At 38.0% G+C, this 121,896-nt stretch overlaps 2 protein-coding genes across 26 annotated transcripts; one reads left to right on the top strand and one right to left on the bottom strand.

The window, feature by feature from the left end:
- Positions 1 to 41,378: 41,378 nt before the first annotated feature.
- On the top strand, positions 41,379 to 112,742 carry KIF2A (kinesin family member 2A). 23 transcript variants are annotated; one of them, XM_086361872.1, is made up of 22 exons: positions 41,379 to 41,452; positions 64,924 to 65,114; positions 79,525 to 79,619; positions 80,011 to 80,130; positions 81,882 to 81,936; positions 83,097 to 83,219; positions 83,763 to 83,881; positions 85,724 to 85,819; positions 87,603 to 87,657; positions 88,045 to 88,207; positions 90,109 to 90,199; positions 90,297 to 90,360; positions 91,211 to 91,302; positions 91,664 to 91,806; positions 92,115 to 92,319; positions 93,602 to 93,712; positions 94,770 to 94,837; positions 97,754 to 97,867; positions 99,034 to 99,184; positions 102,356 to 102,457; positions 105,232 to 105,367; positions 107,473 to 112,742. In XM_086361872.1, the coding sequence occupies exons 3-22, from the start codon at positions 79,542 to 79,544 to the stop codon at positions 107,556 to 107,558; spliced, it is 2,172 nt and encodes a 723-aa protein (XP_086217998.1). In that variant the 5' UTR covers positions 41,379 to 41,452; positions 64,924 to 65,114; positions 79,525 to 79,541; the 3' UTR covers positions 107,559 to 112,742. The 23 variants fall into 23 exon arrangements, 20 of the variants coding, with proteins under 20 accessions (XP_086217998.1, XP_086218000.1, XP_086218006.1 ...); XM_086361874.1 differs by having other exon boundaries at positions 83,781 to 83,881; XM_086361880.1 differs by having other exon boundaries at positions 83,097 to 83,162; positions 83,781 to 83,881.
- On the bottom strand, positions 110,582 to 121,076 carry DIMT1 (DIM1 rRNA methyltransferase and ribosome maturation factor). Of its 3 annotated transcripts, XM_086361890.1 has the most exons (12): positions 120,880 to 121,076; positions 120,458 to 120,531; positions 119,121 to 119,207; positions 117,376 to 117,437; positions 117,199 to 117,292; positions 117,061 to 117,110; positions 116,177 to 116,300; positions 115,649 to 115,741; positions 114,499 to 114,563; positions 113,831 to 113,894; positions 112,589 to 112,695; positions 110,582 to 111,117 (listed from the first exon to the last, which is right to left on the bottom strand). In XM_086361890.1, exons 1-12 carry the CDS (start codon positions 120,956 to 120,958, stop codon positions 111,075 to 111,077), a joined length of 942 nt encoding a protein of 313 aa, XP_086218016.1. In that variant the 5' UTR covers positions 120,959 to 121,076; the 3' UTR covers positions 110,582 to 111,074. The 3 variants fall into 3 exon arrangements, with proteins under 3 accessions (XP_086218016.1, XP_086218017.1, XP_086218018.1); XM_086361891.1 differs by lacking the exon at positions 120,458 to 120,531; XM_086361892.1 differs by lacking the exons at positions 120,458 to 120,531; positions 120,880 to 121,076 and having other exon boundaries at positions 117,376 to 117,439; positions 119,122 to 119,172.
- Between the last annotated feature and the right edge of the window lie 820 nt (positions 121,077 to 121,896).

The following is a 121,896-nucleotide window of genomic DNA, read 5'->3' on the forward strand; positions in this document are numbered from 1 at the left end:
AGGCCCCTTTGTCCTCTGGCTTCCAACTGAGAGGGGCCAGTGGGGAGCCTTGGCAGGAAGTGGAAGGAAGGGAGGAGAGTGAGGTCAAGTTCTTTTCCCCCTGGGGTCCCTCCCTGCTGAGTTGTCAGCTTGGGTTCCAGCAGCAGCAGCAGCAGCCCCTACTTCTTGCTGCAGGAGGCTGGAGGAGGTACCAGCTCACGGGTGTTATTAGCCCTGGGGTACTTCCGCACCTCTGGGTAGCTCCTTTAAACCCTGCCCACTCCTCTGTAAACAATCCTTCAATTAAGCTTTTTTCAATGCCCCAGCCGGAGTGTGCCATCTGTTTCCCACCAGGATTCTAACTGATACAATCATATCAGGCTTTTTCCAGTTCTGTTTCTTTTAGCTCATTTTCTTCACCTCCACAACCAAAAACCTGAGTTCCAAGTAGGCAAAACTTTTCTCTTCATGATGAGAGGAGTGGAAAATTCATAGAGAAACTTGATGAATGAGGGCTAAGTCATTTCAGTCGTGTCCAACTCTGTGCGACCCTATGGACTGCAGCCTGCCAGGCTTCTCTGTCCGTGGGAATTCTGCCGGCAAGAATACTGGAGTGGGTTGCCATGTCTTCCTCCAACTTTGTGAATACTGTTTCACAACTTTTTAAATCCCATATGAGACATTAACACAGATAACATGAATACATTTCTATATGCACAAACAAAATCTATAAGGAGTGGCTAGTCCTAGGGAGTTGGGAGTGGGGTAGAAAGGGGAAGAAAGAAGGTAGGCTTTCGGTTTTGTCTTCATGCATACTTTTTATTTCATTTTGACTTCAATAGGCAGGTACTCCTTTTGCACAAAAAAATACACTTTATATATATATATACACACATACATAATATATATGTATATATTTATATACAGATTTATATATAATTATATACATAATTTTTATATATATACACACATATATAAAACTTTTTTACTTTAAGGAATAAAATACAGGTTCCAGGACCCCGCCCCAGAAACTCTGAATCAGTGAGCATGCAGTAGGGGCCCAGAATGAAAACCAGTGATGCAGGGGTACACTGATGTGACTGCTTTCAGAGAGCCACTGTGCACATTTGTGTAGCAGATCCCACATGAGGGCCCTGGTTGTTGGGAGCTGACATCAGCCTACAATTCACTCCCACCAGCCCTTGAGACTTGACATTGAGCAACATCTCCTGGGAGAAGGAGTGACTTTCACTAATTTACACCAAAGCACCTTAAGACCAGAGGAGCCTGGAGGCCCGAAGTCCATAGGGTTCCAAAGAGTTGGACACAGCTGAAGCGACTTGGCACTCATGCACTGAGGTGGCTCTCTCCTGCTTGTCTGATTCTCTGCCACTTAGAACTTTGGGCTGTTGTCCTCACTGCCTTTACTGAGACTGAAACCTGAATCTGGGGGTTGAATTGGAGCTATGCTTTTTATATGACAAGCTTGCGGTGCTCAGTCATGTCCAACTCTTTGCAACCACATGAAGTGTAGGCCTCCAGACTTCTCTGTCCATGGAATTTTCTAGGCAAGAATACTGGAGTGGGTTGCCATTTCCTACTCCAGGGAATCTTCCCGACATAGGGATCGAACACACGTCTCTTGCATCTCCTGCATTGGCAAGCAGATTCTTTACCACTGTGCCACCTAGGAATATATATATAAACTACCATGTGTAAAACAGCTAGCGGGAACCTGCTGTATAACCGAGGGAGCTCAGCCCAGTGTTCTGTGATGATCTAGAGGGACAGGTCACCCTGCTTATTTAACTTATATACACAGTACATCATGTGAAATGCCGGGCTGGATGAAGCACAAGCTGGAATCAAGATTGCTGGGAGAAATATCAATAAATTTAGATACGCAGATGACACCACCCCTATGGCAGAAAGCGAAGAAGAACTAAGAGCCTCTTGATGAAAGTGAAAGAGGAGAGTGGAAAAGTTGGCTTAAAACTCAACATTCAGAAAACTAAGATCATGGCATCCAGTCCCATTACTTCATGGCAAATGGATGGGGAAACAATGGAAACAGTGACAGATTTTATTTTCTTGGGCTCCAAAATCACTGCAGATGGTGACTACAGCCATGAAATTAAGAGATGCTTGCTCCTTGGAAGAAAAGTTATGACCAACATAGACTGCATATTAAAAAGTAGAGACATTTCTTTGCCAACAATGGTCCATCTAGTCAAAGCTATGGTTTTTCCAGTAGTCATGTATGGATGTGAGAGTTGGACTATAAAGAAAGCTGAGCACCAAAGAATTGATGCTTTTGAACGGTGGGGATGGAGAAGACTCTTGAGAGTCCTTTGGACTGCAAGGAGATCCAGCCAGTCAATCCTAAAGGATATCAGTCCTGAATATTCACTGGGAGGACTGTTGCTGAAGCTGAAACTTGCAATACTTTGACCACCTGATTCGAAGTACTGACTCGTTGGAAAAGACCCTGATGCCGCAAGATTGAAGGCAGGAGGATACAGGGACGACAGAGGATGAGATGGTTGGATGGCATCACCAACTTGATAGACTTGAGTTTGAGCAAGCTCTATGAGTTGGTGATGGACAGGGAATCTTGGCATGCTGCAGTCCATGGGGTCACAAAGAATCGGACACAACTGAGCAACTGAACTGAACTGAGAGGGATGGAATGGGGAAGTAGAAGGGAGACTCAAGAGAGTAGGATGTATGTATACTTACAGCTGATTTATGATGTACTGCAGAAACTAACACAACATTGTAAAACAATTATAGTCCAATTAAAAAAATAATTTAAAAAAAGAATTAGTTGTCTTTTTTTTTTTTTTGGCTGAATCAGGTCTTAGTTGCAGCACGCGGGATCCAGTTTCCTTACCAGGGATCAAACCTGGGCCCCTAGCTGCTGCTCCTGGGAACATGGAGTCTTAACCACTAGACCACCAGGGACGTCCCTGGAGCTAAGCTCTTGACACTTAGATCTTGCCTGTCTTTTTTTCTCACTCCACCCGAAACCCTGCTTGGATTAAGGCTGCTTAAATCCCCTGTCCCTTGGCCTTATTCTAGAGTTCTTTACTAGACTAAACTTCTGCCTTCTAATTTTTCTGGCCTAGCCCAATCTATTATTCTTTGAGTACCAGGTTAGAAACTGCAATAATTCTCTTGGAAATTTTCTCGAGTGTTTAAATAGCTGTTTAACACTTCTCTACCACTAACCAAGTTACCGAGAGTTACATAATCTGAATTTGTGCTCAGTCACTCAGTCGTGTCTGACTCTTTGCGGCCCCATGGACTGCAGCCTGCCAGGCTCCTCTGCCCATGGAATTTTTCAGGCAAGAAAATTGGAGTGATTTAGCTTGATTTTCAATCTCTATTCATATCTGATCTTTTTCTCCCCCATGAGTAGCTTCCATTTGAAGAGACTTATTTTCCTTACCTTAATGGCCATGACTTACAATGTCACCACTGCGGCCATTTCTAAAACAGTCCCATCTGCCCCAACCCTGACTCAACAACCTGACTTTTTAATAAGCCATTCTATTCTGAACTGCTGCTGTTAAGTCGCTTCAGTCGTGTCCGACTCTGTGCGACCCCATAGACGGCAGCCCACCAGGCTCCACCGTCCCTGGGATTCTCCAGGCAAGAACACTGGACTGGGTTGCCATTGCCTTCTCTGATTCTGAACTATATGTTATAATTTCAAAGTAGTCATTAAAATATACATTTAAAAATGAGAGAGTATTCCTTAAGATCTCTCTACAATGACATTTTTTAATGATGAATACAATATCCATGGCTGTCTCCAATTTTCTAGAGGGTTCCCGAGTGAGCTGAGGTTCTGTTTACATTAATATTCCCTGGCACAGTTCCCTTTGACTCTCCCTGAGACAAAGAGGGTGGTTCAGGCCCAACCACATCTCCTCCTAGTCTTTGATTCACCTACAGAAGTTGCTTCACTACTTCTGGAAGCTCGGACATCAAATAACAAACTGAGGCTCCATTCACTTTTGGTTCAGCAGACTCGTATTCCATTGTCTTTCCCTCCCACTCAGGAGCAAGATTTAGTTACTCATTAATTTTCAGGGGATTTCCTAAGAGACACCAGGAAAGATTTACTGGTGATGTGGGCTGACAGCTATGAAAGCACTAACAAGGGAAGTCATAAAATCTCTTCCCTGGGAGTCTTATGAAAAGCAAAATCAAATTAGTCTTGTTGAGAAGCTGTATTAGAAGGATGTGGGTAACTTGAAACAGGTGAAATGTCAGCTGATTCTATGATTTGGTAGTAACAAATGGACTGCTAATTCAAAATAAGCAACCATCAAGTGACAGAGTTCATGATTCCCATATTCCATGAGTCTTTTAACCACAGATTTATGCTCTAACTACATTCTCTACCTTCTTCAGACTTAAAAAAATGTCTACCTGAGTTACAGTGCAGTATTAACCATTACACAAATAGCAAGTTTAATTTGCTCTTTGATATCTGATAGCAACCTATCTCCCTCCTCCCACGTCATTCCAATTTCTAGTAGAACAAAGATTTTCTGATGTGAGTAGAATGTAGGATATGGCTATTTATTATTCAAGTTCCCTGTTAACTCCCTCTACCCTTCTTGTATAGGAAAGGATGAACCAAGAACACAGCTTGTCTGTTGTTGTTTAGTTGCTAAGTCGTGTCTGACTCCTTGTGGCCCCATGAACTAGAGCCCACCAGGCTCCTCTGTCCATGAAATTATCCAAGCAAAAATACTGGGGTGCGTAGCCATTCCCTTCTCCAGGGATCTTGCCTATCCAGGGACTGAACCCATGTGTCCTCCATTGCAGACTTCCCTAGTGGTTCAGACAGTAAAGAATCTGCCTCCAATGCAGGAGACCCAGGTTCAATCGCTGGGTCAGGAAGATTCCCTGGAGAAGGGAATTCTTGCCTGGAGAATTCCATGGACAGAGGAGCCTGGTGGGCTCCAGGTCCAAAGGATAGCAAAGAGTCTGACATGACTGAGTGACTAGCTCTTTCACCCCTCCACTGCAGGCAGATTCTTTACCACTGAGCCACCAGGGAAGCCCTTACAGTAGCTTTAATCATTATCAAAACTGGAAGCAACCAAGATTTCCTTCAGTTCAGTTCAGTCGCTCAGTCGTGTCCGACTCTTTGCGACCCCAGGCCTCCCTGTCCATCACCAACTCCCGGAGTTCACTCAGACTCACGTCCATCGAGTCAGTGATGCCATCCAGCCATCTCATCCTCTGTCATCCCCTTCTCCTCCTGCCCTCAATCCCTCCTAGCATCAGGGTCTTTTCCAATGAGTCAACTCTTCGCATGAGGTGGCCAAAGTATTAGAGTTTCAGCCTCAGCATCAGTCCTTCCAATGAACACCCAGGACTGGTCTCCTTTAGGATGGACTGGTTGGATCTCCTTGCAGTCCAAGTGACTCTCAAGAATCTTCTCCAGCACCACAGTTCAAAAGCATCAATTCTTCAGCGCTCAGCTTTCTTCACAGTCCAACTCTCACATCCATACATGACCACTGGAAAAATCATAGCCTTGACTAGATGGACCTTTGTTGGCAAAGTAATATCTCTGCTTTTTAATATGCTATCTAGGTTGGTCTAGATAGCATAATACTCCTTCCAAGAGGTAAGCATCTTTTAATTTCATAGCTGCAATCACCAACTGCAGTGATTTTGGAGCCCAAGAAAAGAAAGTCTGACACTGTTTCCACTGTTTACCCATCTAATTCCCATGAAGTGATGGGACCAGATGCCATGATCTTAGTTTTCTGAATGTTGAGCCTTGGGTGAATTAATAAACTGCAGTACATCCACAAGAAAAAAATAATTACTCAGCAATGAAAAGAAATGAGCTGTCACTCTATGAAAAGACATGGATGAATCTTAAAAGCTTACTGATAAACCAAGGAAGCCAGTCTGGAGAAAAGGCTACACACTACATGATTCTAAATATACGATATTCAGGAAAAGCAAAACTATAGGGATGGTGTGATTTCCTCTTGCTAAATCAAAATGGAATTCAGCTTTGACATAAGTTCTCACACCTGATTTCTCCATACAATTTACAATAGTAATCACATGCTTTAACCAAATTGTTGGCATCCAGTGAACATAGCAGCAATCCTTAACTTTATCTGTGAAATCAAATATTTATATCATTTGTACAGGAGAGGTCTCCAACTCCTGTTAGGAACTGGACTGCACAGCAGGAGATGAGCCCTGGGTGCTTGAGCTAAGCTCCATCTGCCACTCCCCATTGCTTGCGTTACTGCCTGAACAACTACCACCATCCGTGGAGAAGTGTCTTCCACTAAACTGGTCCCTGATGCCAAAATGTTAGGGACTGCTGTTTTACAAGTTTGCTGTGGTGACCCTATCAACATCGTGTACAAATGCCCCTACAGAGACATGTATCTGTGTTTTTCTTTTAAGGACTTTGTTACTACAATACAAATGATTTTAAACTATTCAAGTGAAAAAATGTTATAATTGTTGAGTCTCAAAAGCCAAGCACCTGAGAAGAAGAATCAGAGCAGAGATGTGGAGCTATATTTATCTATTGTACACTGAGTTTTTTTTAATTCTAACATTCACAGTAATAGAATAATATTCAATTATTGAGCACCTAGTATATGCCAAACGTCGTTCTAAGGGCTTTCTTATATACCTTATTTGAGTCTCTTAACAACCCTGCGAAATATTCCTGTTATTACCTCCGTATTAAAGACAGGAAAAAGAAACAATGAGGTTGAGCAACTTGCTCAAAGTCACAAACAAGGGAGTAGTAGAGCCATGATGAGCCACTTGAGGTTCAAGTAAGCTTTTATTATTCAAAAGGGCTTTTGCATCCAGAAAAGCATGTTTGTAATTGCTTATATTTTGATTAATATTCAGTTTAATAAAATATACCTTTTAAAATCCATTTTTGTTATGAATTTTTATACCAAAATAAGAACAATCATTTATACTTCTTCGATTGATGCTCATTTATTGTTATATTTGACAACCCTTATAAATATTCAGTAATTTACACATTTAATTAATCAGATTCTCTCAAACATTCTAAATTAGAATGACAAAAAACTCATCTGACACGTCAGTATCAAAAACTAGAAAAATTTTTCTCATAAGCAATTTTATGTACCTAATAAACACAGATCTTTACATTTAGGAGCTCAAATCCTCTTAAGCCTAAGACACAAACAGAATATACAAAAGTGGCTTGATTACAAACCTAGCTATTAAATATGTTCTTAGATTTAATATAAAAATATTAAACTATAAGCTTCTGATTTAGCAGTTCATTATTTCTTCCTGAAGTTACAAATTTATTTACCCAAACAAAGAGAACTGTTACCCCTCCAAAACTAGTTGTTTTAGGGGCACCAAGTATGAACACCTCTTCCAAGACTAAGCCAGTAAAGATTGGGGAGTGCCTCAGTTTGTGGTCGGATTTTATCTCCATATCTTCTGGGATTCCTAAACCTGTCCTTCCAGCTTGAATAGCTATATTTACAATCCCTCATCCCTTAAAATACTGGGGGCTTTCCAGGCTCTCGATTTTTAATTTCCTCTTGATTAACTACAGACTGTTTCAAGGCCTGGTTAATAATGAATATTTGAACCTGCTACTAGACTTCAATTTCCCCCCTCTCACTTTCATCTTTCTTATCAACCACTATTTTATGGCAATATTTCCCCTGTTCTAAATACCCTAAAGAACCTTCCTGTGCTTTCTGTAGCATCTCTACCTCTGGGAATGAGTTTCTAACCATTACTATCTTCAATAGCAAAGCAAAGTTGGAACACTTCTTTTTCACTGTGGAAGTCTTCAGGCTGTGCCTCCAGGAGGTACAGAACTGAATTGTCCTGTTCAGAGTTCCACGTGAAACCAGCAGAAAGGATTTTTCCCACCAGAGTCAGAACATAAGAATACCAAGAAACATTCAAGTGAGTGAAAGTTGCTCAGTCATGTCCATTTTTTTGACCATGCCACATGGCATGTGGGATTTTAGTGTCCCAACCAGGGATCAAACCCACAGCCCCCATACTGGAAGCATGGAGTCTTAACCAGTGGACCACCAGGGAACTCCCCACAGTGCTCCTTTAAGCTCTGTCCATATACTCTCAGGCCTAAAAGCCTTCTCAAGAAGTCATACTCAGTAAAGAGGCCCAGGAAACAGGGTCAGGCATGTCTGAGTAGGAAATTAAGGGGTTCCTTGATACCCAGAATGTGGTCAAAACGTGGGAGAACAGCTTCCAAGCGGGCGTGTCCCACTGGCCCTGTGGACTCCTCACCCTATGCAGAGTGATAGGCCCAAAGGAGGTTAGAATGGAGGCCTACAGCCCATTCCTAGGGAAAATATCAGTGGTAGAGACACGAGTTTCCTGAAAAGTATACCCAGTTTATTTTACCAAACAAAGCTGCTCTGTTGGATGCTTCTGCTCCTGAATAACTCCTTTGCATTACATTTTTTCCCCAAGAACAATGGGAAAGAACTTAATTTACTTTTCAATGTAGCTTTTCCCAAAATAAAGAAAATGTCTGTTCCACAGGTAAGTTTAAGTCTCAAGCTTAGAAAATAAAAAATTCTTACAACTATGAAATGGCAAGTTTTAAAAAATGCTGCCACACCCATGAAGTTTTTCCCCAGAATTAATGTTTTGAGTACCCCAGCACACCACAGCACCCTATTACCTGAACTTCAAACTTTCTGGAGTCAATCTACATTTAAGAAGGGACAATGTAGAATGGATATTATTTTATCTTTGATGATATACAGAGCTGATACATTTGATACCCAGGAACAGATATTGGGCTCTGTACCAAATGATGTCTCTAAGACAGAAAGTCTTAAAACATAAAGCTATTTCCAGCTAACCATTAATGCAAACGTTTCACCATCCTTAAGATAAACGTTCCTGGAATGAAGACACAGCGCACTGCCTCCTTGATATCACCACTGCCTAGGACCCTGGACATTCCTCTTCATGAATGCCACGGTGGTGGCCACACGTGAAGTTGTCACCTAGACCTCTTCTCTGGGGACTGCTCCTAGCCCTGGCTTGTTTCCCAGAGGTCAAGCCTGTGTTATATAACTCTGCAGCCCTGGCAACAGTTTCTTGGTCTGGGGGCACCTGACTCCAACTGGGTCAGCTTGATTCCCTTTGAATTAGGAGAGAAAAAGAGAATGTTTCTCTATGTAGCTGAACCTGAAGTAGGCCAATTTGGGAGCTGAGGACCAGTGATGAATTGTCCCACACAGGTTGGGCACCAAGGAAGCCTATCTGCATAGACTTAAGTGAACCAGATGTTCAGAGAAGAGAAAGGAATACTCCCTGTGTTCCTACAGCAGCTGCATTCCTGGCTTTGTGTCCTGTGGGTCATCACTGGAACCTGACAGTAAATTCTTTGGAGGAGCTTAAGTGAACTCATAAGGGTTTTTGTTACTTGCCACTGTTCTGCCCAGAAAGGCACCATGAGTGATGTACTAATTGGATTCCACTCTCCCCTTTAGGCCACCATGCAAACACTCAGGAATTCCAATTCTTTTCAGCTCTTAATACTCTGTTCACTGCCATACCTTCATTTAGATACACAACTTGAAGTCACAGAGATCTAAATTCAAGTCCCAGTCTTGCCACTTACTAATTGTGTGACCTTGAGCAAGTTACTGAACCATCCCAAAATAGGGATAGTAGTAGTATTTGCCTCATGAGGTTGTTATAAAAATTGAACAATACTTCATGTAGCAAAACACATGACCCGTAATGCCCAATAAATATCTATTATCATGGCTATACCTCTACTAGTTTTACTTATGTTATACTATTATTAGGGCTTCGCTGGTGGCTCAGGCTGTAAAGAATCTGCCTGCAATGCAGGAGACCAGGGTTCGATCCCTGGGTCAGGAAGATCCCCTGGAAGAGGAAATGGCAAACCACTCCAGTATTCTTACCTGGAGAATCCTTTGGACAGAGGAGCCTGGCAGGCTATGGTCCATAGGGTCACATAGGGTCAGTCACGACTTAGTGACTGAACACACGTACTATTATTAAAGGAGAAAGTTTAAGTGACTTAGAGTTCCCAACTCAATTGCTAATAGACTCAATCATAATTTTTTTAGGAATCTATTTTAATGATTGTAATAATGTATATAAAAGACTTTGCTTTATTACAACATACTAAACTTATTTTAATTTAATTCAGGTTTCTAAAAGGTAGAAAATATTAATATTTATAGCAGATTTGATCTACCAGATACTCTAATAAGCATTTTATATACATTTTCTAATTTAATTTATAAAGATGATACTACTGCTGCTGCTAAGTCGCTTCAGTCGTGTCCGACTCTGTGCAACCCCATAGACGGAAGCTCACCAGGCTCCCCCTTCCCTGGGATTGTCCAGGCAAGAACACTGGAGCGGGTTGCCATTTCCTTCTCCAATGCATGAAAGAGAAAAGTGAAAGTGAAGTTGCTCAGTCGTGTCCGACTCTGAGCGACCCCATAGACTGCAGCCTACCAGGCTCCTCTGCCCATGGGATTTTCCAGGCAAGAGTATTGGAGTGGGGTGCCATCACCTTCTTTGAAAGATGATATTATCTTTATTTTAAAGATGGCAGAACCGAGGCTTACAAACATTAATTTACCAAGGGACAGATCTGGGGTCCAAATCCATGTCTGTCTGACTGCGAAGTACATACTCTCTGCACAGTACTTATTATTTAATCTCCTGATTCCTGGGTATATTTTTTAATATTCCTTTCACTGTGTCAAGTCTTAATTGAGGCGCGTGGGGTCTTTCTTGTGTCACACTGGGATCTTTCCATTGCAGTACATGACCTCTAGTTGTGGTCTGCGGGCTCGGTAGTCGTGGTGCACGGGCTCGGTAGTCGCGGTGCGCGGGCTCGGTAGTCGCGGTGCGCGGGCTCGGTAGTCGTGGTGCGCGGGCTCGGTAGTCGCGGTGCACTGGCTCGGTAGTCGCGGTGCGCGGGCTCGGTAGTCGCGGTGCGCGGGCTCGGTAGTCGCGGTGCGCGGGCTCGGTAGTCGTGGTGCGCGGGCTCGGTAGTCGTTGCACGCAGGCTTGGTAGTCGTTGCACGCAGGCTTCAGTAGTTGTGGCACCTGGGCTTAGTTGCTTCGCAGCATCTGGGATCTTAGTTCCCTGACCAGGGATCGAACCCAAGTCCCCTGCGTTGCAAGGTGGATTCTTAAACACTGGACCATCCTGGATATATTTTTATACCGGACAGATTTAGGAAGAATTCATGACAACAATTTTGGTATATGCTTTTGTAAACATATCATTTCAACCTCGTGTGATAGCTACCAAGAACCTATTTTTAAGGAAATAATCATCTGAGCATGTTGAGTACCCTGAAACTCTGCTATCCCTAAGTCGAACCCCTTCACTCAACCTTGCACAGTAAACTGAAATGACAGTAGAAGCCATTTAGATGGCGCTCTGGGCAGCTTTAAAATAAGCAAAAAGTTGAATTGCTGATGTAATAGATATAAAGAGTCTGTCAATATACCAGATGTTATAGAGGCATAGATATAGGTATAGATGGAAATACATACTGAATTCACAAGATATTTGGCATCTAAGGCTTTAATAATAGGTAATTAACATGAATTTGGAATACATACAATTTTTCTTCTTGGTAAGAAAATTTAGAATACTGCAACTTTTCCAGAACTTTCTCTTTTTTGATGGGAACCATTAATGCAGACATGTTTATAACTCTTCCTGTCTGAGGGTACATATTACTTTCAGATAAATTTAAGAAAAAGGAAACAAATTCAAAGGACTTTTGATGCATCAAAAATTAAAAATAAAAACTAAAAAAGGCGGATTCATTTTGATATTTGGCAAAACTAATACAATTATGTAAAGTTAAAAAAAAACTAAAAAAGGTATTTGCTTTTATCATTTCAAAGACTTCTGATGTTCTGAAGGTTATAAAAACAAGTTACACTCTAAGAAAATATTCTTTCCTTAAATACAAATTCAGATGAAATAAAAAGAAAATATTTTTAAAATGTGTGCTCTATGTTTAAAAAATCACTGTCCTCTTTAAGAACAAAGTTTAATTTGCTTCAATACAAAAAGCAAAACATATAGTTCATCTCATTCTTTAAAAATCTGACTGGTAGGTAAGTCATTTGGCCTAATGTGAACAGAATATAATTTCTCCTACGCAGAGTTTTATGTTGAGTCCTGAGAATGTGAGAATGCCTTGCAACACAGACTACTGTTTATATCTTCCCGAAACCAAAATATGTTTGAGAGCGCACTTTTATTGTGGTGTTAAAAAAAAAAAAACAGCACTCAGGGATATTTTAAAATAGGAAAATATCCTTAGTTGAGAATGTTGATTGTATTGCTACTACTACTATGGTATTTCCTAATCCTATTTTCCCCTCCATAAGCTTCTTCAGTGTGCATTCTCTGCTAAAATTGAGGGTCAGAAGCGAATCACATTTCTGGTTCCTGCTGATAGTGTGAACCCAAAATAGCAGCCAATGAAAGCAATCATCTGTCAAAGCTTAGTTAGAGCAGTTACTCACTAGTAACATCTCTTGAAGTGCCCCTGCTTTTACTCTCAGAATAAAAGTCTGATGTCCTTGTTCAGTGTTTAGACCAGCACCCTCTAATCACCAAAGTTATCGTCTAGGGAAAGGATGTGTACAGAAAAATAGCCTTCCCACCAAAATTGAAGTGGGAGATAATGCACACCACCAAAAGTATTGAGAACTCAGTAGTACTGGCATCAATCAACACAAATGGGATACAGACATCAGATTTTCCAAATTCAAAATATTTTATGGCAAAGCCATACCCTTCATTAAATAAAATCATACATATTGATACAATTGGTGCTTTTCACTAAGTAAATATCACTGGTTAAGAGTGACACGTTAGTATTCAAATTCATCAACAATACACTGAACAAAAAATTTATTTCTCAGTTTTAAGGATACCGATGGAAGGATTGGATGCAAAAGGAATGACACTGATTCTCCCTTGTAGATGAGCTATCCAGGGAAAAATACCTCAGAAAACCAAAACTATCTACACATGGGGTATATATTTATAAATCTATGTAGATTTCCTAACAGATTCCTAGAGGTATGGCAAAATTCCTTCTTAAAACACTTTTGCTAACCATCCTTAACAGCAAGGAAAAGCACAGAATACCCCACCACAGACTCTAGCAATATCACAATGCCCATGAAATCCATTCATTCATCCAGCAATTCTTTATTGAATGAATTATTGGGACTTCCCTGATGGTCCCATGGTTAAGACTCCAAGCTATCATCGCAAGGGACACAGATTTGATCTCTGGTTGGGGAACAGACCCTGCATGCCATATGGTGTGACCAAAAAAAGTATTTTAAAAAAATAATAATCACTGATTATTAAGATATGATTAAGAAAAAATGTTATAGAAAGTCTCTTTACAAGTTATTCATACATCACAACTGGATCTGACTGATTTCTTGCACTTCTAGTCAATGTATTAGTAGTGTTGAAGTGAAGTGAAAGTCGCTCAGTTGTGTCCAACTCTTTGCGACACTATGGACTATACAGTGCATGGAATTCTCCAGGCCAGAAAACTGGAGTGGGTAGCCTTTCTCTTCTGGGATCTTCCCAACCCAGGGATCAAACCCAGATCTCCCGCATTGCAGGTGGATTCTTTACCAGCTGAGCCACAAACATCTATTTTACTAGATCAACTATCTTATCCTGAATCTGAAATTATACATTTGGGTTTCATTATTTTATGAGTAATTAGGGTCACCAGAAGTCAAACGATGGACACTCTTTGCTCCTGGCCTTGTTTTGATGCATTTTGCATGGCCAGCCCTATCAGGGTCAATTTCTTAGACTGCCTCACATCATTGACTCTACAAAGAAATTTGCTAAAAATGTGGATATGACATTCTTGAAATGACCTCTCCCATCCTCATTCTGTAGACTGTAATTTGCACATTGCTGCTGCTGCTGCTGCTAAGTTGCTTCAGTCGTGTCTGACTCTGTGCAACCCCAGAGATGGCAGCCCACCAGGCTGCCCCATCCCTGGGATTCTCCAGGCAAGAACACTGGAGTGGGTTGCCATTTCCTTCTCCAATGCATGAAAGTGAAAAGTGAAAGTGAAGTCGTTTAGTCGTGTCCAACTCTTAGCAATCCCATGGACTGCAGCCTTCCAGGCTCCTCTGTCCATGGGATTTTCCAGGCAAGAGTACTGGAGTGGGGTGCCGTTGCCTTCTCCGAATTTGCACGTTATGTTGACCCTTTTTAAAGTGGCCCTAGTGGTAAAGAACCTGCCTGCCCATGCAGGAGACAAAAGAGACTTGGGTTTGATCCCTGGGTCAGGAAGATCCCCTGGAGGAGGACACGGAAACCCACTCTAGTATTCATGCCTAGAGAATCCCATGAACAGAGGAGTCTGGTGGGCTATGATCCATAGGGTCACAAAGAGTCAGACACGACAGAGTAACTACCACTTTCACATGCATGCTTGAAATTAAGAGAAGTCAAAGAGGGATCTGGCTGTTGCACAAGGACACTGTGGTGGGTTTAAAAAAATGGCTCCCTGAAGATCTGCCCATATCCTAATCTCCAGAACCTATGAATGTCATCTTTAGGTGAGATTGCCCTGGATTCTCTGGGTGGCCTTAATGCCAACATAAGTGTCTTTATAAGAAAAAAACAGAGGGAAGTTTAACACAGATACATAGAGGAGAAGATGATATGAAGATGGAGGCAAAGACTGGAGTGATGGGACCACAGGCCAAGGAAACTGAGGAATGCTGACAGCCACAAGAACCTGGAAGAAGCAAAGAAGAAATTGTCCTTAAAGCCTCTGGAGAGAAGTCCTTGATTTTTGAGCTTCTGGCCTCTAGAACTGGAGGAGAATACATTTCTTTTGTTTTAAGCCACAAAATCTGAGGCAATTTGTTACAGAAAACCTAGGAAACTAACACAAGTACCTTTACTCAATTCATCAACTTGACTTTGCTGGTCCTGAAAATACAGTTTCATTAGTCCAATCATACATGCACTGATTCTAGATGACTACATCCCACTAATCAAATTCACAAGAAATGAAATAAAAACCAGATTATTAATCTATTCATTTACCAAGGAAAACATCCATGCTTTAATAACTGGAGCTAATGATATACTTAGAACATGTTCTATGTTTAGAAAGAACAAGATTCCTTAGACTTGGGTATTAGATTTCTCGGACGTCATTAGCTTAGTCTGGGGAGAAGACAGACAAGACCTAGGGACAATGGGAGAGGTTAGGAGAAAACTGATCCTTCTGTAGAACCGGTGCTGGCAAAAGTGAAAGTATTAGTTGCTCAGTCATGTCTGACTCTTGGCAACCCCATGGACTGTAGCCTGCCAGGCTCCTCTATCCATGGAATTCTCCAGGCAAGAATACTGGAGTGGGTAGCCATTCCCTTCTCCAGGGGATCTTCCCAACCCAGGGATCAAACCTGGTTCTCCCACATTGCAGGCAGACACTTTACTGTCTGAGCCAGCAGGGAAGCCTGCTAAAGGCCACTGGAAAATAAAATGTCCAGTATTCTAAGAAATGGAAACAATCATATTTGGGACAGGAAGGTAATAGCATTGGTGAGAACAGATACAAACAACATGACAATGGGAGAAGAACCAACAAAGAACAAATCTCAAAGTCAAGGGGTAAAGTCATCAAGGTTCAGAACAATGAATCATTATTATTAGTAGGCTCTCCAGAGAAATAGAACCATTAGGATGGAAAAAGAGTGAGGTTTTAAGGAAGATGCTCACTTACCTGTGGAGGCTGGCAAGTATGGAATGGGCAGAGGGGCCAGCAGCCTAGAGACCCAAAGGCAGACTAGAGCCACAGCTCCTTCTTCCTCAGTCTTTTCTCTTAAGGACTTCAATCAGTTGGATGAGGCCCACCCACACATAATTTAAGGTAATCTACTCAAAGTATGTAGACATTACTTTGCCAACAAAGGTCCGTCTAGTCAAGGCTATGGTTTTTCCAGTGGTCATGTATGGATGTGAGAGTTGGACTGTGAAGAAAGCTTAGCACCAAAGAATTAATGCTTCTGAACTGTGGTGTTGGAGAAGACTCTTGAGAGTCCCTTGGACTGCAAGGAGATCAAACTAGTCAATCCTAAAGGAGATCAGTCCTGGGTGTTCTTTGGAAGGACTGATGCTAAAACTGAAACTCCAATACTTTGGCCACCTCATGTGAAGAGTTGACTCATTGGAAAAGACCCTGATGCTGGGAGGGATTGGGGCAGGAAGAGAAGGGGATGACAGAGGATGAGATGGTTGGATGGCATCACTGACTCGATGGACATGAGTCTGGGTGAACTCTGGGAGTTGGTGATGGACAGGGGGGCCCGGTGTGCTGCAATTCATGGAGTCGCTAAGAGTTGGACATGACTGAGCGACTGAACTGAACTGAACTGAACTCAAAGTGTGCTGATGTAAATGTTAATCACACCTTAAAAATACCTTCACGACAACACCCGGACTGATATTTGACCAAACAACTGGGTGACATACCCTAGCCAGGTTAATACATAAAGCTAACCATCACTCTGCCTGTTCATGGCAGGACTCCAACCAAGAGACAGAGAGCACAAAATGCAGGCGCTAGCTCTCCAGAGATGGTCAGGGAGTGGAGTAAAGGGCCCAGAGAAGCCAAGCCTGGGAATTATTGAAGATTATGAAGAGGAGTAAAGAGTGCTAAGGACTGAATCCTTATCTATGGCAACCTTAGTACAAGGCACTGTCACCAATAGAAAGAGAATATCTATCATATTTAAAGTGGGGTCAGGTCTTAGATAAAAGAGTTTGCTTCGAGTTTTACCTTAAAATATAGTTGCAATCCACTGACCTCTCTACATTTCGCATTAAGATGTAGGTGGCTGCCCAGTAAGTCTAGAGGCAACTGGAATCATCATTCCAGCCAGCTGGGTGACGACACAACTTCTGGGCTATGATGTCAGTAGGCACAGGGAGACACAATTAATATCAATTCCAAAATTCTGCAACCAGAATGACTGGAAACAAATCCAAAATTTAAAAGGTGATGCTGCCATCCAAAGAATTAAAGCCACACAGGGTGAAAAACAAAATCAGAAGTATGTCTTTAAGATTTTGTTGATTGGAGGGCAGGGAGGGCGTCGTAAATAAATGTTCCTTCACCTGTCTGAAATATCATTTATTCCTCTGGAGAGAGTGGCAATAGGGGAACTTCTGAGGGTTGCCTGCAGGGGATGAAAGGCAAAGAGCAGAAGTCTGAAGGGTCAACTTCCATGAGAGACTTTCAGAAACTCTGGGCACAAGTAAGGTTACTTTGGATCCCGAGATGGAAAGAACTCCATGACCCAGAGTCATGGAGCAGATGCCAACAACATCAGGAGACGGCAGCCTTAGTACAAGACACTGTCACCAACAGACATTTCAGATATTTTTATACCTCATTACAGTTGTTGCAGATATCTCAAAAAATCATTATAATCAGGACTGTAGCCCGTTAGGCTCCTCTGTCTATGGAATTCTCCAGGCAAGAAAACTGGAGCTGGTAGCCATTCCCTTCTCCAAGAGATCTTCCCAACCCAGGGCTCAGACCCAAGTCTCCTGCATTGCTGGCAGATTCTTTACCATTTGAGCCACCAGAGAAGCCCGTATTCATCACTATGTACTTCAAAATTATGGTAGTTATTGGACACAATCACTTGATTTAATGGATTGATTAAGAAATCCATGTATTATTTTATCTCAATTTTCAGAAATACTTTATTTCTTCAATATATTTGATTTCTTTTGTAATCTTGCATGTTTTATGTATTAAAGCATTATTCTGAAATGGGTCCATAGGCTTCATTAGACAGCCAAAGAAATTCAGACACAGTAAGTTAAGAAGCCAGACTAAAATAATCTATTATTCTGTCCCTATTTATATTTATTCATTTAACAAATATTTATTGGAACTTACTTTGTTTCATGCATGAATTCCTAAGTCAAAAGTGTTTGGGAGGAATTTGGGAGAAGGAGTTTAAAAAGAAAACATAGAAGATAGTACAGTATTAATTTAAACCACAACATAAATGCTACAAAAATAATGACACAATGAAAACCATGAATTTAGAGACAAATCCGTTTGAAGGATTTCTTAGCACTGTGTAATTTGTTACTGCTAAGCTTCTGATTACTATATAATCAGGCTGACAGATGACTAATACTGGGCAGGTCCAAACAAGTGAATTCTAGCTTTGTTTGGGACTCTGTCTCCTCATCTCTGTGCAGAGTCTTACAGAATGTAATGGCCCTACCCCACTTTGAGTTGTCTGTCTCTGTAGGACTGATAAAAGTTTTATAACTTTTCTTATCTAGACCACAGACACAGGATGGATTAATTACCCAGAAGCTTAGAACACATTTACTTTATTATTCATTTTTAAAAATTATATTCAGAAGTGGAGAGAATATACAGATTTTCCAAAATGTGAAACATTTTGATAATAAAATACTTGAAAATAAATAGAAGACAGAAAAAAGTGTAAATCTGCCAAAATTCATACAATTCACTTTTAGGAGTTGACCATTGATTATTTAAAGGAAACAGAATTATAATAATAATGAGCAGTAGATGTTGGCCTTGATGAGTCTGAGAAGAACATTACATCAAAATTTGAACCTCAAAGTAGATTTAAAAAATCAATGAATGAGAAGACTCTAGATGAAGGCTGGATCTTAATGGAAAAGCTAGTGGCATTAAACATAGTCCCAGAAATGTGAAAAAGCCTAAAGTCAGGAAACATGGAAGGCCAGCAGAAAATGAGCATGATAACGTAACAGGCAGCGGAGGTGGCTGGTATATGCTTCCTCCTCTTTCAGCCCTCACAAAGGCGGAAATGAGCAGAGAACACTGGTGTTGTGGCAAGCATTTTCCCTGGTTCTAATGTTGACTTCAGTGATACTACTAAAAGCATGGTGAGTATTGTCTATGATAAACAATAAAATGGATAGTTTTGACTGGGGGGCATTGAAGAAAGGATCTAATAGACTTCATTCTTCCTAGTTCCTCCCCTCAAAACACACACACACACACACACACACACACACACTATCTTATCCTTGCTGATTTGAAGCCATTTACTTGATAGTAAACTATTGGGGCTTAAATGCTTTTGATCCCCCAAAATTCATATGTTGAAATCTCAACCTCCAAGGTATTCGGAGGTAGAGTCTTCCGGAAGTAATTATGTCATGAAAACAAAGCCCATGGAATCCACCCACGGAATTAATGCCTTTTTAAAGGAGACCCTGGGACTTGCCTGATGCTTTAGTGGTAAAGAATCTCCTGCCAATGCAGGGGACAAGATTCGATACTTGATCCTGGAAGATTCCACATGCCGCAGAGCAATTAAGCCTTTGTGTCCCAACTATTGAGCTGTGCTCAAGAGCGCGGGAACCACAGCTACTAAGCCAATGAGCCACAGCCACTGAAGCCTGTGCGCCCTAGAGCCTGCGCTCTGCAAGAAGAGAAGCCGCTGCAATGCCTGTGCACCGCAACTAGAGAAGAGCCCCTACTCACCTCAACTAGAGAAAAACCAGTGAAGCAACAGAGATCCAGCACAGATAAAATAAATCAATTAATACAATTATTTTAAAAGAGACCCTGAAAGTTTCCTTGCCTGTTCTGCCATGTGAAGTTATGACAAAAAGAGAGCCCTCAAAGACGCCAGCTCTCACCAGATACTGAATCTGCTAGTGCCTTGATCTTGGCCTTCCCAGCCTTCAGAACTGTGAGAAATAAATATTTGTTGTTTATAAGCTACCAGTATTTTGTTATAGCAGTCCAAAACAGACCAAGAAAGGAATGTTGTAAAGAAGTAACTTTAACGTGATCATAATTTCTATTCCTTTAAAAACTAGATCAAGAACATATTCTTCTATACTTTCACGTTCAATAATCTTACATTTTCTATTTTTACTGTAATAACATTTGTAATGGAAGTCTTAAGGCCTTTTAGAGACACTTTCTTTTTTGCCAAAGTACATGAAACAAAAAAGAGGAGGTAGCATCAAAAAACATTTGTGTTTAAACATAGGCATTAAACTCCCAGATGCTGAAGTCAGTTACTAGCAAATCTACCACTGTTGTCACCAAAATTTTAGAAGGAGGTAGGTGTTATAAAAGTCATCTGGATCCTCCTTTACAGCTAAAGAATGTAGTTAATGCTGTAATCTATAGTTAATCTCTTCTGACACCTTCCTCAACACATCAGCAAAGGAAATTAAAATCTTAAATAAACCCTTTTCATTACATGGAGCAATACAGACAGTGCTTTCACTCCAGCCAGGATGATGTTGTAATTATGACAAGAACATGAGAAATGTTACCCTGCCTCAGACCAAGATTCCAACCAATCATTTCTTACAGTGACATAGAGACTATCTTGGGACTTCACAGCAAGCTCCAGAGACTGTGTTGGACCTTGAGCAAACCTCGTGTTTTATAGTGAATATGTCATCCTTTAACTTATCTAAATCTTCATGGAAGAGAAGCCTATTATTTTGTCTACCCAGCAGCTATTTTCCAGGAGTTGCCTCCACCCAATGGTCCAATCTCTAGGGTTGCAGCAGCTTTTGCAATATTTTTACAATGTGACACTGCCCCCCAAGCATGCTCAGTTTGTTTTGGGAAGGGAGACTTGACCTTAAAGGAGTCTATCGGTCATTTCCCACGAATTTTACAACTGGAACTGAGAGGAACAGATCATCTCTCTCTAATCTACTCTACTATAAATACTAACTTGAGACCCGTTCCTACTGACATGTGGTTTGAAAACAAGAAAGCTGGTCAACACTGAGAAAGTGAAGCAGATGTAGGAAGAGAGCAGAGATAAGGGTCATGAGGAGAAGAATTTCTGGGTTTCCTTTTGTGCTACAGTTAGTGGTTCTAGTCTTGAGGACCTGGAGCCTCTTGGATTCCATTAATTACTCCAGTGTACCCTCTTTTTTATTGTTAAGCTAGTTTGAGCTGGGCTTCTGTTCCTGGCACCAACAAATAAAAGTCTTATCAAATTTTCATTTATTCAATAAATGTTATTTATTTAATGTTGAATGTAAATTATTCATACTCTAGCCTATTCTAACTTTTGAAGATACAAATTTCATAAACTTCTAACTCATTTCATCCAAAGAGCATGTCTTTCAAGTGTCAAGAAATGACTTCTAATCTGAGATTTGATAACCATACCTTGAATTATTTAAGAACTCTGCTCATGTCCTATTGGAGAAGGAAATGGCAACCCATTCCAGTGTTCTTGCCTGGAGGATCCCAGAGATGGCGGAGCCTGGTGGGCTGCCGTCTACGGGGTTGCACAGAGTCAGACAGGATTGAAGCGACTCAGCATAGCATAGCTCGTGTCCTCGTCTGCTTAGTTCCATTCAGTTCATGTATATTTGGTCATCTACTTTGTGCCAGATAACGTACTTGGTGATGTAGATTCAAGATGAAAAAAGGGATCTCATAATCTAGTAGAAGAGAGATATTTGTAAATTGATGATTGGGATATAGAATGCCAAGAGGTACCACAGAGATTCATTCAAAGCATGAATAAGAGTGTTTTTAACACTGTGACTAGTAATCAACATTTATCTTTTCCCCAGCATTTTTCCCCAATTTTTCCAGATATTTCTTCTTCATCTACTCTGTCCATGTAGTGTCTCTTCTCTTCCCTTAAGGGACTTGAATGTTCTCCTGTGATATCATATTTTATCCTCACTCTGCCCACATAGCCTAAGAACCTAATGCAAGCTGCGCAAATTACAAACACCTTGGGATCCATCCCCTCAAATTACCCCCAGTGAATCTCACCTCCTGGCATTCACACACGCAAATAGTCTCCTCCCACACTGAATGAGGCTGACCCATATAACTATTAGGATATTAAGGAAAAACAGAGTATGACTTCTATGTTTGCTGCTGCTACTGCTGCTGCTAAGTTGCTTCAGTCGTGCCCAACTCTGTGCGACCCCATAGACGGCAGTCCACCAGGCTCCCCCGTCCCTGGGATTCTCCAGGCAAGAACACTGGAGTGGGTTGCCATTTCCTTCTCCAATGCATGAAAGTGAAAAGTGAAAGTGAAGTCGCTCAGTCGTGTCTGACTCTTAGCGACCCCATGGACTGCAGCCCACCAGGCTTCTCCGTCCATGGGATTTTCCAGGCAAAAGTACTGGAGTGGGGTGCCATTGGTAGGTCACAGAAAATATTATAGCTTCATAATATATGATTATATGTGTTATACCTCAATAAAAAATAAAAGTAAATTTTAATAAAAAATAAATTAAAAAAGAAAATATTACAGCATCTTTCTTGCTCCTTTAGATCACTTACTCTGTGGGGGAGCCAGATGTCATGTCATGAGAACATTCAAGCCATTCAAGCAGCTATGAAGATTTCCACATGGCATGGAACTGAGGCCTCCAGCATTAACTTAGCAGGTGTGTAAATGAGTCCCATTGGAAGTGAATCCTTCAGCCTAGTCAAGCCTTCAGATCATTGCAGCTCCAACTGACATCTTGACTGCAATTTCATCAGAGATGCCTTCTACTTCTGCCCAAGACAGAAACCTAATGAAGCTGCTCCTAAATTCCTGTTGAACAGAAACTGTGAGATAGTTAGCCAAAACAGATAGCCTTTGCTTTCTAAAGCTTCTAAATTTTGAAGTAGTTTATTATACAAGAACAGATAATTAATATCATACTCCATCCTTTGATACTACATAATTTATCCAAGGATGGACAACTAACCCAAGTAAAACCTATGAGTAATTTCCCCCAGATTTTTTTTGATGGACTATCACAGAAAGTACAAAGACAATTTAATGATTTAAGTGACCACGTTTCTACCAAGTGAAGGAAAGCAGTTTTAAGTGAAAAAGGATGAAGTTGACACAGATAAACAGAATAGCAGGAAGAAAGTCATGGTGGTTTAAGATGTTAGTTCCAACTATTCCTGACACTCAGCTGAAACTTGCCTTTCCTTTGGCTTAGGTATTTGCTATTATTGCTTTAAGACCTTGGTATATCTTGGTCATTTTATTCTGTGGGTCCAATCTCCCACTTTAGTAGCTGTGAAAATGTCATCTCACCAATGAGACCACCCTGCCCAAACTAGATTATCCAATGTGTGCTGTGTTTCTTAATTTATCAACTTGGCTGAGTGGAACATTTCCTAGAATTCACTTTCTTTTATGTGTCCAGTTACAGTGGACCACGAGGAAGATTCTTGAAAGATTTAGAGGATGTTAGGGAAACAGCAACTGCTCTATCTTCCCCTGGATCATCCTTTAGCGCCTCCAACTCCTGGTCCAAGTGTGTATTTTTTGTCTCCGTGCTGAAGAGCTCTAGCTCCCACAATATACACTTATCATCATCAGAGGCAACAAGAATAAACATACAGGTTACTGTTTGTCCTTGTGGGATTGCACCTCAGGCTTATTGGATTCCTGCCTGCCCTTAGTCATCTTTCCCACTTCACATCTTTCTTCCCTCCCAGTATTAGCAGAGATAGAGACAGTAAGTCCTACATGGAGAGTGCTCAACTAGCTCCAACAGTTGCATAAGGCCAAATATAGATGATAGATAGGATTTGTGTGTGTGTGTGTATGTGTGTGTGTATCTACATTAAAGAGAGAGAGTGAAAGTAATAAGATTTTAAAGACTAAAATGGTTTTCATGAGCTTAAAGAGAGTTGAGGGAGAAAAATGCTCCAAACCAAGAAACAAGCATATTCAAAGACAAAGAAATATGAGACGGCTTATTAGGAAACATGTTTCCCAAAACAAAGATGGCAGTTATAGTGATAGCACAAAAAAATTAAAAAGCTGATAGAAGTCAAATGCTAAAGAGCCTTATATACTCTGAAAAGAAGTTTAGATTTATCTTACAGATTAGCATTCACACCAAAATTTGGGTATAAAAACCACTTTCTAAATATACAAGTCAAAAATGCAAACTTCGGGATTATGTCCCCAGAGATTCTAAGTCTTCCATCTGGCCTAGGAATTTGTATTCGTAATATGCCGTCCAAGTGATTCTAACCAAAGGTGTTCTAAGGACCACACTTTGATAAACAACACAGTACAGGCTTCCCTGTGGCTCAGACTGTAAAGCATCTGCCTGCAACGCAGGAGACCTGGGTTTGATCCTTGGATTGGGAAGATGCGCTGAAGAAGGAAATGGCTAGCCACTCCAGTATTCTTGCCTGAGAAATCACATGGACGGAGGAGTGTGGCAGGCTACAGTCCACGGGGTTGCACAGAGTCGGACACAACTGAGCGACTAACAAACAAACACAGCACAGTCGTGACCTGCGGGAGGGTTTTAGACAGGAGCATCACCTCGTGAGACCTGAATCTTAGAAAGACGGCACTAGGTGCAGTATGGGAAAATTTGGAGGTAAATCTGGATGTAGAGAAATTGATTTGAAGGTTGTTGCAATAATTCAAATGGGAAGTAGTCATAGCCTCAACTAAAGCAAGAGAAAGACTGACGAGATTCTAGAGAGATGTAAAATATAAAATGTTGATTGACTGGGATGATAGGGAAGCTAAGGAGAATCCAAGATGATTTTTCTAGATTTTTTTCCATGAATAAGTATGTGGGCAATTAGATAAAAATACAGTTGAAAATACACGATTACAAGATTGGAATGTATTTGAAAATAATGAGTTCAGTATGATGGACTTTAAGTTCAATATGCCTATGTGACATATCTTAGTGTAGCTGTATACTAGATAGTTACATGTAAACTATTAATCAGGAACATTTCTCCCCCCACCTGATGTTACCATGTCATGGTACTTCCGTTAGAGTAACACTTCAGTCCTCCTTTTTCCTCATCACTCACTGACCTCCACAGAGCAGAGAGGCATCTGATTGATGAATTTGGAGGAAGAAAGTAAGGCATGTTCAATTCAAACCATTCTTTCCTCTTCCTCTGAGATTTGCCCACCTGTAGAATGCAAATATTGTATGTATGTGCCATTACATATAAAAAATGTATTAACGGAGGGGACTTGAGGACAGACGTTGTAAGGTTGTCCAGGCAACCACCAGCTGAAAGAGTTGATGTTCTTTTAGAGAAGGTCTTTGGAGTTGTCCTAGTCTACTCAGAGTGCTGCAACAGAATACTATGGACTGGGTGGCTTATTTGTTAAACTTTATTTCCCACAGTTCTGGAGGCTGGGAGATCTTAGGAAGTCCAAGATCAAGGCACTGGCAGATTCATTGTCTGGTGAAGACTTGCTTCCTGGTCCATAGCTGGCCACCTTCACATTACATCCTCACATGGTGGAAGGGGTGAGGGAGCTCTCTGGATTGTCCTTTATAAGGGCTCAATTCCACTCATGAAGGCCCTTTCAAGAGCTAATCACTTTTCAAAACCCCAAGCTCCTAAAGCCATCATGCTGGAGGTTAGGATTTCAACATATAAATTGGGGGGGGGGAGGGGTACATAAACTTATTAACCCATAATGGGAGTAAAGGATGAAAGAGATCCTTAGCATCAGAGACAGCCAAGATGACTCTGAGAAGTACCCAGAGAAAGTCTCACTCACCATCTACAAGGTAGAAGCAGAGTCCAGCTGCTGAGTCCAGCTACTGAGCAGACACCTGGCAGAGTCCAGCTACTGAGAACAGGTCTGGACAGAGTCAGAGGAAGATCAGTTATACAAGGCAATCCCACCTCTCCTCCTAGAGAATTCTTACCCAGTGAATGAGAAGAGTTGGGTAGGGGAAAGAGCCAAAGAGCTGACTTTGAAGTTCCTTAGGCCACCGATCAAGTCTCAGTTGGTGGAAAAGTAGATATGTGGTTAGAGTTTAAAGTGGAGTCCACCACTGTTTTTAGTCTAGTAAGCTGTGGGCTGTTCCCGACACATCATGAAGAACCTATTTTAAGGAAGAGTTGATATAACATTGTTAAAGACAGAGATGGGAGAAAAGTAAAATCTTTAATGTTGGTATTCTATTAAGTTATTATACTCAATAAATTGGTGATGTTTATATGGACAGTTTTCTGGGGTTGAAGGTCATCATATTCTCAAAGAGTTATATGAACCAATAAAGGAAAGGAATGCACAATGATTCATTGTGAGAAGAGAAGAGGACTAAGGGCAGAACCTAGGAAGTATCTCAACTTTAAAGAGTCAAGGATGGGAAGAAGAGCCAGTAAAGAAGACTGGAAAGTCAGAAGAAGCAAGCCAAGTGTGGGGGTCAGGAAGGAAGTTGTTCTGTAGTCATTTATGTTGCATTAATGCCAACTGACTGGCCCCAAGTCCCACCAGTCTACGGATATAAATCTCCTTGCATTCATTCCCAGACTTCACAGGCCTGACCGCTTATCTGTATAAGTGGTAACAGCCTTCCCCCATAAAGTCTTCTCTTCTGTGAGCTCTTCAAGGTAATATTGCCTCTTTGCTGCCTGTCAATTCTGCAATATCCAAAATCATGAAATCCTGAATAAGCTAAAAGGACTGCACTTCGTTTATTCTTCTGTGCAGTGAAACCACATTCTCTTCCCTACAAAAATGGGAAGCATGATAGAAACAGAGATAGCTGACTGTATTTGATGTCCTTTCTGTCTGTCTGCTGTTCTAGGCCACCACAAATAAAGGCTACATAATCCAGATTTCCTTGAAGCTAGGTATGGCAATGTGATTAGATTCTAGTAATGATTGAGCAGAAGTAGCATATGCAACTTCTGGGATATTTCCCTTTCATTCTCTCCGTTCTTCTAGCTGGTTGAATACTGGAGTTACAGCAGCCATCATGAACCACAGGTGACTTTGGGAATGAAGAGGCCACAGGAACTGATACTGAGATGTACCTCCCAGCATTTCTTCAATGAATGCTGCTAGGAGTGATGGCAGTAGATAGCCTAGAGCTCTTAGTCCCCTCAGCTGCAGAGAGCCACCTTGCTCAAGGTCACAGCCATTCCACGGTGGCCCACATCCAATGACAGGTCACTGTGAGAGTATAAAGGCCTGACCATTTGGACCTAACTCAAGACAACTCTGAGGGATTGGCCATGGCTGCATCACAGCTTGCGTCATCACCTCTGTTCACTCCTGCTCTTTCTCAAACCAACCAGACAGGACTTTGTGTGACTGCTTCCTCAGGCTGTGGTGCTCTTCGCCCATGTAGTCATGTAGTCACAGAGTTAAATTCCTTCAGATCCCTCTGGTCTGTGTTCACAACCCACTATTTCAATGAGTCTTGCCCAGATTCTCCTCCTTAATCCTGCAGATTATCTGCCCCACCAACACTTCTCATCCTTTTTATCCTGCTCTACTTTTTTTTCCCGTATACCTACCACCCTCTAATATACTATACCACTTAGTCACTTATTTATTACTTACTTTCTTTATAATAGGATGTCAGGTTCCAATAACTTGCGGACAAGGATCTTGGTTTTGTACACTGATGTGTCCCGTGCACCTATAATAATGCCTGGCACATAGCAGGTATTCAGTAGATATTTGTTGAATGAGTGAACAAGTGAATAATTTTTAAGGAAAATTTGGCAAAATTCACTTTTCAAGATCCCCATCTCAGAAACAGTTTAGGAAGGATTCCTTGGCAGCAGATTCACAAATATAATATATTCTACACTATCTAATAAGACAAAATTGGTCATGTATTTTTATGGAGTACCCTAAATCATTCCTTTTATAGTTTACATTTATCAGCATTTCATACACTGACTCACACATACACGTAAGTATTATGAAGCTTTATTTCATAGGTAAGGCCTATGACTTCTGTTCCAATGAGATAACCATCAAAAAGATTGATTGTCCCTAGAATAGGAAACTTAGAAAAAACAAACCTGAATTTCTCAAGTGTGGTAATCCAGGACAGTTTGCTGGGCTACATGATAGGGTACAGTTACTTCTAACAGGAACTATCTGTTCCCAAGTACAATTCAATGCAACTGAGTTTGGAAACTTTGTTTTGCTTCATATTACCAGCTTCTGAAAGAGGTCAGTATTTGTGAGGTTTCAGGAAGTTTCCTTTGAAGTCAGCACTCCAGTAGAAACATGAACTAGATCAACTGTGCACCCTTGGAGTCGGCCTGAGGATTTATTTCTGTAGCTGTGAACTCTTAGGGGGATTTCCTCTCCTGGGCAAGTTCCCACTTTTTCCATTTGTCTTAAGAGTTAGTAAAGGTTATCTAAATGTCATTGTGTGAATTAGAAAGTCATGGGGTTATGAATGAATATAACTCAAACCAGTCATTTTTATAAAAAATAAAGAATATAACTTTAAAATATTTACAAGTATAAAAGATCTCTAACTATGAATAAAATAATTATTATTTAGTAACAAATTATTAGCTATTAAAAGTACTGGTGCCAAGATATGGAATCAATCCAAGAGTCCATCAAAAGATTAATGTATTAAAAAATGTTGCATACATATATGCAAATTTATACAAGTAATGGAAATAGTACTCAGTCACAAAAAAGATGAACCTTGCCATTCACAACAACATGAATGAACCTAGAGGGTATTACACTAAGTGAAATATCATAGGAAGACAAATACTATATAATTTCACTTATTTGTGAAATCTAGAAAAAAACAAATATAAACATAAGAAAACAGAAATAGACTCATAAGTACAGAGAACAAGTTGGCGGTTGCCAGAGGGGGATGAACGCAATAGATGAGAGAGATTAAAAAATATAAACTTCCAGTTAAGTCATGATACGTAATGTACAGCATAAGAATGTAGGCATTAACATTGTAATAATTTTGTATGGTGACAGTTGATAACTAGATTTATAGTGTGGTGATCATTTTGCAATATATAAACATATCAAATTCTTATGTTGTATGTTTGAAATTAACATAGTTTTGTAAATCAATTATACTTCAATAAAAAAGAAAGATTATATAACAATAAAAAAGTACTAGTGAGTATACCAGAGAAGGCAATGGCACCCCACTCCAGTACTCTTGCCTGGAAAATCCATGGACAGAGGAGCCTGGTAGGCTGCAGTCCATGGGGTCGATAAGAGTCGGACACGACTGAGCGACTTCCCTTTCACTTTTCACTTTCATGCATTGGAGAAGGAAATGGCAACCCACTCCAGTATTCTTGCCTGGAGAATCCCAGGGATGGCAGAGCCTGGTGGGCTGCCGTCTATGGGGTCGCACAGAGTTGGACACGACTGAAGCGACTTAGCAGTGAGTATACAAATGTTAATTATATTCTTTTTTTGGGGGGAGGGTAATTTGAGGAAAATTACCTTTGAGGAAAAAAGGTAGATATTCCATCACTGCAGTTCTTTTGTTACCCCTGGAATATTATTGCCCTCAATCTACAACCTCAGTCGTTCAGACTCTATGAGGCAATCAGAGTTTGGGATGTAATTTTAAAACATCAGACTATGCTCCAAATGTAGTTTATCTTTGGGCAAATTTTCTACCCTCTCAAGACATTGTTCTGCAGCAAATACTAAAGATTCTTAAAGAGAAAGATTGCCTTCTTTAAAAATGTATTAAGAATCAAGTTTTAAAGACCTCACTGAACCTTTGTTTTGATCATTTTAATAGTCTCCAACTGGTTTTCAACGAAATATTATCATTAAATGGGTAATCAGAAAGTCAGTGGAGGGTAACATTTAGAAGCTGTGCTTGTATTTCAAGCTGTTGCTGCTGCTGCTAAGTCGCTTCAGTCGTGTCCGACTCCGAACGACCCCATAGACAGCAGCCCACCAGGCTCCCCCGTCCCTGGGATTCTCAAGGCAAGAACAATGGAGTGGGTTTATTTCAAGCAGTTATCTTTAACCAGGTCTTTTGGTTTTAACCAAAAGGAAGATTCCCCGACTTCCCCTATCTACCCATCTTCTGCTGTCTTAATATTATTTTCTCAAACTCCTTGGCATTCAATACAGACTTTACTAATCCCTTGGCCTTAGTAGGCAGTCTCCTTAGTAAACAATAAATAGCTCCTTGGCTTATTTATTAAAAGCATATTGTCACTCACAACCCAGCTTCTGGAATATTTCTGAAGTGGATATGTATTGCACTGCCCAGACCCATCTTTAAGGCATTAATATCCTGTTACAGGAATGTTGGCTACTGAGGACTCCCAGACGAATTCCTCTTCAGGCGCTGCCCACTGCCAAAGGAAGCTGCCTCAACCAACATCATCTCCCCTCCCCTAGGAAAACTCACATGCAAAACCTGGCCCACATACAGGGGTACAACTGCTCCCTCATTTCAACTCGAGAATCTTTGAAAGAATATCCTAGCTCTAAAGCTCTCCATGCAATTGGAGCAGCCTTTGTTGCCACTGCATCGAAATACAACTTCTCCTTCTGCCCAGTCCCACTTCTTATGCCCTCCAGAAGGTGTTGATCCTTAAGCCACTTTCTAGTAAATTTCCTGCTGCTGCTGCTAAGACACTTCCATCATGTCCGACTCTGTGTGACCCCATAGACAGCAGTCCATGAGGCTTCCCCGTCTCTGGGATTCTCCAGGCAAGAACACTGGAGTGGGTTGCCATTTCCTTCTCCAATGTATTCAAGTGAAAAGTGAAAGTGAAGAGTAATCTCTATTTCAGAGTCGGTTTCCTAGGAAACCTGTGCCCTATGAGAATTCTCTGGTCATAATCAAACCACCACTTTTAGTTATCATTTAATAATCTAAAATGTTGATGGTGACTTGTGTATTAATCATAACAGACTAACTTCTGTAATAAACAATACCAAACTGTTAGTGATGTAATCCAGTAAAAATCTGCTTGTTATCCAACACTGTATAGTGCACTGTAGTTCCGAGGGGAGAGGGACAGTCATTCAGGATCCAGGCTCCTTCCGGTTTTGGGCTTCACTCATTTCTAGGAGTTCTGTCCTTCAACTGAAAGGTGAGGGAAAAAATGAGAACAATGCAGGAAGGTTTGATGGCTTGAAAGAGTGCACATCAATTGTACTAACCTTCCGTTGGCCAGAACTCTATCATATGGCTGCGCTAAGACAGGGAGGCTGAGGATCAGCAGTTTCTGCTATTCATTTATAGAATTCTTGTGATTTTCATATCTTCTGTTTTCCATGACATGTGACATTCTTGTATCAATCTTCAACTTGTAAGGACCGAAAATTTCATCTTTATTAAAGAGTTTAAAAGATTCACGGTGTCTCCCCTTTGATAAAAGTCTCTGTATGGTGTGAGTGTGCATGTGTGCAGATGCATGTGTGTGTGTGTGTGTGTGTATCTTTAACAAATAAGGGATATTTTTAAATAGCAATATTTAAAAAAAACAGAACAGTGATATATATCACTTTCACACTCAATAAAATTAAAGATGATTCTTTAACATATACAATATTCAGTACGTGTACACATTCTGACTGTTCCTCAAAAGTCTCTTTCTGAAGTTCTGTTAATTCCTGGACAGGTACTGATGGTTGTGTCAAAGTTCAGCAAAGTCTTCCCAAAACTTCTGCAGGATCCACTTATTCCTTCTCTTTGAACTGCTCTGAAGGCCTTTGTCACAATCAAAGCCATGCCTATTTAAAAACCATAAACTAAACGTGCCTGGATTCTCTAACATCAACTGATACTTTACTTATATTTTCTTTTCCTTCTTCAGATAGTTTTCATCCACTTTCTTAGTTATCACTCTTTCAAACATGGCTCTGGCCAGCCCTTCAACAGCAACTCTTACAAATGCAAGTCTTGGGGCCACTCCTGCTACAGTCCTTCCAGGTCTAACATGATTTATAGGAAACTGCTTCTACAGTTCGAGAAAAACCACTTTTTAAAAAAGGATTAAATCTTTAAGTTCAATAATAAGGGTATATGTTTCCTCAATGACTTGTTTCAAATAGCACCTTATATCTTCAGATTGTATTTGGGATCTTATGTAAAACCAAGTGAATTGATTTCAAAATGAAATCTTAAATTTCTATTTTTTTTTTACAGCTTCTAATGTAGTACAAATACTTCTCATCAAGAGGTTAGAAAATAAACTAAAATGACTGACCCAAACTACTTTACATCTTTAGCCCCATTTCTTCCAGTACTCAGTTAAAGGTAAAACGAAGCTTGATAGGAGATTGCTAAAAATAATTTCTAGAAGCCAACTGATAATAAATCTACTAGTGAGACTATTTTAAATTCTATACCCCTGTGGGAATTTGAACCTTAGGGACTTCAACTTCTGCTATAAACTCTGTCAAAGCACAAATTCAAACCCTAATGTTTGATCCATTTTCTGCACATGACAACCTCTTACAGAGTTCAGGACAGTACTAACATCCACAAGGGCTATGTCACTTGCATTTATTGGGATTTTTGGCTGCAGAAAGGAGAAAATTCAACTAGCTGAAACATTGAAGTGAATTTATGGATTATGTTGCAGGAAAACTCAGAGATAGATATGACTTCAGGTAAGCTTTCACTCAGCCCAGCAGGTCAAGAATCAGGGCAAGCACCCAGTTTCTCTCCCTCAAAATTTTGGCTCTGCTTTGTCGATGTTGAGTCCATTTTTTTCACCAGGCCCTCACTTTGTGGTCACAAAGATAGTTGCTAACAACTCTGGAGCTACCGTCTTCAGGTTCATTTTCTACCAGAAAAGTGGGAGTTTGTTTCCCTAATTACTCAAACCAGTTTTGAGAACGGAGACTCTTTGCACCTTACTGGAGTATTTTCATCTATGAAACAATCATTGGGTCAGGGGGATGAAATCTACTGACTGGCTTATACTAATCAGGGCCTACCCTTGGAGCTGTTGGAGGAGGGGTCAGTCCCATTCAAACTGTATAATTGAGAAATTCAAGGTATTACTAGGAAGAAAGAAGAGATTATTGAGAAGGAAGCAACACATGTTCACTACAATACCAAATCTAAATTGACTGACTTGGGCATTCTATCAAAATAAAATACAAAGTAAATTATAGCTTTAAATAAATTGGGTTTTTGCTTTGTCATACCTGTCCTCAAAGGAATTCCCCACTGATGTCCCTACCAAGGGTGAACATCTCTGCACAATGTTCAAAGCCCATCACAATAATATCCACCTTCAAGGTGTACGTCTCTTATCAGCTATGTCTCTTCAATCTCCCTCCTGCAAACACTGGTGATTCTATACTTTTGTGAAAAAAAAAATCTGATTATAAAAAAAATACATGCTAACTTAAAGGTCAAGCAATACCGAAGTGACCAAAGTAGAACACAGAAGTCCACCATATTTAGAGTGAGTATTAGAGACAGAATACAGATGTCTGGTTGTACACATCCACATTGGTTTAAGGCAGAAATCATGACTTTTACATTTTAACTGGGCTGTCCTACCTCTTGTCAAAATGGCTTCATCAAGTGGTTGTATCAAAAATATCCTACTTCTGTTTGTGGTTGGTTTTTTTTTTGTTGTTTTTGCCTTGTTTCCTTTCTTCTCTGCTATTTAGATCTCTGTCTATATGGATCCCAGTCATCTTTCAGGGCCTAGCTTGATCCCTACTCCCTTTTTAAAACTGAACTTCTTCAATGGTCATAAACAAAATATAAAAACATAAAGGGTATTTTAAAAATTCTTTCCTGACTTCGCTAGTTCAAATGGACTTTCTTCTCTACTTAGAGCCTACACTACACAATCAGCATGTAACTACAAATTATTTATATAGTTTGTTATTGTTCCATATGTGTAGGAGTAGGTGAGAAGGATGTGGGTGGAACTGTTTTATGGAGTCCTGGGGTGGGGTGTGGACTTACAGAATCATGACATAGCAATGAGTACAAGGGAGGTGTGGAAACAGCTAGCCCTGGGAAATTACAGAAAACTGGGCCATAAATTTAAAGCAGGGGTCGGAATCAACTCCTAAAGCAGGCTTTGTACACAAGCTAGAAGTCAGAACAAGGCAGTATGTCAAGGCCAAGAATTTGGTTAGATATCTGGAAATCTACAGGAATGGGAGAGGGTATATCAGGGCATAGATTAACAATGAAAATGATGATATATTATGCTTAATTAAAATAATATGTGAAACATAATTGATGTATAACATCAAAAATATCAAAACAACACAAAAATTGCTCAATTTTACCCTGAATTGAAAATGTGATTATCTTTTGGCTCAGCAATTCTACTTCTAGGATGTTATCCTATAGAACAATTCACACAACAGGACAAAATGAATGTATTCAACACTGTTGATAAGAGCAAGAGATAAAATGGAAACAAATAATTATCTACATGCTTATCTGCCTATACTCTACTATTCAAACATACAGTGGAATAATAACCAGCTATTAAAACAGAGGTAGATCTGTGAACATTGTCATGGAAAGGGGTCCAAAATATATTTTAAAAGAAACTTTCAGAACAATATATAAAGCATGACTTCTTTAAAATATAAATTATAGGCATTACTCATATGTTAAATGAGTTTTTAAAAAGTTTTTGAAAGCATCATCATCTATTTGTATGAAAATCACCTAAAGTACCTAGAGTACATGTTAAAAATACATATTCTTGGACTTCATGTAAGATCTCCTGATCTATTAGACCATATAAGATCTTCTACTGAACTACATACTAGACCTGCTGAATCATAGTCTCTGGTGACTGAACCCTAGACTCTGCATAACAATCAACCCACATGAATCTTGTGCCCAATACAGTTTGAGGATTACTGGATTGATATAGTATTAACAGGGGTTCCACCCAAGCCAAGGAACTTGGAGGGCAAGCAAGGGTGAGGGAGTATGTGAGAGGTTGAGGGGGGTGGGGTGGAGGGCTGAGAGTTTTCCCTTTCATTTTACTTTATACTCTTTTGCATTTAAAAATTCTTTATAAGAATTCATTACTTAGTAATTATCTATCTACTAGAGATTTTTGAGGTTTAGAAGACAAAAACATTAAATATGGATTTTCTAGGTCTTGTAAATAAGAAAATACATTACCAGTTCAGCTCATTCGAGAAAAGACTATCACATCAGCAAGTATAAATTTGGGTATTTTTTTTACTCATATCTGAAAGATAACAGAAACAAGTTGACAAGTTGAGCAAGAGTCACTATCTTGATCTGGGGAAGAGCTTGAAATATTTAAGGGAAAGTAAATAACTCAGTGAGGCTAGAGAAGAATGAGCAGGAGTGTGTGGTACCAGACTCGGGTGGAGAGATCACCAAAGCTAGATCATGTGTTGTTTTGTAAAGAATTTAGAGTTTATTCTAGGATGCTGGTGATTGGTTTTAAGAAGAAAGTGATGTTATCTCCTTTGCAATTTAAGTGATAACTTTCATATCTTTTGATGTGATATTTTCAGTTAGAGGAATTTTCCCACAAAAAAAGTTTTTCAAAGATGTTCCTAATTAGAATTTTACATTGACGATAACCCAACAATACAGTGAATGTATAAGCAAAAAATGACTTAGAGATACATGGAATAGCAAGGGAATTCCCTGGCAGGAATTAGGACTCTGTGGTTAGGACTCTGCTTTTTTGCAGTAGCAGTCATGGGTCGGATCCCTGATTGAGAACTAAGATCTCATACGCCCCAGGGTGTGGCCTCCCCCAAAAAAGAAGAAGAAATATATGGAATAGATATGGCTATTAAAAATTATAAATATATGGGACTTCCCTGATGGCACAGTAGATAAGAATCCACCTGCCAATGCAGAGGACAGGAGTTCAATCCCTAGTCCAGAAGATTCCACACGCCACAGAGCAAGTAAGCCCATGCACAACTACTGAGACCTCGCTTAAAGCCTGCATGCCTCAACAAGATAAGTCTCCACAATAAGTCCATGCAACTAGCCCCACTCTCCGCAACTAGAGAAAGCCTGTGCGTAGCAGCGAAGACCCAGCGCAGTAAAACAAAAACCAAAATTATAAATATAGGGACTATAAAAACACACTGAAATAGTCATAAGAAGTGAAGTCAAGCAAAACAAATATTTTAAGAGATTAAATCTACAATGAAAAAATGTCTTTGTTTCCACTGTTATGTGTTTTCTTTGTCCTAGCTAGGTTCCAATCATGGTACAGAACATGTATGTTTCATTTAAAGGAATTCAAACAGCCATAAGAGTAAGTATGTATATTAACAAAGATTAGGGACATAAGGGATGTTTGGGGTCTTAATATTTACTGGAAACTTGGCTTTCTGTAAAGTTTTTTATTATTACATCATAACAGCAACCAAAAAAATCAGATGCTATCCTTTAATGACAAGAAATATTTCAGGGAACCTTATTCTCTCTAGTTAAACTTGACTTAGACTGAATATATTGAACAAACTAACACTGGTCATAGTTTTATAAAATAATGAGTATGTGTAGCACAACATCAATCATTCCATTTTACTTCATTGATGCTCCACAGCAACTCTATAAAAGAGTTTACTAAGCTCTTGAATTAATAACTGTTGTCAGTTCAGTTCAGTTGCTCAGTTGTGTCCGACTCTTTGTGACCCCATGGACTGCAGCACACCAGGCTTCCCTGTCCATCACCAACTCCCGGAGTTCACTCAAACTCATGTCCATTGAGTCAGTGATGCCATCCAACCATCTCATCCTCTGTCATCCGCTTCTCCTCCTGCCCTCAATCTTTCCCAGCATCAGGGTCTTTTCCAATGAGTCAGCTCTTCGCATCAGGTGGCCAAAGTATTGGAATTTCAGCTTCAATAACTATTGTAATACTATATAAAATAACTATTGTAAGGATATAGAAATGATTTTCACTTTGGATATATTACTCCAAATGGTGAAAAGACCATTTCTTGTTATTTATGAGTTATATTCATCAAATTACTGAAAATCTGATTTAAGGGAAAACCTCTATACTTCCTATTTTTGAGAGGAATCAGTCATGTAAATTAAAAGGCAAACACTTCATGAACAAGTATAAGGATTAGGAATACATCAAAGCAGACAATAATTGAATATGATACCACATTATTGATATTCCTATACAGATCTAAGTCCCATATGGACCTTAAAAGGCCTTAAAATTAGCTCTCTACCAAAAGTTTACTGTTAATATAATCCAAGACACTATCAAAAGGTATAGATGAAAGTATACTATCAATATAAGTTTGATAAGTAGACAATTGAAAAGTATACATGAAAGAATTTTAACCAAGAAGATGGACTAGATAAATAACCAATCAATGTCTATTCAGTACCTAGTCCCTAAGTGGCCAGTGTTTAGAAAATACCAAATTATGGAAATTCAGGCATAATCAATAGTTCTCAACCAGTTATACATGTATTTCAGAATCTTCCTGATAAGTTTTTTAAAAACAGACCACATTAAGCTCCCCACCCCTAGAAATTTTAAACTGTTAGGCCTGAAGTAGAATTTGTGTTTATGCATTTTTATTAAAATATTTCTTAAATGTGTCTGATGATCCTGGCTGGGGGAGAATCACTCAGACAGAGCAGTCATTATAGATTGGATTGAGCGGACAAAATACCATAAAGAAAGCCTGCATACCTACAGCTGTGCTTTGCCACATGGAAAAGTTTTAGACAGAGAATAATATGGGACTTCCCTGGCGGTCCAGTGGTTAGGACTCTGTGCTTCCACTGAGGGGGTCATATGTTCAATCGTGGTCGGGGAAATAAGATCCCACAAGCCATGCAGCACAGACTAAAAAAGAGGAGAGTAAATTATTTACTCTTTGAGCATAAACTGAGGTGGGAATGGGCAAGGTATTGTTTGGGAGAGAGCAGGTTGGCCATTCTCCAGTGAATTCAAGGTAAATAAAGATGGTAGTGTATACTGAATGAGGTAATTACAAGGTAATTGTTGACGTTAAAAAATATAATACAGTAGAGGACTGAATCCAGGTCTAGGGGTTAGGAAATGAGTGATGTGGAATCAAGGTAGTGAGCATTTAAAGCAGTCATTTGAGAATTTTGCAGGGGAGGGAAAGAAAAAAATAGAATGGAATTTGAATAGGAAGAGAAGAATCAAGAAAATTTTTTTCCAAGACAAAGGAGTCTGAAAATGTTTGCAGGCAGGAAGAGAAATCCAATAGAGAAGAAAAAAGCAGATATTATAGAGTGGGTACAATTGGGATTCATATCTCCCAAGTGTTTTTAATGTATTTGTTTAAGGACTAAAATATATTACAGTAAATTAGATATATATATATAAAATATATATACAGTAAATTATATATATATACTAATATATAAATATATTAGTAAATTAGTATATTACCAGTTTAATTAGAATTAAAATTTGAGTAAATTTAATGGCAATGGGAATCACTGACAACCAGAGTCTCCCAAACAGCCTAGGACAGAAAGTAGACAATAAAGTCAAAGAAAGTTTCTATCAACTCTATTATCCTTCCGTTCGATCCTAAATTCACAAACTTTGTGAAAGTAACTTAGATGCAAACATTGAATGGAAATTTTCAAATAAGAAGATGTAGACAAGTACATATAATTTGAGCTAGAACTGAAGCCAGGTCCTTCCTCTGCTTTTTGCCAGAGGAGCAGGTAACTGGTTCCGGTAAGTGCTGCCCTCTGCTTCAAATCTTGCTCACTGACTTAACAGCCTCTTTCTTGGAATAATCTCTTAACGTTTATGTACTAATGACTCCAAAGCAGACCAAAAAAAAAATTTAATCTAGACTTTATAAGGAGATTGGCTTGGCTTTATTACAGAAACTATGATTTTTTTGAAATGGTTTATCAATTCAGGATAGGGTAGGACAACAGCAGCCACTATTAAAAGGATATGACTTGATGGAAATTATCCTTGAGCAAATTATTCTGTAAATTAAGGTAGGAAGGACTTAAGTGGGTAAAAGAATACAGACGGGTCTGTTAAGCTCTTGCTATCCTCTCAGATATGAGTTGTTGAGGGGCAGAGCCAAATTGCAAAGTGTGTTTAATTTTATATCACTGGATATAAAATTTCAACTAATGATTTGAAGATTACAGTAAAGCATTAGGCTATGTTTTATAGGGTTGTTTACTCTCTTTTTTTAACTTGATTGTACGTATAAAATATTGTCACATTTTATTATTTCATTTGATCCTCATGAAAATTTTCTGCAATTGAGAGAATAGAAGTTATTTTTCCAGGCTGTTTAAGAAAGTAACCGAGATTTGGAGCAGTTTAACAAGTTAATTCATTGAACAAATGTCTGAGTGCCTACTATATGCCAGTCACTGTTCTAGTCAAGGTTATATAGTTTGCTAACGCTGGAGCCAGAGTCAGAATTCTTGATCTAGGATGTCGATGGAAACGTAGCTGCACTGCATTTATTTACCCGTGCTCTTCAGAAGGCCACTGGCGCAAGGCCCAAGATGCAAGTCTTGGGAAATACAGATGCTGGGTGGGGCATACAGAAAAACATACGCCTTTTGGGTATGACCTATAAAGGAAAGGTTTTTATGTTTGACAAGTAGCACATCTCATACATTTTTTATAGAGCAGATTAATGTATATATTTTTAAAATACCTTTGACTATGGATTAAAGGTTTAGGCTTCTTAATTATATAGCCCACGGAGGGCAAGGTATGTGTCAGCAACCATGATAAAACACATTTATGAAGCAATTTTAAATTTAATAGATGTATAGCTTGATTTATTTGTATTCTTTAAAGAATTTGCAAGCAAATACATAGATACTTTATACCTCAGTCATAGAGACATCAGAGGTGCTCTACTAGACAGAAGCTCAAAGAGTTCAGATAAAACGCTCAAGATAATTAAAAAAAACCAAAACAAATCCTGATTTGGTCAAATCTTATTTTGAAACAGAGGTCCTAAATTGAGATTTACAGTAATGTCATTTCTGATATGTAAAAGCTGGTTTTCAAAGTTGTCTGCCTAGTGTTTTTCTCACAGACATTATTTTTACTTTGGACTGGATCTAAGAAACTTTGTTCTTTGACAAGTATGCCTTCAATACATTTAAGTTACAGACTCCAAATCTTTCTCAACAAATTTTTTAGGGTCTACTTGACTTGATTATATTAGGATTAAAAACTCTAGCTATTTGCATATACTCCTACACACACTTAACACACATATATCCAGTTTCCAATTTTTTAATTTTAAAACTGTATGTTTTATATTATCATTACAGGGAGATTAACAATGACTAGAGAAAGCAGGGCACGATAAATGTGTTTCCTCCATATCAAGTCCTAAAACTAGAAGCAAATGTCACACGTTTGGAGGTTTGTACAGAATGCTGTAAACATAGTTTCCACGGTCCCTGTCCACAAGGCCTTCCTGTTCTGCCAGGATGAAGAATCCTGCTCTCCACACGCTGGTGTGGTCAAACTATCAACTGACTACCGAAAAGGCACATTTCTTCGTCAACTTTATTTGGCCCTCTGTCCTTGAATCATAGTTACTGGTTTTATGGTCCAGGGCAAATAGTCTTGAACTCTACAGCAGAGCCAAGACATCTGCATCCGATGCATCATAAATCCAGCAGTCAAATCCCCCACTCCCCGCCCACGCCGAGTTTCTTTTTGAATGGCGATGAGCCGTAAGCCGAGGCCATAAAAAGCGGATCTTCATTCCGACTAAGTGTGGGTGACAACTCAAAGGTGTTTCTTCTACCACTGGATGGGAAATCTTGGGACATCTGGCACAGGCCACCTCTAAGAAGCAATGGAGGTGACACTGTCAGATGAGACACTGAACCCATGCTGTCAATGGCCGACCCCTAAATGCACATCCCCCAGCCTCGCGCTCCAGCTGGAAAGCCCAGAAACCGCAGGGAGCTTAATCCATTCCAGCAACAATGCAAATTCTTGGAAGCGCAGATTCCCGCCTCTTCCAGGCCGCGCGCCGAAATCAAACTAGACGCAGGCTCCCTGGGGGCCTTGCCGCGCGCGCTCCGCTCCCTCCGCCGGCCTAGCCTCGGCCGCCGCCCGCCCAGCCGCGGAGCTGGGCGGGGCCGCCTCCAGGCAGCGGGGCAAGGCGGGCCGACCAGGAAAAGACGCGGGAGGCACGCTCTGCGCAGGCGCGCGGCGCCCCGCCTCCCCAGCGTCGGCTCTTGGGCGGGCGGCGCGGGCCCTCCCACTCTCCCCCGCGCCGCCGCACCGCCCCGGCCCTCGCTTCACCCCGACGCCCCGGCGTGCGCGTCCTCCCGCCGGCCTGCAGGCCCGGGGCCTCTGCCTGCTAGCCCGCCGCTGCTCCTCGCGGCCCCGGCTCGCGTTCACGCTGTCGCCCGGGCCGGCGCGGCCGCGGGCAACCGCTCCCCCTCCCACACCTACCCCGCCCCCTCCCCGCCTTTTCCGCCCTCCGGTCCCCCTCCCTCGGCCCGCCGCCGCTGCTCCAGATGAGGTGATGGCAACGGCCAACTTCGGCAAGATCCAGATCGGGATTTACGTGGAGATCAAGCGGAGCGATGGTGAGCCTCGCCGCCGCCCCTGCCGTCCGGCCCGGCTGTCGGCTGTGCGCGGCGGAGACGCGGGCGCCGGCCGCCTCATTGATTGCTCCGCCGGGCTGTGGGGGCGGGAAGGCGGCGGCCGCGGCGCTTTTGTGTGTGGCGTGTGTGCGAGTGAGGCCAGCTTGGGGTCCGCCCCGGGTGCCGCTGCAGTGCCGAACCGGGGAGGGGCCCTGCGGGGGCCTGGGCCGGGGGGAGGCCGACGGGGAAGGGTCCCGGGGTCTCCGGTTGTCTTCGGGTGGGTGCGCCGGAGGGTCCCGGGTCGGGGGGCCCCCCGCTCCTCCCCCGCGATCTCCATCCTCCCCGGGGACCCCCGCCCGGGGACGGCAGGCTCCGATAGGATTGACCCAGCCTCGCGGCTCACCCCGGCCTTTTCATTTTCCGGCCTCATCTCTGAGGGGATGGGGGGTGGGGAGAGCGTGAAGACCAGAGATTTCAGCATTTAGGGAACCGACTACTGGTCCGAGGCCAAGGTGGGAGAGAAAGGCCAACCCCATTGGTTTAAGCTGTTTGGTTGTCAGGTTTCTTCGTCTTTCATTTCTCGAGCATGCCTCTTTCTTTTTTGCCAGTCCCTTCCTTGGAAGAAGGATGGGGAGCCTGTGGTGCTCAGCCATGAATAAGGGTGGGGGAGCAAAGGGAAGAAGTATTCGATAAGCTTCTCAAAGGTGATGAGACTGAAAGGGAAGGAGCAGGATGATCCTTGTCTGTGCGAGGCACTCCTGAGAGGGTGGGGGTGGACGACCGGATGTTGATATTCTCACACCCTCCTGAGAGGTAACCGAGAGAAAAGTGTAAGACGAGGTGGAGGCACATGCCTAATTAAAATTATAAAGAGAGAAAAAGCCCTAGGCTTGTGTCTCTTTCTATAGGTTTCTCTTGGGGAAAATGTTTTACGCCCCTAGCCAGCCAGGATTGGAAGTCATTTATATTGTAAAGGAGAAAACGCATGGAGGCGGGTAAAATTATGTTTCAGTCCAAACATTGAACGAAGTAGAGGTGTGTAATACCGAGAGGCGTGCGGTGTATCTAATCCTGTGCCTTTAGGTTATGGCTTATTATCGTTTAGCCTAGTCAATGGTAACTGTCGCCGTCTCATCTACAGCCTCTACCGAGAGGCTTCTACAGGTTTGATCAAGTTATGTGAAGCTTAGATTGACTGCCTTGTTTATCTGTGATAACATATATTGGAAGACCCTGTGCAGCTAATGATTTTTTTCCCTTTCCTTATATCTGACATAATTTGTGTCAACATTATTATGCAGTATGTGAAAAGATAAATTATAACACATTGAGCTTTAGAAGTTACCCATAACACTAGCGGGGAAGAGATGTCTCTTACTTTGGTTGGGGTTTCTTCATATTTTCTCATTGCTTTCCTTAGGCTGTGCTGTTACTGTAATTTCATTTTTAGGTAAATGCAGGTTCACTGTATACTAGTAAAAGTAGGGTTTATATATATTATTTAAAATTTGGGGGAGAAGCAATAAAATGTGTGAGTTCTTTACATTCTTAGACTTTTAACTGTGATTGTAGGTTTAACTACAGAATTTATCAGAAAAAGTATCATGATACTTGAAAGGTTTGGTTAATTTTATGTTTTCTAGGCTAACATCTTTTTAAATGTGTCAGACTGCAGACAGTTTTGGTTTTTGGGGGGATTCTAGGATATTCTTTATTTAGTACTATATTTAGTACTCTTTCTGCCTTCATCTTCTGCCTATACCAGAAACCCAGACATCTAAGAGCTTTGTGTTCTTACATAAGTGCTAGTAACCTAAAATCATATTTCAAAGCAGTTTGCCCTGGAGAAATAATGGAAATCATTACAGTGTATTTCATCTTAACTTACAGTCATGTATGTATTTATGCTCCTCAGGTGCATAGTAGAGTTGAAGGTAACAGATAAGCAGAGAACTTAAGGAAATGATCATTTGCATTGGGTAGTGGTGTTTCACAGTAGAAATTGATGTCTGGGAGACTCACCGAAAGCCTTCCCTTTTTCACTTTAAAGAAGCTGTTTTGTTTCCGCCCATTTCTATGGTCTGTCTATTTGGATAAAACACTAGTGATCTTTGTAACAAATAAACTTTGTAGTTGGATGAGCACTAACGTAATGCCTGAGACAGAGGAAACCACATGAGTGAAGAGGGGTGTTCTAGACTGCTGTTCACTGGTGATTTTGATGTTTCTCTGCATGCTTGCTAAGTGGTGATCCTTGTCCTTGTTTCTGAGCATGCTTCTCCCATCCGCGATGCTCATATATAAAAAAAAAAAATTTCTAGGTAATTAATGTGGACTTGTTAGTATCTTTCAACACCCTGCTCAAAACTAATTCCCAGTATGTTTTCACTAATTACTAAAACTGGATGGCCAGTCAGTCACTGGATTCCTAAGTCATTAGGAGACTCATGAGACAGCATATTTCCTCAAGTATTAATGTTTGGGTACATTTTTCTTAATATTATGTTTTCAGACTGCACCAGAGAAGGGGTGGTATGGAGAATGCTATTGATAGATGGCAGACTGCCCACTCCCACTTCAGCCACAGCCTGGGCATTACAGGATTTTAAATTCCCAGAATTCATCTGCTCCTCGATGAGTTCGTTGCATATAGTTTTTGAGTGAATCACTCATTATTGGACTTAGTTTTCTAATGTTGTTTTGATTAATCATTACGACAAAATCTTACCTGGAAGGAAAACAGTTCCATCTATGCTTATCCTGTGCTGCTGCTGCTTTATTCTGCTCCCCACCCCCACCCTACTGCCTCATTCAGGCCTCTTAGTTCAAGATTCCCAGTGTTCATTGAAATTGAGTGATCTAGAAAAGGCTTACTGACTGTTTTGGTATTCTAAGATTAAAAGTGACAGAGGTTAGGCTTGGACTCCTAAGATTATTCCTACCCATAGGAAATAACCTGGCATGAGATTGGACTGGTTTGTGGAAATGAACACTCAATGTTTGTTTTCTTGCATGTGTCTTTCTATTATCTTTCTGATTCAGTTTCTTTTTGAATCTAATGACTCTAAAAACTGCAATCTTAACTGTTGTGTAGCTAGGTAGTCTTCATTAGGAGACCTCACACACACAAAACTGTATTGTTAAATTATTTCTTGTTTGTTCTACAGTAGCTTTGACTATCCTTTGGAGGCTGGGGGAATGATGAGAAATGTTTTGCATATTTGGAAGCTGCAGCCACGATGGAATTACTCTTCGAGGTGTCTTAGTCACGTAATTGATAAATGTGATCTGAAGAGACTCATGCACTATTTCAACCAGACAGATCCTTGGAGATAATCAAGTTCTCATTTTTTAAAGATGTGGAAATTGAGTCCCAAGTCACTGTAAGTGACTTGTCTAGATTCATACAGTGGAAGCCAAGAGCCTGGCTTAATGTAGCCTAGAAACCAAACTATCAACTGTGACAGGAAAGGAAGAATTCTCTATTCCAGTTGAGAAGTCGGAAATTGCTTCTCACTCATGGGAAAGCCATTGGAGAGCAGCGTTAGAGAGCCCAGTTGGAATGATCCGGTAAAAAGTGTTGTGGTATGTTTACTAGGTCACAAAACTCAAAAATTGTGAGAGGAAAAAATACATCTGTTTCTTAATTAAACAGTGAAAAGAGTGCTTTAATTAAGCATCTGAAATCCAGAGGAAAGATTTCAAAGGACCCATCAGGAATCTTGGAGTTTAGGGCAGGCCATCTTAGAAAAGATTTTAGTAACCTAATTCACTACCTGTTTTGCCACATTTATTCTTCTGCTCATTTACTTTTCCCTGTCATTAGACAGGCTTTTAGAGAATGGACTGTGAATTTAGTTAATAAAAATGAACCACATAGCAGTATAGTTCCTTTTGGTACAGTTATGTGATTTTGATTATGGAGTGAGTGGAATGGAGGGAATTGTGGATTCAGTTCAGGTCAATTCAGTCGCTCAGGCATGTCTGACTCTTTGCGACCCAGTGGACTCCAGTACGCCAGGCTTCCCCATCCATCACCAACTCCTGGAGCTTACTCAAACTCATGTCCATCAAGTCGGTGATGCCATCCAACCGTCTTATCCTCTGTTGTTCCCTTCTTCTGCCTTCAATCTTTCCCAGCATCAGGGTCTTTTAGTGAGTCAGTTCTTCACATCAGGTAGCCAAAGTATTGGAGTTTCAGCTTCAGCACCAGTCCTTCCAGTGAATATTCAGGACTGATATCCTTTAGGATGGACTGGTTGGATCTCCTTGCAGTCCAAGGGGCTCTCAAGAGTCTTCTCCAACACCACAGTTCAAAAGCATCAATTCTTTGGTGTTCAGCTTTCCTTATGTCCAACTCTTATATCCATACATGACTACTGAAAAAACCATAGCTTTGACTAGACAGATCTTTGTTGGCAAAGTAATGTCTCTGCTTTTTAATATGCTCTCTAGATTGATCATAGCTTTCCTTCCAAGGAGCAAGGATCTTTTAATTTCATGGCTGCAGTCACCATCTACAATGATTTTGGAGCCCCCCAAAATAAAGTCTCTCACTGTATCCATTGTTTCCCCATCTATTTGCCATGAAGTAATGGGACCAGATGCCATGATCTTGGTTTTCTGAATGTTGAGTTTTAAGCCAACTTTCTCACTCTCCTCTTCACTTTCATCAAGAGGCTCTTTAGTTCTTCGCTTTTTGTCATAAGGGTGGTGTCATCTGCATATCTGAGGTTATTGTGATTTCTCCTGGCAGTCTTGATTCCAGCTTGTGCTTCATCCAGCCTGGCATTTCACATAATGTAATAAGTTAAATAAGCAGGGTGACAATATACAGCCTTGATGTACTGCTTTCCCTGTTTGGGACCAGTCTGTTGTTCCATGTCCAGTTCTAACTGTTGCTTCTTGACCTGCATACAGATTTCTCAGGAGGCAGGTCAGGTGGTCTGGTGTTCCCATCTCTTTAAGAATTTTTCACAGTTTGTTGTGATCCACACAGTCAAAGGCGTTGGCATTGTCAATAAAGCAAAATTGTGGATTAATGATTTCTTTTTACATGGTGATCAGCGTGATGTTGGTTATATATTTTAGGTCTTCATAATTTTTCAAATAGGTTATCTACCTGGGTCCTCCTAGAAACCCTGTGAGGTAAGTAGGGTAATTGGGTGGCAGATTCATTGCTTTATAGGTGAAGAATCTGAGGTTGGAGAACTTGGCAAGATCATATGGTTAATAAAGAGGCTTGACTTGGACCAAAACCTGAGTCCTTTTGCTCCCAGCTCACTTTAGATGCTGGCAAATGTTTGCTGATGATAGTATGAAGTTAATCACTTTTTATTTTTTGAGATATAAAAGCCTCTTTAGCTTTAGATAACCTACAATTAGTAATGTTGCTTAAATTTGCCCAACTAGTGAGATCAAATTGATTTGTCATATTGTATTAACTATAAATGTTAAGATTCTTGAATCTAAGGTTTTAAAGCCCCTTTTCAATAGTCTGTCACTTGTTGCTTCCAGAACTACCACAGAAAGAAATCTATATTCTTTGCCTAGTCACTTGAATTTTGTGACAAAAATTTTCCAACTGTGGGGAAAGGCTATTTGTTGTTAATGCGTGATAATTTTTTAAAATATCTAGAGAAAATAGCAAAGAGCCAATTAAGCTCATTTCCATACTTGTAGGAAGAAGGTACAAGTATGGAAAATCCAGACCAAGATTCCCTTGAGAGATATCCAGACCCATTCTTTCTAGTCACAAATAATACTTGTCATTAATATTACACTTATCTTTTGCAAAGCTTAATTCTTAGAATTAACCACCCACTTTGCTTTTAACACCTCTGTCCTGTAACTTGAAGTAATCTTTTAAGGTGTTTGTTTTGAGGTTGTAGTTTTGAGCTTGAGAATAGATACAGTTTTTAAATCCTGGGTAAAACTAGTTTTTCACTCTTGTGGTCCAGTTGTGGAGCAAATATAGGAGGATTGCCCTTCTGTCACACACTAACTCTTGTAATTAAAATAGTACTAATATTGTTATAGTGTCTAAGTGAAAATAGATGTTAGAACCTCACCATATTAAGCATTTAAGTGCTTAATTACACATAGTGGATGCTGTGACATATACTGTGTGTATGAGAACTAAATACAAATTGCTGATCATGGGATATGTCTAGTGAAAGCTTACACAAACTGAAATGGAGTATCGTTTCATCGTTGGTTAACCTTTCATTTAACTTTTTGCTACTATCTCCCAAGGGTAAAGGCTTCCCAAGTGGCACTAGTGGTAAAGAATCCCCCTGCTAATGCAGGAGATGTAAGAGACGTGGGTTTGATCCCTGTGTTGGGAAGATCCTGTGGAGGAGAAAATGGCAACCCACTCCAGTATTGCCTAGAAAATTCCGTGGACAGAGGAGCCTGGCTGGCTACAGTCCATGGGGCACTCAGACATGACTGAGCAACTGAGCACATGCACACTCAAGATTAAAATGAGGGGAGGAGTGTCCCTTCTAAAAATTGTGCTTCTAAATCTAGTACTGGCCTTTCCCATTTGGAGTATTGCGTATTTTTCTCTGTACCTACTGCAATCAGCTTGCTGTTCAAATGGGCTTTTACTAGAGTGAGAGAGTATTTTTGTGTATAGACCTTAAGTGATTATGCCATATCACAAAATAATGTGATCTCATAATTCTTTGTTTCCTTATTACAGAGTTAATTAAATATACCTTTAAATACTTTATTTATTTATTTTTGGCTGTGCTGGGTCTTCGTTGCTGCTAGATGTGGCCAATGGGAGCGACTCTAGTGGTGATTCTCTCGTTGCGGAGCACAGGCTCTAGGGCACGCGGACTTCAGTAGTGCAGCAGGTGGGCTCAGTCGTTGGAACTCACGGGCTCTGGAGCCCAGGCTCAGTAGTTGTGGCACGCTAGCTTAGTTGTTCTGTGGCGTGTGGGAGCTTCCTGAATCAGGGAGCAAACCCGTGTTTCCTGCATTGGCAGGCAATTTCTTTACCACTGACCCATCAGGGAAGCCCGAAATATGCCTTTGTTCATAGTTGCATATAAGGCATTCTGATAGGTGTTGAAGTTCCTGCCCTCAGAAACAAGTGATTTTTACGTAGTATGATGAGTTCTGATAGAACTGTGCTATTCTGTGTGTACATCATTGCCACTTACCTTTTCCGATACAGATTCTTAGATTATACTGTCTAAGTTATGAGCCTTCTGAATGGAAAATATCTGTCATCCAGGATGCTGCCCCTTTTGCATCCTCTGCCCATTACAGTATCCATTATCTCACATGGCATGCTTCCCTGATGAACCGGTATATTCACTCTCAGAATTCTTCTTAAAATACAGCACCACCAGTCCTGGTAGCCCTTGTCAGTCAGTTGAAATTGGCATTGTTATTCTTAGCCTATTTTCTGTTCTCTAATATTCATTTGAATTTTTTTTTTTTTTTTTTTTTTAGCCGAGAGCAGGTTTCCCTCACAACCACCTCTTCCCGGGCGCCAGGCGCTGCAGCGAGCGACAAGGAACACGGACGTCTGAAATTTTTACTTTATACCTTTTAATCTTTGTTTTGATGCCTAAAGGAGTGAAGTTTATTCCATTTTAAATTTCTGGCAGACCAGTCCCTGGCAGCAGGTTCCTCTCTGGATATCCTATGTTGGGATGCTTGTAAACACAGGGACCACGGAAGCAGATAGAGCCAGCTGCCGGTTCTTCTGTGTGAGAACAGCCTCCTCACATGATGTGGCCAAGGGCCTGTAAGAATCAGCCATGTCCCAGGGCTGTGTTTTACTTACTTTCGAAGACTTTGTCTCCAGGTTTTTTTTAAATTGGTTTTTGGCATTAATTTTAACCAGATTTCACCTAAATAGGATTTTTTTAAAGGAAAGTTTGGATCAGGATGGGACATTCTTGCGGTAAAAATTTGTCCAGTGTTTATACTATGAATGACCCTTTGATTAGAGCTCTTGGCCAGGAGCTCCCTACTCAGCCTCATCCAGATAGCTATGTCTTCCATACTGCCACTTAAGTGTTGTTTCTTAAAAAGTGAATCCATGTGTTATTCTTGATATCTGAAGGGGTTTAACGTTTGTGCCTTTTATAATTCTTTTGTTTTGCTAAGTGTATAATATCCAGTATCTTATTTGACTTTTGTGACATCCCTATAATGTATACAGTATCTTCCCCATTTTACAAAAGTGAAACCCTACACTTGAGTGTATAAACTACTGTAAAGTGCTTAAGCCTCATGATGGACTATTTTAGATATTCACATTATATGCGTTGGTCAAGGCTATGTAGTAAGTGTATTTTAGGGATGTGGATATGTTTAGGGAGCATAAATGTTACGGGAGTTCTGTTTCTAGCCTGGGTAGAGTTAATGTAGTGGTTCATGGCCCTGATTGCTTATTAAAATCACATGTAGGGCTTTGGAAAAAACAACCAAATATAAACAACTCCCCACCTGTCACCACCAGTATCTGGGTACTTTGCCCAGAGATTCTGTTTTAATTGGTCTGATATGAAGCCAGGGCCTCAGTATTTAAGACAACTACACTGGTGAAACAGCTTTATGCACATTGATGATTCTAGTATACACCCAGAGTTATGATCCATTATGTTAGAAAAAGTAGCATTTTCTAACAGTGATCTGACAAGACCTCATGGCAAGTGAAGTTAAAATGATGGAAGATGACCAGTAGACTGTCTTGGGGGGAATGAGGGATTCCAGGCACATGGCACCACATGTGAGTTGGAAGTGGAGGACTGTCAGGTAAAGGGCATTTAAACCTGGCATAGCAGGGCTTCCCCGGTGGCTCAGTGGTAAAGAATCAGCCTGCCAATGCAGGAGACATGGGTTCGATCCCTGGTCCGGGAAGATCCCCTGGAGAAGGAAATGGCAGCCCACTCCAGTATACTTGCCTGGGAATCACAATGGACAGAGGAGCCTGGCAAGCTACAGTCCATGCGGGTCACAAAGAGTCGGACGTGACTTAGCAACTGAACTGCTGAACAATGAGAAGGTGATAGATGAGGAGAGGAAAAAGGAGGAGTAATCTGGGGCACCTTATTAAAGACTTGGCAACAAAGGTAAGGTAATGCATCTTGGAATTAACTGCTAGGACACTTGGAAACTACTGTAGGACTTAATCTCCTAAGAGCAGTAATAGGCAGCTAGTGATTAGTGATAGATTAGAGGGGGAGAAGTACTGAAAATGGAACTAGCAAGGCTAGGATTGCATCAGTCGAGGAGGGTAGGCAATGATTAAGAAACAGGTGAGATACAGAATACTGGAAAAAGAGTTGATGCTGTATGCATATATCACTTGTGCCGAGTAAAGGGCAGATGTGTTGAAAAGAATGGACTTAGCGTTTGAAAAGTCTGAGTGTGGGTTATAAAATCTCTTCAGTCTGTTTAATCAAGCTAATCCTATTCATGAATACAGCATAGAGAACTGTAGAGCCAGTGTACAGTGTGCTATCAGAGAGCATCCAGCTCGGGTGTTCATAGTTTTGCCACTAGTGTTTTAAAAGTGAGTGGGTCTAAGGTTTGAGTCACTTCCAGTAAATGTTTATATGGAGATCAGGAATTTACTTAAGCTATCACTGCTTTGCCTACTTAAGACTCAGTTATAGTGTATTAGCCAAGACCCTCTTAGAATTCCTAGAAGGGAATGGAAAGGAAAAACCGTACTTAAAGGATCTGGCTTTGGCTCTTTAAGGGGTGGAGTGTTTTGATTCTTAAAATGCAGCTGCTCTCCTTTACTTTTCCTTTGCTCTTATTTTTGGCCTATTTTTTTCTGCCCTGACTTTTGCCTTCCGTTTTCATCCTCAAGATTCTGAATGTCATTTCAGCATTTAGAATCTCTTAGCTACTATTTGCAGTTTAGGAGTTAAAAATCGGTTTTTCAGTAGTCGTGTATGGATGTCAAAGTTGGACCGTCAAGAAGGATGAGTGCCGAAGAATTGATGCTTTCGAATTGTGATGCTGGAGAAGACTCTTGAGAGTCCCTTGGACAGCAAAATCAAACCAGTCAATCCTAAAGGAAATCAACCCTGAATATTCATTGGAAGGACTGATGCTGAGGCTGAAGCTCCAATACTTTGGCCACCTCCTGCAAAGAGCTGACTCACTGGAAGAGACCCTGATGCTGGGAAAGATTGAGGGCATGAGGAGAAGGGGGCAACAGAGGATGAGATGGTTGGGTGGCATCACTGACTCAGTGGAGACAGTGATGGACAGGGAATCCCGGTGTGCTGCAGTACGTGGGGTGGCAGAGAGTTGGACACAACTCAGCAACTGAACAACAACAAAGCAAAGGATGAGTAGACAGAACCCAGTGGATTTTTGGGGCAGTAAAATTATTCCTTATGATTTTGAAATGGTGGTTACATGTTGTAAATTTGTCAAAACTCAAGATACGATACCAAAAGTGAACTCTAGTGTAAAATATGTACTTTGAATAGTAATGATGTGCCGGTGTACGTTCATTGATTGTAACAAGTGTTCGCAGTGTGGGATGTTGACATTATATAGGAGGCTATGCGTATGTGCGGGCAAAGGATATATGGAAGATTTCTGTACCTTCTGACCAGTTTCGAAAACTACTGCTCTTAAAACTGCTTTTAAAGGAGGGAGGTGGATGCAAGCTTTAGGGGTGATGAATGACAAGGGTTTATACATTTTAAGAATAAGAACCCAATAGGGTTGTTTTTGCTCTTCATTTTTTGTTATCTTTAGTCTGTTGGCCAATATGAGAGACTTGGGGTTTGCTGACAGAATTTTTAAGTGAGCTGTAGTGCAATGAGAGGATTCAGATAATGCTTACCAGCTTCAGCTCCATCTCTTTACTTTGGCCCACAGACATTTTGAGTTATAATTCAAATACTATAACAAATGTCCAAGTAGTGTACTAGAAGCTTCTTCCTTGAAATTGGCCAAGGTCTAGTTTAAATAAGAGTTTACCTGTTCTAGTTAAACTTTAGGTAATTCGTGTTCTTAAGATATACATATGAAATCTAATTATGTGTCATCCTGTGAAAGCTTCGGAGAAGGCAGTGGCACCCCACTCCAGTACACTTGCCTGGAAAATCCCATGGATGGAGGAGCCTGGTGGGCTGCAGTCCATGGGGTTGATAGGAGTCAGACGAGACTGAGCAACTTCACTTTCTCTTTTCACTTTCATGCATTGGAGAAGGAAATGGCACCCCACTCCAGTGTTCTTGCCTGGAGAATCCCAGGGACAGGGGAGCCTGGTGTGCTGCCATCTGTGGGGTCACACAGAGTCGGACACGACTGAAGTGACTTAGCATAGCATAGCATAGCATGAAAGCTTAGTTGGGAGTGTAAATAGCATTGCATTTTGGAAGGTGAGGAACATGGTATTTTTAAGCCTGAAGTTTACTATGGACAGCCTAAAGAGAAATGGATATAGTGATTTACCTAAATGGTTCTTAGGAAATTGGAACAAATTTGAAACCCTGATTAATGAAGTAAGTCTTAAAATTTAAGCACAGACAGCTCTCTAATGAAATACTGCTATCGGTCAAAACTTGCTTGTTTTTCTGTAGTGAGGAAATTGACTTGTCCAAGGTCATACATAAAGTAGCAGAAATGGCACCCCACTCCAGTACTCTTGCCTGGGAAATCCCATGGACAGAGGAGCCTGGGAGGCTACAGTCCATGGGTTGCAAAGAGTTGGACACGACTGAGCGACTTCACGTTCACTTTATGGCTTCCCAGGTGGTGCTAATATTGAGGAATCTGCCTGCCACTGCGGGAGACACAAGAGACACAGGTTTCATCCCTGGGTTGTGAAGATCCCGTGGAGCAGGGTATGATAACATACTCCAGTATTCTTGCCTGGAAAATTCCATGGGTAGAGGAGCCTGATGGGCTACAGTCCATGGGGTTGCAAAGAGTCGGACACAACTGAAGCAACGTAGCACATACTTCATTAAAAAAAAACAAACTAAAAATCTCATTCCTGTGCGTATGTCCAGAAAAGATGAAAACTAATTCAAAAAGGTAGATGCACCCCAATGTTCATAGCAGCACTGTTTATAATAGTCAAGATGTGGATAAGTGTCCATCAACAGGTGAATGGTTAAAGATGTGTGTGTGTGTGCATGCACAAAAAGAATATTACTCAGCCATAAAAAAAGAATGAAGTATTGCCACTTGCAGCAACTTGGATGAACCTAGAAACTACCATACTGGGGAATTCCTGGCGATCCAGTGGTTAGGACTTGGCATTTCCAGTACAGTGGTCCAGTTCAATCCCTGGTCAGGGAACTAAGATCACACAAGCCATGAGGTTTGGCCAAAAAGAAAGAAGGAAATTATCACACTAAGCGAAGTAAGTCAGACAGAGAAAGACATGTTATATCACTATATGTGGACTTTAAAAAATAATACAAATGAACTTATTTATAGGACAGAAACAGACTCATAGACATAGAAAAAACTTGTTACCAAAGAGGAAGTTAGGGGAGAGATAAATTAGGAGTATGGGATTAACAGATACATGCCACTATATATAAAATAGATAAACAACAAGGATTTGCTGTATAACACAGGAAACTATATTCAGTGTCTTATAATAACCTAAAAATGGAAAAGAATCTGAAAAAGAATGTGTATAACTGAATCACTTTGCTGTACACCTGAAACTAACACAGTATTGTAAATCAGCTATAGTGCAATTGAAAAATTCTTGGTGTAAAACTAAAAACCCTCCCTGCTCTTTTGGGTTTAATTTTTTTTTTTTTGTCATATTTTTTTTTTTTAATTTTATTTTATTTTTAAACTTTACAATATTGTATTAGTTTTGCCAAATATCGAAATGAATCCGCCACATGGGTTTAATTAAGAGCCATTTCTTAACTAAAGTAAAAGTAAATAAAACTTATTTTCTTCCTACCCCTCATACCTTTCCTTCTTAATTTACGAAGATGCATCTTTCACTCTCGTTTCTAACTGTTGGTGTTCTTCAGGGCTTGGTCCTAACACTGCAGTACTTGCACACTATTCTCTCTGGGTGAACTTAACGCTCCTCCTCACCTCAGACTAGCTGAAGACCTGTACTATTTGTATGTCTAATGTGTTACTGATTATTTCCACTTGGATAGCTCATAAATACCACAAATCCAGCATGTCCAAAATTGAACCTATTACCTGTTCCCCAGATCTGTTTGTTCAGTATCTCTTATCACTTTCATTCACCCTGTTGCCCCAGTCAGAAACCTAGCTATCTTTCTTGACTCCTAGTTCTCTCTTAACCTCCTGTCCTATCATCAGGTTCTCTTGATTTAACTGCTTAAGTGCTTCTTCAGTCCATACACTTTTTTCCCCAACCCTGTACTATACTTTGGTCAGGCTAGCATTATGTCTCATCTGCCACAAATTCATAACCCTAAAGTCTCTCTACCTATGGTTTGGTTACTCTTTCAGGATGACCTTTCAAACATGATCACCTACTTAAAACTTTTAAATAACTTCCTCTATCTCAATTACACTTTGGGTAAAGCCCAGGTCTGTAACATAGGTTACTGTATACGCTGAACCGTCTGCCTTCCTCTCCACTGTCATTCCTTGCCACTGACCTGAGGCACTCCAGACACACTGAACTCTTAGAATTTGTACCTAACGTATCTAACTGCTGTTGCTCCTTTTTGTCTCTGTTAAACATTTCATCCTTCTTTGATTCCTAGACTGGGATGGGTCCCCTGCTTTATGTTCTCTGAATCCACCTGTTTACTCTGTCAGAACAATCAGGACAGTCTTACGTGTTCTGTTGTCTCTGGTCATACTCCAGTTTTGTCATATCCACAGTGCCTAGCACAGGACCTCTATATACTTAATAAATGATCTATTTGCTAAATAAAGGAATAACTATCTGTGCTATTCTGTCACTATGTCTATTCAGATTTTGACATTCTGATAAGAGTCGATTTGTGTTCATCCTCCAGGTATTAAGAATATGACTTAACTCAGTACGTGTCATTGCTTTTCTTATCTATTCATTTGGCTGTGCTAGGTCTTCATTGCAGCACACAGCCTCTTTGTTGCTCGGAAGGCTTCTCTAGGTGGGGTGAGAGGGGTTCTCTAGACTCAGTACAGCGCACAGGCTTAGTTGCAATATGTAGGATCTTAGTTCCCTGAGCAGGGATCAAACCTCGGTCCCCTGCATTGGGAGTTTGGAGTCTTATCCATTGGACCGCTAGTGAAGTCCCAAATGTCATTGCTGTTTTAAAAAATTTATTTACTTAATTTTGGTTGTGCTGGGCCTTCATTGCTGCATAGGCTTTTCTCTGGTTGGGGCAAGTTGTAGTGCATAGGCTTCTCACTGCAGTGGCTTCTCTTGTAGAGCACAGGCTCTAGGGAAAGTGGGCTTCAGCAGTTGCAGCGAGTGGATTTGATAGCTGTGGCTCTCACGGGCTCCAGAGCGCTGGCTCAGTAATTACGGCACATGGGCTTAGTTGCCTCGCAGCAGGTGGGATCTTCCTGGAGCAGGGATTGGACCTTTGTCCCCTGCATTGGTGAGTGGATCCTTAACCATTGGACCACCAGGGAAGCCCTGCTTCGTGATTTTATTTTCATTTAATAATAACAATCTCTTGGAGAACCTTTGAGTATGTAAATAAAAATTATTTTTCTTTTTTTAATTTTTATTTTATATTGGAGTATAGTTGTGTTCATTACAAGTGTATTATTCTTTTTCAGATTCTTTCTCCATTTAGATTATTACAGAATATTAAGTAAGCAGAGTTCCCTGTGCTATCCAGTAGGTCCTTGTTGGTTATCTGTTTTAAATATAGTAGTGCGTACATGTCAATCCCAGACTCCCATTCTGCACTGTCCCCCCTTTCCTCCATGGTAACCATAAGTTCCTTCTCTGAGTCTGTTTCTTTTTTGTAAATAAGTTCATTTGTATCAGTTTTTTTTAGATTCCTATAAGCAATAGCATGTGATGTTTGTCTTCCTCTGACTTACCTCACTTATTCTTTTTCATAGCTGTATTTTATTAGTGATTTAATATGCCACTAAAGGTTATGCCCATTCTGTAGCTATTGTACAGCTAGTACAATAGTGAATAACCTTGAACTTACGTCATTTTTTACATGCATGATTATATCTGTAAGATAAAGTCCTAAAAGGATGGATGATCGCTGGGGCAGAAAATTGTATGTTTTAAAAGTTGACACATCTTGCCAGTTTGCTTTCATAAAGAGTATGTGAATTTACCTTCTTGTTTGCAAGCGTGCCTGTTTCCTCATACCCCTGTCCATACAGGATACAAAAATATATTTTTGAGCTTTGCTAGCTTGGATCATGGAATTCATACTGGGCCTAGAGAATGTTTTTTTCTGAAGTTAAATGGCCCATAGAAGGTGACAGGTAGTGTTTATGAGATCTGGACATATAATGAAAAACACTCAAGTTATTGTGTTGTGAAAGCCAGTATAAAAAAATAAGATTTCGTGTATTGTGTCTGATTATGAGCAGAAAGTGATTTTTTTAATTAAAAAATTTGAAAAATGGACATTATTGTTTTTAACCCAATAAACTTGAACAGCCTTACTAAAGAATTGGGATTTTTCAAACTCTGAGCACAGTAAAAGTAGATTATACTAATGAATTATTTGCCTATATTTCTATCAGTTTGTACTTGGTTAACTCACTTAAGTAAATTGTCTGATTGTTTTAGACCAGAATCAATTAACTTAATCTCTATAGAGACAAAAAGACTAGTGATTGCTTATGATTATTAGTGATTATTGGAGGAATGGGGAGGTAATAGCTAAGGATAAAAGGGTACTGTTTTGAGGATAAAAGGGTATCCTTTTGAGGTAATTAAAATGTTATAAAATTGACTATGGGAATTGTGTTTAAAGTCAAATCTTAGACCCACCAGAGATGCTTGGAGGGTGCAAACAAAGCCTTGTGCACACCAGGACCCAGGGAAAGGAGCAGTGACCTCCACAGGATACTGAACCAGACCTGCCTTTGAGTGTTTGAAGTGTCTCCTGCGGAGGCACCGGTCAGCAGTGACCTACCGCGGGGACAGGGGCTCTGGCTGCAGCAGACCTGGGTGGCATGGCCTATGGCGTGAAGTCCTCTTGGAGGAGGTCATCATTAGCTCCACTATAAAGCCGTAGAGCAGACGACCCACAAACTGGATGATAATTATACCAAAGAAGTTCTCGCATTATTGCAAAAGTTCTAGGACCCACAACAGATTTCCCAACCTGAGGATCCTACAAAGGGACTGAGAACCCCCAGGGAATTTGCCTTCGAAGGCCAGTGGGATTTGATTACAGAACTTCCATAGGACTGGGGAAATTGACTCTTAGAGGGCACAACAAAACCTTGTGTGCTTCGTGACCCAGGAGAAAGGAGCAGTGACTCCACAAGAGACTTACCAGACTTGCTGTTCCAAATCCTGAAAGATGATGCTGTTAAAGTGCTGCATTCACTATGCCAGCAAATTTGGAAAACTCAGCAGTGGCCACAGGACTGGAAAAGGTCTGTTTTCATTCCGATCCCAAAGAAGGGCAATGCCAAAGAGTGTTCAGACTATCGCACAATTGCACTCATTTTGCATGCTAGCAAAGTAAGGCTCAAAATTCTCCAAGCTAGTCTTCAACAGTATGTGAACCGAGAACTCCCAGAAGTTCAAGCTGGATTTAGAAAAGGCAGAGGAACCAGAGATCAAATTGCCAACATCTGTTGTATCATAGAAAAAGCAAGAGAATTCCAGAAAAACATCTCCTTCATTGACTACGCTACAGCCTTTAACTCTGTGGATCACAACAAACTGGAAAATTCTTAAAGAGGTGGGTATACTAGACCACTTTCCTGCCTTCTGAGAAACCTGTATGCAGGTCCAGAAGCAGCAGTTAGAATAGGACATGGAACAACGGACTGGTTCTACATTGGGAAAGGAGTACATCATAGCTGTGTGGTGTTACCCTTCTTATTTATCTTACATGCAGAGTACATCATGCAAAATGCTGAGCTGGATGAAACACCAGCCGGAATCAAGATTGCCAGGAGAAATATCAGTAACTTCAGATATGCAGATGACACTACTCTTAATGGCAGAAAGTGAAGAGGAACTAAAGAGCCTCTTAATGATGGTGAAAGAGGAGAGTGAAAAGGCTGGCTTAAAACTCAACATTCAAAAAACTTTATCATGACATCTGGTCCCATCACTTCATGGCAAATAGATGGGGAAACAATGGAAAGAGTGAGAGACATTATTTTCTTGGGCTCCAAAATCACTGCAGGTGGTGACTGCAGCCATGCAATTAGAGATGCTTGCTCCTTGGGAAAAAGCTATGACAGATCTATAGACAGCGTATTAAAAAGCAGAAACATTACTTTGCAGACAAAGGTCTGTCTAGTCAAAGCTATGGTTTTTCCAGTAGTCATGTATAGATGTGAGAGTTGAACCACAAAGAAGGTGAATGCCGAAGAATTGTTGTTTTTGATCTGTGGTGTTGGAGAAGAGAGTCCCCTGGACTGCAAGGAAAGCAAACCAATCCTACAGGAAATCAGTCCTGAATATTCAGGATGCTGAAACTGAAGCTCCAATGCTTTGGCCACCTGATGTGAAGAGCCGACTTATTGGGAAAGACCCTGATGCTGGGAAGGATTGAAGGCAGGAGGAGAAGGGGCTGACAGAGGACAAGAGGTTGGATGGCATCACTGACTTGATGGACATGAGTTTGAGCAAGCTCAGGAGATGGTAAAGGACAGGGAAATCTGACGTGCTGCAATCCATGGGATCACAAGGAGTCAGACACGACTGAGCAACTGAACAACAACAAAATTGGTGTGGCCACTATGAAAAACATTATGGAGGTCCCTCAAAAAATTAAAAATAAAACTACCATATAATGCAGCAATTCTATTTCTGGGTGTTTAGTGGAAACAAAGTTCTGTCTCGGAAAAATATCTGCCTTTTCCATGTTCATTGCAACAGTATTTATAAAAGCCAGTGCATGAATTTGACTTAAGTGTCCATCAGTGGATGGATGGATAAAGCAGATACAAGGGGCGGGGGCGGTGTGTGTGTGTCTTCATATACGCAATGGAATATTCAGCTGTAAAAAAGAAAGAAATCTTAACTTTTGCAACAGCATGGATAGTCTTTGAGGGCATTGTGTGAAGTGAAGTAAGAAAGAGAAAGACAAATACCATATAATCTCACCTATATATGAAATCGGAAAACAAAACATTTAACTCATGTGCCTGAAATAGATTGATAGTTGTTTAAAGTGGGAGGTAGAGGGGTTTGAGGGTTAGGAAAATGGGAGAAGGGTATCAAAAGGTACAAACTTCCAATTATTAAATAAGTAAATTATAGGATATAATATGCAATATGGTGACTAGTTAAAATTTTATTGTGTATTTGAAAATTGCTAAGACTATTCTCATCACCAGAAAAAAATTGTAGCTGTGTGTGGTGATGGATGTCAACTTATTGTGGTGATCATATCCCAGTAGATACAGATCATTATGTTGTACACCTGAAACTAATATAATGTTATATGTCAATTATGTCTTTGTAAATAAAAGGAAAAAAAGTAAACTTCCAGGTGAAGGGGGAAAATTTGCCATTTAAAAGTGTACAGTTCAGTGATTTTAAGTATATGCCAAAGTTGTGTGACTGTTACCACTGTCTGATTTCAGAACATTTGTATCACCCCAGAAAAGAAACCTATACCCCTTTAGTAGTCCATTAGTGGTCACTGCATTCTCCTTCACTTCAGCCCCCAACATCTATTAATCAGCTTTCTGTCTTTATGGATTTGCCTGTTCTGGACATTACATATAGGTGTGTTAGTGTTAGTCGCTTAGTCGTGTGCAATTCTTTGCAACCCCATGGACTGTATGTAGCCCACCAGTATCCTCTGTCCCTGGAATTCTCCAGGCAAGAATACTAGAGTAGGGAACCATTCTCCAGGGGATTGAACCTGGGTCTCCTGCGTTACAGGCAAATTCTTTACCATCTAAGCCACCAAGGTAGCCCCAAAAAGTAAAATTATTAGTCACATCTGTCTCTGTGACCCTATGGACTGTAGCCTGCCAGGCTCCTCTTGTTCATGGAATTCTCCAGGCAAGAATATTGGAGTGGGTAGCCATTCCTTTCTCCAGTGTATCTTCCTGACCCATTGATCGAACCTGGATTTCTGCATTGCAGGGAGATTCTTTACCATCTGAGCCACCAAGGAAGAGCCTACATATAGGTAGAATCGTTCAATATGCAACCTTTAATGTCTAACTTCTTTGACTTAGCATAATCCATGCTCAGAGTTTATCCATGTTATAGTATGTTTCGGCACTTTATTCTTATCTGTGTCTAAATAATAATTCATTTTACTTATTCAATCATCAATTGATATTTGAATTGCTTTTTTTTTTTTTTTTTTTTTTGCTATTGTGAGTAGCATTTACCTACAAGTTATTGTGTGGACATAATATTTTTAGTTTTTTGGGGTATATATATTTATACCTATGAGTGGAATTGCTGAATCATGTAAACTAATGTTTAACATTTAGAGGAACTGCCATGCTGTTTTCCATATTTTCCGTTTTACACTCTAACCAATAATAATTGAGGGTTCCAGTTTCTCCACATCTTTGCCAAAACTTGTGTATCTTCTTTGGAGAAATCTCTTCAAATCCTTTGCCCACTTAAAAAATTAGGTTATTTATCTTTTTATTGTTGAGTTGTAAAAGTTGTGTAAATATTCTAGATAGTGTTTTCTTCCCACATATGTGCTTTGCAGATACTTTGACCCATTGCATGGGTTGTCTTTTCTCTTTCTTGATTAGTATCCTTTGAAGCACAACAGTTTTGAATTTTGATGAAGTCCGGTCTGTCTGTCTTTTGTTGCTCTGCTTTTGTTATGTCTAAGAAGCCGTTGCCTAAATCAAAATGTGATCCACTTGTGTGTCCTCTTACTTCTGCAGTCCTTTTCTTGCCCTGTATCACCTGGAATATTTACGTATGTTCTGCTTTGATCCTAACACTCATTCTTGATCTTTTAACAGAGAGCAGATTAATTTAGCATTGTCAGCCAGTACACTGCAGTTTTTTTGATATGAGATGAATAAGGTTTTTTGACATATTGGAATCCTAATTGTGAAGTCAGCTGTGTTTGTTACCAGAGTTGAAAGATTGCTATAATATGTGTAGATATGCATATGTGATATAGTATGTCTAGTGTTAGTGGAACCTTAGTAAGCACAAAATCAAGCATAGAGTGGGAAGTAGACTTTAAACTTGAACTGTGGTAAAGGTGATTTATTTTGGTTTGGTTTCTCTCATGATCATATCCTTAATATTATTTTTAAACAGATCAATGGCATGTAGTTCGATTTATTTAAAACCCTTTTAGCTGTACTAAATCATCTGGGAGGAGAGAAAAAGTAAATTCATAAGAAGGAATTTCCTTTTAAAAAGAGAATGTGAAAACCCCATAAATTATATCTCCATACATACTGAAGTAAATATAGATAAATTGATATGATATCTGGGATTTGCTTCAAAATTGGTGGTGGGAGGAATGGCAATAGAATTGGCCATTTGGTAAAATTAATGGAACTGAATGAATGGTATCTGTATGTTTGTGATTTTCATAATGGCTTCCCTGGTGACTCAGTGGTAAAGAATCCACCTGCCAGTGCAGGAGAGATGGCTTCCTGATCTGCTATGATCCACTGGATAAGGAAATGGCTACCCACTCCAGTATTCTTGTCTGGAAAATTCCATGGACAGAGGAACCTGGCATGCTACGGTCCATGGGGTCTCAAAGAGTTGGACATGATTTAGCAACTGAACAATAACAAATTTTCATAATAGATTTAAATTTTTTAAATAAAAACTTTTTAAAAATGCCCCCTTAAACCTAATCTTTCTCTTTAGTTTCAGATCCAACTTCCAAATATTACCATATGGACTTCCTCTGATATTTCTAATTAAAGTGGTCAAAAATGGAATCCATTGCCTTTATCTCCAGATTTCTGTATTTTCTGTATTCCTTATATTGATTCTTTGGTGGTTCAGATGGTAAAGACTGCCTGCAATGAGGGAGACCCAGGTTCAATGCCTGGGTCAGGAAGATTCCCCTGAAGAAGGCAGTGGCTAACCCACTCCAATATTCTTGCCTGGAGAATTCCATGGACAGGAGGAGCCTGGTGGGCTACAGTCTGGGGTCACAAAGAGTTGGACATGACTGAGTGACTAATACTTCACTAAATTGGTTGATGGAAGCACCATATACCTGGTTTTCCGAGATAGAAACTTGAGACATTGCCAACTTCCCTAATTCCTTGAAGGTTTTTGCTCCTGTTACTCTCTCCTGTGCTCTTCCTATCATAGTGTTTGGTAATTGCGTCATTCATATATAGATGATCTTTCTAGTACCCTCTCCTCTTGGTTCTTTGAGCTTGTTTCCTCGTTCTCTCCCATCTCCTCGGTTCCCCTCCCTTCCTCTCCCCTTCCTTCCTTCTAGTAATCTTGCCCTTCGCCTTAGGTCATCACATTCCTGACATCTCCATAATCTCAGTTTCAAGCATCCCAGTTTTTAGTCACCTTTCTGTCTTTCCAGCATACTCCTTCTCATATCCTGACTCAACTGATCTTTTGACCCCACGGCGTTTATAATCCTACTACTTTTTTATTGTTCCTATCTTTCCCTCATGTCCTCACTTAACTTTCTTATGAACACTCCCTTATATGTCTAACTTAAACCCCCTTGTCCCCTCTTTTGATTAGCAGAACCTCAAATTATTCCCTTATATATGCTTTAAATCTCCTTCCCCTTCTAGATTGTTTGAAAATGACTGGAGGGGAAAAAATCATAATTATGCTAACTGGTCACAGTTTAAATTTATGATTACTTCCCTTTGAATAAGCAATCATATCTCTAGCCCATTCATTCTTTCCTAGCTGATTTGTCATAAAATCCTTAGTGTTTATTTACTTACCACATTCTGAGCAGATGACCTCGCTTGCCATTTCACCACTGAGAAATACAAGCAATCAGGAAAGAACTTTTACAAACCTACCATCTACCCAAGTACCAGTACCTGCACCTGTAAATCTTCCTTCCTTCTTTGCCATGGATAAGCTCTTTCCTACGCTTGTGTACTAGATCTTATCTCCATTTACTTGCCCAAAATTACTACTTCATCAGTTCTTTGTGCTGTATCATCAATGTTTTCTTTTGTACTGAGTTATTTCCATCAACATGTTGGACTGTTATTTTTCTCATCTGAAAAAATGGTAACTCTTACTCCCACTTTCACATTCAGGTGTTGCTTTTATTTTACTTGATCTGACAGCATTTGACACAGCTGACTCATTCTCTCATCCTTGAAATACCTTCTTAACTTGACTTTTAGAACTTTATTCTTTGGATTTTTCTTTTTTTTTTTTTCTGACAATTTTTTACCACTCTTATAACCTTATATCTGGTAGTACCTCATTGATTTCAAAAAACAAATGCCTGTGCTTTTTTCACTTACATCTTTCTAAAAGCTGAGCATAGTAAAGGACCTAAAAAAATCATTGGACTCAGCTCTCTGGCTAAGTTAGGAAATGTAGAGATTTTTCAGCGGCTACACTCAGAGGCAGCTTAGCTGGGTGGACAGAGCAAAGGCTTTGGAGAAAGTCTCTGGCAACTTCTTGGTCTCCTTTGCTGGTATCTCATTATGTCCTTGACTCTATGCATTGAAGATCTATAGACATCTACCTTTGTTCTTCTGGTAGTCATGTCTGCTTTCCCTGCCTTAAATACTATCTATATTAGTGTTTTTCAAATACTATCATTATTTGATAGTTTTTTCATTATTGTTCCTCTCCAAAGAGCCATTTTAGATTTTTTTCCCCACACCTAGTCATGCTTTGCCATGGTATTTTAATACTACATATACTGTGTTTATGTGTTATGTTCTTCTATGACTCTACTTTTCTTTATATACCTTTTACTCTGGCCACACCGAATTTACTATTCCACATTTTACCTTACTGGTAAAGGAGTTTAAAGGAGTGATTATCTGTGTTCTTAATCTCCATCGACCAGGCATTGAGAGTAGACATTTCCTTGGATCAGAGCCACTACCATCATAGGCTTCCATAGGTAGAGTGGAGCAGAGATTGTGATGACAGATTTCTGGAGGAAGTAGTGACATTGCAACTAGAGATTGAGATTTTGGCACAGAGCAGAGAATGGGCCTTATTTATCTTTGCATTCGTACTGCCTGATTATGTCTTTTACCATTTGAAAGAGGATATATTAGTCTGCATGGGCTGCTATAACAAAATACCATAGAGTGGGTGGCCTAAACAAGTTATTTATTTCTCACACTCCTTGAAGCTGGAAAATCCAACCAAGATTAAGGTGCTGGCCGATTGGATTCCTGGTAAGGGTCTTCTTCCTGTCTTGCAGGTGGCGGCCTTTTCACTGTGTCCTCATATGGTGGTGAGGGAACATCTCCCCTTAACCCTTTGCAAAACCACACATCCTCCTAACATCAGGACCCTGCCCTCGGACCTCATCTAACCCTCATTACCTTCCAAAGACACCATCTCCAAATACCATCTCATTGGGATTTAGAACTTCAGCGTGTGAATTTGAAGGTGGGGCATGGGGAACATAATTCAGTCCATAGCAGAGGATCTATGGGTGACATTCTGAGTCTGGACCACTGTTTAAAACCACAGCAAGACAGTGTTGCACCAAAGAACACTTTTTTGTATAGTGGTTAAGAATGTGACTGTTTTAAAATTAAACTGGTTCATTTTCAGTGATGAGTAATTTAATAAAGGCTTGGCATTTTCAATTAAGCTTTCTATTACATCTGTAGCCGTTTTTAATGTTTAAGTTAGATACCATTATTTGTCTTGGATAGGTATTTCCCACATTCTCTTCTAGTGTTGGCGTGTATTACTGTTTCTAGAGCCAGTAGCAAGTTTTCTCTTCTAAGTGTTACAAGAATCACGTAAGATTTGCCTCCTAGTGGAATATTCAGATTGTTTAGCCTCTTTTTATCCGTGAGAGGTTTGGTGGTATTTTTGTTTTGGGGTTTTTGGCAGGGTGACAGGTGTTTTTTGTGTGTGTTTTTTGCTTTTTTTAAGATTGTAAAGTTACCAGTCTGCTTGAGTCCGCTTGGTGTTCACATTATCACATCTGCAAAGCACTTACTGCACTCCATCACCTGAATTCAGGTGACTCATCACCTTAAATTCCCTAATGAAAGTTAGGAGTATAGGTGAAAAACTATAGAGATGGTCAAACATTTTATAATGTTTTCAGCAGCTGTCTTAGTTGTTTAAATCTGTTAATAAATACATGTACAAATCTCCATTGCCTGGGTTACTGCTTTTGAAAACTGTTGAAAAGCATCCAAGAATATCCCTAGCTCTTGTTAGAGTGTAGTTAAGCATGAGAGAAGATGATATGTCTATGTAGATACAAAAAGTTCACAGACTAATGCAGCTATATTGGCATGGAATTCCCTTTTGAGTAAATCGGAATGTAAGTCAGGGAGCAATTAGGTAGCATTGCTCAATATATGCAGCAGATATCTATGAAAGTAGTTCTTCATAGCTTTGGATTAGTGCTTGCTTTGGGAGCACATATCCTGAAAAATTTTGAACTATCAGCAACATGTTGTTTTAACACCGCTACTTTTAAAACTTCACAAATCTTTTATTGTTATAAACAAATGAAGAAGGATGTATTTTGGATATTGTCACCTATGCGAATGACCTTTCATTAAAATGTGTTGAGATTTATTTAGTTATTCAACATTAGTTAATATACTCCAAGCCTTTATTTAATGCAGTTTTCCAAGGTTTGTTTGTTTAAATTTTCACTAGTTCAGTTAGCATCATAATCAGGTAAATTATTGTGATTTTAGAAATTCAGTTTTTATGTTTTCTTTATTAATGGTTTTGGACACTTTTTTAACCCTCTCTTCCCCCAACCCCAAATATGCAGCATACATAATGTTAGAAAACTGCAGTGATTTAATACTATTTAATGGAGTCATGGCCCCTTTGTGACATTTTTATTATTATCCTTGTGGATAAAAATGGATGGAAATTTCCTAAAAATCTGCACGGTGGGCTCTTCTAAATGATCATTTTACCCAAATTGTTAGTGTGCAGTGTGTTTCAAGCATTTCCATAAAAACCCAACAAGATTTGAAGTTCCCTATCAGCCCAGAGAAACTGAGCAGTGTTGAATTTTCACATGCCTTCTCAAAAACAATGGACAGATGAGGTAAGAAGTGCAAATTTTGTAGTTTGTTTACAATTAAATGAGGTTTGTCCCATTTTTAAGTTGTTATTTTCTGTATGAAAATTCTTAGCTGTACCATTCCCATTTTTCAAAGCTACAGCTTTGGGTAACACAAATTTTGTTGGGTAAACACAATTTTGTGTTTAAAATTGTGTCAGAATTCCAGCTTTGTGTTTAAAGTCTAAGAAAGGAAATGCTAGAACTTTTGAATTTAGTTATAAACAGTAACATCTTAAATGTGATAAACCACAACAAAAAGGTCCCTATGTTTGGCAAAGTCACATTCCCCAGGGATTCACTGAACAGCAGCAGCTCTGTCGCAGTGTCAGCTGAGGCTTTATTTGTGCCTTTCTCTAATGGCTCCTTGTTCCCCCAAAGCTGCTGAAGAAGGTGTGATGCTTGCATAGTCCTCATTAAGGATTCTTTTCATCACTGCTTAGATTAGCTTAGGAAACCTAGATATCAGAGTTTGGGAGTTTGACTTCTACTGGATCTGCTATAATGATCCCTGAAAAATCACCAGATTTTTTTTTCTGTCCTCATTTATTGGTTGGTGGCATCTAGGAACAGATTGACATCTACTGTTGGAGAGAATATAAATAATTTATCAATAGCTTTGCAGTAGCTGGCAAGATAAAAAATAATGTATGGATATTTGCATTTAACATTTTTCTAAATAGTGCTCATAGTAACATCCTTTGTCAAATCTAGTCTTTCTATTTTAAAGCAGCACTTTGGAAATCTCAGTTTTTCCCAGTTTTCTCCCATTGAAATATCATTATGTTCCTGAAAGAGCATCTTTTTAATAAGTTGAAGAAAGGAATTGTATGTTTTAAAAGACAGCTTTAAAACAAATCTCCTTAGATAACAAAAGTTAATTAACATGACATGTTTTGCTATGATTCTACTTGGAAAGATGCACTCAGATTTGCATTCTACGCTGGCACTGGTTCTTTTAGCTGAACATACAGGTGATTTATTGTACTGGAATCAATATTTTGTACAAAATTTAGAAATAATAAGAAACCTGTTTAAGACAGATTTTAATCACATGATACGAGGCTTCGAATGTTTTGGATTTAATGTGTTATAAGAAAATTTATCAGGATTCTCTTCTGTTAGGAACTGACTTGGAAGAAAGTGCTTCTTTCAAATATTTATTTACCAACTACTTTGAATTGAGTAAGCATATGCATTTTACTCATCGTCTGGAAACAATATTATGCCCAGCACTTGTTATGAATGTGTGATTTTATGATTCAGAGCAATGTTTAATTTTTTGATTTTCCTGGTATGGATATTTATACTTTAGTCCCTGCTTGCAGAGAGTAGATAGTTTCTATTACCATTTTTTGAAAAGTCAGTGTAAAAAGAAGAGCCTTTCAAATTATGCAGTGGTGTTCTATTGAAAACTGAGGAGGTTACTAGATGTTTTACCAAGAATAGGTATACTGGAGCACTATTTATTTAAAATTATTAGCATATAAGCCAGATTTGTTTTCCTTTCATTTTCACATGAATGATCAGTGACTACTAGTTTATCCAAAATTTGTGTAAAATGTTTTTAAAATATTTTTAACTAATGATATTTATAAAGCATTGATTTTTGTCATGTTTTTAAATTTATCAAACTTTAAACAAAAATAGATATTAACTTTTAAGGGTTTGTCAGTTGCCATTGTAAACCATTACCATGCAAGTTTTATTTCTACTAATCATTTTAGTTGTGTTATTCTTTCATGTTTAGTTTTGAAATGTTTATTTGCATCTTACTACTTTAGAAATATGAAAAGAAAATTTCACATAAACAGCTCAAGATGGACTGATAAAAATGATGTTTACTTGAAAGACTTGTTGCATGTATACTCATGTAATCAAACTCTGTGATTAGGGTAATTAGAAATAGGGAAAAAAAAGCATGGAGTTTGTAATCCTAGGTATGTCAAAAACAGCTGCAACTTTTTTTTTTTAAAGCATGGGTTTGAATTGTCGCTTTTTCATAATTTTCCTTACGTTCTACCACTGTATCCTTTTAATAATATATGTATATTTGTTAGCATTTTAAATATTCATACATTTACATACTTGTAATGATATTTTATTAGTATTCTTGGATGTTTTATTTTAGCTCTTGCCTTCTGCATTTGCAACCAAATTATACTTTATATGCTAGACAAGGTTTATGCCAGCCTAATTGGTTGCTGGCATTTCTTAGCCTCACAGCTGCTGTGAATTCAGCTGTGAACTACATATAATAGGATCCTGTTTTCAACGACCAAAAGGCAATTGTCAACATGTAAAACTTGTTTTTGATAAATAAATATATGAGGTTTTATGGCAAATTAAATAATACCAATAGCAACCTTAAGTAACCATCTTAATTTTAAAGATTAGAAAATCCTGAAATGTAGAATTCATATGTTTGTTATTTTTTCATCACTGGGGCAAAGGTGGCTTGAATTCAGGTGTTTGTTCTTCTGTTCCTTTGCAGGTTTTTTCTTTTTTAAAAAATCATTTGTCTTCATATTTACTAACAGATTTTTAAAAATTGAGAGCTGAACTTTTCCCCTTTTATTTCTCCATGACAGAAAGTTGAGGCTTAAAATGATGTACAGATATTTCTTAAAATGAACTAAACATAAAACTTTGAAATAAAAATTACAAATTCAAAATTTTTCTCTATTTACATTACTTGACTTAGTAAATAATACTTTTGTAAATTATTCTGACATCTATATTTGGGGTGAAATTTACATTTCTCTTAGGTTTAACCATATGAAATTGTCAATTTTTAGGTTAAAAATAAAAATATGGACTATTTTTTCCTTCTTATAGTTATGATAGTTCTTATGTGATTTAATTATATTTAAAACTCTGTTAGTTCTCAATAGTAGAAACCAAGAAGATCTCTTTTTAAACCATGCATTCATCTCCCACTGAGGTCAGTAATCTGTTTCTAAAAGTCAGATATTTTGTGTAGAAAATGCTGTCTGGAAATCTATCTGCCTTTATTATAAATAGGAAAAAATTGCAGTGTTAATCATCAACTCAGACTAGGACTTGCTCATGGCCCAGTGGTTAAATCTCTGCACTTCCAATGCAGGGGACGCGGGTTCTATCCCTGATTGCAGAAACTAAGATTCTGTTTGCCACGTAATATCATTAAAAAAAAAAAGTAACTGACATTATAAATCCACCTGCATATAAGATACTGTTACGTTTGCTGCTGCTGCTGCTGCTCCTAAGTTGCTTCAGTCGTGTCCGACTCTGTGCCACCCCATAGACAGCAGCCCACCAGGCCTCCCCGTCCCTGGAATTCTCCAGGCAAGAACACTGGAGTGGGTTGCCATTTCCTTCTCCAATGCATGAAAGTGAAAAGTGAAAGTGAAGTCGCTCGGTTGTGTCTGAGTCTACCGACCCCATGGACTGCAGCCCACCAGGCTCCTCCGTCCGTGGGATTTTCCAGGCAAGAGTGCTGGAGTGGGGTGCCATTGCCTTCTCTGCTGTTACGATTAACAAACAATAAATAAGGGTACCAAATCCATTCTTTCAGTTCAGTTGCTCAGTCGTGTCCGACTCTTTGCGACCCAAATCCATTACATATACAGTAAAATCTTTTCTTCTATTATAATTGCTGTTTCCCTGTCCTCACTGTTTCCTTTCAACATTTTCTTAAATGTTTGGGACCTCATTCAGCACTGGGCCAAACAAGGACTGCTGCTGCTGCTAAGTCGCTTCAGTCGTGTCCGACTCTGTGCGACCCCGTAGGCAGCAGCCCACCAGGCTCCCCCGTCCCTGGGATTCTCCAGGCAAGAACACTGGAGTAAGTTGCCATTTCTTTCTTCAATGCGTGAAAGTGAAAAGTGAAAGTGAAGTCGCTCAGTCTTGTCCAACCCTCAGTGACCTCATGGACCGCAGCCTTCCAGGCTGCTCCATCCATGGGATTTTCCACGCAAGAGTACTGGAGTGGAGTAAATAAATATAAAAGGCTGTGGAAATACATTTAGGACAAGCACACCATGTCAGAAAGTAGCTGACACTGAGTATCACGCCCATGTTTTGTATCACTTTGATACTTGGTGTGCTTTTTTATTGTGATTCTGACCATCTATCAGTTATATTTGGAATGTAACTCAAGAACATTTCCTTGCACATTCTTGTTTAAAATGCAAATTAAGTTTTGGCATGTACAGATATAAACCTCCTATTTAAACACTGGCCAAAATATCTTACATTGAGAAATAATTTTTTGAAGTTTGGGTATTAAAAACCAAGAGGTGTTTTCATGGGAAAATGATTGGAAAGACATTTGCAGGATTTCCCTGTTTTTGTCAGAACTTTGCAACTATTTTTTTAACTTCTCTCTCAACAGATGACATTTTCTACACTGTAATTTATTTTTATAAGTAGGTTGAAGTAATGCTGAAAACTTTAAAATCCGTCTCTAGATTATTAAATTTTAAAAAGTAGTGTTTTGGAACTGTAAGAGTTATTGATTTACATAATAGTATTGATTTTAATATTAGTGTGAACTTAATAGCTTTCAAATCTAACTTTCATTTTCTGTGAATATGAAATATGACTTAAAGATGGATTGACACTTCTGGTCAAAATAGTAGAATAAAATTCATGTACTGGCATCCGTATACCCCAGATATGAGAAGACCTTTAAAAAGACATAGCTGAGCTCAAGAACAAGGTATCACCATGGATCAGAAATACTAAGGGATGAGTGAGGCTGAGCAGGTGGTGCTGGTGGTGGTGGCTTAGTCGCTAAGTTGTCTCCAGCTCTTGTGACCCCATGGACTATATACAGCCTGCCAGGATCCTCTGTCTGTGGGATTTCAGGCAAGGGTAGGTAGCTAAAGTTTGATTCTGAAGGATGATGGGGGACCAAAAAAAAGAATCAGAGTCAGGTTCACTGTTTGAAGACAAAGACTTATGACTCCTCTTTAAAGATGCTGATTAAAAAAAAAAAAATTCCTGGTGATTTGCTCCCCAGAGCTAGTTTTAAAGGAAATTTTCCTCCAAGGGAGGCAATCCAGTCTAATTAAGGTAGAAATACAAGGGCACTCCTCAGCCACCATGCACTGGGTAAATCAGACCGATTACTTGTGGCTTTGTCTGTTCTGATTGGTGATGGATCTCACAACAGGATTACTGAGAGTCAAAGAATCATAAAGAAAATTAGAAAAGAGTTTGAACAATAACAAAAATACTACCTATGAAAATTTTTAAGATGCTGCTAAAGCTGCCCTTGGAGAGAAATGTTTAGCTTTATTTGCTTATAAAGAAAAAAAAGATAAAGATGATTGAACTAAGCATCCACCTTAAGAATTTAAGAAAAAATACCCAAAGTAAGTTGAAAATAAGAAATAAGGACTAAAAGCAATAATTAAGTATTTAATAACATATAATAAAGGGGCTCAGCAAACAAGTGTTATTCTTGGGAAAGACAAAATTGACAAATCTCAGATGATTTATCAAGGAAAAAAGTTGAAAAAATAGGAATAAAAAGTGATTATTATTACAGATACCACAGGCATTCAACATAATTATGAACAACTGTGTGCCCCAAATGTGGAACCTTAAAAATATAATTATCAAAAACAATCATAGAAAACTACAGCAATCTTATATTAAGGAAATTGAGTCTTCTCACAAATAAAACCCTAAACCAAAGTGACTTTAACCAGTATCCACCAAACACTCAAGTTTCAAATAATTATTGTTTTATATGAAGTATTCCAGAATAAGGTTGGTATGAGAAGGAAAAACTTCTGGTCAGTATTAAGCTTGATAAATGATGTAAAAGTCTAAAACAAAATATTCAGTGCAATTCTAATCAGAATCTTAACAGGTGGTTTTTTTTTTTTTTTTTGCTAATTTTTTTTATTTTTGGAACTTGACAAGCTGATTCTAAAATGTATGCAGATCTGCAAAAGTCTTAAGAAGACCCAAAGAAACTTTAAGAATATCTGGTAAAATAAGCTCTTACTTTACCAGATAGCAAGATTCATTGCAAAGCTATAAAAGTAATAAGACAAAGTAGTTTTGATCCAGGAGTAAAGAAATAGACTTGTGTGAATGCTGGAATTTGATGGATAGTTTTGCAGATAAGTAGAAGGAAGGGCTTTTCAGGAAATAGCACTGGAGAAATTTGTTTTTCATGGGGGAAAACTGGAAATTGTGTTACCATACACAGAGATCAAAATAACAGTGGATTATAGCCTTGAATATAAAAGGCTTTGTAAAATTTCATTTTTAAAAACATTTTTATTAGAGTGTAGTTAATTTACAATGTTGCATTTGTTTCTGCTCTGTTGCAAAGTGTATCTGTTATATATATATTCTCTTTAGATTCTTTTCCCATATTGATCATTACAGAGTATTGAAAAGAATTCCATGTGAGTCCCGTAAAACATCAGAAGAAAATATAAGAAACTTTCTTAATGACCTGAGTCTCAGGAAGAATTTTTTGACATAAAAACCCATAATTGAGAAATATATATATATATATGACTACATTGAAATTAAAACTCATCTAGTTCATCAAAAGACACATTAAAAAAAAGTGAAAAGATAAGCCACAACTTTGGAGGAAGTGTTTGTTACCTATGTAACAGAAGATTATTACCAAGGAAATACATAGCGAATTTCTGTAGAGAAGTAGTTAAAAAAATTTTTTTAAAACACGTGAAAGGCCTGAATGCCCAATGAACTCAAAATAGGCATAACCTCATTAAGTTAGAGAAATTAGAACCGCAGTGTGATATATTAAATCTGACAAATATTTTAAGTATTAATTTGACTATGAAGTAATTGCTAGTGGGGTTACAAATCTTTACAGGTACAGCCACTGTAAGAAACATCATAACACTAACTGGTAAAGCTATAGATGTTTTTACTCTGTATTTCTTCTCATTGTATGTTCAGAATACTTGTATATTTGTATCAGTACACCTATGTAGGAATGCCTGCAGCACCAGTCCTAACAGTAGAACCATAAAAATAGATGTCCATCAACAGAATAAATTTTGGCATATTCATATATAGTGAAAATGAGTGGACATAAAGGGAGGCTTGGTGTGCTGCTGTTTATGGGGTCGCAAAGAGTCAGACACGACTGAGCGACTGAAGTGAACTGAAATGAGTCAACAGTGACATAAGTGAATCTTGGGGAAAAAATGTTATGCAAAAGAAAGAAGTTTTAAAAGTAGTGTCCATTTATGTACAGTTTAAAAATAGGCCAACTTTAGGTTGTTGTGGGTGTTACATTTATAAGTGAAAAAACTATAAAGAAAAGCCACAGTATAATTATCTCAGATATCAGAGTTTTGGTTACTTCAGATGGAGGGGGAAGGAAGGAGGAGTTTCACTGGGGTGGGGGGTGGAGTAGGGGGATATGAGGTTTCAAAGGTATTGATTCTTAACCTGCCTTATACACAGGTGTTTGCTCTATTATGTGTTAAAGTGTGTTAAAGTGTAGATGTGAGTGTGATAGAGCTTAAAAGTTACAAGTCGATGGGGAATCAGAGTCAAATGACAATTTGGGATAGAGTATAGGAATATTTTCAAACCAGAGAAATGGGATGGTCACATGGAGGGCCACATGGGAAGATTGTCACAGGTTCTAGAAAAGGTATTTCTCATTGCAAAATTCAGACTTAAATTGAGGAAAGTAGAGAAAACCACTAGACCATTCAGTTATTACCTAAATCAAATCCCTTACGATTATACAGTGGAAATAACAAATAGATTCAGGGATTAAATCTGATAGATAGATAGAGTGCCTGAAGAACTGTGGTTGGAGGTTCGTAACATTGTATAGGAGGCCATGATCAAAACCATCCCCCCAAAAAAGAAATGCAAAAAGGCAAAATGGTTGTCTAAGGAGGCCTTACAAATAGCTGAGAAAAGAAGAGAAGCTAAAGGCAAAGGAGAAAAGGAAAGATATACCCATCTGAATGCAGAGTTCCAAAGAATAGCAAGGAGGGATAAGAATGCCTTCCTAAGTGATCAATGCAAAGAAATAGAGGAAAACAATAGAATGGGAGAGACTAGAGATCTCTTCAAGAAAATTAGAGATACCAAGGAACATTTCATGCAGATGGGCACAATAAAGGACAGAAATGGCATGGACCTAACAGAAGTAGAAATATTAAGAAGAGGTGGCAAGATTATACAGAAGAACTATACAAAAAAATCTTCACGACCCAGATAAGCACAATGGTGTGATCACTCACCTAGAACCAGACATCCTGGAATGTGAAGTCAAGTGGGCCTTAGAAAGTATCACAACAAGCAAAGCTAGTGGAGGTGATGGAATTCCAGCTGAGCTTTTTCAAATCTTAAAAGATAATGCTGTTAAAGTACTGCACTCAGCATACCAGCAAATTTGGAAAACTCAGCAGTTGGCCACAGGACTGGAAAAGGTCTGTTTTCATTCCAATCCCAAAGAAAGGCAATGCCAAAGAATGTTCAAACTACCACCCATTTGCACTCATCTGACATGCTAGTAAAGTAATGCTCAAAATTCTCCAAGCTAGGCTTCAACAGTACAGGAACTGAGAACTTCAAGATTTTCAAGCTGGATTTAGAAAAGGCAGGGGAACCAGAGATGAAATTGCCAATATCTGTTGGATCATCGAAAAAGCAAGAGAGTTCCACAGAAACATCTGCTTTATTGACTACGTCAAAGCCTTTGACTGTGTGGATCACAACAAACTGTGGAAAATTCTTCAAGAGATGGGAATACCAGACCACCTGACCTTCCTCCTGAGAAATCTGTATGCAGGACAAGAAGCAACAGTGAGAAGTGGACAAGGAACAACAGGCTGGTTCCAAATAGGGAAAGGCGTACGTCAAGGCTGTATATTGTCACCATACTTATTTAACTTCTATGCAGAGTACATCATGTGAAATGCTGGACTGGATGAAGCACAAGCTGGAATCAAGATTGCCAGGAGAAATATCAGTAACCTCAGATATGCAGATGACACCACCCTTATGGCAGAAAGCGAAGAAGAACTAAAGAGCCTCTTGATGAAAGTGAAAAAGTTGGCTTAAAGCTCAACATTCAGAAAACTAAGATCATGGCATCTGGTCCCATCACTTCATGGCAAATAGATGGGGAAACAGTAGAAACAATGAGAGACTTTATTTTCTTGGGCTCCAAAATCACTGCAGTTGGTGACTGCAGCCATGAAATTAAAAGACGCTTGCTACTTGGAAGAAAAGTTATTAAAAAGCAGAGACATTACTTTGCTAACAAATGTCTGTCTAGTCAGAGCTATGGTTTCTCCAGTAGTCATGTATGGATGTGAGAGTTGGACTATAAAGAAGCTGAGCGCTGAAGAATTGATGCTTTTGAACTGTGGTGTTGGAGAAGACTCTTGAGAGTCCCTTGGACTGCAAGGATATCCAACCAGTCCACTCTAAAGGAAATGTCCTGAATATTCATTGGAAGGACTGATGGTGACGCTGAAACTCCAGTACTTTGGCCACCTGATGGGAAGAACTGACTCACTAGAAATGACCCTGATGCTGGGAAAAATTGAAGGCGGGAGAAGGGGATGACAGAGGATGAGATGGTTGGATGGCATCACCGACTCAATGGACATGAATGAATTTGAGTAAACTCCAGGAGTTGGTGATGGTCAGGGAAGCCTGGCATGCTGCAGTCCATTTGGTCACAAAGTATCTGACACAACTGAGCTGAGAGAAGATTCCACATGCCAAGGGGCTACTAAGCCCAGGAGCTGCAACTATGGAGCCTGCATGCCTAGAGCCCATCCTCTACAACAAGAGAAGCCACCACAACTAGAGTAGCTTCCTCACCACAGCTAGAGAAAAGCCTGTGTAGCAGCCAAGACCCACTGCCACACCCCCAAAAAAGAATGGTGATGTTGGTCTTGCCTTTTGAAGCATTCACATGCTTTTCCCTAGTCTCATTAATGTGATAATTCTGTTGGGAGTTGCATGGAGATCCCTATCTGTACTGCTCTTCAACAACCTCAAGCACAGCCTCTCCGTTTCCTGCTGGGTGCTATTCTTTATGGTAGTTCAGTGCTCAGATACATCTTCTTTGGGGTCCTTTCCTATTGAGGAAATTGTTATCAATGTGTTATGATAACCTTTATAGCAATAATCTTCTTGGCCCTACTAGTGGAATTATGGTTGGAGGCTGCTAAAGGTGATGAGTGGGGGAAGAGTGGCTGCTGGGTCTCAGGCTCCTACAGAGATGGTGATAAATTCAGAGATGATGATAAATTCGGGGCTTGATGCAAGCCTTGGTAGCTCCTCTTAGGGGAACTTCTTCCGCTTCAGGGAGAATAGTTAGCTGATAGCCTCAGCTATTAATATCTTTAAGCCTCCTTGGCTTTTGAGCTGAGGCCTTTACGTTTCCTGGGAATCCTCCAGCTAGTGACTGGGCATGGCGTGAGTACTAGAGCATTTCCATTTTGGCCCTCTGTGGGACTCCTTTAATGGTCAGTCTTTGCTCTGGAGCTCCCTGAAGGGTTGGCCAAGACTGTCAGATCTGCCTCATGATCTGAGACTTTCTTTGCTCAATCCTGCTTTATGTCCCCTTTCTTTTACAGGTTGCAGATAATGCATCACAGTCTGAAAGTTTTCCATGACCAGTCCTGTTTCCTTCTCCTTTTATCTTTTACAGTAAACCTTTTGTTCTCAAAACTATCTCAACATCTGCTTCCCAGAGGACCCAACTGACATATACTATTTGTACTGGTTATTTACCTAATTTCTGTCCAAATCAAATTTCAGTGAGTGTTATCTAATTTCCCTAAAAAGCCTCTCCCTTGAATCCTCTCAGTATTTTCCAGTTCATCATTTCCCTCCACTCCCAAGACTTGCTTCCCTACTGTCCACTTAATCTGAATAAATGACACCACTATTTACTCAGTTGCTTTTACTTTTGTCTTCACATTTTAGTCCTTGACCCAGTATAGAACTTTTTGAGGGGAGGGAAAATAACTGTGTGAGACAGAGATCAGTCAGTAAAACTGGAGATTACGGTAGTCAGGGATGAATGAGGTCACAGAGGTGGGGAGGGGTCGGATCATGTAGGTATTTGTTTCAGGACATTACGTGCCATTGGAAGCACTTTGGTTTTTACTCTGTGTGAGATGGGAGCCACTGGAAGGTCTTCAGCAAAGGAATAATCTGACTTGGTTTTTACCAGGAATGTTTAGACTGTTCTATAAAGAATAGGCAGTAGAAGAGAGAGTAGTTGGGAGAGAATTGCCATAATCCAAGATTAAGGCCTTGGTGACTTATACCAAGGTGATTGCAGTGGAATTGGTAAGAAATGATACTATCTGGGGTAAAACTCAGGCCAACATCATTTTATTTTATTTTATTTATTTTTTCATCATTTTAATTAAAAAGAAAAAAAAAACTCTAGGAGTTTCTGGGTACACAGTGAGCATTGAGGATCTGTGCTACAGTTTATAAGTGTTTCCAGGGGTACTTGGAATTTAAGCCACACAGGCATCTTCCTCGTCAGCTTAATCTTAGGAGAGTAGAGAAACATAGTGATAATAGCAAGTGCTTTTGCATGTGACTGAGGTTCAAGTATGTGCCAACTAATAGCTGTGTGACTGTGAATCTCAGTATCTTCATTTTAAAGAAAGAAAGCTCTACTTTATAGGTATGTTTGTAATGTTAAATGAACCAGTGTAGATTTTAAATGAGCCAATCTTTGATGTGTATGTGCTCACAAAGTAGTAGCTTAAAGGTCTAACCTATCATATTGGTAAAAATATTTTAAATTGATAATGCTCAGTGTTGATGAGGATATAGAAGAATAGGCCCCATCATTGGTGGGAATATAAATAGAGACTAATTTTCAAATAACTATCAAAATTTCAGTTTCCTTAACCCAGTCTGCTTCTAGAAATTTAGAAATCTAGAATTTAGAAATCTAGAATGAAAACATTCATACTATGTACTTATACTCAGTGCAACATGTTTTAATGGCAAACAATTGCAAACAGTTTAAATTCTTCTTAGTAAAAGAATAAATTATGATGTATTCCTTTTATAGAATGCTTATGAAGTTGTTAAAATTAACGTTGATCCATAATGCTGTCGCGGAAAGATTCCAGTATATATTTTAGTTTTTTAAAAAGCACCAATATATTGCTGACAGTATATACCTAAATCTTCAGTATTTGAAATTATAACAAGATTATATGTATTCATCACTTAATTTTTATATGAGCCCATGTATAAAATAACTGAACTTTTTGGACTCAGATCCATTTTCCTAATAATTTCTAAACAATTTGATCAATTGTACAGGGAATGATAGTGAAATTTAAGTTAAAAGTATTTTGTATCTATATAGTATTAAAAATTGCTTCATGAATTTTTGTTATGTGTTCTTCAGGATCATTGTTGGCTTACAATAAGGACACTTTAAGGATTCAAACTGTTGTAACAGTATAAAATTTCAGGCATTCCATGCCACATGTAACCATTTATCACATATGCTGAAAATAAAACTTTCAGTCTAATCCAGTTTCTTGAGTTCTTGGTCTTGACAAGTGGCAAATTCATTTATGGTTCCATAGACAAAGTTCAGTCCCCAATCCCAAGAATCTGTGCAAATCCCTCGTATGATAGTCTTTTAAACTTGTAAATTATAAAATTATTTCTGACAGTGTTTAGGAATACCATAATTTGTAGCATTTTAAAAGTGTATATTTTATTCCCACTTAGGCCGAATACATCAAGCAATGGTAACATCTTTAAATGAAGATAACGAAAGTGTAACTGTTGAGTGGATAGAAAATGGAGATACAAAAGGCAAAGAGGTATGATCACTAGGTTAAACTTTATTTCTAGTCTTAAAATCAAGATTCTGAATATGAAACAAAACAGAAAACTATATAGTTTAATATAGTGCATGTATCTGCTATCATTCTTTGAAAAACTTTCAAAGTGATTAAAAAATTTCACTCAAAGAAAGGTAGATACCTCCTGTATATCTCATGTAATTAGACATATAATCAGACCACAAAGTACTACCTTAAGAGAGAGTCTTTTAAATAAATATATGTTGGTTGTAATTCTAGGTAATTTAATTTTTAAGGTAGTATTATTCATTAGACTGAAATTGTTTAACATTTATCCTTTATGTGTAAATTTATTTGAAAATGAAAGATTGTCTAAATTCACCGAAAATATATGCTTTTTTAAAAACAGATTGACCTGGAGAGCATTTTTTCACTTAACCCTGACCTTGTACCAGATGAAGATATTGAGCCCAGTCCAGAGACACCCCCACCTCCAACATCCTCAGCCAAAGTAAACAAAATTGTAAAGGTTAGTGATACAAATTCAGAGCAGGGTGTGTGTGTGTGTGTGTGTGTGTGTGTGTGTGTGTGTATTCTTGTTTGAAATGGGACTGTGAAGAGTATGTATTTGTTTGCTTTTAGAAAAACCTTAATTCTTTCTGCCGTCTGCATGTATATATACACACACATACTTTAAAGGATTGAAAAATGATCTAATTCACAATTCTAGATCCTAGAAATTTCATGACTGGTTAGGATTTTTCCTAAGACTAGTAGTTTATTAGAAGACAGTGGTCAAAATCTTTGCTTGTTAGTATTTGTTGAGTGAATAAATATGACTTTGATAAAGAAAAGATTAATTTATTTTTCATAATAAATTTCCATTTTAGTAGTCTTTTCAGATAGTAATTCTGCTGTTTAGATTTATTTTTAAAAATGAGATGACAGTTTAACTATTTCTGTATTATCTGTGAAGATAAATTTTAAAGCCATGCTATGCCCCTCCTAACAGTTAAAAATGTATGTGATTTTAAAATTATTTTAAAGTAATTCCTCTTCTCTATTGAAATGTCTCAATGTTAAAACTTTGTATCAAAATACAACTTTTTAAAAACCAGATAGTCCCTGACAGTTGTTAAATCTGCAATTCTTTGTGTTCAAAAATTTTTACTACATTGTTGATTTTATCTTCTACAAAGATTAATAAGATTTTAGCCCCGTAGGAGCTCACTGTCTTGCATGGAAGACATTCATAGGCACCCACATATAATATGATAGAAACTCAACAATATCAGCAAAATTCTGATATCAACAATATTCTGCTTTTATGAACATAAGACATTTTCAATTCATATAATTTCAGCATATTGAGAATCACTGCTTAGAGATCCCCCTTAGAATTACTCCCTTGTAAATGGACTGTTTTTCATATTTGGCTTCACAGCCTTGAAGGATCTTCATAGTTTATCTTTCTTGATATGTCCTTAGCAACCTTTGCTGTATATTAGAATCACCTGGAAATTTTTCGGAATACACTGATTCCTAACCCCACTCCTAGAGATTCAGTTTTATTTTATCTAAAGAGTGGCTCTAGCATCAATATTCTTTTAATAGTAGCCATCTGATTTGATGTGCAGTTAGCATTGAAACTCATGGCATTATTTGGTTTCTTTTTTTTAGGTGAATAAAGTAAAGTCTTGGTAAATAAATAATAGGACCAAAACCTTGCAAGTCTAATGAAACCTTTTCGTGAAAACCAACAGTGTATTTCATAGTATTTTGATGTTTCAGTTTAACAATGAGCTGTACATTGCCTAAAAATTCTGTTTTGTTACTTACCCCTGACATCCAAAGATGAAATTTTGGCAGGGTAGCATGATGATTAAAAAACACACACTTTAATGAAATTATTTAATCTGTTTTTGCTTCAGTTTCCTCATCTGAGAATCCAGAATAACAATAATAGTGACCTCATAGGGTTGTTGTGAAGATGAAATGAATTAATACATATGAAGCCCTTAGAACAGTACCTGGCTCATTTTAATTCCTGCCTGTTTTGGGACAGTGGCAGGGTATTTAAATAAACTTGAATATTGATGGCATTACAGGTAATTTATTATAAGATAATTTTAGTTTTTCTCCATTTATTTTTTCCCTTTTTTCCGTTTAGTTTTGTATTATTGTATGTCTATTTTTGTTTAATTAAAGGAAGCTGATTATGATAGATGTATATATGAGGAATAAAGAGAGAAAGTAAAATGAATGTTTTCTCTTTTATAGAATCGACGGACTGTGGCTTCTATTAAGAATGAGCCTCCTCCAAGAGATAATAGAGGTAAAATTTTATGTATTAATTTTGCCTATGGCCCTGCTAAGGTAAATCAAAGGTAAACATTACCCCTGGTGGTGTTATTTATTTAAACTTTACATGGCTAATTTTTAAAATTGAATCTTCCTAATTTCCCAAGACAATAATGTCAGTGATATCTAAAAAATGATTTGTAAAGGTATATGATAAATGTGAAACTCCATGTTATGTGCAGTTTTGATCCATCTTATTTACTCAATCATTTTTCAGATTTGAAAAGAGTATTATGAGAAAGAAAGGAATGGGGAAGTAGTCAATTGATTTAACATTTATTTATTTAACAATTTATTTAACATTTACTTATTTAACAATAAATTTATCATTGATATTTTTACATAATTTTCTGGCTAACAGACTTTTAAAAAGTATCATGGGTAACTGAAGACAAATTGAATAGGTATAAATTGTAGTTAATTTCAGGACTCTCATATGTTTTCAGCTGAGTGATGTAAAGCGCAGTTAATTCTTTTCTGCTCTTCAGAATGGTCCTTTCTAATAGTGATGTTTCCTTGTATGTACAGACAATGACGCAGGACAGCTGTAGGTATTAGGGGAGATGTTCAAGGTAGAGGGAAAGCCCCGCACTCTCAGCACTATTCTTTGAGTCTTGTGAAAATTTACATTTCTTTGTAAAATGTAATGTTTATATTTAACTCAGTATTGTTTTTTCCACTTTTGTAACATCCACAGTGGGAAATTCTCTGTTGAAGATTTGCGTATTTGAAGAGCAGAGTGGGATTTAAAATACAAAGAGGGTTGAAATACTTTTACATTGTTACTTTCTAGTTTATATATTTTTTTATTTTATTTTTTAACTTTACAATATTGTATTGGTTTTGCCATATATCAACATGAATCCGCCACTTTCTATATGTCTGAATTGTTTGAGTTTTTCGAAATGAGAGTGCATATAAAATCTGTATTTTGCCCACTTTTTTTTTTTAATGATTATTTAAAATCAAGTTTGGCTTTGGTTTTTATATAAATTATTCAGATTGAGTTTTGTAGCTACAATTACATTGGTAAAACCTAAGTCTGTACATGTTACTTTGAAAACCTCTCAGCTTGTCAGTGTATTGAACAGAATTGATCATTACATATATTTAAAACTTGTGTTTCCCTTTCAGTGGTTGGTTCTGCACGCGCACGGCCTAGTCAGCTTCCTGAACAGTCTTCCTCTGCACAGCAGAATGGTAGTGTTTCAGATATATCTCCAGTTCAAGCTGCAAAAAAGGAATTTGGACCCCCTTGTATGTAAATCATGTACCAAGGATTCAGTCGTTTTAGTCATACATGTAACTTCTCTTGGTCAACTTTATAAGTCCCCAAATTGCAAGCTTAATTGCAGGTTTTATTTTTACCATTGTGGAAAATTGTTGTTGTTGTGAGTCTGTTAATTGGGTTTTTTAATGTATATTTTGGAAGAAAAAAATTTATAAATATAAAACTATAACAATGTTTCAGTTGCTTTAAATTTAAAATTCTGGCCAGATGATCTTGACAGATGTTACAGAAGAAATATGCTCCTTTATCCTTATCAGTTCAAAGATCTTTGATTCTAAACCAAGAGATGATATGTAGCAGTATGTTAGAGTCACTTTTCATGACTCTTACTCGTATTTTGTCCTGTTCCTATTTGTGTTAAAGCAGCTCATAAGTAAGTTCACATATTTGTCATGGGCATGTTTTGTCCCTGTGTACCTTTTTTTGGGTGTATGTGGTAAAATCACATTGATACATAAAATTTTTCTGTATAAGTACAGTACTCTAAAAAGAAAACTATACTTCTACAGCTCATCTTTTTCTTCTAGCACGTAGAAAATCTAATTGTGTGAAAGAGGTAGAGAAGTTGCAAGAAAAACGAGAAAAAAGGAGACTGCAACAGCAAGAACTTAGAGAAAAAAGAGCCCAGGTTTGTAACGAAAACATATTTTGTTTATGCACCAACCAAAGATTTTACTGTGTCAGTGAAGGTGATTGGCTTATGAAAAAATAACTCCTTTAAAGATTTCAATATAGTTCCTTAGATTGGCATTGAGGAATAATATAAACTCTTGAGAAAATAAGTTATTAACAGATTTTTTTTTACTACATAAATTTCTCGTTTAGTTGGTATGTCTTAGTCCTGAGGCTTTTTCCATTTTGAATAGTAAGCCATTGTGCTGCAGAATTCTAATAGATTTATAACATCAAGAATAATAGGATTTTAGTCGTGTCTGACTCTGTGCGATCCCATAGACGGCAACAGCCCACCAGGCTCCCCCGTCCATGGGATTTTCCAGGCAAGAGTACTGGAGTGGGGTGCCAGCAGCAGCAGGTTTTTTAAAAGGACTAAAATTGCATTCTGAAAGTACCAGTTAAAGTGTATGGTTATACTATAAATGTTACTGTTGTTTTTCCATGGTTAATAAATGAACATATCATAATGAGAGAGTGGAAATTTGTTGTATGTTGATTTATGCTAGATGTTGAGAGTGTAGCTCTGTCATGCCCCCCTTCTCACGTTTCCTTTAGATAGTTAGCAGAATTTTACCAACAATGGAAAATTACATAGAAGACTGGTCTTTTATCTCTCTACAGGTCTTCACATTTTTTACTGTTGTACAAATAATTCCTCCATTGTGCTTATATTGTAACTATTATAATTCTCAGAACTCGTTTCCTGTAATGAGATATCAGGATTGTTTCCTTATTAGGAGTATGTTCAAGTGCCCTTAATCATAAAGATGTTGTGGAATCAATATAATATTCAACCTGAATAAATCAGCTTATATCTGAAAGTGACCTGAGAATGACCAGTTGGGTTTTGAAATAAATGATGCTGATATCATCTGATTCTTAGCACAGATGCCACCTGGTGTCTCCTGTGGGTACTTCATGATATTTTTATCTGTGATCTCTATATTCTACTTTTCAATTGATATAGTTGGTGTTATTTATCAAAACGTTAATTGAAAGTATGTTACATTAACAGTTTTGAAATTGAGTTGTACTCAAAGCAAATCTGCAATAAAATACATGGGGGGAAAAACTGACATAAAATATTTAATAATTTATACTCCTGGCCTGGCTAGGAAAGGCTGTTAGCTATTGCTATTTGTGTCTTAATCTGAATTTTCTCAGTTTTGAAGCAAAAAAGTAAATTGCTGTTACCATTCAATAATTTGAATTTTAAAGATTTAAAAAATTGTCTTGGCTTCCAGTTCCTTTAAATCCTATATCCTGTTGATTTGGAACTGTTTTATACCATGCCTTAGTTTTTTTTTTAGAGACTCAGTAAAAATAGGAAATGAACATAAGTGAATCCATAGTTCTATTTTCTTGAAACATTAAATTAGGAGTTGGAAATAAGAATCTGATTAAATGCATTTTTCTAAGAATTTCTGCTTTTCTAGAGTTCTTTTTTGATGTTTAGGATGAGTACTGTTTCTCTTGCTCAATTTTCTAGGACAATTAAGGTATGTGTATAACATTCGAAATGAGACAAGGGTGGGTTTAATAAGCAATATTTGGCTTGGAGTTAACAGATTGCATATAGACTAACAGAATTTTGTTTTTAAAATAAAAGTAATTTCTGGGCAATTACTGATCTTGAACTCTGAAACTATATCACATCTCTGGTTTGAGTTTGGGCTTGGGTATTATTAGTGACACAATTTATTACTTTAATTTTAATTTTCAAACCATGTATAAATGCAACAAATGCTACTTTATTGTAATTATAATAAATGATGAATTCTCTGTCTTCTTACAGGATGTTGATGCTACAAACCCAAATTATGAAATTATGTGTATGATCAGAGACTTTAGAGGCAGTTTGGATTATAGACCGTTAACAACAGCAGATCCTGTAAGATTCTTTGTAAATGATTGCCCTGGAACTTTTTATGCTGTGAATAAAAATATGTTTGATACCCCCTAAATTAATATTGTATTTAGATTTAGCTCTGTAACTTTTTCCTCTTTTTATGAGTGTTCCTTCTCCATATTTTAAGAAGAAAATCAAGAAACCATTGAGAATTCCCTGGTGATGCAGTGGTTAGGACTCCAAGCTGAGGGCCTGGGTTCAAGCCCTGGTCAGAAAACTAAGATTCCACAAGCCACTCAGTGCAGCCAAAAAAAGAGAAAGAAACTACCCACATTTACCCATAATTCCCATAATTGATATGTTAGACAGGCTTCTCACAGAGATACCCGTTTCACAGCAAAACTTTTAAGTCCTTGGTGGTGGTTGTTCAGTCACTAAATCGTGTCCGACTCTTTGCGACCCCGTGGACTGCAGCACACCTGGCTTCTTTGTCCTGTCCTCCACTATATCCCGAAGTTTGCTCAAGTTTAAATAAAAAGTTAATCAGTAGTAAGTGGGAATGATGGTGGGATCGACAGCCCAAGCCAAGAGGAAATAACTTGGAAGTGAGATAAATGATGGTCAGAAAGCAGATTGCGTCTTCTGACATCCTTGACTGTTGCTCTGCCCTACCAAGGGCTTTGCTAAGCAACCATCACTTATACTTTCATCTCAATTCCAAGTTTATTTCCTCTTGGCTTGGGCTGTAGATCCCATCATCATTTCCAACTTCTAATTAATTTTTTATTTTTAAATAAATGTCATTTTGGCTTTTAACAGTAATGATTATTGAGGAATGCTGTAAACCAAAACTCTAGTGCTTAAAAAATGTCTTATTATGCATTCCTTTCCTATTAAAGAATGAGAATTTACTAGACAGGGAATACTTGTGTAATTTGTATTTGTGAAAAATAATACATCTGACCTAGCATACATGGAATGTATTGGGTATACAAAATAAATGTTTGTCAGGCAGATGTATTATATATGATTTAATAGTAGTTCATAACATCTGATCTCGTGTATTTTAGTTCTTGTTGCCCCTCCATTTGTTTAACTTATATCTGAGCTCAGATTTTACAGTAGTGTTTGCAGAACTTTTTCTGAAAAGGGCCTGATATTTTTGGCTTTGTGAACCATATTTTCTGTGTTACAGCTTCTCAATTCTGACTTTGTAGTATGAAAAGCAGCCATAGACAATACATAAATGAATGGGTATGGCTGTTTCAGTAAAACTTCAGTAGTGACTTGGGTTAGGCTTTTAGGCCATACTTTGCAAATTTCTACTTTATATTAAATATCATTACAAGACAGATATTGGGAACATAAGTTTTATGAATAACTATGTCTAATTAATTGGCACATTATGAAATTGTTCAAATTATTTTGCCTAATAATCTTCTGATAATCCTGTTTCTTGTCTACAGCTAGTTATCTTTGCCAACAACTTTCCCTCCAATTCAGTCTGATAGGAAATTTTACTTTTGTTGTATACAGCCCATCTTGACATGAATAAGGTGGCTTCTTAATGTGAACCTGTTGCAGTTAAGAGTAGTCGTGTCGTCTGCAAAGTTATTTCCTAGAGGTTTACCAAATGACAAAATCAGCAAGTTTCCATTATACTTTGAATTTTTAAAATAATTTTGTCTGATGACTCTTAAAACTTGTGAATTACATATCGTATTTTTGCTGTGTATAAATTTCTAAAACCTTAGAAATATTGCATAATGAACTTTTCAGTGTTATAATTCACCAATAATAACTAGAAAACTTATTTTATTTCTAGATTGATGAACACAGGATATGTGTTTGTGTAAGAAAACGACCACTCAATAAAAAAGGTATGTTTGTTGAGCTCCAATCAAAGGTCAATTTTTGTCCTGTTTGCGGTTTATTTTGATTGTAGCAGAAATCAAATTGATTTGGAAGAGTTAAACGTAAATCATTTCATTTGTATATAAACATTAGGCAGACTTCTGTGGTTAGGGCTCTTGATGTGTTATTGCTGTAAGACTCTTTGCCTTTCCTGGCTTTATGGAAATCTTGGGTTTTTTTTTTTAAAACTTTGTTGTTGAAATAGTCTATTTGAATGGCATATTTATGGGATATTTATATTTACAGGGTTATACTACTTTTATCTAAATTCTTACTACCTAAAATAATTTTTGTTCAGTAACTCAAATGATGTGGAAATTACTGGCCGTTGATTTTTTTATTTATTCTTTTAGAAACTCAAATGAAAGATCTTGATGTAATCACAATCCCTAGTAAAGATGTTGTGATGGTACATGAACCAAAACAAAAAGTAGATTTAACAAGGTACCTAGAAAACCAAACATTTCGTTTTGATTATGCCTTTGATGACTCAGCTCCTAATGAAATGGTTTACAGGTAGGTAAATTTGTTGTAAATCATAATTTGTTCTTGTTCTGTGTTCAGGGTGTTCACCACCACCCTGAAACTTACATTGATCTTGGCATATCTCTCCAGAGGTGCAATATCCATAACTGTTATACATCAGACACTTATTTGTCTAAATCTTTATTGACCACTTAAGGAAAAAAGTTCTGAAATCTACGTGCATTTGCCTAGTTTATCATATTTAAACTTTGGAATAGTTTTAGTACATCAAATTCTTATGTTTGCATATTTAACCTACAAACATTTCAAACTTACGTGTATTATGCATTGGTGTCCCACATTTTATCCGAATTTAGATTTTCATACATAGTTTGTAAACATTTACTTCTCATTATTTAACAGGTCAATTTTAGCAACATTGTTATTTCAGTCTATATTAAATGCTCTTGGCAGTTACTTGAATGCTATGCTTCATTGCCCTTTTATTTTATAAATTTGACTGGAAAACAAAATTAATTAGAATGCTAACAAGTTATGATAAATGAGATCCTGTTAAGATCAACTCCTCTGGTCTTAAGCCAGTAAACTGGGAGTTCAGCTCTAAAGAAGAGGGCAAAATTAAAGAGTACGTGAATGCTAGATAGAGGTATTGTGAAGAATTTGTTTAAAAAGGGAATTATAATTATAAATTGTGTATTTTTTACCTTTCTGAAAACTGAGTCCTCTCCTTCTCCCTCACTCCCTTGTCTCCTCCACTACTGTCTCATAAATATCTGTCTGACTTTTATAATCATTTTCAAGAAATCATTATAAATGTGTGTTTCTGTGTATGTGCTAGATTTAGTAAACATTTTGTTTCACCCTGTATTTATGCTTAATTTTACCAATATTAATTCTGTCCCCTTTCTTTTATCCTTAACTTCCGTGGATTGAGGAATTAGGCTTTTTTTTTGTCCTATCACTCTTCAGACTCATTTCTAATTCTGTTTGATTCAAACTTTTTTCTGCTTCTTTTGTTCTGTACTTTCTCCAGTTGTGCCTTTGAAAAATCAGTAGAGCTGTATAAAGTGTTCACATATGTTCTTTTGAAGCCTGTGTAAAAAACCCATTTGTTTTGTATCACGCTTTTTAGAGCACTGCTCAGTGAAGTATTTTTTTGTCCCTCCTTACCTTTTTAATCTTGACTCCAGCGGTGATTATACCAATACATAATACTGGGCATCCTTTTCCTGAATCAAGACTGTCAATTCAGAATTCATTGTCTTACCAGGATTGTTTATATTTGCTTATTTATAATATTTGGGCATCCTTTTCCTGAATCAAGACTATTCATCAGTTCAGAATTCATTGTCTTACAAGCATCATTTATATTTGCTTATTCACATTCAGGAAAATTTTACCACTTTTATACTTGTTAAGATAATGTTTTTGTACTTTTTTCCCCCTCTAGCTTTTCTTTTCTGAGATTACCAGTCTTGATTCTGTGTCTGTTGAAACCTTTGATATATTTTTGAGTTTGGGTTGGGGTTTTTTGTTTTGGTTTTCATGTATGTCCTACTTATCTGGCTGATATTACCATATTTTGTTGTTACTTTTTAAAACTTAACTATTGTCCTCTATTAATATGTATGTCTTTAGCTCAGCTACTATCAGGTTTTTTTATCCCCCCTGGCAGTTATTAATTTTGTGGCCATTTTTTATTATGGAATTATTGCTTGAAGATATGCGTTAAAGAGCTTTAAGCAATTCTAGGACATGGACATTTAAAATTTTAAATCAGTAGACTCAATTGTGGTCTTAGAGTTGAGCCTACTGGTTTGTTAAAAATCTTGGTGTAAGATTTGTTTATTAATAACACTATATACTAGTTTGATTACTTATTTAATTTAAATATTAACAGTACATTCTGACTGGTGCATTTTATTTTTAAGGTTTACAGCTAGACCACTAGTGGAAACTATATTTGAGAGGGGAATGGCTACATGCTTTGCTTATGGGCAGACTGGAAGTGGAAAGACTCATGTAAGTAATTCGTTAGTTACATCCTGGTAGGAAGCGGGTTTATTTTTCTTATACCTTAATTGTAAGACCTAAACTCTTTCTTCTTTTTAACATATAGACAATGGGAGGTGACTTTTCAGGAAAGAATCAAGATTGTTCTAAAGGAATTTATGCATTAGCAGGTAACTCCTTTTTGGGTATCATTTATAACATTCTTCTTGAATATTATTCAGGTAGTTTGGGAAAAGATTTGTAAGTACAGTGCAGAATTTTAAGGGTAATTAATGCTGTCCTTATACGTATTTTGTCAGTTTTAGGTTATCGGACTGCTTTGGAAAGAGCTTTGCTTTGGGGGCAGAAATCTTGATTGTGTGTGTGTTGTAATCTGACACATTGTTGGAGCTTAGTATTGTTGAATAGCTGCTTTGTGAAAAGTTCCCATTTGGTGTAATTATGAAAGTACCCTTATTGTGACCACCTGTAATCTTATGCTATTTATAAAGATAAGTCAGTTCAGTTCAATTCAGTCGCTCATTCATGTCCGACTCTTTGCGACCCCATGAATCGCAGCACGCCAGGCCTCCCTGTCCATCACCAACTCCCAGAGTTCACTCAGATTCACGTCCATCGAGTCAGTGATGCCATCCAGCCATCTCATGCTCTGTCATCCCCTTCTCCTCCTGCCCCCAATCCCTCCCAGCATCAGAGTCTTTTCCAATGAGTCAACTCTTCGCATGAGGTGGCCAGAGTACTGGAGTTTCAGCTTCAGCATCATTCCCTCCAGGGCTGATCTCCATAAGTAGTAGCATTCTTTTCTTGAATATGAAGGAGAGTGACTTCTAAACTGTCAATGTAGACAAACTTACTATTTTTTGTAAGGTTAGTATCCACTTTAGTCTTCATTTTTATTATTGATACTATCATTCTAGGTAAGCATAAACTGATTCCTCTGAAAATAGAAAATTTGAATTTCTTTTTAAAAACAATTTTTTTGCATCTTAACAAATTTTCTCCATATGAAATTATTGGCAGCTCGGGATGTATTTTTAATGCTAAAGAAGCCGAACTATAAGAAGTTGGAACTTCAAGTGTATGCAACCTTTTTTGAAATTTATAGTGGTAAGGTAAGTTGAAATTTTAAAATAATTTTTGTAAGCTTTTTAAATTGTGGTTTAAAAATACATAACATAAAATTTACCATTTTAACTATTTTTTAGTGTAGAAGTTCACCAGAATTGAGTGCATTCACATTGTTGGACAGTTGTTGCCACCACATAATTGCTATATGTATTTAGAATATTACTTTAAAGTTTTGTGTATAAGATTTTTTTTTAATTCCCTTTGAAATCTTTAACTTCAATATCAATCATTACTATTCTAATAACAATTATTACTAGGATTCTCTGAAAAAATTTTTTAGACTCTGAATGACTCATTTTTATAGAACTGTTCTTATTTTCAAAAGCTTTTTTTTTTTTTTTTTAGGTGTTTGACTTGCTAAATAGGAAAACAAAACTAAGAGTGCTTGAAGATGGAAAACAGCAGGTTCAAGTGGTGGGATTACAGGAACGGGAGGTCAAATGTGTTGAAGATGTACTAAAACTCATTGACATAGGCAACAGTTGCAGGTAACTCATTTTAATAAAGAGGAACAATTTGATGATCAATTTTAGATTATTTGATTATAACTTGAGAGCAAAGCAAGATGTTATCTGATGTATCTTGGAAGTAAAAATCATTGGTCATCCAGACTTTTTAAAGTGTGCCAGGTTAAACTGCATTAATCTCATTATATTTGTGTTGTTAATTCACAATAGCTCTATTGTATTTAAATAATAAAAACGGAATAGTTTTTTGTTTCTATTTTTAATGAAAACATTGTGGCTTGCACAAATTGAACTTTTTACATATCAAAATGTTCTTAATTACATTGTAGAACGTCCGGTCAGACATCTGCAAATGCACATTCATCTCGGAGCCATGCAGTGTTTCAGATTATCCTTAGAAGGAAAGGAAAACTACATGGCAAATTTTCTCTCATCGATTTGGCTGGAAATGAAAGAGGAGCTGATACTTCCAGTGCGGACAGGCAAACTAGGCTTGAAGGTGCTGAAATTAATAAAAGCCTTTTAGCACTCAAGGTAAATAAAGTCCTTTTAATTGTGAAAAGTCTCTTACTTTTGACTTTAATTTTGTTTTACTCAGTTACAAAATGATAGTGTTTGTTTTTTTCTAATAAGAGAGATTATCAAAATTTAGTTATTTATATTTGCAGTTATAGATTTTTATTGTTCCCAGAAATTTTCTTTATACATATTATTTATTCTTTTTAGGGTAGTTAAAAGATCTGTTAGTTGACACACCACTTCCAAATAGTTGACAGGCTATTTAGGGAGATTCCAGGGAGCCTTAATCATTAATCAATCTTTTTTCTTGAAGGAGAACAAGGAACCACAAAACTAAGCTAAGAAAGTTTCTCTGAAAAATGTGGAATGGCTTTCAGAAAGTTAGGCCAATATTATATATCTCCCTTGACTAACAAAGAAAAGAAAACATTCTATTTTTTCTTTTATGGAAAAAGTTTAACAAAGCTATGACAAATCTAGATAGCATGTTAAAAAGCAGAGACATCACTTTGCTGACAAAGGTCCATAAAGTCAAAGCTATGGTTTGACTATAGTCAAACCAGTAGTCATGTATGGATGTGAGAGTTGAACCATAAAGAAGGCTGAGCGCCAAAGAATTGATGCTTTTGAACTGTGGTGCTAGAGAAGACTCTTGAGAATCCCTTGGACAGCAAAGAGGTCAATCCTAAAGGAAATCAACCCCGAATATTCATTGGAAGGACTGATCCTGAAGCTGAAGCTCCAATACTTTGGCTACCTGATGTGAAGAGCCGACTCATTGGAAAACACTGATGCTGGGAAAGATTGAAGGGAAATGGAGAATAGGATGTGGCAGAGGATGAGATGGTTAGATAGCATCAGCGACTCAATGGACATGAAGCTGAGCAACCTCTGGGAGATAGTGAAGAACAGGGAAGTCTGGCGTGCTGCAGCCCATGGGATCACAAGAAGTCAGACATGACTTAGCAACTGAACAACAACAGTTATCCTGCTGCCTGTCACTTCTAAACACCAGTCATAGTCTCCGGCAGAATCTCTTGGAATTAACAAAGTAGTCTTCTGATTAGATTGTTTTATGGGGTTTGTTTCTGGTGGTTTTATTTCCCAAATTTCATTTTCTTGAATAAGGATTTATAAGAACATTTTTACTGTGCTGTAAACAAAACTCTTGATAGAATCTTCAGAGCTGATCAGATCTTAAATGTTAGGGTTATTGTAAGAGATCTTTTAAATATGTTCGTTAAGATTACTGTTTATAAGAAACATAATCTGTGAAATTTGCTTTCTTAATTTTCAGGAGTGCATCAGAGCCTTAGGTAGAAATAAACCTCATACTCCTTTCCGAGCAAGTAAACTCACTCAGGTGTTAAGAGATTCATTCATAGGTGAAAACTCTCGTACCTGCATGGTAAGTTTGCTTGTTTTGTCTTAATCCTAAATGAATAATTATACAACATCTATGGGAAATTTATGAAATACATTAATGGCATTTAAAGTTTTCTACTGTGATACAGTGAAACTTAAAAATGTGGTCCTTGCCAATCTGATAGGATTGTATTACAGTTATAATACATTCATGCATTCTATTAATTACAACATCTCTGAGTCCTCGTGAGATTGGTTTCCATTGCTTTCTGTTTTCCTTACATATTGGTCACACTTCTCTCTTTCTTCATATGTCTAGAATTTTGGATTATATAATTTTCATTATGAATGAATATCTTACAGACACTCTGGATTCTGTTATGTTCTTCTGAATATTATTGGTTTGTTGTTGTTACTATTATTTTAGCAGAAAGTTAACTTAGCTGAACTCCAAACTCTTGTCTCCCCTGCTCTGGGCAGCAACTGACCTTGAAATCTCTGTTTAGCTCTTTTAGACTTAGCTATGTTTCTTATAGTCGGCCTTGTGTACTCCAGTTTGGGGGTCAGGCAGAGATGTGGGTAATGTGTGTATTTGGGTAGAGTACTCACGTGTATGTATACATACACACACACACGAGTTTCTCACTCTGTGGTTACTTCTCTTCTGGGACAGACTTCACTTCCCAGTTGCTATGGTGCCCACCTCCAAACTGTGCTTTATTTATTTAGTTTCTTAACTAGTGAAACTCCAGGTTTTTATTGAAGTTTTAGTTGTCCTATGTGACAGCAGCACAATTTGCCCTTAGACAAAAAAAAAAATTTATCAAAAAGAGGGGCAGTGAGTACTCAGTGTTACTCCCTTCTTTGAGGTGTTGACCTCCATTCTCTGCCTGATGTTTGATCATTTTGTGGTGCTGTTAGAGCTGTTTATATTTTAACTGGAGTTTGTAATTACTATATGACTACATGTGTGAGATACTGAGTTACCTTGGAGTTTCTTTCCTTTGGGAGACCGTATTAAGATTAGACCTTAAGGAACCACGTGTCAGTATTACTGTCATCTATAACATTTTCTTTATCTTTGCATTTTCCCCCCATAGATTGCCACAATCTCTCCAGGAATGGCATCCTGTGAAAATACCCTCAATACATTAAGATATGCAAATAGGTATGAGATATGGTTATTTTGAAATTCAAAAGGAATAGAACAGTATCTGATTTGATTTAATATCTTACAGGGTAAATCTTACTGTTCTTTCCGTTTTCAAAAAAATTTTTGCATGATATTTGTTAAAATGATATTTAAAATAATTTTATCACATCCTAAAAATAAAAATAATTAGGGTTGTGTTGAGCAACTTGAGAAGACAGTTACATTTTTAGTAGAATTGGTCTTACTCAAGAACATGATACATTTTTCCATTTAACCAAGTTATATTTCGTAGTATTAGTTCTCATTATGTTAAGACTCAAAAGTAAGTGAGTATCAGGCGCAGTCTGTATTTCTTAAATTATTTTGCTATATGCTAAACAGTTATTTCTGATAATGTTAAATGTTATACATGGGAAATCTAGGGATTTAATAGTGATAGCACCATTCTTTGTGGTGTTCTATATGGTGAAAATATAGTTACAAACTTGAATAGACAATTGGATTATTACAAATGAGAGGACAGAAAGCGTTATACACCATTAAAACAATTTGTTCCCATTGCTCTTGTTTTAAATAACTATTTATATAGTTTAAAATTTCTTTTATCACATACTGCATTTGTGATTTTAACCTAAAGATAAAATTCCTCTTTGTATTCCATTTCTAGTGTGATGAGTCTTTTAATTTTGCTAAACATGAGTATTTTGTACTGCTTTTGTTTTAGTCACTATTGAGACTTTATTTTTAATCTTCCATTAAGATGTTAAATATATATGCATATAGGAAAGTACCCAAACATAATAAATGAAAACTTCATACTTTACATAATATAATGTAATGAATACTTATAAAGTACAAATTCTAGTCATCAAACCTGGAAATAGAACATTTCCAGTACCCCCAGAAAATTCCCCATGTGTCCCATCCTGATCACAGATCCTGAATAACATGCATAAATACATAAATCTCAATCCATTAATCCATTATCCTGATTTTGGAATAAATTGCTCAATTTTCTTTCTTTCTCCCTTTTTAAAAATAGTTTTACTACCTATGAATGTATCTTTGAACAATATAGGTAGCTGTATTTGAACTTCACATAAATGAGAACACCCTTTGTTCTTTGGTATTTTGCTTTTGCTTTAAGAGATTTAAAAAAATCATCAGTAGAAACTGTTGAAAAGTATAAACTTAGCTTTTGCCAAAAGATGAAAAATAACAATTTCTTTAAAAATATAATAGAATTTTATTTTTAAATTTAATCCCTTTTAAACTTTGAATTATAAAATCTTGGCTATGAACGTTTAATCATTCTTTATAGTGAACATTTTTGGTATTGTAGGGTTTTTATCACTAATTTAAAATGCTTCTTATTTCAGAATTGTTCATGGGAGAGATGAGGAACAGCTTAGTGTTATAGTCCTGCTGTAGAATTAAAACCCTCATGTCTTCAGACTTCTGTATTTGGCTATTCCTCTAGTTCATTTAGACCCAAGTAAAATATTTTAATTTATTATCATGTAATGTGATTCATTTGCAACATTACTAACCATCTGGGACCAACAGTTCTGTCTTTTATTTCCATATCTCTAGGAATAAAGATTTTCAACCTCCTTTGATAGCTCATTTGAGGAATATAATTCCTGCATATAGTATAGTTCAGCTTGGGCAAGAGAGCTTTGAATAGAGGGAAAATGTGTGGTTAGGGGCTAAAAGGGTACCTAAATTAGGATATTCTGAAAGAATAAGATAAGTAATGGGGTTGGGAGTAAAAAAGTGATTAACTCAGTATTAGAAATTTAGGTTTGTCAGCATGTATGTAAATAAGCTTTATAAAGTGACTATAAAGGATAAAGGGCAAATGAATGTGATATTGAACCTTTGAGAGTAGACATTACCAAAAGGTCAAAGAAAGATTCTAAGTATAAGATATTACTAGTTTTATCTATGTGACTATTTTGATGTGTATAAACAGTAATTTCATTTAGTTTAATTTGAGAAGTAATGAGAAAAATAGAGAATATGGTTGGTATATATTGAAGTGTTCAAACATAAAATTTGTACTCAGCCAGGTTTGAACCTCAGTTAGGCCACATTCTCACTGAATGAACTTGGGTAAGGTACTTTATTGCTCTGAACCAATTTCTTATCAGTAAAATGGTGGTAATATCACAACATTGTCGTAATGGTTAAATAATGTCTGAGAAATACTAATCATGCTATCTGCTGATAGAAAGTAATTAATAAATATTGCTTGCTGTTATTAAGTAGGATTGGCCCAAAGAGGATATAGGAACTCAAAAAAGTTGGTGCAGAAAACCCGTGATTTGGTTAATACACCTGTTAGAGACATTGTCAAGAACAATTAAAATTCCATTGCTAAAGGATTTTCTTTGCCATGATTCATCATCTGAATCACCAAACACAGAAAATTATTTGAGTGACTGTTTTTTCAGTTTGTTCCAAAGTTGCTTCATAACTGATACATTCTAGGTGCATAGGAAAGAAGTTAATTCAGTATAAAGATTGTATGCCATTAGGACTTTAGTTCTCTTCTGTCCTGTTTGAAAAGACTGCAAGACTGTTGAGGACTCATTAATGCTATAAAATACTCATGGTATTGACTACAGAAGGAAGTTAGACACGAGTGGTCATGTAGCTTAATACAGGGCATTTCAAATTTAATTGATGGTCTAGTTAAACTTCTAGAAAAGATCTTGGGAAAAGGAAGAATTATGGAGTTAGGGAATCAATAGAACAGAGGGGTTCAAAAACCTCTTAACTTTAATTATTTTTAAGATAGTGTAAATGCATTGTCACAACAAAGTTGATCCTTTTCTAATCAAGTTAGTATTAAATGAAAACTTGAAATGTGCATTCCTGTCTTTACAAGAGCATTTTCTTTTAATTTGTTGCTGTTTGGTGCTGCAGAGTAAAGGAGTTTGGAATTAGTCCATCAGACATTCCCTTCTCACAGGGTAGTGGCAGTCGCCCTGATCTCTCTCCTTCTTATGAGTATGACGACTTTTCTCCTTCGATTACCAGGTCTACTTTATTCTATACATACGATGTTTATTTTAAATAGTTTCTTTTGGATTGTGCTATATATAAATGTTTCGTAGCATTTACTTTCATGGCATATACTTCTTTTGTCCTGAGCCATTTTATTTTTCATTTTCATTTTGTTTGACAGGTGGTGGTTATACTGCATGATCTTAATTTTTACATACTTTATTCATTTATTTGCTTTAAAATGTTGATTTAGAATTCAGGCTTCCTTTTCCCCCTCTCATATTTTTAAGGATGATGTCATCTTTCCATATTTATTATTGAAGGATAGACTGTCTTATTTAAAAGGAAAAGTTTACATTCTTTGTGCAAGGAAATCACAAGGATCCTCTTGACTTAAAAAATGGATACCTGGGGGCTTCCTTAGTGGCCCAGTGGTTAACAATCCATGCTTCCAGCGCAGGGGGTGCAGATTCAATCCCTGATTGGAACTAAGATCCCATATGCCGCATGGTGTGACAAGTAAATATAAATTAAAAAAAAAAAAAAAAGTGTACCTCTCCCAAATGTGTAAATTTGAGTATAAGGGGGTAAACTTTTTTTAATGATAAAGCTTTACAGCTTCTGATCTTTATGGATTAGAAATATTTCATGTGTAGGTATTTTAATTTTATTTGAGCCTTGTAACTACCAAAAATCTGCAAAGTATATTAAATTCTTTGATTTTTGGAGGACTTTCCTGGTAGTCCAGTAGTTAAGACTGTGCTTCCACTCCAGAGTGGTTTCAATCCCTGGTCAGAGAGCTGAGACCCTACCTGCCACACAGCAGCACCCCCCCCCCAAAAAAAAACTGATTTTTTACAATGATGCATTTATTAATCTAAGTACTGTTGTAACATTTTTAACTGTATCACATGTCTCTTATTTATTTTGAAATTCTGAATAGCATACTTTGATTCTCAATTTGTTATGCACAGTAATTATGTTTGAAGTAATTATATAAAGTTGTACTTAAGTAAATTCCTAAGTTTAATATCTCAGCATACCTTTAATATTTCCACAGATTTCAGTTAGATTTGATCTGGAAAGCTGACATCATCAATATTAATATGTTAATTGAATTGCTTTTATATTAAATAGGTTGATATTTCTTATCCCTCATGAGTCTTTGTTAATTAAAGATACCTCTTATGTGTTTATAGGGTTAAAGAACTGACTGTGGATCCAACTGCTGCTGGTGACGTCCGTCCAATAATGCACCATCCCCCAAATCAGATTGATGACTTAGAGGCACAGTGGGGTGTGGGCAGTTCCCCTCAGAGGGATGATCTAAAACTTCTTTGTGAACAGAATGTAAGTGACATAATATAATGGTAATTATCTTAGTTGTTTCATACATACTAGAATAAGTGAAAACTGGCCTCTAAATCAGGAATCAATAAACTAAAGCTTGTGGGCTTGCCATCTATTTTACAAATAAAGTTTGTTGAAGTATGGCCATGCTTGTTAAGAACAGAGGTGACAATGACCATACAGCTCACAAGCCAAAATATGTACTAAAGTTTGCTGACCCCTGATCTAACTATTCTTTTTTCCAGATTTTATACTGATTAAAATTGGGAGATTTATTTTTAGCTGTGCTGGGTCTTTGTTGCCATACGGGCTTTTCTTTAGTTTCATTGAGCGGGAGCTACTCACTAGTTGAGTTGCACAGGCTTCTCATTGCAGTGTACAGGCTTTAGGGCACGTGGGCTCTGAAGTTCTGGCTTCTGGGCTCTAGAGCACAGGCTTGATAGTTGTGGCTCACTAGCTTTGTTGCTCTGCAGCATGTGGGATCTTCTTGGATCGGGGATTGAACCCCTGTCTCCTACATTGGCAGGCAGATTCATTACCACTGAGCCACCAGGGAAGTGCCTAAAATCGGGAAATTTTTAAAGTAATACAGGAAACAGACAAGTTTGAGAATTGTACATGCAATATATTCTATACATAAAGCTTAGAAACAAGATTACTTTAGACACATGGATATATACTGAAAGGACTCATAAACTATATCAAAAATGAAAAAATCTGACATTTATTACACCTAGCTGCTTTCTGTATTTTTGAATGTTTGGTGACATTTCATTATTTAAAATTTTGATTCCCCCATTGCTCAAAAATAATAATGCATAAGGACAAAGATGTATTAAAAAATAACAAAAAAGCACAGATATTTTCACATAGTTATTTAACTTCATTTTTAAAATGTATAATCTGTATAGTTTTGTATCACTTTTCCCACTGAGAATCCTATAAGTGGCATTTTCTTATAATGATAAACGATAGCATTTATTAGTTGCTTATTACCTCATGACACATATTTGCTAAGCATTTTATTAACTGACATAATCCTCACATTTTCTAAAAGATTAAGTAATACGTGCTGAAGCCAGGCAGGATTGAAGTCTGGGTCTTTGTTATTCCCGAGTGAATCTTATGTCAGCTAAATTTAAAGTCCAAATATTCTAGAGTAACAAATGAACATACTAATTTTGTTATCATGTTCCAAAATACTTCCTATTAATAAAGCAGGACTTAATGCAGCAGTTCTCAACCAGGAATGACTTGGCCCCTCTCCAGGGAAAAAAATGTATGGAGACATCTTGGTCATCCCAAGTGGGATGGTATTGCTAAGATCTAGTGGGTTGAGGCGGGGGGTGATGCTCAGTATCGTACAATGCACAGGGACATTCTCCCTCCACAAACCCCCACAAAATGTCTGTGATGCTGAAGTTAAGAAACCGGGTTTAAATAAGAGTTCTCAACTTTGAACCGTAGATGATGAATAACTAAAAATGAAATCCTGGTGTGAGTCTATCCTCTGTCCCCCAAAAGCTTTGAAAGAGACTGTAGTTGCTTTTGAAATCCTTAAAGCAACCCTGCCTTGCTCCTGCATATGGTGCCTTCAAAGATACAGAAAACCAGAATGAGATAGGCACGCCCTACAGCATATCTCTCCCATTTTATTCTTGTATCTGTTGGGTCTCTGTGGGACCTTAATTGGGAGAGCTTGGCTAGGTCACTAGAACTAATCTAGACGCTTTTTAAGCGTGACATTATGGGTTCTTGCAACCTTCTCCATGTATGAGAGAGGGTGAATTTCTTTCAACTTTGCCTTCCCCAAGGAACTATCTTGAGATAGTTCAACTATTGATGCGTGTGTTACATATTCTTACTGCTACATTAAATTTTAACAAGGTAGGTAAAATGGACTCGTGTCTAGGACATACTCTGGAGATAAAAGTAATACAGTAGACAGACTAAGAGGATAATCAAGTGCATTAGAATTCTGTAAGTAGTTGTATAGATAAAAAAGTTCTCTGCATGGACTGCATGGAAGTGATAGGAATTTGCATAGTATATTGAAGCAAAGGAAACACAGGACGTTCTGGGCTTGGCAGGGAGGTGGGCAGATAAATAAGTAAAGGTTTTTGATTGTGGGTTTACCAGAAAGACATAATATGAGAGACTCATGCCTGCATGTCCTGATTAAAAACAGATAGATGGTTCTTTTCGCAAAGAGAAAATAAAAAATTCTTTAGCTAATGTGATTATATAAACTTGTAGGGATGGTAGTGTATTGATGAGTCAAATGTCTACTTACAATATTTAATTTAACCAAGATACACCCATATATTTAGAATTGTGTATTTTGTTTGACAAATGTTGCTTTTGCACTGATATTTTATACAACAATTTTAAGTGAACTTCTCTATCACTGTGGCTGCGTTTTGAGGAAATAAATCATTAGATAGTAGCGTTGGAAAGGAAGCTCAACAAAGAAAACAAAGCTGGAGAAGTTTGACTTGTTATAGGACCAAAATATATGATGTGTACATTTGTAGTTTTTTGTGGATGAAGTAGAGTCATGAATTATCCATTAAAACTTCTGTAAAAAAACAATAAGTAAATTATGTAGTGCAATTCAGAGTTTAAATTTAGTAAGAGTTAAGACCTTCAGAATACCAATTTGATAGTCACAGTCATGAAGGATGTAATATTTACATCTCTGTTATACTGAAGTGTTATTTTAAATGAACATTGAATGAACTTAAAACTCAACATTTTCCTTCTTATACTGAAAAGAAATTTAAGACATATATATGAATTCTTAGTGAAAATAGACAATGCTGAGGAAATATTTCAGTATATTTGTAGCCTGTGATAAGTGTACTTTTGAACAGTTGCACTCCTGAAAGAGACTGCTTTTTTAGAGTAATTCTGTAGTAAAGCTTGGGCTAAGTGAAAACTATCTCTTACTGATACATTTAAGTTTGAGTTGTCTTACTGAATGTTAAATATTTTTGACCCATGAAAAGAAATTCTGGTTTTGCCTTTTGTTTTTTATTTTTAGTCTTTAATATTCAGGCTTCCTCACTTTCTCAGTTGCATTTTTGTAAATGACATAGAAAAATCACTTTTTTATTATAACATTTAAAATATAAACTTATGTCATAGTTTTTAAACTGTTTTTATTTTAAGGAAGAAGAGGTTTCCCCACAGTTGTTTACCTTTCACGAAGCTGTCTCACAAATGGTAGAAATGGAAGAACAAGTTGTAGAAGATCACAGGGCAGTATTCCAGGTGAAGTATGGTGGGGTCTTCAATCACATGTGTTTCTGAAAAATTAGCTACTAATGACTTTTGAATGTCACACTAATCTAAAAAAGCCCTTGTTTATGTTTATGCATATGTCTATTTGTAGGGCATATTTGAATAGAATGAATGATGACTACAAACAAACTTTCTTTGCAACTGTGGGAAAAAGATGTAGTTGATTTCTACTATTCTCCCACTTTCTTTGCTTTTGTTAGTTGTCTATTTTTAGAGGAGTTGATCTTCTGCCCTCCTTTACCTCTTTCTTCATGGTAGGCAGTTGGAAAACTCTTCTAAAGGGTATCAGGGCAGTTGAGGAAGAGTTAGTCTTTGCAGAAAAGGAAGGTTATTTCAGGAGAGTTACTGCACTGACTGAGCCATCAGTTGCAGATGAATGAGGAGGAATATATCCCTTCATATAGCCATAACTCCTTAGGTATTTATCCTCTTGTGTGTTCAGCCTATTTAAAAAACCTTTTACTGTATGATCCTCCCCTCTTTATTAAACAAGAAAATATTCTGGAGAGTGATACCTATTTGAACATCTTTATGGAGACTGCGTGGTCGGCTTGCTCCTGAACCCCACCCCCTTCCCACAGTACTATAAATCCTTTGTCCTATTAACCTGTATATCCTTCTCTGATATTGAAGAAATCTTTATCTGTAAACAAATATTAACATTCCTCAACTCTAGGCAATTCACGCATTTGGATGACGGGCTCAAAAATATGAGAACTATTTATAATTGTAGAATTGGATACACAATGATTAAAACTGTTAAAGTCAAACCCTTATTATGACTCTCTTAAGAAGAGCCCTAGGTATTTAGATTAAATCAAAAAGGACTCTTGTAATTTTAAGAAAATTGTTAGAATAATAAGAACACCCGTAAAACTCAAACAGGGTCCCCTGGTGGCTCAGTGGTAAAGAGCCTGCCTGCCAATGAGGAGATGCAGGTTCGATCCCTGGGTTGGGAAGATACCTGGAAGGAAATGGTAATACGCTCCAGTATTCTTGCCTGAGAAATTCCATAGACAGAGGAGGCTGGCAGGCTACAGTTCATGGGGTTGCAGAAGAGTCAGACACGAACTTTGTTGTTTAGTGAGGCTTTCAAATTGAAATTTATGCTTGATGTGTCAGAATTAAATTGGTACATTTATAGAGTAGTTGTGTGTGCAGCATAGTTGAATTGGTTTGGAATTCAGCAGTAGACTTGTGAATGCTTTATTAAAGTGAAGTATACTTCTCTTCTCAAAACAGATTTCTTAGGAAGTGTGCCTGCCTGTCTTCTTACCTGATTTGTTTCAAGTAATTTAATAAATTCAGCAACTAAAATTACATTTATATATAGTTGTCTGTGCCCTTCTTATTATATATTCATATATAATGGGTGTGTATATATATATGTATATAAAGGGCATATATATGTATATGCCCTTAATATATATTATGTATTCAAGTGAGTTAATAAATTCAGCAACTAAAATTACATTATATGTAGTTGTCTATGCCCTTCTTGAATGAAGTGTCATATGAAGCCCATCATTTCCCACTTTGCCATTTTATAATGAAGTCTAAAATTTGTTTATTGGAAGAACTGAGTATTCTGACTTTCAATCTAATAGTCTTAAAATTCTATTCACTGTTCCTCCCTTCTGTGAACTGCCATTTTTCACACTGGGGTTTTGTTTCTAAAAATTAAATGTATAGCTGAAGGAAAAGAAAAATTACTGGGAGGTTGTGTGCCTGTGTTTTAATCAATGCATATTTAGTCTTCTAATAGATGGTGATATATAGTCTAATTGTAATTAGTCATTGAATTACATTGGTGTTTGGAAAAGTGAAATTGTGTGTACTGTAAAAAGTTAGAAAGTGTCCGTATTTATATCCCCTAACTCTTTAATTTAAAATGATCTGACCTTGTTAATAATCTATGGTTCATGGCATTGTGAAAAAATGAAATTCATAAATTCCACATATCTAAACTGAGTTAACAGTGGTTTCGTTAAAGCACTTAGGAATAGTAGTAATTAGTTACTATTTAGTGGTTCACTTGACTCTTCTAAATGGGCTTTCTTGGGAATTCGTTGGTGGTCCAGTGGTTAGGCTCCACACTTTTACTGCTGAGGGCCCAGGTTCAGTCCCTGGTCAGGGAACGCTTAAGATTCTGCAAGCCACACAGTGCAGCCAAAAAAACGGGAGCTATCCAGTGTTTCCTTACAGTCAATAATTTTGAAGAGCTACTGTTTCGAATTTGTTTACCTCTTTGCGCAACCTCTGTGAGGCCCAAATGGATATCAGATAATTTACAAGTTATAGTCTCCCATAGGCCTCATGAGATTGCTCAGAAGTTCTATTACACCTGTTGTTTTAGGGATAGCTGAGGTTTTGAGATTTACTCTGCTCATTGATGGGTGTGTGTGCGTGTGTGATTCATTCCACCTGTTTGTGTGTTTGCTTCATTCCCTTCCCAAACCCCACTTGTTGGGATGTGGGTCTGTGTGTGTCTGTGTTTGATTCATTCCCTCCCCTAAACCCCGCTCAAAGTAAAAATAGGACGTTTTTTTTTCCTATCATGTTTGCATTTGAATGTAAAGAAATATTTCTTGATTTTATTCTATAAATAAAGATGTTTTATGGTTATAAATATTTCAGAGAATACTGTCTTGAGTATGTTTGAGTATATTTAAAATAAATCTATACACTGGTTTCTGTCTTATAAAGAGGCTTACTGGGTTTTTTTTTGGGGGGGGTCATTTTAGGAATCTATCCGATGGTTAGAAGATGAAAAGGCTCTCCTAGAGATGACTGAAGAAGTAGACTATGATGTGGATTCATACGCCACGCAACTTGAAGCTATTCTTGAGCAAAAAATAGACATTTTGACTGAACTGCGGGGTAATTCTGTTTTCATTTTATCGTTTGAAATCTGCCTAATATTTGTATGTAATTAGTGGGAGGATTTCATATTGTAAAAAGACATCTGAAGTGAAAATTATGGGCACGTTTAGCATCTTTCTAGAGTTATAAAGACCAACCCACCATTCCGTTTTTTTTTTTTTTTCCCCCTGAAAATGAAACATGAAATATTTTAAGTGCTCTCTAGTCATCTTTTTTGTTTTCGTCTTTGGAGAAGATAGACATCTTATGATTAAAGAGGGAAAATACATTTTAACAAGTTTTTTAAGTTTTATATACCCATGCAGAGCTTTGTTAGGCCAATTCTTTTCAGTATTATTTTCCTTGGTTTAGATCTATTCCAGGTCATCTTTCTATCACCTCCTACCTGCATCTCCTTTCTGTGCATATTTTGTCATGATTTTCCTTTGAACTCTTGTTTTAGAAAATGAAGGGGGAAAGGTTCCAAACAGCTAGTCTTTCTGCTTTGCTTATGAAGGGAAGCATGTGGCTTACCAAATGCCATGTCTTCTTTCTTGGCTTTTTAGTTAGCTTATCTGTGCGACTTCAGATAAGCACGTATTATATGTGCTGATTTCTTAGGCTTTGGCAAATTAGCCATCTTCATTTATATGCAAGTAGACTTCTTTGTGTGTACATGCAGTGCAACATGAAACTTGACTGAAGTTGCTAGATTTTTTAGCACCAAACAAGCTGCTTAATTTTTTAAACTAGGTTCTTTGTAAAGTTAGTTATTTGAAATTATATCCTACAGAGTCAGCAGTGACCATTTTGCCAATTTAGAATTGTTTGTGCAGATGTAGGGTTTCTAACATTTGCTGTTTTTCATGTTCTTCATATTCAAGCCTTGATTTAACGTGTTTTGATCATTTTTCTAATCTGCCATAATGCATAAGCAGCTTTCTGTATGCATTTTATTCAGGAGACAGATCACAATGTATCCTTATTTTTTTCAATGCAAGATGTAGATTTCAACTTAGTTCCCTTCCTTTTCTCAGGATTCATGTAAATATTAAGTATATCCAAACTTTGAAGAAATTACTACCTAAAAATTGTATAATTCAGTCCTTAGGAAAAAAAATTGACCAAATATAATTTTGATATTAATATAAATTTGAGAGCTGTAGCAGGCATCAGATCCAGAAGTCCTTATATTCCTTTCTAAATTTCAGAAAAAATCAACTTTTTCAACATCACTGTACTTAGGAAGAGGGGAAAGAAATTGAGATTCCAACACTGTGTCTTTCTCTTTTTTTTGAAAGCCATAATCTGCACTACTAACACATTTTCAGTTAGGAAGCTACTGGAAGGCGCCATCTCCTGTGCGTTGTGCAGGGCTTACAGCTGTCCTGGTCTCCACTGACTGGGTGGCAGTAGCGCCACCCCAGGATGACAATCAAAAGTGTCTGTAGACGGTACCAGTGTCCCTGGGAGGGGAGCAGAAAGCACCCCCAGTCGAGAACCACTGCTGTAGAAAGGTTTCTCATCTTCACACAGCTGACAGTTACTTGCCTCTTCCAGTTTTTACTTACCTATTTCTTACTCTTATGTGACTCTGAATCAGTACATGATAGAACAGACAGTAAGACAGAACTGTTAAGACCAAGAAATGTATATTCTGTAATCTCCCTTCTTCATCGTACCTTTTGTAATCCCCGATAAGGAGAAAGTAACATGTCTTAAAAATTCATGTGCACTTAAAATTTCATAGCTTAAAAGGTAAAATAGGAATTGAAAGCAGACATTTTCTAATATTCTGAGAATAACTATTTTACATACATTCCTTTTTATACTGTAAAAAGGAATTCAAAGAAATTAAAATTGAACACTGTAAAATAGGCCAAATAGAACAGAAATCTGTTGTGAAGAGAACAACAACAACAAAAAAACCCCACAAGCATTTCTCAGAATCTGAATCTGTTGCTGTACCTGAGCACTACGTTTAGTTCTGAGTTTCTGGACCACAAAGAACAAAAGGAAAAACCCTGAGTTGACATTGTAAGAGATGACTTGATAGGATGCATAAAATTATGTACTGTATCACATGTAATGCAAAACTTACTTTCTTCTTTTCTTTTTCCAAGATAAAGTGAAATCTTTTCGTGCAGCTCTGCAAGAAGAAGAACAGGCCAGCAAGCAAATCAACCCGAAGAGACCCCGTGCCCTTTAAATCAGCATTTGCTGCTAAAGGATCCCCAGAACCCTCGCTACTGTAACATAACAATGGTTCAGCTGTAAGGGCCATTTGAAAGTTTGAAATCTTAAGTGTCTGTGGAAAATGTCTTGTCCCTTCACCTGAATGACATTTCAATTTTGTGAAACACTCTTTTGTCTACAAGATGCTTCTAGTCAGGAGGCACAACCAAGATTTGGGAATAGTGAAGCATTTTGTTTCATTTACCCAGATAGTGAGTTACTTTTGGAGATCCTTGCCAATTTTATTTTCTATATGATGAAGTAAGATTGTGGACTTGATCCAGAGGTGAATAGTAAGGGGAAGCCACAGCATTTCCTTTTAACTCAGTTCAGTTTTCTTAGCAAGACTGAGCAGTTTTAAATCCTTTGCGTGCATGCATACCTCATCAGTGATTGTACATACCTTGCCCACTTCTAGAAACAGCTGTGCTCACCTCTTCCTGCTTTGTGCCTTGACTAAGGCTATTGACCCTAAATTTCTGAAGCACAGCCAAGATAAATTACATTCCTTATTTGTCATTGTAAATTACCTTTATTGTGTGTACATTTTTACTGTAATTGAGACATTTTTGTGTGTGTGACTAGTTAATTTTGCAGGATGTGCCATATCATTGAATGGAACTAAAGTCTGTGACAGTGGACATAGCTGCTGGACCATTCCATCTTATATGTAAAAAATCTGGAATTATGATTTTAAAACCATATAACATGTGGTTATCATTTTCTTAGCATTTTCTTTGTAAAGAACTAAAATATAAACTAGTTGGTGTATAATAAAAAGTAATGAAATTCTGAAAAGAGTTTTATCTTAGGATAATACATATATACGCAGTGTGTGTTCCAGTGTGGTATTAACAAGACTAATAGTGCAATTTGATCTTTACCAATACCATTACTTAAGTTGAAGTGTCCATTAGCACCCCAAAATGTACTTTTTAAATGGTACAAAGGAAATTGGCTTCTGATGCATGAATATGTACATGTACATTGAAAGTAGTCCATAATAGAACTGTTAGGTTTAAGTCAAGTGTAGACAGTACATAACTTATGTTGAAAAAGAATTTAAGCTAAAAAAAGAGTTGACTTCGCCATAAAAGGCAGATCTAATGCAAGCTCCACCCATTACCTAATGTTTGATGTTTCACCACTATTTGGCGAGAACCACCAAATTCTCACCAATCAGTTCATCTAGGGCATGCTACTTTTTAAATGGTGGCATTTATTTTTACAGATTGCTATTCCAAGGAAGAAAACTGGCCACTTTTCATGTAAATATTTTGTTAGAAGATTTATATCTCTCTCTAGGAGTTTTCCCTCGGTTCCCAGGATAGTGTCTAAGGAGTACATTAACAAAAAGTCTCCCAGGGATATCTTGTTTTGATTTACTCTAGGGAACTACCAGCTCATTCCTGTGGGCTAAAGGGAAGCTATGAACAGAGAGTCATATGAGCCAGACTCCCTACTTCACTGTCCATAGAATTCAAAGGGTAGTTATAGGAAATCCTAACACCATGGTGAAAAGCTCCTCTGTAAACTTGAAATCTAGTACAAATGTAGATTTTCACAGTGTGCTTATTATTAATAAATTAAATCTGTGTAATGAGTTTTAGAGACAATTTACTTCAATACAATCACCTTTGTTTTGGAAGGAACTCAGGTTTTCTTGCAGCTGTGAGATATGTTCTACTTGTGTTTATTTCAAGGAAAAGAGGAAGAATGGAGAACTGTTAGTATTAACCTTACAGAGGCTTTTTAAAAATGTAGTTTCTGAGCCTAACCAACCTTCAAAGGGCATAAAGATACATGAATTTACTCATTTTAAGCACAACAGACTAGTCTTAATGTATTAAATTAAAAGGGTACTGTATCTGTGGAAGGTCTCCTGAAATTGAAATACACTGCCTTATACTATAAAGGCTTCATTCTGAATAGCATTCAAAGTATATTAAAAATTAGTACCAGAAAGGATCTTGGTAGTATAATCCATTCTTTCTGTTTTACAGATAGGGAAATCTAAAGGTTATAAAAGGGACTAAAACTCAGCAAGCAATTCATAGGACAGGGAAATAAGAGGGAAAGCTGAATTAAATCTTTAAAGATAGAGATGGTACAAGTAAACTTTGCTAAGTAGTTTTGTGTGATTTTAAAAAACCTGCTCTTAAGCTTATGTAGTATTTATGTACAAAAGTGGCTTTATGCAGTTGTTGTCTAAAGAATGACTTACATTTTTTGGATCTGGATTAAACGTTCTTTCCTTTCTCAGACTTGAAAACTGATATCCCTATTAATAATTATTTAAAATTAACTAAAAATATACATTATTTTAGTTATATAGGAATGTTTTAATATATAACTTTGAGGCCAGATTTCTAAAAAATGTTTAGGCAAACAACCTAGCTTTCCTTCTAGGTTCACTCGCTGTATGGACCCCTGTTAAAGTAATCTGGAGACATTCCTTCTATTAAACTAGGTATAAAGAAAACCAAATGTCACTGAAAATATTTTAATTAATTTCCTTATATAAATAAAATAGCTACTATAATTCTTTGTTAAAGGGCATTTACAATATTGAATATAATATTGATAATGATTTAAACACTGTAGCTAATTTAGACTTATTTATGACATCTATTGAAATTTTTAATTACCCAGAAATCATGAATCCTGGGAACCTGTGGTTGTGGCAGAATGGCTGGTTGGGTCGGTTGGTTTTGAAATTGAAGAGCAGAGATTTTAACTTTAAAGTCAGTTTTGATTTATAAAACTCTTTGAAATTTTAAGTCTATGAATTTTTTGTATGAAAATGCATACAAATTTATGAGATGCTCATTTACAAGGAATGCCTAGAAGTAATATATGCCTGGTACCATGCAGTGGCAGTAGCAGGCTCGGGCTTACCTAAAACCCTGATGCAGCCTGTTAACACTACAGGATTGCTAGAGGGATAGGCAGTGACAGAAACTGTACGGGAAAACAGAAAGAATTCGAGACGCAAAATAACGTTTTAAGACAACTGCTTTACTGTACACATGAATAACAAGAAGAAATGGTATGGGGGATATGTGACTAAATTAAACATTTCAACTTTTTTATGACTTGAAGGACAAAGGCCTAAAGAGTTAAAGCCTAAAAGAGGTTCTCACAATAATATATAACACAGAAAATAAAAGGGTACCATCTTTATACACTGTTAGAAATAACTTGAAGTGTAAAGTTGTGCGTATCTGCGGCTCTTGAAGATTATTATTACCCTGCCTTGTATTATATATTAAACCAAAATAAACAAACAAGAGCAAAAAACAAAGAAACCTTGGACACTTAGAACTGACTTACTTTCTTAAAAATTCAGAGAACTAAATGGTGACAGTCGTAGTCCATCAAAAGCAGTCAGGCACATAGTGTCCAAGCATAGTTCATTTTCTCAAACTATTAAGAACATATAATTCCACTTTTTTTCCTTGAGCTTGAAAAACTTCTCTTTTCCAGATACCTAAGAAAAATGGATACCTTCTGCATTGAATCCATGTAGCAATCTGAAAAAAAGAAACCAAGTGGGATAGTATTCAAATGCTAGTTTGTAGTAAGTAACAACGCGTACACAGTCCCTGTACCATGAGTTCTAAAACACAAATACTCCTAAGATGTCAGTAAAGAAACTATTCTTCAATTAAGTTTATGAGAGATATATTGGTTAAAGCCACCTCATTTTGGTGCCTCTCCTGTCGTAGCCTGTATGTCTTAAGGCATGATGAATTTAACTAAAATAATCTTAGACCTACACTAACCCTGGCCTAAGAGCACATTGGTACTTGTTCCATTTCAACCTGGTAGTGAATGCAAAGCTGTTTGGAATTAGAGACAGGAGAGAGATGAATGGCTAATCTCGTGTGTCCTTTCTTGCTCTCTGAGCTCAGTTATTCAGACTCAAATACTTCTCTCTGGATACCTATGTACTTATCAGATCACTGTTTTAGTAAGCTGCATGTTTAGTAATCTTGCAGAAAATTAATAAGAATGAAGGAAAATAAGATGAAATATTTCTACTTAGACCTGCCTGAGATTATTTTCAGGATGGCCCATAAGAACCGACAGGATGGGTTAAGGTATCTAAAGATGGGTACTTATGGATAATGTTCAACTCCTGGCATTAACATCTAATGAAGACAGTAGTACTGCTCGCCTGCCAATAAAAGATAAGTGTCATTTGTCTCAGTTACATACAACTGTGTTTCCAGCATAAAAAAGTAAACCAGTGACTTTTATATCAATCTACCCTCTTTTTTTCAGCCTCTAGATCATGGAAGCTTTGAAAATGAATTGGTTAAAGAGACAAAAATTTATGGTTTTTTAGTTAGGAAATCAAAGTGTTAGTGATTAAAAACAATGAATGCAGGTCAATTGTTATCTGACTATTTGACACCTTACTCTGCTTTTGTAAGATTTACTTGCTTAATCGAAGGAAAACAAATTTTGCTCTATATTGCCCAGTTACTTATGACACCATTCTTTCTTTCTTACTTCGGGTGTATAGAACTTGTCTCAGTCCATGAAATAAGTTACTGAACCAGTTAGAAATGATAACCAGATACGACTGTAACTAATATTATTTCATACTTAAAAGCTATTCTCAGTAAAGAAGATCCAACTATATGTATTGTGATTCTTCTACCTGAACGGCTACTTTGAAGAGACAAACTATTAAGACTATGAATGGGAGTTGGGGGAGGGGGCTGGAAGGGAGAAGCACACACACCATAACTCACACTGTCACAGAGGTTATCTCCAGGCTTGGACTGTTCTTCATGTACTGTTCTTAAGAAAATGCATTCTGCTGCAGCTAACTAGCCTCCATCTTCTACACCAAATACTATTCCATGCCATGGAAGTGCTATGCAATAACTCCCAGGTAGCACCTTATAACCGCTTAAAAGCCTTTAAATCTCTAAATATGAAGGTGTCACAGTAAAGAAATGTAAACATGTAGTAAAAGGAAAATGTAGTTACCTGATGAAATCATCTATGTCCATGGAACGGGCCCGCTTGTCACTAAAACCTGTGCTGGTTAGGATTTGCTGTATTTTATCTGCTATGCTGAAATCTTCTGGTATTATCTATCAATACAAGATGCAGAATAAATGAACAACATATCTTTAATGAAGTCACCTTGACTCTTTTTTTTTTTTTTTTCCAGTTAAGTCATAAACAGTCACCTTATCTCTTCCTGATAGTTTTGGAAAGTCTAACTGTGTCGATAAGACTTGCATCTCTTAATTCATTAAGTGGTTGATGTTCAGCACATACCGAGTACTCATCGTGTATACTGCCCTTTTTCTTCTTAGAAATTCTGAAACAGTTATGTTTCAGGCTTCGCAAAGTACTTCATAACATAATTAAAGCTGTAAACTAGATTTTACAGCAATTGTTAATATCTTTGAAAATTAACATTTTCTTGGCACAAATTTCATTAGCTAGCTAGTTTTTCTCAAAGATAGCCTCTCTAACCCTTGAGATATCTTCTCTAACCCTTGAAAATGCTTCACACTTCACATCTTCCATCCAAAAACTTCTTAATCCAATTTAGTATTTCCTATGTAGGTAGTTCGGAGACTGTATTCATAAAATGGAGGTAGCTATGCTACCGGTACATTAAACCACGTAAGAGCTGAATGAAAAAAAGAAAATTTGCTTTTACCTGCTACTCTGTTTAGATTGGAAAACTAAAAAATTATCAAACATCACAGTCATATATAGATGTCTGTGTGTTCACACAACTCAAGAAAATGTTGCACAGATAATGGTAGGAGACATGAGGTTCACAACCAGAACTTGCCATTTATCCCTTACTTTATTCTAATTATTTCAATTTCTGGGCATTAAAAAAAAGGCACTGAGAAAATGGTAACTTTAAATTTGTAATTTCTATATGAGCAACAAGCAAGAAGGGATGGCCCCAATTCAAAAGCTAGCAAATACCTTTAAGCTGAGTAAGTTATACATGGTTAAAATTTGGGAGAAAATTATGACTCAACTGAATCTTTTTATAGCCAAAAGAAAAAAACTGTCAGTAAAAAAGGACAGAGTATTCAAGGCTGCTCATTCTACGAAGTATACAGCAGCACTGACCTATGACATACGATCTTTTAAGGGTCCTATGAAATGTTCAGAATTAAGAGTTTTGTAATATATGAAGCAGTAGGAAATGGACATTTTAAAACACAACACATTATTGAAACATTTTGTGCTTACAATATTATGGACCGAACAGTGAATTCTGTAGTTTTTTTCCAATAGCTGTTGGACTGCACTTGACCTATAAAGAAATGATGTCACTATTATTCCAAACAAATTATAAATATAAATTTCCTTTACTATAAGATTAAGCCTATGTTCCACATGGTAAAATTAAAGAACTAAAAAAGGTTGAATATTTAAACTTCTGAAATAATCACAACTCCTAATATTTAAACCTAATACACATCTTAAGGAAGTTTTAGATTACAAAAAAACATCATCTCAAAAATTAGTTTTTTCATTGTGGCTTTCACCATTTTTTTTACCTTGGGTTCCAAATTGCTATTATATTTTTCCAAGTTAAATGCCATGAATCTTTCAAAAGTGTGGAAGGGGTCCATCTGTCACCTCATTTTTCCAAGGAAAAGCAGATGTGGGGTATAGTTTTTGGGTTTTTCCCATTTCTCAAAAAAACAAACAAACCCGATCTAATTCCCAAATCCAGGAACTTTTCTTCATTAAAATCTCCTGCCTCCCAAAGTACAAAATTAAAAGTGTGTCTGGACATGGATCATGTGTATGCTTTAGGGTAATACTGTTCAGGAAAATGACCAAATTTTAGCGCTTAGCACAGAATCTGAAGCATTGATCCCTCATATATCATAAATTAGTAAAATACTTACTTAAATGCAGCAGACAGTGTCTTGTTTTTCCTAACAAAGGTGATCCTTACTAGGCCATCCCATTCCTGAAACAGTAGATGGTATTTTCTTAGAAAATATTAAGCCCCACTGATAACCTAGTAGGCACAATTTTATCTTACTATATAAAACTAAAGGCCTTCTGAAGTGATAAAAATGTTCTATATCTTGATGTGTCTGGTTCATATATACAAAAGTAAGATCTACATTTTTCAGTTTTGTGCACCTCATTGACTATTATACCCTCAATTTTAAAAATAGAAAACATTTGTGCCACATTGGAACAAAGAACATTGCATTTATTTAACTCTAAGTATTGTCTTCAAAAGAACATGACTCAAAACAGACGTGATTTAGAATACAGCCTGTGTAATACACCTAGCTAAACCTTGTAGAAATAGCTGACAACCACACCACCGCCACCAGCTACTGACCACATAAGCATGTTTTTATCCAATGTGATTGCAGTGAGGTTTTACATCAAGTCATGTGGCTTTCTTCTCTTTTTAAATGGCAAAAATTAGAATTCTGATTAAACAGTGTTGCTGCTGCTGCTAAGTCACTTCAGTCGTGTCCAACTCTGTGCAACCCCATAGACGGCAGCCCACCAGGCTCCCCGTCCCCGGGACTCTCCAGGCAAGAACACTGGAGTGGGTTGCCATTTCCTTCTCCAGTGCATGAAAGTGAAAAGTGAAAGTGAAGTCACTCAGTCGTGTCCGACTCTTGGTGACCCCGTGGACTGCAGCCCACCAGGCTCCTCTGTCCATGGGATTTTCCAGGCAAGGGCACTGGAGTGGGGTGCCATACCCATACTATTACTTTAACACAACTATTTTCATTTTGTTTCCCATGTCTTATTCAAATAGATATATGTTTTCTGTAGATATAATCTTCAGCAAACTGCAATGGTATTCTTGTCTTTTTATCTTTTGCAAACATTTTCCATGCTCTTCTGAGGTCTTCAACAACTGTGTTGTGTCAAAAAATTCTAAGTACTCCATCACAGGATGTATTATAATTAATATTCTCCTATTTAGACATTTAGGTTGACTCATTCTTCCGCTGCTACAGACACACATCTTCTACCTTGGACTTTTTTTCCTTTTATTGAATGACCCTATTTTAACCTCACCTGAAAATTGATAGGTGGTGGTGGATTCTTAGGTTCTATCCTTACGACACTGGATTCCACCTTGGGTGGTGGTCTGAAATTATTCTTTCCAACCTGTTAATCAGAAAATGTTTAGTAGTCCTCTCAAAAACAACTTTAAATAGTAATCAGGACTTCCCTGGTGATACACTGGATAAGTGCCAATGCAGGGGACACTGCTTCAATCCCTGGTCCGGAAAGATTCCACGTGCCAAGGAGCAACTAAACCCGCCAGCCACAGCTACTGAGCTGGCATGCTGCGACTACTGAAGCCCACACGCCTAGAGCTCACGCTCAGCAACAAGAGAGGCCACTGCAATGAGAAGCCTGTACACCGCGATAAATAGCAGCCCCTGCTCGTCACGAGAAAGCCCGCACAAACAACGAAGACTTGCTGCAGCCAAAAATAATTTTTTTAAAAAAATAGTAATCATACATGCTCTTCACAGAAGGCACAGCTAGATGCCCAGTGATAAGTTAAGCCCCATCATTTGAACAACAGTCACTTACTTTCATTAGATGGTCCACACGTGCTAACAGCTGTGTGTTAATCGACAGTCTGCAGTATAACTTATCTCCAGGTTTTGCGACCAGTCGGAGAGCAAATTCTCTTTGAAACATTAGCACGGCACATCTGAAAAGACAGCAGAAAGGAATAAAAAGAGAAAGGTCATTTTCAACTATAAATGTACTTTAACTTCAATGACTTTTCTTAGGTGGGAAACAGTAAATCAGTAGCTATGGTTAATAACAATCAGCTGGCCAGAAGGGAGGAGAACAGTTTCAGCCTGAGCCTTATTCCCACAGAATGACCCACCTACCTTTGTTTTTCATTGTATAATGGTTGTAGCTCTAACCCCTTGTGAACATAAGCCCTCAATGATCAGATGAGAGAGTATTTCAGGTCAACAAAAGTTTCACGAAACTATAATCACCTGGATGATATGAAATGAATGCCCTGATATATTCCATTCCATGTCATTTAAAAAAAAAGTGACAGTCATGGCTCATTAAATATATTTTATAACTACTAAGGAGTTTTTGACCTGCAATTTGAAAATCACTGCTACAGAGTGTACTAGAAACCAGTTAGCAGGACACTTCAGAATCTAGACATAAGAAGTTTGACCTGGGCTAACAACAGAAGCCTAAGAAAATATGGAAAGGCCATCTGGTCTCAGAAGCACGACTCAGCCCACACCTCTCCCAGGTAACTAGCAACTGCTAAAGAATGTGAGACAGAGAGAGCAGCACACAAACTGATACTTTCTACAAAACAGATTCTCCAGTAGTCTTTCAACTGAGTTAACCTTAACCTTTGGCTATCTGTGTTCATGGCCTAAACTGTAATTTTTCTAAGATTTGGCAGTAACTTTAGTCTTCTGGTCACAAACCTGAAAAAAGGTCGGTGCAGCAACAGCTTGAAGACAAAAGGAGAAGAGATCTGGAAAAGAATTAACTGATTATTTCTGGGAAAGACCCACCAGAGAACCATTTAGTAAATATAATGTTCATACATTTGGAAAACATACCTGATAAGGCAAATTTGCCACACAAGCATCAAAGAATGGCAGATCTGCTTTTAACACATCACCCACCATTACTTGAAGTTTGCTGGCCAGAGGCCTGATGATAAAAAAAAAAAGCAATTAAAAAGAACATCATTTCACAAGATTGAAATGTACTTTAATTCTATTATGTATACTCACGTGCCCTGAACTCTTTTGTGAAGTTCAGCTACTAGCCTTGGGTCAAGTTCACAAGCAATTACCTAAATTAAAAAAAATTTTTTTGTAGGTTAATTATGGAGAATAAATCTTTTCCTATTAATAGGAACTTACATTATTTAAATGAATTAAAATTCTTTTCCCAATTCCACCATCATTATTCTTCAATTGTACTCTACCAGTATATTTTAAAGAACTTACCTGAAGAGAATTTAATGAAGAGATGATTTTACAAAATGTGGCAAGGGGGTTAAAGGAACAACAAAAAACATCACCCAGAAAAGTAAGCAACCAGACTACATGACCGTTCTACCCAAATACTTCACAGGATTACTGTGCTCATATGGCTCCATGCTTTGTAATTCAAGTGATGATGAAAAAAAATACACAATATGTCTCTGCAGTAAATGTTCTTTAGAAGCATACAAAGCAACTGCTGTGGAATGAGTAGATCACTTCTCTCACCTACTAAGATCCAGAGCAGATAGCATAATTTCTCAAGTAAATGAAAAGGGATACCAGGTAGGCTGAAATTTTATTTCAGTATAAGCTGAGGTTTTGCTGACTTCCAGACTCTGTCTACAAAGCAGATATATGTGAGGTTTAGTCTGTTTAGCTCCCAGATCCATTCTCCAGCTTTGCTGTGCCTGTAGGGTAATACAGTCCAGCTCCCTCGCCCTTTGACTTCTTGTTGGGCCAGGCTAATGGAAGGCATTACTGGATCCAAGGGGTGGGGTTGAGAACTTCCTAATGCCTGCGCCTGCCTCGCACAAGTTCTGGCAGCGGCCGTGTTTGGCTATGAGTGGTCCCTGTCCCTGCTCTTTCTGGGCTCCAGTAACACATTTCCCTCCTCTTGTCCCTTGAGGTTGCTCGATGGTAACTGTTTCCTGCTGTTGATAATCCCTAGGTTTTTCACTAACTGTTTACTGGTTCCCTTAACATTCCCACATCTTGTCAATGGTCTCTTCACTGAACTCTCTTCAGATAAGTTCTTTGTTGCCTACATCCACCAGAAGACACAGCAATGATCCGATGTCACTGGAACTGGATCCACGAAGAGACAAAGAAGGCGCCAACAGCAGCCAGGTGACACTAGTCTCAGAGGCCTGTGCTGGATCTCCTCCCGAGTTCTAAGTCCAATAACTCCAGTCCCCTTGCTTTGTTCCCCTGAGCCGAGAGGTGGTAGCTGCTCTTTGTAATTCAACTCTTGGGTTAACCTCAGTGTTTTATTCTCTTGGTCCTCTAACAACCATGTAACCAATTCCCTGTACTGAAGTATCCAATGTCATTTGTTTTCCTGATTGATATACCCATATTTTTTTCTTTTAATCCATTTAAAAAAATTGAGACAATTGACATAAAACATTATATTAGTTTCAGGTATACAATACAATGATTTGATATATATAACATTCATGACCACATAATTACAATTTTTTTTGTCATGAGACTTTACTCTTTGCCAACCTTCAAGTATACTACAGTGTTGTTAACTACAGTCATGATGATGTCCATTACATCCCCAGACATATTTATTTTATCCTGGAAATTGGTACCTTTTGACTCACTTCACCCAATTTGCTCATATTTTATAAGATAAAGTTTCTAGCAAAGGAGCAAGAGTTACTGTTAAAATAACAGCAATTCATTAAAACAGATTTATACTTGTAAACCACCTGAGCTTACTCACATGATGCCTGATACCAAACACTAAATCCTCTCTTTACCTTTTTTGCCTTTTCCAGCAACTTTACAGTCATATTGCCAGTTCCAGGTCCAACCTCCAGCACCACATCAGTTGGTCGTAAGGCAGCCTACAAGCAAGCACAGCTACTTTAGCTTTACAGGCACATCTGAACACAGAATTTAATTTACATCAGAATATCTTTACTCAAAAGTGCACAGTTAGGAGATCTTATTCTGACTCCATTTTTAGGAGATTACTTCATGACCTATGTTTAAAAAAAGTATCTCATTAACGTTAGGCGCAAGTGGAAATTGAATAGTCCTCCTAACTTGGGGTAATAGGAGTCAGAGAAGTAGGAACAGCAGACAGCAGTTCTAAGAGTGGCATTCTCCTTCCTATCTTTGAAATGATTCCAACAGCACCTTGTTACCAACACTATTATCACTAGGTTCAAAAAGGAAGGACCAAAATGATGAACCATAGCATGTTGTACTAGTATTTCTCAATTCCACATCCATGTATGGTTTCAAGAGTGCAGAAGGATCCAGAAATTGTACACAAAAATTAATGTCAGTCCAGTGGTTAGGACTCCATGCTTCCTCTGCAGGGGGCGGGGGTTAGATACTTAGTGTGGGAACTAAGATCCCACAACCCTCAACATGTGGCAAAAAAAAAAAAAAGTATATGTATGCACATAGCTGGAGTATTCTGAGTCCGTAACTTTCATCAGATGCACAAAGGAATTCATGAGTCAAAAAGGTTAAAAAGCTAGGCCAACTCTCATTTTGCATACGACACTAAGTTGACATCTCTCACCCTGGTAATGTCCTTTCTACGGCGCCAGAATATTTCCTTTGCAACCATGAAAGTAATCTGCACCACCTATTGTTTCATGTCCTAGCTCCCAATCATACAAAACAATAGGAAAACATCAATAACCCATACAGGAAGAATACTCTGAAGAGTTTACATGTGGCATTGGCTTATAACATACAGGTTTCTCTGGGGAACAAACTTCCAAAGGTGTCTGTTTAGATATATTTTTAGGGTTTGCAGTAAACAAAAACTAACAGTAATAGATGCTGCCTAGAAAAACTGGTAATAGAAGAAGAATCTGGAATTGAACAGGTAGAAGTGTCAAGCTAAGAAGTAAATAATCTACAGAAAGATAAACGAATTTGGAGTTAGAACCCGAGACTCACAGAATAAAGCAAATCATATTGAAGAGAACTTGCGAATCCTACACAATTCTTCAATTCATTCAACAAGTATTTATACAGCATCTATTTTGTGTCAGGAATCTTTTCTGTGCTTAGATATCCCTAAAATTAAAATCAATAACCCAGTAACTCTCTCCCTCTCCTCTTCCAAACCCACCTTATCGATAATGCTGTTAACAATTAGAGGATTTTTCAAAATATGCTGCCCAATCCCCGTGTTGAACATGAGTCCTGCAATAAAACATGAAATAGCTTTAATTTCCCAACTAAAAACATTAGATCGTCCCAGAGAAGAAAACAGGATAGCTAGGGGATGATAACTGCGCCAGCTAGGGGCGCCAAACGTCACGCTAAGGAGCCTGGATGACAGACTTTTAAGTCCACCCCTTCCGTGAAAGAAAGTCAGAGGCGGCGCGCGGGGCCTGCGCTCGTCGCTCGGGGAAACCCGGGACTCCCGCGCTCTCGGAGCGCTGGGCCGTCCGGTATCACTGTCCCCGCCAGAACTCCGACCTTGTCCCGGCTCGGTCCTACCGGAAGTCCCAACCCAAGGGATCCCAGCTCTCTCGCGGCTGTCCCCACCTCCGGCGCTCTTCAGCTGCCCGCGTTGTTGTTGCCTCTCGCGGCGGCGGCCGCTAGCCGCTGATTTGATCTTCGGCATCTCTGCAGGCAGAGAGCTCACAGGCCGAGGAAGTCAAGAAGGACCCGAACCGGCAACCTCTAGTCTCCGCACCACGTGGGAATCACCGGCCCGCACCACCAGCACCCTATCGGGCCACGTAGGGGTGGGGCGAAACCACGCCCCTTGCTTTGCTCCGGGGTCCGCCCCCAGAAAGAGGGAGGGCCTTTGGAGCCCGGTGGCCGCCGGAAATAAGCTCGGCCGCTCGGGAAGCCTAACCTCGGAAGCCTACGGATCCCAGAAGACACCGCGCTGCCGATTCTAGCAGTTTGGATTGGCTAGTTTAGAATCGGGGGCGGGGCCTTGCCCCTACACGCACCAAGCTAGTTAAATAGGTTTGGGTGTGAGACCTCAAGGAAGTGGAGGAAGCTTAAGTTACGTAAGGTAGTTAAGCTTGCGGATGTTTTACCAGGCTAGGTTGTTGAATCTCTCAAATACGAAGAAAATTTATGTCATGTATTTCTCTCGTGTATCCCAACCGATTGTGGGTGAGGATCCCAGGAGCTTGGGAAGAGGAGCTTGCTCCTCTAGCGGGAGTGAATTCTCCGCTGCTTGTGTTACGGAAAGTAACTCTGAAAATGTAATTACGTGTTTAGTTTGACTGGACCTACTGGTGGTTTCGCTTCTTTCTGTGGCACGTGATTAATTTTCTAAACCTTTCCGTATTGAGCTCTTGCTGTGTATTAAACACTGCTGGGTGATGGAGATTCGAAGATAAATAGGAAACTGATCTCAAAGTTTATTCTATTGAGAGAGTTAGACAAAAAGTCTGAAACTGTAAATGCGCTCATTGTTATGTATTGGCTCTGACTGAAAGTTACATGAAACAATGTCCATGTCTGTTTTAGCTGTCAGTGTAATGTTTCCGTGTGAACCTTATTTACCTGAAGAAGCAATCTGTTTTTACCAAAGCTGACTTC

Source organism: Bos grunniens, chromosome 20, assembly GCF_055505025.1.
Source record: "Bos grunniens cultivar Pamir isolate PY7600 chromosome 20, Bosgru_T2T1.0, whole genome shotgun sequence".
Taxonomy (NCBI): Eukaryota; Metazoa; Chordata; class Mammalia; order Artiodactyla; family Bovidae; genus Bos; species Bos grunniens.

What these genes read in the sequence shown, in the direction of transcription:
- KIF2A (XM_086361868.1), top strand. Translation starts at nt 41,389, where the DNA reads ATGGCAACGGCCAACTTCGGCAAGATCCAGATCGGGATTTACGTGGAG. An exon ending in AAAGGAATTTGGACCCCCTT is followed by an intron (nt 83,220 to 83,762) that starts GTATGTAAATCA and finishes ATACTTCTACAG; the next exon opens with CTCATCTTTTTCTTCTAGCA. An exon ending in CCTAATGAAATGGTTTACAG is followed by an intron (nt 88,208 to 90,108) that starts GTAGGTAAATTT and finishes TTTATTTTTAAG; the next exon opens with GTTTACAGCTAGACCACTAG.
- DIMT1 (XM_086361890.1), bottom strand. Translation starts at nt 120,958, where the DNA reads ATGCCGAAGATCAAATCAGCGGCTAGCGGCCGCCGCCGCGAGAGGCAA. An exon ending in TTAACAGCATTATCGATAAG is followed by an intron (nt 119,208 to 120,457) that starts GTGGGTTTGGAA and finishes GCTTGCTTGTAG; the next exon opens with GCTGCCTTACGACCAACTGA. An exon ending in CACAAAAGAGTTCAGGGCAC is followed by an intron (nt 117,293 to 117,375) that starts GTGAGTATACAT and finishes TTTTATCATCAG; the next exon opens with GCCTCTGGCCAGCAAACTTC.